This window comes from Ursus arctos, unplaced genomic scaffold (genome assembly GCF_023065955.2).
Source record: "Ursus arctos isolate Adak ecotype North America unplaced genomic scaffold, UrsArc2.0 scaffold_1, whole genome shotgun sequence".
In the NCBI taxonomy this organism is placed as follows: domain Eukaryota; kingdom Metazoa; phylum Chordata; class Mammalia; order Carnivora; family Ursidae; genus Ursus; species Ursus arctos.
The window spans coordinates 33362916-33507094 of record NW_026622763.1 but is presented as its reverse complement, the minus strand read 5'-3'; the positions used below and the strand labels follow the sequence as shown (position 1 = coordinate 33507094).

Sequence of the window (144179 nt, the reverse complement as noted above, 5' to 3'; positions counted from 1 at the left end):
GCAGATGCTTAACCAACTGAGCCACTGAGTCACCCAGGCACCCCTGTATTCATTTTAAAGTCACTGTGGGATTTTTTTTCTAAGTTTTTGAAATTTTATCTGGAAAACTTAGATTAATGAAAATGACTAGTAACTTTAAATAATTCATTCATTTTTCTAGACATCTGTTTTACAACAAAAGTCCAGCTTTCAGAAGTCAGCTTTGGCAATTGAAAATTCTGATGGGGTCATTTGAGTATGTCCAACATCTCACACAGTAGGTCATGTTTGAAGATACAAAAAGTATAGACAAGAAGAATTTCTTTTGTCTTTCTCTACGGTTTCTGCACCCTTTCATGTAGATGGGGAAAAGAATTCCTTTTACATGAAGTGGAAAAACTTGGTATAAGACCAGAATATTTAAAACCCCTCACACTCTTTAAAGTACAACATCATTATTCAAGTGCCATAAAAGTCAAGGCATGTGCCTGGGCTGTGGTTCAGCAAGGATTGTGAACAGCTTGTGGATTCCATAGACATTAACAGTACACTTGGGTACACTATTCAATAGGTCAGGGACTCTTTCTTCAGAAAGCCATTAGTGCACTTGACCCTTCCCAAGGAGGGATGGAAATCATGAAGGGCCGATCCTGGAGATGTCTGTCTGCCAAGCCCAAACATGTCTAATTCATTAGATTGGCAATGGCTAAATAATCATTGGAAATTCCCATTTGTTCTCACAATGTTTGGTTTAGGATTTCCATGCACACCACTTTAGAAGAGGCTACTATGTTGCCTTTGGATATTTTAGGTAAATCAAATTCATGCTTGGAGAGGCTGTGGAGTGTGGAAAAAAAGATACCAGTTAACAATTTTCATTTCTGCCTTTGGCCCTATCTTTCCGTGTGACCTCAGGCAAGTTTCTTAATCCTTCAGAGCCTCATTTGTTTTATCCACAAAATATCTGCCCTCCTTCAAAGGGTGTCCTGGGGATTGGGTCTTGTCAATGAGGGGTACATGTGTTTCTATAAAGTCATTAAATTCTTGACTGCAAGTTATAGATCTCTAAGTCAAATGAGCATAACAAAAATGAAAACAAAAAAGTATAGATTTTATTTGGAGGATATGTGATGTCTCACAGAAATAGACTAGATTATACTCATGCCTCAGTAACAACTGTATCCAGGGATTCTAATACTCCTACTTTTACTTCCTTGTGGGACATCTTTATTCTTCTGTTCCTTATCTTTATGTTTTTGTTTTGTTTTGCTTTGTTTGCTTGTCTCATTCACAAGGTAGGCAAGAGCTGCTAATAACTCCTAAGTTTTATGGCTTAGCATGGATCAGATGCCTACAAATCAGTAGTGAAGCAGGGAGATGGATACTGCAGTTGAGGTGGAGGCGGGAGGAGGAGGTTGTTGGGCAGATAACACTGTAGGGCCGTAGTCTGTGGAGTGCCTCAGACCAACTGTTCCAGATGCAGAGGGGAAAGATAGAAAAAATGTGGAATGGTTAGAAGTATTGCCAAATCATTTAAAAGTACTGCCAGATCATCTGAAAGAGAGTGCCAGAGCATTGGTTCTTAACTCTGACTGAATGTTTAAATCACCTGGGGAGCTTTTTAAAAATCTAAAGCAGAGTCCTTTGTCTGTTGTCATCAGAATCATCTGGGGAGCTTCTGAAATATGTAACCTTTTCAGATCTACTCAGACCTATTCAATCACTCTCTAGAGTAGGGGGGTGATGGGAACCCAAGACTTTGCAGTTAAACTCCCCCAAGGATTTTTAAATTTGAGAATTATTGCTCTAGATTGGTGATTCTAAGACCAACAGCTTCAGCTTCACTTGGAAACCAGTTAGTAAAGCAAATTCTCAAGTCCCACCTCAGCCATACTGAATCAGAAACTCTAGCAGTAGAGCCCCGCACCTGCGTTCCAGAGAGCCATCCAAGTGTTTCGAATGCCCACTAAAGTTTGAGAGCTATTCCTCTGGACGCATTTGATCCCTCCAGTAATTCATTTTCTACAGTATTTTACAAATGTATTGATCCTGGGTTTTGCCATTTAAAATATGTAATTGCTTTTTCTTTAAACTCTAAATATTTGGTTTGAAAATGACCCTGTGGGCACCGCAGTGCCATTTAAAAATGTAGTGTTGAGGCGCCTGGGTGGCTCAATCAGTTGAGCATCCACTTTTGATTTTGGCTCAGGTTGTGACCTCAGGGTCATGAGATCCACTCCTGCATTGGGCTGCATGCTCAGCATGGAGTCTGCTTAAAGATTCTCTCTCTCCCTCTGCCCCTCCCCACCCCTGCTCATGTGCACCCATGCTTTCTCTCTCTTTCTCTCTGTCTCTTTAAAAAAATTTTTTTTTAATGCAGTGTTGCATAGGACGCATAAAAGGTAAATTATCAACATCTACAGAGCTGAGATAAAGATTGCTTTTGTCATGTTTTTGTTTCCTAATTACAGTTTCCTCAACATCTCTGGAGTGTTTTCTTCCCTTCTGTGAGTTTGGGAACTAACTCTCTAATATCAGTTTCATAATTGTCCACATCTTTAATCATAGGCAATACAGCTGTGGCTTGAGAAACTTTATCTTTTAATCTCCCCCATTTAAGCCACTGATCCATTCTGAAATGTAAGAAAAATAGAATATTTTTATTTTAAAATAAAATGCTTTTGAATCATAAAATAACTTTAAACAAACTTAAAAGTATTGAAAGACAATTTTGAAATATAATTGCAAAACAAGACCATAAAGTGTATGTACTTGTTATTGTGTTTACACAATAGGGGCAGGGAAAACTTTAGAATTCCAAAGATGATAATTTACTGAATAAAGTGGTTACAAAGATCCTAACAGCTCTAATGGAAGATAGTTAGCAAGAGAGTAGTGGAAATACTGAGGAAAAGGTAAATAAGTATCTGAAAACACATGTGTTTATACCCTAAACCTACTACTTTTGAAATTTTAGAGAATAAGCAAGAATACACAGATACATAGTCCATTAGCCAGTAGAGCAGTGATGTCACCCCATGTCAAGTGGCCTCTGGGGACCTCCCATGTACATTCGTGTTAGAAGAGGAATGTGAAAGCAAGTAATGTCTTAGTACTGTGAAAAAAATTTGGTCTCAGAGATATTGGGGACTTTTAGGCATTCCAGAACTACAATTTAAGAATGGTAAACTGGGTCAAATTCATATAGATAAATTCAAATCTCCCACTCTGACAAACCTGACCAAGCATAAAGTGCCACGGTAATAAAAAAGGAACATGTGGCCTGTGCCAGGGACATGTGGTATTGTCAGAGGAGCAAGCCTAGAGTCATCTGAGGTATACTGGAAGGCTATTGTTTTGGAATATTTCATAAAATATTATGAAGTTCTTGATAAGGAAAAGAGATTAGATATACCTGTCTCAGAAGAAACAGACCTGCTTAGAGTGTGTATAAGAAGAAAACTTTAATGGTTGAGGAAGGGTATTGTAACCAAGGGAAACTGAGGGAGAAAGAAGAAAAGAACAAGCACAGGATGATAAAGGCAAATCCACAGAAACCTACAAAAGAGAAGTACTCAACAACACAAGGTAGACAGGAGGGAGAGGAAGGGGTAGAGAGAGTGAGCACAAAGGAGACCTCAAATCACAAAGGAAATCATCACACATATGAATTAATCATAATAAACATTGGTGATATAAAAGACATATAAAACTCAAAAGGTTAAATGACTGAATAGTTCTCTGAATGAAAAGGAACTCTGTATAGCTTTTTATAGAAGAAGGTGATGGAAAGAGAAAAAACATTCGGCTTGGAAACTCAATCTGAGACCCCAGGGATAGTCAGAGAGGAAAACCATATGAATGAAAGTTTTAGGTATAAGAACAGCCATGTGGGTTTAAAAAAAAAAAAAAAAGTTTTGTGAGGTTTGGGTGGGCCAGTGCATGATAATTATGAATAAATGAAGGGAAAGTGGGTTTATAAAAATGAATGTCTATCATTCAAAGAATTGGAATGTTGGGGGAAGCTCTTAAGGAATGTGGTGGCCTTCCTCCATACTCAGGAACTGATCATAAATTTCATCAGCTTCAGAAAACACATGTCTGGTCATGCCACATCCCAAATCCAGGGCTCTCAAGAGCCCTCAACGGCCCAAGCCTATTGTTGAGCTCTTCCACATTACACCCCTTTCTCACCTGTCCTCTCATTTATGACTTTCCCCCTACTAAACTGATGAACCATTTGGAAGATATAACAACCATTTGTGTAACAACAGACTGGGGTACAATTTTTTAATTTTCTAAGACAATTTAAAACCCATATTATCTATGTGGCAAAATTTTGGCATATGAATTCCTATATGGTCAAAAAATCAATTTGTCAACAGCATAACTTAAAGCACAATTATGTCTAGCTATGAATCACCATAATTGAATTTGTTTCTCTGTTACTTGTGTCAGCAAATAATTTCATTTCATATACTTCTGCATATCTTATAAACCCAATAATACATAACTGCAATTGCTTTAACCAAAAAATGATTATTTTAAATTAAAAATGGCATTGTATATTTCTGGAGCTCTTCCTTCCTTTCTGAAAATCAAGGCTTCCATCTGGAATAATTCCCTTTTCCCTGAAATTCCTTTAGTTATTTCTTGTAGTGCACATGTGCTGGTGACAAATTGCCTCAGATTTTGTTCATCTGAAAATATCTTTATCTCACTTTCAATTCTGAAGGATGTTTTTGCAAAGTATGGAATTTTAGATTGATGTTTTCCCCCCTTATGGTGCATTAAGATATCAATCCAGTTTCTTCCAGCTTCCATTGTTTCTGATGAGAAGTCAGCTCTAATTCTTATCGTTGTTTCTCTAAATGTAATGTGATAGTTTGATCTCACTTTTTTTTTTTTCAAGATGTTCTGTTTTTTGTTTTAAGGACTGTGGCTGTTATATGCCTAGGAATGGTTTTCTTAGCATTTATCCTAAGTTTTTCTTCATTCTACAATCAGCAGTGGAGGTCTTTCATTGATTTTGAAAAAATCTCAGCAATAATCTCTTTAAATAATTCTTTAGCCTGATTTTCTCTTTTCTTTACCTGGTATTCTAATTACAGACATATAAGACCATTTGTTATTGTCCCACAGGTCTCTGAAGTTCTTTTTTCAACGCTGTGGTTCAGTTAATATTATTTCTGTTGTCCTGTGAGTTATCTAATTATTTCTTTTACTGAATCTAGACTCTTAAGCCCATCCAACAAATCATTAATTCAGATAATGTATTTTCACTCCTAGAATTTCCATTTGTTTCCTTATGGAGTCTTCATTTCTCTGCTGAAATTCCCCATCTTTACCTCTAAATTCTTTAAAACTTTGTTTTATTTAAAAGTCCTTATATGTTAATTTTTACATGCAGATCATCTGTGGTTTTGCTTCTATAAACTTTTTTTAAAAATCTCAATTATGGGTCATATTCTCCTAAAAACTGTATCATAATTTTTAAATGGTATGGCAGATACTGTGTTTAAAAGGCCCATAGATATTAGAATAAATCTTTCCCCCAGGGAGGTCCTGCTTTTTCCTTTGTCAGATACTTAGAGAAAGAGAATGTTTTTTTTGATCCAGTCAGGAGTTGAGCTAGATCTGAGGCTGGGTTACGACTTTATTAAGTTCAGTTCACCTCTTGTGTCAAATGTCCTCAGGGCAAAATCTGTTCTATGTGTATTACAGGCATCTCTCTCCAGTGAGATTCTAGGATCTAAGCACCATTAGGACTGCAAGAGATCCTTCCTTGCTTTCCAACCCAGCACTGAACATCCTGAACCCCTGTGAACTTGTGGGATAGAATCAGTGGCAATTGGAAGGAACTATTTTTGCATTTGAAACTGCTCTGGATTCCAGTCCTTCAAGCAGGTTCATGAGATTTCTAAAAGTTTCATTGACTTCTTCCCCAGCACACCAACCCTCCCTTCTCCCTGGCCTTTGGGAAGCAAGATACTCTGCTTAACCATGCCCAGACGTGGCAGTTCCACCTATGGATGAAAGTAGTAACTAACCTCAGATCAACTAGGAAGAGCTCACCTTTCTTTACAATTCAGTTCCTTTGAGTATATAGCTTACTGGTGGCTTAATATATGTGTATGTATGTATATGTGTACATATGTATATATATCAACAATCTGTTGCTACTCCTTATATCCTTGAATTCAGTTTCATAGAATACTACTCTAAAACAGAATATATTAATGAACTATTTTCTTTTTTTTTCTTTGAAGATTTTATTTATTTATTTGACAGAGAGCACAAGCAGACAAAGAGGCAGGGAGAGGGAGAAACAGGCTCCAAACTGAACAGGGATCCCAACTCAGGGCTTGATCCCAGGACCCTGGGATCATGACCAGAGCCGAAGGCAAATGCTTAACTGACTGAGCCACCCAGGTGCCCCATTAATGAAGTATTTTCAATCTTTGTCATTTTGGGTCCATTTGAGCCATTCGTGGGAGTGTTCTCATCTCATTTTCATTTTTCTTTGTAAGTTCTTGTTTGATTATCTAAATAATCTGAAACAAATACTTCTGGCAGTATTTTTAAACTATGGATTTCAAAGGAGATATTTGCTGGAAGTGTTCACTTTCAATTCTTTCTGCTTTGGTTGCTCCAGGGGTATTTATTGATCACTGGAATCTCTATGCCACAGTTTCAAATCTGTTTTCAGGGAAGAAAAAGAATTTAAAACTGATTCTAGATTCAAGCATAACTAAAATGTGTAAAATTAGAATTAAAAAGAGAACAGATTCAGGGAAGTCCTAATATTTGAAATCACTGATAACCTTACAAAGTGACTTAGGAAATGTCTGATCTTACTTAGAAGGCATTGGCTGATACATTTGTGTCTGTGCACGCAACCTCTGCATCCCCCGATACATTCCATTTTAATGTAAGAGGAGAGTACATAAAAACCTAGCCCTCTTCAGGGCTTAGACTCACAGACCCAAGTTATTGCACTTCAGAGAAGATATATATACTCCAGTATAGCTAACTTGAAAGATTTGGAAGCTATATCATAGTTTACTTCTTTTAAAATTTTTATTTGTTTAGATTAAAAACCCCAGTTAAATTATAGTTTATATGTTGTTCACAGCAAGATTACATAATGAAACCATTGAGTAGCAATCTGAGTTCTCTGCAGAGCAAGATACTGGGAGTAGTAAGACAGCTTGTAAATTCCACTTTGTTCCTTTTGCATTATTTAATTATCTTCTGGGCCTTAATACTCTGGCCAGCAATTATTGTTCTATCTCATATAAAAATTGTCCATGGGCCAACCGGAAAAAAACTCCCACATACCTAAATCTTGCCAAATTACAACAAAGCTGTTTCAGAATAAGAACAACTGAGAAACATATTAATTCTCAGTAGAACACAATGCATGCTCTCACTTCTGTGTATTACAATAGCAACTTTGTTTTTTCATGTGTTTTCTTGATTCCTGTAGGTACACTTGGCGTGAAAACTCCAGTTTGGCTTTTCCTTGGGTTTGATGCAGAGGTAACTGGTGCAAATAAAAACCTAAATAGAAAGTCTTGGGAAGGGACCCCAGGGAAAAAACTTAAAAATAGAGCAGAAAGCTCTGGGTTTTGTTGTTGTTTGTTTGTTGTTGCTTGTTTGTTTTTTTTAAATTGGGCAACAAGAGTAAACTTTAGTTGTAATGAGTTGCCAAAAACTGTGCTCCAGTATTTCATTTTATCTTAAAGAATCTGAATTTGGATAAATAGTCACTGTTTCTAACTACTGTGAAGTATTTCTGTTAAGTTCTGTATAACTGTGGCATTTCCCAAGAAATTAATGTTTCCTAAGAACAAATTTAAAATGTGTTGCTTGATCAGAGGGAAAGAGGGGATTGTACAGTAAATTTAGAAGTGACCTCCTTGTACCTTCTAAAAATGATAGTTGGAATCACAAGAATTTTTTTCTTCATATTTCCTTTCTCTCCTTAGTTTTAAAACAATTTAGCAGAGTAGTATGTCCTAAAAACAACCTAACTTTGCTGAGCACTTGTGTGTCAGTCACTCAGCTCTGCACCTCATATAATTTATTGGATCTTTACAAAACACCGCAAGGTAGAAACTATTAGTTTTTTGTTTCCTAGTGGAAGAAACTGAAACTCACCGATTTGACCAAGAATTCAAGCCTGGCCTGGTTGCTAGGATCACACTTTTGGACTTCCATGTAGGCACTCTTCTTATTGTGTGTTTTATTTCCAGAATAATAAACAAGAAAGGTTTTGGAGATTCTTTCACCTAAGGCCCTAGGAGGTCAACACAAGGGCACATTTATGATTATAAAGGCAACTTAGAACTGGAGAGAATCCAGTTACTCCCACAACAAGTAGCTGGACAGTTATTGGCTGGCTGCTTCAGCATTTGTCCTCTCTGCCAACCACTCCCAGTCAGTTATGAAAATACCTCATTGGGAATAGTGACCCAACAGGCCAAAATATCTACTCAGAAATTAGATGAATATATTAAATGGTTTTAGGAATAATAGACCAAATAAATTAAGAACCACAGCAATCATAGAGAAGGCAGCCAAATGTAGGATTATGTTAAATATCCTCATTTGAAGGTAGGTTTCAGAAAGTAGCTTCAGATAACCAGACATGCTTTGATGATTGAGATTTTGGGATTCAAAACCTAGCTTCAGAAATTTACTTGTTGTCACCAGGGAAAAAAGGTGTTAAGGTATTTTGTGGGAGGCAATTTGAGACATGCTGGCTTGGTTCTACTTGTCAACCTTACCGCTGAATGTCTGTTTCAGGTGCTACAGTCAATTGAGAACTTGCCGCATGTAAAAATACTTCGTAAACATCTTTTCCTCTAAGATTGGAGTTGCTTTTAGAATATTTTGCACATCCTAAAAAGATTGATGGAGTTTGAGTAGATTATGAATGTGTGCCTTGAGAACACTGTATTTTAATTTTAATTTCACTGAATCAGATTCAATTTAGCAAAACAATGTGGGCTGAAAATCATTACAGTAAACTCCCAGATTTAGTGAACAGATAACCTCTCCAGTCAATAAAGCAGGTCTTAACTATAAATCTTGTGCTTGTAATAAGAGAACTATAGTAAATTCACAGGGCTCAGTAACTATGGCAACTGCAGATTTCAGTCAATACCCTTTGATCTTCAACATTAGATAGTCATGTCTGATTGCTGCACACAATCCTTTTCCCAAAAGAGGTCAATATGTTCTTGCTGAAATACTTCAAAGTATTCTGGTCTTTGGAAATGCCTAGGGGGTTTTATATTAGTTACTCCCATTTTTGATCAATAGTCCTACTTGAAAAGTTATGTGATGCTTACACAAACACACAAACACAAGCCTACATAGAAAATATAACTTGTGCATATGTACATGTTCTTGGAGAAGGATGAACATCGTTGAATATTTATGCATATAAATCCATATCCAATATATACAGACATATGATGCATTACACATGTGTTTTATATAAATGCAACCACACCGGAAAATAAAAAGCCCAAGAAAATATTAGTAGTAGATGTTTCTTTTAATAATAAAAACATGATTTAAATAATGACCTCGAAATGATTGGAGGCAATTCCAGTACTATTATCATTAATATTATTCATTTAAGATAACAATGATACCTTTATTTAAATAAGTCTACTTAAAAACAATAATTTAAAAAGGGGCAATTTAAGACTGTGTCTTAATGTACTTATTAATCATCCCATTTTTAGCTAACTATTCAATAAACATTTTATTGAAATTACACTTTATGCAAGGTACTTCTAAGTCCTACAGGGAATAAAATATCAAATAAAATAGAGCTTATAGTGTCAAGAAACACATAATACCCATTTAGGGCACATGGGTCCCATAAAAAGAACACATACAAGAACAGATACACTAAGAAGTACAAATCAATGCTCTGAGTTCTCAAGAAGAGGTGCCTTTTTGCAGCAGAGATCAGAGAAAGCTTGCTTCATGGAGGAAGTAGCATCAGATCTGGGCCACAGAGTATATGGAGAATTGCAACAATATGAGTGTGGATACGGTTGATTTCAGTGGAGGGACTAGTGTGGATAAAGGTATGGAGGAAGGAAGTGCTGGACATCCACTGGGCAAGGGTGTAACCTCCAAGGGGGCAGAGTGGGCATCTAATGAAGGGATCGAGGCCAATCAAATCACCTGAAAGAATACTTTAGAAAAGACAAACTTTAGATTTACAGAAATGCCATCACAAAAATAAAAAGATTAAAATCAAACTTGCTTTGGACTATTTTTTAAATTAGAATTCTAAAAAATGCTTCTCGTCCTGAAATACCAAAACATTCTCATGGGTATTATGGTAGAAAAACAATTGAGTTTTGCCTGTTTTTGGAAATATTTAGTAGTGGTCCTTTAGAACTCCACTTTTTTTCTTTCTTTTTTACTTGCTTTCTTTTTTTTAACAACATGATATTTGAATGGAAACTTAAAGGAGGTGAGAAAGCAGGGTCTGTGTCTATCTGTGGAAGGAACATTCCAGGAGGCCTGAGCCTGGAGGGTACCCGGTGTGTTCAGGGACTTAAGGAGGCCAGGGTGGCTACAGCAGAGAGAGTGAGGGAAGAGCAGTGAGGAGTAAGGGGAAGGCGGGGCTTGCCAGGCTTGGTAGGCAGTTGTAAAGTCTTTTTGGCTTTTACTCGGAAAGAGATGCCAAGCTGTCAGAGGATATTGAGAAGGGTGCTATGAGCTGGCTTGTGTTTTAATAGGATCAATTTGGCTACTGTGTTGACAAGCAGGGAGACCAGTTAGGATGACATTGTACAAAGCCAGGTGAGGGATGGTGTGAACCAGGGCAGTACTAGAGGGAGATATGAGATGTGCTTGCAGAAATTCTGGATATATTTAAAGACAAGAACTGACCAGATTTGCTGTTGAATTCGACAAGGGGTATGAAAAACAAAACAAAACAAAACAAAAACAGTTCAAGGATAACAGCAAGGTGTTTGGCCTGAGCAACTGGAAGGAGGATGTTCTCAATAACTGAGAGACTCCAGTGAGGAAGAGCGTGGGTGGGCATATTAACAGAGGGAATGATAGTTTCACTTTTTCTTTATTTCAAGTTTTTATTTAAATTCTAGTTAGCTAATAAATGCTAAAATTGATTGCAGATGTAGAATTTAGTGATTCATCACTTACGTATAATACCCAGTGCCCATCACAAGTGCCCTCCTTAATGCCGATCACCCATTTAGCCCATCCCCACCCACCTCCCCTCCAGCAACCCTCAGTTTGTTCTCTATTAAGAGTCTACTATGGTTTGCTTCTCTCTCTCTCTTCCGTTGTTTTTTTTTTTTTTTTTGCCTTGCCCCTGTGTTCCTCTGTTTTGTGTCTTAAATTCCATATTTTGAATACGTTAAGTCTGAAGTACCCAGTAGTAGGGCTGGCTAGTGAGCAGCTGGATGTAGGAGTATTGCATGTGGCCACTAGATTCAGCAAATGAATGTCATTGATGACTATGTTAAAAGTGGTATGACCTGATTAGGGTGAGTTTAACCTTTGTAAAGTTCAAAAGTACTAGTTCAGTATTGCCTATTATTGAAAGATAGGCAGAAACAACAATCAGGATTTTTTGATGGAAATATGATACCCATATTAAGGGAGGGACACATCCAATTCTACCCTATTAGAGTTAGACTCTAGCAGGAGCTTCTGCATTTTATTTTTTTATTTTATATTTTAGAGAGACAAAGAGAAAGAGAGGTGGGGGGAAGGGCAAAGGGAGAGGGAAAGAGAGAATCCCAAGCAGGCTCTGTACTCAGCACGGATGGAGCCCAACGTGGGGCTTGATCTCACGACCATGAGATCATGACCTGAGCCGAAATTAAGAGTCAGACGCTTAAATGACTGCCCCTGGATCTCTGCGTTTTAAAAGTCACCTTAGCACACCAGAGCTAATCTAGCCTGATAAATGATCCACCACTATTGCCTATGAAAAATGGGAAGGGATTGGTATCTTCAGGCTGGAAAGGAGGAAATGGTCTTAGATCTAAGATCTGAATAGAGTAAGATCTATCTAAGATCTGAATAGACTTTCAAAAGGTGGAAGTCTTCTCCAGAGGGCAAAACTTGAATGAAAGGGGAGGAGGTAATAAGATGTAGAATTTCTTAAATTTTAGTTTAATTTTTCAGAATTTTTTGTTTTTAGAAGAAGCATAACAAGGAGTCTTGGCCTGGCAGAAACTGAGATTTCTCATGACGAATCCAAACAGCAATTCTACTGCTGAGTGTTCAGTTGTACTCATCAGTTTAAGCCTGTCTAAAACCAGGATTTGAGCATATTTTAAAAATATTACTGATAGAAGTGGCTCTGTGGAAGGCAGATTGCAAGAAAAGACAAAGCTGGCCCCTTGAGAGAACAGCTTGTTAAAAACAAAGTGTGGCCCAGGTGCAATGACTTGGTCTGCATGCTGGAAAGCAGTGACAATTCTCATTTCTCCATTGGTGGCTAATCTTGTATTTTGTCTTGACCCACCATTCTGGCTTTTGTGCGTGCCCTAAGGGAAAAGGAATGTGTGTGTGAATCTAAAGAACCATTCTGCCTTAACATTTCTGTGTCTAAGCAATCTTGCCACAAGTTCTCTGAGAGACCGGGAATAATACAGAAGGTGGGTTCTTTGTAAGCAAGCACATGTTTCTAGGCTGGGCTTCTAGGGAAGGCATCCAGTTCCAGGGGTGATAGTGATGGGGCAGAGTTTGAGGTTGGAGTAGAGTCTTGGTAGAAATGTCTGGAATTGCTATGGAAACATCCCAGGTAGGCTGGGTAGAATGGTGAGCAAGGACCACAGCACATAGGCAACTCTGAGGACTCTAAGGAATTTTCTGGGAAAACTGGACTTCCTGCAGTTGTGCAGGTGACAGATTGGAACCACTAAGGCTCAGCTATCCGTGGAAGGAACTACATTTACTCTCCCTGGCTGGCACGATTTCCATTCAAAGAAGTAAACAGCTTTAAATGTAATGAGCCCACTATTATAAGTAGTATTTAAGGAGAGACTGGATGTCTCTGTATGTCTGGGTTCAATACACTGGAAAGACTACATTTGTATATATTTTGTAAATTGTAGAACATACTCTGCAATGTAAAGATGCTATTATTGCTACATATATTCGGAGGGAAGTTATCACTACAGAAATGAATGATGACTTTCATAGTCTCCTTTTCAACTCGACAAGTCTATGAATCCATCAAAATAAAGGAGGGAATTTTAACAAGCAAAAAATTATGTCATGCATGCAAATTCAGCAACTGATAATAGCTCAAGAATAAGCAGATTGATCACTCTGTTTTAAGCAGAAGGTTTTGTAGATGTGTGATGTCTGCAGGTGATTAATAAATCTCAAAGAATTCATGGCAAATTACCTTTTGGTATAATCTTAGGCTGCAAAGATAAGGAAACTGGAGAGAGAGGAATCCGATGAAGGGGAGAAATTAATCTACCTGCTTATGAGCAGCCACACCTTGGTCAAACCCCAATGCTGCCCCACCTGACATCTTAATCCCAGGAAGTAATGAAGTGGGGTTTCAAGCGTTCTTGAGAAAATCTGCTGTATATATGACTTTATATTACTCAATGCATAGAAGCTTATATTTAAATGTTAACATTCACATGAAGACTTTCAAAAGAAAACACATTAAGTAATTCAAATAGACTTTAAAAGTTTTCTTCAGTTGATGTACAGCAGTGAAAACCCGATGACCAGGTGACAGAGTTGAATCAAGGTTGAACTTTTACAGGGTGAGGAGGTGGGCGGAATATGTTTCATTGTGGTTTGGCTCAGGTAGCAATTTTATCTTTAATTGCCGTGAAACTTGCTAGTAAAGATTGTTCTGGTTTTCATGTTTCTGGTTCAGAATTGTTGGTGCCATCCTGTCTGATAAGTCAGTCGTACTTCCCAGGAGCTGTTTTTTGCAAGCCCTGTGGTTTGTTGGTTAGTCAAGGTTCAGAGGGTAGGTGAGGTAGTGCCAAAAAAAAAAAAAAAAAAAAAAAAGCGTGGTGGGAGAGAAAAAATGGGAGATAAAGCCACAATTGAAGGTAAAGGGGAAATGTCTGCTTTAGGTTTTTTGTTTGTTTGTTTGTTTGTTTTTACAAGACACACTGTAATTTATATTTTCTGTGAATGTCGAATAAGGAAGCACACATCTGCAAGCTTCTGTGCAGTTTTCATAGAGAGGGAGTAAAACTGCATAGTGATATTAGTAGATATTTGATTTAGATTGCCTACTCTTCTACCGAAAATGCTCTTCCGGCTCAAATGTCTTAAGGCCAGTAGAAAGTACCACATCAAACAAACTGCTTTCTTTTCCTCCTACTTAGTTTCATTGAAAACAAGAGAATTTCTGTGTTGAATTAAAATCCTTACTATATGGCCTTCCTCTTTAAAATATTTTTATCCAGATTTATTGTTTGCTCAAATATTCCCATTTTCATGCATTCTCTTGAGTTAAAGATAAAAATGGTTTCTTCCACTGCAAATGCAAAGACACCCTGGGAGGGATAACACATGAAGTTCTTAGCAGTCTAACACTTTGCTAAAAATGTGCTTACCAAAGTGCTGTCTTTTAAAATAGGAAATATTCAGTATTATCTGCTGCTGGTTATGTGGGTCTGGCTTATTTAGGTGAATGCAAAGGAATGGGGAGGAGGAGAGTGGTAGCAAACTAGGAGAACAGGAGGTCAGTGGTGGGAAAGGATGATAAAAAGGCACAGAAACAGAAAGGAGATCATTTGTAAAACTGCTTAGCTCACAGATTGGCCTACAATTTGAACTTCGTTATATACTATGCTGAGAAAAACCCCCACAAATGCTTTTCCTAAATCTCTGTACCATTAACTACCCTTGCTGACCATATGTCTCTGGAGCTTAAGGATTTGTCCTGCTTTGATAGCTGGGAAAAATCACAACTCCATCTCTCAGAGGGACACCTGATTTATTACCACTCGGCAGTGGTTGAAGCGTCAGTCATGGCCAGGATCATAAGCATTTGTTGTTGTTGTATTTCAGACTTGTTCATACTCTTTGAATGTGGCCACAGTCCAATTCTACGACTGTTTATTGAGCGCCTTCTTGCGCTCTTTAGGCAGCATGCCAGGTACTGGGGGGACAAATGTGAGTAATCTAGACAATGTCACCGCCTTATGGAGTAATATCTGGGCAATACAGACGAGTAAAAAGACAGCCACATAAGAGTGTCACACGCTGATTTCTGACTGTTGAAAGATCCTTCTTGCTCTGGGACCTGGGTTCGCTGTCACCTCTGTCCCGTGGCAGCTGCTGATCATGGAGGTCTTGGATAATGTAGATGTTCTTTGCATGGCAGCCTCATGGTCCGCATAATGAGATCATGGAACTTTCTGGTTTACACCAAGAAAATTGATTTGTAGAAAGTGGCAAGTGGTACCAAGATTTGGCATCTCTCAAAAATTCAAATGCAGAGAATTTTGGTGAAATATCCTCCTTGAACTCTCTAGGTGACTGAGCCCCCAAGCCCTCCTCTCTATGAAGTTGTTTTAAAATAGTTTGAATTCACTATGACTATCCTAAAACTCATGTTTCGTTTTTACCTTCTGCCTGTGTTAGCCAAAAAGTTCGATTAGCATTTCTCGGCTCCTATGTATTATCATTTGAAATATGTTAAGTATGTGGTGCCGGAGAAACATAAACACCTGGGGTTTAGCTTTCGGGGCTTTGAAAAGTAAGTCCTTGTCTACATGTCTGCTCTCCCTCCCTGCACACATCCTACATTGTTTCTCATTTTTATCTTACTGCTGGGGTCAACTTGTTGCTGTAGTTCTTGAGATACTATGCTCTAATTAAACTGGGTGGTGGGCAATGGAATGGTTATTTAAAAACTATTCATAGCTCCTTTCACCTTCTAGGTGGAGGGCTTTGGAATCATTCATAACAGAAGTTAAATTTATACTGTTTCTTTTCTCTTATGGTGACCGGTGGGGGGAGGAAAAAAATGTAACACAGATGTTCACTGGGGTCACCCTGCTCCTCAGCGTCAGGATAGGATAGGGTCAGGTCAAACTCTGCAACTATGTTTCATGGCAAGTCCAATGCCCTCAGGATTTCTGCAAATATATTTGTGCTAGTCACTTCTGACTCCAGTTTCCTGCTTTTGTTGAATTCTCATTACTCTTGAGTCTTGAGGCTGCTTTATCTCTGCCCTGGCTTCAAGTCAGATGTGGGAGCATTTCCTTCTCCTCTATTTTATGTCTTGCTTGTCCTCCTACTGCTCACAAGAGGCAGCTGTGAATACAAGAAATTCACTGAGATTTGGGGTTACATAGTGTAGGGAAGGGGCATATACGGCACAGATAACTTGAAATTGGATATTAAATTTTTCTGGCCTCATAAAAGTTCCTTGGCCATTGGTTTCCAAATCAAGCTCTGACCTCTGACTTCTCTCTGCATAACCCTCTCTTTACCTCACCTTCTGTCCCAACAGCACAAATAATCACTCACTTTCACATGCAGAAAAATGCAACTCTCCTCAAACTAGAATAGATTTTCTTTTGCTACATGTTCTGTGTACACTTGAAAAGTGTATGTTCTGTTGATGGTGAATGGAATGCTTTATGAACATCAATTACATCAAGTTTAACAGTGTTCAAATCTTCAGGGTCCTTATTGTTTTTCGGTGTACTTGTTCTATCAGTGATTGAAATGGGATGGTAAGATGTCTAACTAAAATGTTGGATTTGTTTCTTTTTGCAGTTCTGTCAGTTTTTGCCTCATGTATTTTGAGGCTCTGCTTTTAGGTGTACAAATGTTTAACATTCTTATCTTCTCTTGATTAATTGGCCCCTTTATCATTATGAAATGATTTTTTCTTTAGCCCTGATAAATGCCTTTGTTCTGAAATCCTATCTTGTCTAATTCTAATATTGTCACTCCATCTTTTTTTTTTATTAGTGAAGCATGGTATTTTTAAAACCTCAAACTCCATCACTATCAACACCCCTGACCAGAGGGGCACATTTGTTATAATCCATAAACCTAGATTAACAGATTATCACCAATGTCCATTGCTTATTTTAGAGTTCACTCTTGGTGTTGTATATTACATGTGTCTTGATAGGTCTACAATGTTAAATATCCACCACTGTAATACAAAGAATAGGTTTACTGCCCTAAAGATCTGCTCTGCCTATTCATCCTTCTCTCCCACCCAGCCCCTGGCAACTACTGATCTTTTCACGGTCTCCACGGTTTTGCCTTTTCCAGAATGTCACAGAGTTGGAATCATGCATTATGTAGCTTTTCTAGTTTGAATCTTTCATTTAGTAATATGCATTTAAGTTTCGTCTATGTCTTTTCATGGCTTGATAGCTTCTTTATTTTCAGTGTTGAATAATATTCCATTGTCTGGATGTATCAGTTTATCCATTTACCTACTGAAGGATAGCTCAGTTGCTTTCAAGTGTTGGCAATTATGAATAAAACTCTCTAAATCTATGTGCAGGTTTTTATGTGGACGTGAGTTTTTGATGCATCTGCATAAAGACAAAGGAGTATAATTGCTGGACCATATGGTAAGAATATGCTTAGTTTTACAAGAAGTTGCCAGTGTGTACCATTTTGCATTTCTGCCGGCAATGAAGGAGAATTCCTTTTGTAACAGCACTCCAGCTGGTCTTAAGGGTTAACTTGCTTCAGGTTAACACACTCCTTGCTTGCTGACTTAACGCCCTTGATCTGTAACAGAACTAATTTACTTTCTTTGAGATTTGTAGACAACTGGCCTTGGGGAATGAAAGACCAGAACATTCCCAGGCCACAGAGGCCAGCAGGCCTGTTTGTAGCCCCTTTAGCTTTCTGATTAGCCCAACAATCTTTTAGCAAATGTTTTTCTTCCTTAAGGTCATGCAAGTGACTTTACTGACCTCCCTTGCGTATCTGTAGACCTTGCCCTCCTTTGCAGAAAGAGCAGAGTACTCTTGCACAGCCCTTGGGTACCAAGGAGCTAGAACTTCTTGTACAACCTCCGAGCACTGAGAAAAATCTGGAGCTGGCATCGTCAAGTCTGCATGTAATCAAGAAATGTCACAGACCACTGCACTCCCTTAACTGATTAAACCTCTTTAAAAATTTCTGTACCAGGCAGAAACCTCAGAGTTGGCCTTTGGACAAGAGTCTGTCTCCTCTGCAGGTGGCTGGCCTCCTGAATAAAGCTCCTTTTCCTTTCCAGTCGAAACTTGTCTCTTGAGGATTGGCCTTTCGTGTGACAGGCAGCCGACTTGGGTTTAGGTAACGCCCTTGCTGCACATCCTTGCTAGCATTTGGTGTTGTCAGTGTTTTGGATTGCAGCCATTTTAATAGGTATGTGGTGGTAGTTCAGTGTTGTTTAAATTTGCATTTTCCTAGTGACATATTATGTTGAGCATCTTTTCATATGTTTATTTGCCATCTGCATATTTCTTTGGTGAGGTATCTGTTCAGTCTTTTGCTCATTTTTTAATCAGGTTGTTCATTTTTTTATTGTTAAGTTTTAAGAATTCTTTGTATATTTTAGATAATAATCCTGTATCAGATGTGTCTTTTGCAAATATTTTCTCCAAGTCTGTGGATTGTTTTCTCATTCTCTTGACATTATCTTTTGCAGAGCAGAAACTTTGAATTTCAATTAAGTCCAGCTTTTCTACTATTTTTTTTTCATGGATGACAATACAGTTTGTAAGGGAAAGAATGCCATATTCGTATTTTTATCTTCTGCTTCTGGCACAGTTGACTGGCACATTTTAGGCACTGAGTATTGAATGAGTGAGTGAACACTGTGTTCAAATAATTATCTTTTCAAAACAGGATCACCCACATTGTTATATTAATAAAAGAGCTTAATGGATTTAACAAGCAAAAAGAGTAATAACAAGTGATTGGCTATTTGCTTATCAAGCTGATTCAGCTCTGACATTTGTATATCTTGCTATCTACTTTCCTCCATGAGTTTCACTAGAATGTTTATTATGTTTACCAATTGTCCCTGCTTCAGAAATGAAAAAACTTTCTGTTATACACAGGAAACCTCTGATTTTCTAGTGTGATTGAATCCTGAGGATTTGTCTGTTGTTCAGAAATCATTTCATTTTCTATAACCCAAAAACTACACCTAGATATCAAAGTTGCACACTACAGTCAAATGGCTTCTCTTATTAACTAAAATCTGTTCTTTCCCTCTTTATCATATTTTACTATAAGCATCAAAAAATGCTTGATAATTTATCAGAAATGTTATCTTTATGAAATTTATGATGTTCGGCTGTTAGTTTATTTCTGAATAAATCCTAAGTTATGCCAAATATATTGTGATTGAGCCATAAACCTGAATATGAATATAATATAGAGATAATTAAAATATTCTTCAAAATAAAAATGTTATAAGATGGGAGTTATGAACACATTTATATAAATCTCTCTCAAAGGTTTAAATATTCTGTTTAACAATTTCTTAAATATAAAATAAACTAAATAGAAATTTCCTTAGAGAACCAAGACTCATGGCTTTTTGATATATATAGGGCAAAATCATTTATTTTAGACCCCATTAATTAGAAATTTAAAAATATTTAGTAAGGGAGCATATTACCATAAAACTTTGTTTTGAAGACTTTTCTCAACATGAAATGCAAATTGCAATCTACCTAAGACCGTAAAATTACTATGATGTATGATATTAATAAAAAATTTCAATCTGTACATTCTGGAAATTTATTAATAAGGAACAACAGCTTTGTCTACACTAGAATTCCTTAAGGATATTCAATAATTTATACTTTTCTTCATTCACCCATCTGAACTGACTTTTCTCCCAGTTAATTTGAATTTGAGATTAAATCCAAATGTAGGTTTTGACACTGTTTACTGTCACTAAAAGAATAAGGGATGTAAGTATGACTTTTTCCTTATTGAGCACTTTGCATCTTAGGCTCTGCAGAATGTGTTGGGGGACACATGATACAAAGATGAATTAGAGGGTCTGATTTTTTTAAAGATTGATTTATTTATTTAAGAGAGAGAGAGAGCGTGCGAGCTGGGGGAGCGGTAGAGGGGGAGAGAGAGAGAGAGAGAGAAAGAGAGAGAATCTCATGTATACTCGCACTGAGCACAGAGCCCAATGCAGGGCTGGACCCCACCACCCTGAGATCATGACCAGAGCTGAATTCAAGAGTTGGTTGCTTAACTGACTGAGTCACCCAGGTGCCCATAGAGGGTCTGATTTTTATTATCTTCAAGTAGCTAATAATCTAACAGGCTAAAACAATTCTACATAAATAACCGTGATGCTAGGTAGAGGTTAAGGAGTTCTACATAACACAAAGAGATCATCTGAGGGTAAACTAACAAGTACTTTGTATTTGAAATCATGAATAGTCTTTAAAGAGATACATTATTACTTATGAATGGGTTTTATTTTTAAGGGAGAACATTCATTATTAGAAAACAAACTGCATAAGCAAGATTTATAAACAATAGAATCATAACTATTAACCAATTTTAACTCTATTAAAATATCTTTTAAATGAATTTCATATAATATTACTATATTTAACCTTTTGGTGACTATTATAATCACCAGAGGCTAGTGCTACCATCAGAGGCTAGTGAGCTATAGAAGGTTGCTTACTCCACACTAAATGGCCACGGACTGGTCTACTTTTGGAGCTCTGATTTATGCTTTCTAAAGCCTTTTTCCTTTCACATTCTTTTTTATCTGTCATCACAGCTTGCTTCCGTTAATGTGCATGTCTCAAATTGAGGTCCTGTCTGTAGCCAGCTTATTACTTCTAATTTGCTTTTAGGCAGTAAACCAGTTAACCAAGCTTGTTAGAAATTTCTAAAATAGGAGTTAATTAAATCTGATTAAGACTTTCCTATGAATGAAATGTATGCACTTTAATGGATATATTTCTTGCTAGTTAATATATAATGGATTACTAATCACTTATTTGCATTTTTACTTAGGATTTTATATTTAGCTTTAGACATAAGTCCAAAATTATGGCTTTTCTACTCAGTATTTATAATATCCGTGGAAATATCTTTCATGGAAACATAATAGCATATTTATATGTCTGTCACTTGATTAACTTTTTTTCTATTTCAGCAAATATGAACAATCTTAAGTCATTATATTGGTTCCAGTCAAAGCTGGTACTAATAACTCCAAGTACGTTACTTAAACGTTGCATGGAATATTATACCAGGTGTGGGCAGGTTAAATATTAGCAGCAATATGGTTGAAAAATTCTCTCATTTCAAATTTATGAGGCTAAAAATGCCGTGTGGAATTCGGATAATTTTTCTTCTTAATCACATGATTGTAACTGCCATAATTAGTGAAAAGTCTAAATGAGAGCCATTTACCGAGAATTATTCTAAGTGCCGATGTTATTTTGTGTATGTTGGCGGGGGGGCTGTTGAATTGTATGCATGACCGAATATTCATCTTAGGGTTTTCCCAACTAAGAACTGCTTCTCCCAACTAATAGCAGAATGCCTATTCTGTTGGTAATGTCTACCAGTTCATAGCGAGCCACTGTAGACTGATTTTTTGGATTTGAAAGTTCTCTGACTGATGAATTTTAATTTCTAAGCACATGTTTTGAAAGTTGAAATACCAAAATAAATTTCTGTCGACATAGTAAGATCTTCTGCTCTGCCCAACTATAAAATATTAGTACTTCTAAGGATTTTGGCCTCCGCATTTAAATCATATCTCAACTTTTCTTGGGTGATCTCACCAATTAATACTTTGCTTCAGTTATCAACTGTCTGGTGAGAGCTTAAAATCTTACCTCACCCTTGGGAATTTCAGAACCATTACACAACTACCTTTTGGACATTTCTATATGTGTGTATTTCAAATTTAATATATTGAAAATTAAACTCCTAATGTTTTCATGCCAAGTCTTGCCCCTACACTGGTGTTCCAGCCAATTAGAATCCAGGTCCCAAATCTAAAATCATTCTTTACTGATCTTTTCACACTACCACCCCACCAAGCAACTACCAAGTGCTGATTACTAAGTTCAATAAATGTTGGAAAATCTGTCTACTTCTCTCCATTCTATCTGCCAAATCCTTAGTACAGGACATTACCTTTAATTTGAATATTGTCACAGCTTCCTGTTCTCTTCATTTTGAGACTTCTTTTTTTCTAATAAAAATTTTTTCACTCAATATTCTTTTTCTACTTTTAAAGTCTTTTAAAACTTTTTAAAGATAAATTGACTTACAATAGAATGCACAGGTTTGGAGTGTACAGCTTGATAAATTTTGACACATTTATACACCTGTGAAACCATCACTATAATCAAGAAAGTAAATATATCCATTATCCACAAAAGTTTTCTTGAGTTCCTTCTTAATCCCTCCCTTCTGCCCCATCTATGTCACCAATACCCAGAGAACCACTAATCTGCCTAGGTCACTATAGATTAGTTTGCATTTTCTAGAATTTTATATATATGAAATCATACACTGTATAGGCTCTGGGTTCTTTTCCACTCCTAGTTATTTTGAGATTCATCTATGTTGTTGCATAGATCAGTAGCTTGCTCTTTTTTGTTGCTGAGCAATATTCCATTGTAAGGATACACTACAGTTTAGCTATCCGCCTATTGATGAACATTTTAGTTGTTTCTAGTTTCATACTATTACAAAAAATATCTGCTATGAACATTCACATACAAGTCTTGGGGTATTTGCTTTCATCTCTCTTGAGTAAATACCTAGGAAAAGAATTACTGGGTCATAAGGTAAATGTATGTTTGATTTGTTATGAGACTGCCAAATTGTTTCTTTGCAGTCAATTCATATTTTCACCAATACTTGGCATAGGAAGTTCTTTTAATTTTAGATATTAGTGTTATCACATTGTGGTTTTAGATTGTATTTTCCTTAATGGCTAATGTTGTTGAACACCTTTTCATGTGCTTGTCAGTAGTACAGTCTTTGGTGAAGTGTCTCTAGATTTTTTTTTGCCCACTTTCTATTAGTTTTGTTTTGTTTTGTTTTCTTATTGAGTGTTGAAAATTCTTTATATATTCTCAATACAAATGCTTCAGCAGATAATTTAATTTTCAAATATTTTTTCTAACTCTGTGCATTGCGTTACCATCTTACTAACAGTTTCTCTGGAAGAGGGAAAGTCTGTTTTGATGAGGTATATATACGTGTGTGTGTGTGTGTGTGTGTGTGTGTGTGTGTGTGTGTGTATTTTAATGAATCATGTTTTGGTGTAATATACAAGATCACTTTGCCTAACATAAAGTTGCAAAAGTTTTCTGTGTCTTCTAGAAGGCTTATAGTTTCAGGTATTACATTGAAGTCTGTAGTCTACTTTGAGTTTATTTTTAAATATGATGCAAGCTATGAATCAAGTTCATTTTTTATTTGCATATGAATATCTAATTTTCCAGCACTATTTATTGAAAAGACTATCCTTCCATCTCTCCTTTATCCTTTGAACATTGTCAAAAATCAGTTTTCTCCAGCATCATTTGTTAAAAAGACTATTCTTTCTCCACCGAATTGCCTTTGAACATTTGTTTGATATCAGTTGTCCATATCTGTGGTTGTATTTCTGAACTCTATTCTGTTCTCACTTTATGCCAAGACCAAACTGTTATTATCACTGTAGCTTTACAATAAGTCTTGAGATCCAGTAGTAGAGGTACTAAGAATTTGTTTATCTTTTTAGAGCTGTTTTAATTATGCTAAGTCATTTGCATTTCCATATATATTTTGAAACAGCTTTTCATTTCTACAAAAAAAATACACTTTGGGATTTTGATGGAATTGTATTGGATTTATAGATCAATTTTCAAAGATTGCCGACTTAACAATACTGAGTCTTTTGATCCATGAACACGATTTACCTCTCCATTTATTTAAGTTTTCCTTAATATTGCTCAGCATTGTTTTATGCTTTTCAATGTAAAGGTCTTGCACATAGTTTAATATATTTATCTGAAGTATTTCATATTTTTGATATTTTATAAGTAGTATTTTTTAAGAAGTTTCAACTTCTGAGTTTTTTAGTGTATAGAAATACAGTTGATTTTTTGAAATTTTGATTTAATGTCATGCAACCCTGCTAAACTAATTTATTCATTTTAGTAGATTTTATGTAGGTCCACATATGGCCATGTCATTTCTAAATAAAAACAGCTTTTATTACTCTTTTCTAATCTGGATGCCCTTTACTTCTGTTACTTATCTTACTTCATTGGCTACAACCTCTACTACAAAGTTGGATAGAAATAAGGAGAGCAGATTTCCTTGCCTTGTTTGTAATCTTAATGAGGAAAGTTTTAGCCTTGCATTATTACTTATGATATTAGCTGTAGATTTTTCATAGATGCTCTTTATCAGATCAAGGAAGTTCTCTTTTATTTCTAATTTGCTGAGAATTTATATCAGAAAGGTGTTGGATTTTGTTGCTTTTGTTGCATCTGTTGACATGATCATGTGTTTTTTTTTTCTTCTTTGCTTATTAATAGCATAAATTTCATTGATTTTTTTTGAATGTTAAATCAGCTTTGAAATTCCAGGGATAAACCTCACTCAGTTGTGGTGTGTTATACCTTTTATATATTATTGCATTCAGTTTACTAAAATTTTTCTTGAAATTTTTCATATTTGTGTTCATGAGAGATAATGGTAGATAGTTTTCTTTCCTTGAAATGTCTTTATGTGGTTTTGGATATCAGAATCCTACTGGTTTCATAGAATGAGTTGAAAAGTTGTTTCCTCTTCAGTTGTCTGGTAGAGTTTCTGCGGAATTGATATTATTTTTTTCTTGAATGTTTGGTAGAATTCCCCAGTACAGCCATCTGGGCCTGGAGTTTGTTTATAAGAAGATATTTACTAATTTTTTTCTTAGTAGATGTGGGGTTCTTCAGGTTATCTATTTCTTCATGAGTGAGCTTTGGTAATTTGCATCTTTCAAGGAATTTGTCCATGTCAACTATGCTGTTAAATTTAGTAGGGTAAAATTGCTCATAATATTCCCTTATTCTTTCAATATCTGTATTATCTGTAGTGATGTCACTCCTAGTGTTGGTAATTTGTGTCTTCTCTGTTTTCCCTGACCAATATAGATAGAGGTTTATCAGTTGTATTCATCCCCTCAAAGAATCTCTTTTTGAGTTGGTTGATTTTCTCTATTATTTTTCTGTTTTCAACTTTACTGATTTTGGCTCCGATCTCGATTTCCTTTCATCTGCTTTCAAGATTGCTCTTCTTTCCCCCCAGCTCCAGCTTTATTGAGGTATAATATCAAATAAAAATGGTATACTTTTAAGATGTAGTGATATTTTGATATATATATATTATGAAATGATCAAGCTAATTAATATATCTGTTGCCTCTTATTTTTCTTATGAGAACACTTTCTTCTAGCAAATTTAAAGTAAACAATAGGGTATTAATAACTGCAGTCATCAGGCTGCACATTAGATCTCCAGAACCTATTTATCCTGCATAACTGGAACTTTGTACCCTTTGTCCAACATCTCCCCATTTTCTCCACACCTGGCAGCTGCCATTCTACTCTCTGTTTCTGTGTGTTCAACTTTTTTAGATTCTACGTATAAGTGAAATCACAACACTGCACTTCTTCATTCTCTATGACTTATTTTTCCTCCTCTGGAAGATGTAAATATTTTTTCTATATCCCTGGCGTTTTGAAATTTTTCAATAGTGTAACTTGGTGTGGGTCTTTTTCAGCTATTTTCCTGAGCATTCATATAGTACTTTTATTTGAGAAATGCATGTTCTTCAGTTCTGGGAAATGCAGTTGTATCTCTAACATAAATCTTTCTGTATTCCACAGTTCTCATATAATTCAAATGTAGGACCTACTAGATTTATCCTCTTCTTTTCCATCTATATTCTTGTCTTCTTATTTGGGATAGTTCTCTAGCTTTACCTTTAAACACTTTTATTCTACTTAATTCTCAGATTTTTTAATTGAATGTTCTCATACTGTTCCATTTTTATAACCTCTTGTTCTTATTTCATGGATGTAACACCTTTTATCATAGGATATAAATTATATAATCCCATTTTGAAGTATTCTCTTATATTTTCTCTATTCTGTTTTCTCTTGTTCCTTTTTCCTTTTCTTTTTTCCTTTTTGGTCTCTGCCTTTCTGCCTTTTTTGCAGGAGGCTTCTGTCATATGTCTGGATGTGTAGTTGTCTTGCCTCTCTGTTCATACATAAGATTGAGGCAGTAAAAGTCATGAAAGCTCTGTGTCATGAGTGTGTTTATGTGGTGTGTGTGTATGTGTGTGTTGTTGAGAGAGATGATTGTCATTGAGTTGGCTTTATGGTAGGATGATTAAAGGAAATTTGACCAGGTTATTGGAAATTCCTAACTATCAATGTCTGCATTTCTTTTCTCTAGGCTAGCTAATTTCTCCAGAAAGAAGTCAGTATTCTGTGAATCAGAGAGAGTGCTCATCTCTTTAGGATGTAGAATTTCACTGATTTTTTTTTTTTCTGTTTTCTAAACAGATCTCATGTCCACCGTTTTCTAAATCTTGTGGTGTTGAATTTAGAGCTTTTCCACTTCCATTTCTCTACAGAATAAACAGCTGCTCTTCCTCCAGGTTGGGAACAGAGTCGCCTAGTTGTGTGAGCTGGAGTGGAGACTTGAGATCTAGTTACTCCTCATAATAGCTTGAAATCAGTCCTCCTATTTGAGCCACGTCTTTCTCCCCCACCCCCCATCTCAGACACCTTGAGTCTCCATTTCCTAAGTCTAGACTTCTCCTGTGAATCATTCTGATGCTCATTCCCATCCCTCCCTGTAGGCATTTAGACTTCGGTTTTCTCCACACCACATAAATACTCTTCCACTGACTTGCCATCATGCAAAAATCTATTTCTTTTCCTTTTTTGTTTGTCTTCCTGGCTTCACACCATTTTTATTACATTATTCCTTTTTGTAAGTTTTAGGGAGGAGTCAATAAAAACCCATATGTTTGGATCTTTTGTGTTCAAGGGACAATCTCTCACATAGATCTTTCATACTGTCTCCAGAGCAATCTTTCTAAAGTGCAACTCTAACAAGATTTTATCATTTCACTGCTTAGATATTACCATGGCCAGCCATTATCTGCAGTAAAAATTACTTCTGATGCCATTCAGGGCTCCTTGTGCTCTGTTCTGTGGTTTCTTCTGCAGCTCTGTGCTTGTGAGCTGTCACACTCATGCTCTAAATGTACTAAAATACTCATTGTTTCACTGACGTGGCATTGCAGACTTTTTTCCCCTTGCCTTTCCCTTTCTCACCTCTGTACGCTTTCTAACTGTGGGTTGGATAGATTAACAAAGATAAGTATGCTTCCTGTGTGCTCCTTCTACATGGCATTGAAATTGTCCATGAGCTTTCTTTCACCCTGGCTAAACTCTAAGAACTTGTGATAAAAGGCCATCTTTTCATTGATTTATTCACAGAAGCTACTATAGTACCTGGAATAGAGTAGCCAAATCCATAAATAAAGTTTAACTAACAAGTAAATTTATTATTATTTCTATAACAGAATAAACCTGGTGAATGGGTAATGATGACATTTTAAAAGGATTCCTGTAAGATAATTTTCAGAGTTCCTCAAACTTAATTTCCAAGGCTACATACTGTGGTGTGGGTACAGTTACAATTTCTAGTTTGGTCTATCCTAAAACATCTTCAGTTAGTTAGTACTATTTAAACACAAATAGTTATTTAAATAGTACTTTTTCAAAAGTTTTCTTTTTTCTTCCTTGTTTTCCCTTTTCCCCTCAACTTGTTTTATATATTACTGACAAATTATGAATTGGATACCAGATAACCCGTTCTGGTTCAAAGATCAAGCTGATAACTTTGCAGTACATTTTTGATATACAACTTAACCTTTTAAAACACGAGACTCTAGGAACTCTCTAAAAGTCAGAGAAGGTGAAGTTTGTTTGCAAATCACGGTGGAGCTGCTCTTCACAAGCACTTGAGGGAAAAGAAAACAATACTGTCTGGAGGCAACACAAGGACTTTCATCCAGTGAGATAGTTTCATGATGTATTTACTTTAGAATAAAGCTAATTCTTTAGCATCCTCTGTGTGTGTGTGTGTGTGTGTGTGTGTGTGTGTAGTCATTAAAACATAAAACAAGACATTAAAGCCAATCCTCAAGTTTTCTTTTCAGTTGTCCAGAATTAGATGCCAATGCTATGTAAAAATGCATACATATCAATCTGTTTCATGGGATTAGTAGAGAAGAGCAGAGAATTTTGTTTGCTAATATAACATGAATAGAAAATATGGTTTGGTGTAATAAGAGGAAGAAGAGATAGAAGGTATCTGTTGGGATTTTGGATGGATGGGGAAAATATGGAGGAAGGTACATCAAATTTTACTATAAGTGGCTTCTTAGCTTTTAAAAGACAATATAAAATCATAAAAGATAGTGACAGTCTTAGAGAACAAGAATAGTAAGAGAAAGAGACAAGAATGAAAGAGGGACAGAAGAGGGGCGCCTGGGTGGCTCAGTCGTTAAGCGTCTGCCTTTGGCTCAGGGCGTGATCCTGGCATTATGGGATCAAGCCCCACATCAGGCTCCTCCGCTATGAGCCTGCTTCTTTCTCTCCCACTCCCTCTGCTTGTGTTCCCTCTCTCGCTGGCTGTCTCTATCTCTATCAAATAAATAAGTAAAATCTTTAAAAAAAAAAAAAAAGAAAGAAAGAGGGACAGAAGAAGAAATGAGAGTGGAGTGGGAGGGATACTTTTCTTAAAACGTAAAATGTGTGGTCAGTGCAGTGGCATGGGAGATCTCTCCCAGGGGCAGATCTGTCTCGATCCTTCTGACAACTTAAATAATTTCACAGGTAATTGCTAACAACCATGAAATACCCTTTTCACCTTTTGTGTGTGGAGCTCAGGTTGTTCAAAATGTCCAAGTTAATTAACATGAACTCTGCTTTTTAGGTGGGGAAGGTAGATGGTCCTAATTAGCCTTGCCCAGCTGATGAGTCCATTTGGTCACAGAGGTTGGGACTCTTGCTTGAGGATATTCTGCAGCTCAGCTGTTCAATCTGAATTGAACTAGGTCTCATGATACCCTATAGCCTGGTTCCTCCCTCCCGGCCTCCCCCTTCTCTCTCTCTCTCTCTTTCTGTCTCACTTAACTATATACAAAACTAAGTCAATAAATGCTGGGGGAATCTCTAATCTTCAGTTGAGGATCCATTTCATTTTCAACATTCACCAATGTTTGTCACAAAGACAGACAATTTTTTATTCTCTTCTCTATTGTGTATTAGCTTGACTCAAACAGTTTCTCTTGAAGCTGCTTAACTCCTCTTGTACATCGGGGGGTGTGAATAATTTTTAAAAACATTTGCTGCATCTGTTTGCTTTTAGTTCTGGGAATTTTTTTGAAAAATCTGCTTTGGATCAATTTGCCATTGAATCTCAAATCTGAGTCTCCAGTCAGGCTCACTAACTGATTATCAATGGTCAGCTTGTCTGATTTTCGTCGCTGGGTATATCCCCAGTGGTTGGTTTGCTCTAACATTTGTCCACAGGTAAAAAGTAGCTGTATGGTTCTGAAGAATAGTTTCCTTTACACATTGAGTTGATACATGGATGGGGATTTCTCCCTCTTTGTCTAGGTGTTCTCCATTTCTTTAGAGTTGTGCTAAGCTCTGCCCTGGTAGAATACTGCAGAGATTCTTAGGTGAACTATTACAATGCTGAGCTTGTGTTCTGTGGTTTATAATACGTTTTGGGCTACATCAAAGAAAGAGAAGCCATATGGAGTATAACAGCTTAAACGAAACACAACAGAAATTGTCAGAAGAAGTTAACCCAAAGGCAGCATTGAAAGACAGGGGTCAGGCGAGGGGGCAGGAGATGCAAGCACGGCTGGAGCAGGCAGCAGTGGGACATGCGTTGGGTCATAGGATAATATTGTCTGGAGGAGAAAGATACTTTTAAGCCGTTAGAAAGAAATGCAATAAATATTTCACAAGCCTGCCAAGAAAAGCAAGAGGTGGAGAAGTTATTTATCATCCAGAGACCTCCATATAGATGATTTCCTCCTACATCAGGAAAGGAAAAATCTTTTAGCTTATCTTTACGATATGGTTTTTTTGGAGGGGTTTTTTTGTGTTTTTTTTGTTTGTTTGTTTGTTTTTTGAGTGCTGAAATTAAATTGGACTGAAATAAGGAAGAACCATGGACTGCCAAAAGGCTCAAATAAATAATGGATGCATATTTCATTACAGCTTCACCCCTAAGCATTTGTAAAATTGACAAATAGTGTAAACATTACCTGGTAATCAGTGACTGAAAAAATCAAAGGTATTTAGCCACAGTTAGGTGAATGTAGCTTTGTTTTTCTCTGTGTAAGACCATGGTGGTTCTGGATATCAGTGTTTGCTTTCTCACTCCAGGTTGCCTATTTGATTCCATTTTCCTTTTTTCTTTTTTTTTCACACAATGGATCATGCATGTTAAACCAGGGAAAGGATGTCTTAGCATGCCATTGGCAGAAGACTGGGACAAGAGTGGTTGGCATGATAGCAGCCTTCCCAAAGTGACACTTAGGCTGACTCTTAGGAAGGAGTGAGTTGGCAGAGGGGCACCTGGGTGTTGCAGTTGGTTAAGCATCCAACTCTTGGTTTTGGCTCAGGTCATGATCTTGGGTAAATGGGATGGAGCCCCACCTCGGTCTCACAGTCAGTGTGGAGTTGCTTGAGATTCTCTCTCTTCCTCTCTCTCTGTCCCTCCCCACCCACTTGCTCCTGCTCTCTGTCTTAAAAAAAAAAAAAAAAATGAGTTGGCCACGGTAGGAGGCAGGGAGAACTGCAGGGGGATAGGTGCCAAGGTGAGAAGGTGCCTGCCATGCTGTGGAAATTGTGGAATTGTTCAGTGTGGCCGGCCTGTGCTGTTACAACTCTAAGTCACTAAAGGCTGACAAAACACACCAAACTAAAAATATGTAAGGTCCGGAATGTAGGATCACAACTTGGCTGTGCTGCTTCCAGGCTGTATAACCCTGCACAATTTACTTGGCTTGTCTATGCCTCAGCTTCCCAGTCTGTAACATGAGGTGATAATTGTACATCCCCCTGTGTGTTATTTTGAAATCATTCATTTGAAGTGTTAAGAACAGTGCCTGTCATCATAAGCAATGGGTGTTAACTCTTGATTGTAAGTAGTAAGTCCCAATTTTATTATTAGTTTACCTTCCTAATTATGCATGCATGGTTCGCCATTAATGGTGATTGTTGCTAAATCACCCTGTTACTGCTGTTTGATGGCGCTCCCAGTTCTCTTCTGTTGGCTCCAGAGATTTCTTTAGTATTCCAATGAGATTGATGTCTGCATTGCATTTGTTACTTGTGGACTAATAAAAGAATATTATAGGCTTCACTTTGAAAAGGATTCATTGGCTGGAGTCTATAAAAGTCCTTTGTTATTGTTTTCTGTTATATGGTCCAATTAATTTAGCTGAAGAAGGGAAACATATTTTATGATTTGCAAACCTCATAGATTGAGGTATTATTGAGCCTCCTTGGTGGGGATAAGCTTTCTTTTAGAGTGTTCAGCCCTAATGCTGGGTTGGAATGAGAATCATAACCTCACAGACAGGCCTGTGCAGCTAGAAAACTTAGAAGCATCACCTTAAATATATGCCTGCCACAGTTAATAATAAAAGGGTTATAAAAAGGAATGCTTGTGTGGCTCAGTCAGTTAAGCGTCTGCCTTTGTCTCAGGTCATGATCCCAGGGTCATGGGGTGGAGTCCCTCTTCCAACTCCTTGCTCAGTGGGGAGTCTGCTTCTCCCTCTGCCTGCCCCTCCCCCTACTTGTGCCCGTGCACACTCTCTCTCTCTGACAAATCAATAAAATCTTTAAAAAATAAGGACTAAGACTTTTTTTTAGGTGCAAAAAATAGAGGTTACATTAAAAGAGTGGAAAGGATAGGTACCTGGCAATTCTAGGGCCTTGTGTGGGGCTACTGAAGGAAACAGCGTGATCTGAGCTGCCAGCGGCTGCTCATGCCTTGTGAAATTGAAAAAAAACCTAAGAGATGTTTCTAGCAGTGAGCAGTATGGGAGAAACTTTCTACAAAATGGTACCATCATCAGTTTTAAATCCTGGTTATAATAATAGTTCCTCCATTTCAGGATTGTTGGAAAGATTAGGTGATAGAAAACCTGCAACATGCTTTCCATAGTGCATGGCAAAGTGAGAGGGCTCAGGAAATGTGATTACCACCCCCAGTAGCAGGGTACAAGTAGCTTAGTTTGGTGATTAAATCAAGTATAGCCTGGGTTTGAAACCTAGCTTGTTACTGAGAGCCGTCTGCCAGTGGGCAATGGCTTATCCTCTGCTTCTGTTTCTTTGCTATAACTAGGCCTACATTGTTCGCCATCTCAGAGGGGCTTGTGAGGAGTAGAGGAATGAACATCCAGAAAGCACGTGCAATAGTGTCTGGCCCAGAGTTAAGTGCTAAACTAAATACGAACTCTTAACAGCATTAATCCTTTTGCAAACAATTTATATCTGCCCAAAAAGCACAAAATTATCGTATTTTTCCATTAAATTGATATTTTTAGATAGACTAATTCTCTTGATAGTTTACAGATTTCTAAGTTGTGAAGCTGATTTCATTTGTATCTTGTGAGTAGTCAGATATTGTATTATTCTGTATTATTACTATTCTAATATTAACTGTTCTGCAAACATTAACTGAACCATTTACTGACCTACTTTTTGACCTTCAGAAGTATGATCTGCATTGCTTTTTTTTTTTTTTTTCAAGAAAACAGTTCAGTAACTCTTCATTATCTCCTCTCCTTGGGGCTCTTGGTGAGTCGTAGAAGGTGGCGTTGATTATTTACCTTTTACATTTTGTTTTATCGGTGGAGAAACAGAGGGGTTGTATGTGGGTGACACCTGTCTTAAGAGCTAGGGACACACTTTTTTCGGTTTCTTTTTGGCATTAAAATGGTAAAGAATGCAGGGCTTCAAGAAAGATTTTTTGAGTCAAATTCTGCCACTCGCTCTCCTCCTTTTATATAACCCCTCTCAAAAATAAACAAAAACCTATAGCTAAATTGTATGCTGAATCACCACAGCAGGATGTCAAAAAGGATTGAAACAAGTGTATCAAAACAGAAATTTATCTCTTTCCAGTAAACCTGGCATTCTTACTGGGACCTGAGGAGAGTAAATATGATTTGTCTATGGCTGGCAAATCTGTAAAGAGGTCAGAGAAGATAATGTTACCAAAGAGAAGCATTCCAGAAAGAGAGTTCCTGGGCTATAGTAGCAGACAGAGTGGGGAGGACTTCCCCACAGTAGAAGGAGCTTGGACACAGATCTCTCACTATGATGATAATAGCTGAGTGGTGAAGCAGCTGAGCAGAGCCTGAGATGCTGGCTTTGCAAAAGGCAGTGAGCATCCACCCCTATACCTGGAAATTGAGTCTCCAACTTGGAGCCTTTCATACATGCAGGAAGATAGCCAGAGATGAGCCTATTTAGTATAACTAAGAAGACTGGCAGTGTGGGCCTCTGACACTGAGTCACAAGTAATTTGGATTCCAAATCATTCATTTATTCGTGAATATTTATTGAGGAACTGCTATGAGCTAGGTACCAAACTTGATCCCTAGATATACAGTGAAGAGAACAGAAGAGACAAGACTGCTGCCCTCATGGAGCTTATCTTCTAGTAGGATAAAACAGAATAAGAGAATAAATTAATGGATGGGATGCTGTAGAGGGTAGATGAAAGTTCTCCTTGAGGAGTTTGGGAGAGACATAAATGAAGAGAAGCAGTCACCCATGCATGTGTAGATCTGAAAGCAGAATATTCTAGACAGAAGGGTCAGTTTGTGCAGGGAGCATGAAGCAGAAATGACCTGGAAGAACGCCACTGCCGCTGGAGAGAATGAGAGGAGATGTGATCTAAGGGACGGACAGGAGTGGTTCACTCAGAGGTTTGCAGGCCATGGCACAGGGTGGAGATTTTATCCTAAGTGTGATGAGAAGCCACAGGGCTTGAAGCAGAAGAGAGACATGACATGAAGCACATCTTGTACAGTTAACTTTAGCTGCCATGGGGGAGACACACAAGGGGATGCTGGCCCCCCTGTTGGGAGGTGGTGCCCATTAAGAGATGGGATGTCTTGGGCAAGGGTTGTCTCAATGGAGGCAGAGAGCAGTCGGTGGGCTCAATGCACCTACAAGACTTGACCAACTCCATGCAGGCAGAAAGAGAAGAAGGGAGTCCAAGGAAATTTCTTGGATTTTTTATAGTACATGGTGATGGCATGAACTGAGACTAGAAGACTGAGGACAAGAGGAAAAAGACTTTTGGGGAAGAAAAGGTTCTGAATTAGTCATATTACGTTTGAGATGACAGTGGACAGGCAAGTGTAAATGTCAGATTTGCAATTAGATCTTTGAATTTGAAGCTCAGTGGGGAGGTCAGAGATAAAAATAGGAATTTGGGAGGCATGGATGTGTAGTTGGTTTTTAAAACCAGGACACTTGGTAAGGTCCCACGGAGATTGTCTGCTTTTTTTTTTTTTTTTTTTTTTTTTTTAGTTTTTTAACAGGTAATATCTAAATCAAAATGAAACAAAACACCTGCAACATTTCATTTCAGTCATTGTTTTACCTTCAGACTTTCAAATACCATTCTCTTTCAAGGCCATTGCTGTAAATACATATTTCATTGGATGTTTTCACATCCCCTGCTACTTACTATCAGGAACGTCCTTCACTTCAAGTCCTGATCGGTTCCTCTACCTCTAGTTTGTTTCTGTACCTTCAGACACTTAGACAAAGGCAGCTGATGCTCCATAATTCCCCGAGGCCACGAGTGTCTTAATGAGGACCCAGAAGAAGCATCTGAAGAGTTAGACAATAATTTATTTGAGCGTAAGCAGAAAGATCCATATTTAGATAATTCTCTTCCCACAGCGTCATTATCTCAATGCTTCTGCTGACAGCCTTAGAGATAATAGCATTCAAAATGTAAATAATGAAACAATACACATGGTAATGAGGGAGACTCAGAAAATACGGTAGTAATGAAAAAATAACAAGACAGCGATTCTAATATTGTAAATACACAAGTTTGCATTAGTGACAGATTATCTCTGTAGTGCCAAGCTGAAATAATTTCGAAGCCAGTGTAACAACTGCTGAACAACATACAAGGTGTCAATCCAGCGCCTGTTAATACATTTAGAGAATTAGGCAGGCTCTGAATAATTAGGAGTATAGGCGGATCTGGAATGGGCAGGTCGCTGCGAAGTATGGGAGTGGCAGACCCCGCAGCAGCTGACATAAAGAGCACTTCTAGGCGGGCGCATATAGGAAATCAGAAGCAGAAAAATATCAAAAGCCACAGACTTGGCTACATATGCAAAAAAGTACAAAAAACCCCTATTGGAACCACTCTGTTGAATAGGCTGAAATCTGTTTTCTACAAATAGGAAAGGGCTTAATTATTTTCCAACCTTACTCTTCCAACATGCTCTGTAGGATTTCTGTTTCCGTATCCCTTGGTTGCCCTGTTGGCAGAACTCATGCTTTTCCAATATTAGCAGAGTCACATCTTATTAATAGAGACTCATATTGGGATAATAAAAGTTTCAGTGTTGTCTAAATCAATCTCATGCTCAGTTCACAGCCTCTCACTCCCTGTTGCCTTAGGCCTGACCAGAGGGCAAGGTTTATCGTGTTGTCTCACTTCTCCTAGTTCTTCACTTCAACCCCAAATATCCCCCCTGGGTTTTCCAAGGCGAAGGAGAAGGCTGACTAAAGGAAGCCTTGACTTGTTCGGATTCAACGTTGTCTCTGTAGGGCACAGGTTTAGATGTTGAATCCTTCATGGGACATACGTAGTATTTTGGAAGTCCTTTGAGAGCTCTGACTTGGACCAAATTGTCCTCAATCATTTGAGATGCACCCACTGCAGTATTACACCTCCAAGCTTCTTAATGCTGGGGTCCCTATGACCCAACAAGCTGCCTCCTTGGGCAGGATATATCCACTTCTTAATCCCTGGAATCTGAATGTGAACGCTAAATGGGACTTTGTAGATATGAATAGGTTAAGGATCTTGAGATGGGGAGATTAGCCTGGATTATCCAGGTGGATCCAGTGTAATCACAAGGATCCTTGTAAGAGGGGTTGAAGGGTTGGAGTCATATCAAGAACATATAAGGACAGAAGGAGAGGTCAGAGAGGACAGAAGATGCTACACTGCTGGCTTTGAAGATGTAGGAAGGGAACATGAGCCAAGGAATGTAGGCAGTTTCTAGAAGTGCAAAAGATAAGGACACAGATTCTCCTCTAGAGCTCTGAGTGAAAATGGCCCAACAGACCCATTTTAGCTTCTGAACTGCAGATCTCTAAGAGAATAAATTCGTGTTGTTTTACACCAGGAAATTGATGGAATTCATTATAGTAGTGACAGGAAACCAATACAGGTACTTTCCAGATGGCTTGGGTTTTTGCATGACGTCCTTTTTTTTTTTTTTTTTTAAGATTTTATTTATTTGTTTGACAGAGATAGAGACAGCCAGCAAGAGAGGGAACACAAGCGGGGGAGTGAGAGAGGAAGAAGCAGGCTTCCCAGCGGAGCAGGGAGCCCGATGCGGGGCTCGGTCCCAGGACCCTGGGATCACGCCCTGAGCCGAAGGCAGGCAGTTAATGACTGAGCCACACAGGCGCCCCGGATGACGTCCTTATGAGCTGGCCTTGCCAAATTGATCAGAGTACAGACTACTCCCACAGCTGCTCCCCCTCCTCACCCTGGCACAACAGCTCTGGCCGATCTCCATCTTCAGAATCCTGAAGGTAGAGGCAGGCACCAGTTTCAAGGTGCCCCATTGCCTCCCAAATCCAAGGAAAGCATGTCAAACTCTCCCAAGAATGTATTCACAGTGGCATTTGAACTGCAGTTTATGACTACTCACAATGAAGGGAAATGGGCATCTCTTTTTCTGGCCCTTCTAATTATCATGAGTAGTCTGCAGAACCTTTCCTACTTTCTTTAAAAGGGGAGAGTCCTCTCTACTTCACCCCACTGAGAAAAGTCAAAATGTGTCCAAGACCTGGTAACCACTTAATCTGAATTGTTCCCCTAGGGACTTGCTAGTCGGTTATTTATATAGGTTCTTTGGGGTGTTTAGAGGTGAAGACTGATTTTTGTCAACCCTTAATAATTCACATAGATGTATTTGGCAGCTTTTTGGGTAAGATTTTGTTTGTTTGTTTGTTTATTGAGTGTGCACAAGTGGGGGAGGGGCAGAGGGCAAGAGAGAATCTCAAGGAGATTCCTCACTGAACATGGAGCCAACACGGGGCTTGATCCCACAACCTTGAGATCATGACCTGAACCAAAATCAAGAGTCAATCACTTAAGTGACTGAGCCACCCAGGTGCCCCTATTTGGCAACTTTTTTTAATATAAGGCAATTTATTGCTTTTTGTCCCGTTTAGGACTTAATCTCAAATCCCGAGGTAACAGGACAAATTCCATTTAACATGTTGTTGAACAATTGTATGCTAAGTTCAAGGCTGATCTTCTAAATGGAATGGGTGTGTACCCTGGGATTTGAGAATTCTAGGAGAGTCATTTTTATTTAAAGCATGTATATTTCTGTTTAAATTCTTTTGTCCGTATCTATGTCTTTGGGTTAACAATCTACAAAGTACTTCTTTAAAAATGCAGCAAAGTGGGACTGTGGATAACTGAGTAAGGGTTGGTTTTTCTTACTACGGGGTTCACTAAGTTGGTGATGTTAATATTTTTCTAGTGACTAGCGTGGTGCCTAGTGCTAAAAAGACATTCAGCACATGCTTGCTTAATAACTGAATGAATAAATGAATCATTATATCTATTTGTGTATGAATAAATAACCTACCAGCTCCTCTAATAAGGTGTCATACAATAGCTTGATCTGGGAACCACTCCTTAGGCGAAGGCCAAAATAAGGCATTCTTATAAAGCTGTCAGGAAACCAAAGGACTCTGGAATGCTGGAGGTTGGGGAGGATATGCAGGAGGGAGGTGTGAGCTTGATGACGACCTCATCTGCTTTGGACTTTCCTTCTTGTTTTTGACTCTGGCCGTTAAGAATCTGCAAATTTTGATCAACACATTTATTACGCCATAGCTAGAACAGTAGTGAGAAAGCATTGGGTAAAACAAAATACTTTAAAAATAATTGTGTTATTTCCCCTGCTAAGTGAAAGACTAAATTTGGCTTCTGTCTTGATATGGAGTATTGGTATCTGGCTATCCAGCCATTTGGGAGTCATTTCAGTAGACACTCTATATCATCATAGTTGATGGAACTAGAACTCTTGGCTGAGCTTCTGGGGACCTCACGGGGTCATTTGGAAGCTTTAATTTGGTTTAGTAATGAGGATCCTTGCTTTATATTAAAAGTGAAACACAGTAGATGTGTTACCCATGTTTCTGTCCTACCTGCATTCTGTCCTTCCATGCCATCTTACAGTTTTTGACCCTGAGATTTCTTAGATGATTGGAATAAGTCAAAAATGCAATACTATAAAGGTTTCCAATAACCAAATATTTTAAGTAGGACATTCAGAATATTCTAACCAGTCAACACTTAGACCAAGTTTTAAGTTAGAACCGTAATTATTAAATCAATGTGTAGGAACCAGCACAGATATATAAGATTATTTTACTTTTGAGACATTTATTTAAGCTATGCTCTGAGGATAGCATTTCATTATTTTTAATACTTAATGTAAACATGTTTTTCTTCCTGATGTGTTTAGCTGTATCATGGAGGAGTTTTTAATATCTGATTATATTGATAATTTAGTGAACAAGAAAACTGAGCCCAATTTGTGTCATAAAAACATAGATGTAATTTTCTATTTCATATCATGCTTCCTAAAGCTAGTGAGTCATATATTGGTGTAATTTCATATTTCGGTTTGATAGATTTACCTTAGGCCATGTATGCATTACCAATTTTAAATTAGTCAAATATAGTAAAATAAACTTATGCTTAGAGTAAAATTGAATATAACAAAGCTTTCTTTGAAAATGAAAAGAAAGACCCTTTGTCTTTCTTAAGTGTGAGGATTACCTTGTGAACACTTTTCTAGTGGTACCTGCAAAGCACAGATATGCTGGTTAATAGACACTGCTGGATGCTATTACTACAATGAATGAAATATTGTACTAGTTGAAATGTATCCAGGAAGTGAATTATAGTTCATATTGTGATATACTAAGTCAAAGAATTTTTAAACTTGTCAGTTACCCTTGCCACAGCTATATGTACTATTTAAACGAGATATTATAGCTTTAAATTATTAGATGTTTTACCATGGGGGCAAAAAGTAAATAATTAAAGAGGTATTAAATTTGTGTAGCTGTGGGTCAATGAATGATTTCTGGATAATAGATGTTTTATGGAGGAAAGAAGAGTAGGGGAAGGAGGTTAAAATTTAAAAAGTGAAATAGTGTGTTCAGTGGGAGAGCCTGGGCTTTGGACCTGGCAGATGGCTTTTCGCCTTTGCTTGCCTCTTAGTAGCTGTGTGTACTTGACAATTTATTACTCTTTTGTGCCTTAATTTCTTCGGTATTAGAGAAAATAATTCCTGCCTTCCAGGGCATTTATAAAAACTATATAATGTATATAAAGTAAATTGCTCAGCGCCTGGCACTATACTTTTGGCACAACAAATGGTAATTCCTTTCTCCCCTCTAAAGAAGCCTATTCAGACATGAGACTGTCCAAATGGAATCATAAAATTATAGAAGTTTAGAGATGTTTGGCTCATTTAGAAATTACCTGTTGCAATTTCTTTTAATGCGGAGATGCAAAATAGGCTTTGGGAACTAGAAGCAGTCCATGAGGAGAGAAAGAGGAGGAATTTATCTGCCTCATCTCATTTCATACCTCCTTTTTCAGTGGTGAAATTTACTCTATAGGAAGCTCAGGTTTTCACACTTCCAGGTAGGATCATCCAGCAGCTTCATGTCCATTCAGCAAGTCAGATCCCTAGGATATGGATTTCACCTAACCATGAAGAAGTTGTGCCGCTCGGTGAGGTGCTGACCAAGAGAAAGACACATGGAGGCAGTCGAAGGAGTCTGAAAAGAAGAAGATTTGTACCCATACACACTAATTATCAAATTGAACAGTCTTAGGAGATCAGTTTTATTATTTTGTTAATTACCGTATCCCAATAATGGTACCCTGGAGGGCAATCTGGGTACCCTGGACTGGTGACAGCAGCTGGTGAACATTCGCACCATGAGGAGTGGGAAAGATGCACCTGTGGACCAGCTGGGGCTGAGCACTGCTATGACCCCAGCACACCCCCAAAGGTATGGAGGTACCAGGTACTGCTGTCTAGCCAAACCAAAGACCAGGTAACAGCAGGCGCCATGCAGCAGCTGCGCGCTTGGGGCCTGACGGTGGACAGCATTCTGCAGGCAGATGACAGCACACTGGGCACGTTCATCTACCCCGCAGGCTTCTGGAGGAGCAAGGTAAAGTGTATCAAGCAGACCAGTGCTATCTTGCAGCAGTGCTATGGCAGGGCCATCCCAGCTTCTGTGGCAGAGCTGGTGGCACTGCCAGGCATTGGCCCAAGATGGCACACTTGGTGTGGCATTGCGGAGGACACACACGTGCATAGGATTGCCAACAGTCTCGGGTGGACCAAGACAGCAACCAAGTCCCCGGAGAAGACTCGTGCTGCCCTGGAAGAGTGGCTGCCCCAGTGGGACAGGGTGAGGGCTGGCGGGGCTGCTGCTCTCTCGCCTGACCTCTCACCTTCACAGGGAGCTGTGGAGTGAGATCAACGGACTGTTGGTGGGCTTCGCCCGGCAGACATGTCTGCCTGTCCACCCACGCTGCCAGGCCTGCCTCAATGAAAGCCTGTGCCCGCTGTGCAGAGCCTCTGCAGGCCGTGAAGCCTGGGCCCAGCCACCGCTCTTGCCAGTCTATGGTGTGCCTTTGCTGGGGAACCACAGGCTGTTTATAATAAAGCTTAGGAGTTGTTTGAAAAAAAAAAAAAAGGGCATACATGTTGGTCATCTGAATTACTGAATGATTAAATGAATAGATGAATGAAACTCTACTTCCTGTCTCCCAAATCAAGACACTTCCCATCTCAAAAGGATACCACGTTTGTGTATTTTCAGAGTCTGACATAAACAAGTAAGCAAAAGATCCAGAGCCCCATTCACTTGCCTGGTCCCTCTCTTAAGAAAACATTTGGCCTCTCAAATAGATCTTCATTTAGAACTGGAGCATCAAGCTCAGCGGCCTTCAGGGACCAGTCAGGAAGTGTAAATGAATAAATCCAGTATAAAAGCAATAGGCCAGGGGCGCCTGGCTGGCTCAGTCCATTAAGCGTCTGCCTTCAGCTCAGGTCATGATCCCAGGAAGCCTGCTTCTCCCTCTCTTCCCTGCTTGTGCTCTCTCTCACTATCTCTGTCACTGTTTCTCTCTCTCAAATAAATAAATAAAATCTTTAAAAAAAATTTAAAAAGCAATAGGCCTCAGGCAGTGCAAGTGCCACCTAATGTCATTCAAGTTTAAATTTTAGCCAAATAAAATAGGTCTGAAGTCAAAGTAGGCCCTCACCAATTAGCTCTTCACTGAGCATTAATTTTCCTTATATTCTTACAAATAACTTAGATGTCTGCATCCAAACAGAAAAGGTTTTTTTTTTAATGAAAATTAAGATTACCTGATACTAATACTGGAATAGTAATATGTACAATCACCAAAAGTACCTTTCCCAAAATGTTGCAAAGCCTTAAAAAGACATCTGCTGGCATTCCCAGCTGGACCTCTTTCCATTCTCCCTGGAGTTTGTCAGCATAGACTTGGAGCTTGGGATCTAACGTATTACTGCTAAGAAGCATTGGTATGCATATTAGGAATATGTAATGAATCTTAATAGCATTAACTTATTATCCCAGAATGCTCAGTCATACTAATGCAGGTTCGCACTGGCATACACATGCTCATAATTACGGAAGGGATATTTCTTTACCCTTCTATCTGGGCTTCTCTGATAAGTTGTTATGCAGCCGGCATCCAATGCAAATTGGAGTTTGCTGACTTCTGATATGCATACTCTTACTAATCAGCAGATTACTTGTGTGGAGGCTGCCCACCTCTAAAGCTATGCTGTCACATTTGGAATAATATAGAGTCTTGCCTTGAATTTATAAAATACTGAATGGCCTAGTTTAGACTCATAAAGTAGAGCTTGGTGAGTATGGTTTTCGTGTGTAAAAAGGACATTTGCTGGACATCGTAAAGCCTGGAAAATGAATACTACCATATCATTATAACAGTGATTACCATTGAGCAAAATTTGGCATAAAGTGGTTACAGCAACTGAAATACAGAAAAGTTATTAATATAATATGGTCCCTCTGATCTGGACCAATAAAATCTTTATTGAAAATGCTAAATATCCCCATTACAACTAAAGGATTAAGTTTAAAATATCTTTCCAAATTTACTTTAAGCTACTAGGTCTTCATTATAGAAAGTGTCCTTAACTCATACTGGTGACTTTAGTATTCATTCCTTCATAATGAGTCAAAAGAACTATTGACAAAGCAACAGGTTCTGAATAAATAACAGCAAGAGAAAAAATTTTGTAAGTGCAATTGAAGAATTTTTTTGGTGAAACTTGGAATCAGCTGGAGAGATCAAAACAATTCGATTTCAGAAAAAATACTAATAAAAACAGGTACTAAAAATTAAATTAGAACAGTGAAACTCTGGACTGACTTTAATCCTCATCTTGGCTCTTAAAGGAATTTCTTCTTAAATGAGAAAACTGAGATGCAGAGGTGTTGTATATTCAGCTGGCAAATGGTAAAGTTGGCATTTATACTTATATCTTGTGGACTCCAAAGTCTTTGTTCTTGTCCCCATCCATAATTACAGGCTGTCTTGGTGGCAGGTTGAGAACAGTTAGGTAAACTGAGTTATGTGAACAAGGCTCTGAGGAGGGCATTTATTTTTTTCAGACCACTGTTTACAGCTACAGCTTGATGTTAAAAAGGAAACATGCTTTCAAAATGTTAAGAAAAAAAAGACTATGCTCCTGGGTTTCCAATAAGGATCTTCTTCTAAAACAATTTAGCTAAAACCAGAAGGTTGTTCAATACAAGTGAAGGCAGATGTTGAATTTACAATACTCTGACACCTGTACAAAATACATATGTACTAGCAGATGTCAACTTTGTCCCTAAGAACCAGATTCTTTTAATCTTTAGAAAAGAGATTCACAGTTTCTGTGAGTGAACTAGTAAGTTACCATCATGTACCAACAAGTTTACTTTTTGCATCTTCAGCTACTGAGGGCCAATCCCCACTACTCTGGTTTCAATACCCTTTAGACTGCCAGTGTCACTCTAGATTCTTGACAGTTTATGCTGCTGATTATAAATTTAAATGTATATGTGTGAGAATAAAGAAAGATACGTAGAGATTTGTGAGAAGTGTTTTTTTAGACAGCATATGGTCAAGATACTTTTTGGACCATCACATCAAGTGACTTTTGAATAGTAAACAAGAGAGATTAGTATTTTTTGAAATGTGGAATTTGTAGTGCTACATGTATTCAGATCAGGGCAGGTGGCCATTACCCAAACTGCCTTTATCCTTGGTAGTGTAGTTCATTTTTTTTGTGTCTTGGCTATATTAGTTTTCTATTGCTGTATAACAAATTGTTACACACTTAGTGGCTTAAAACAATATCCATTCATTAGCTCATAGTCTTTTATGTGAGAAGCCCAGGGCAATAGGCTGAATTCTCTGCCCAGGGTCTCATAAGGTCAAAATCAGGACGTTGGCAGAGCTGAGTTCTTATTCTGAGGCTACGGGGGAGAACCTGCTTCCAAACTTATTCTTGTTGGCAGAATTACATTTCCTGCAGCTATTGGACTGAGGTCCCCATGTCTTTGCTGGTTGTCAGCTGGGAACTATACATAGCATCTACAGGCTGCTCTCAGGTTCTTTCCATGAGGCCGCTTCTATCTTCAAGCCAAGAACCTTGTTTCAACTCCTTCTCATGCCAGAAATCTGACTTCCTCCTCCTCTGCTCACTAGAGAACACTTCCCTTTTAAAGGGCTCATGCAATTAGGTCAGGCTTACCTAGATGGATTTCCCTTTTGATTAGCCAAAGTCAACTGAATATAAACTTAATTACATCTGCAAAAATCTCTTTTGCCATGGTATTAGAGTTCTCTAGAGAAACAGAACCAATGAGATATTGAATCTAAACATAGGCCAAAGCTGCTTGGTCCACCCCATCTAGCTCAAATCCTGTCAGGAACAAAATGGTCAGGCCTTAACAGCAGTGGAATAGGAGAGTGCAGAAAGGATTAACCAAAGGTGAACTCAATCTAATCGATGCTATGGCTCAGCCCCAGCTCAACCTGACTTTGAAAAAATCTAAATCCTTATCCACTTGTTCTAATTGCCAAATAGAGAAAAAGGCTTAAATTATCTAGAAATTAAAAACAAAAAATTCTTATACTTCAGCCTCTATTCCTTTAAACACAATGCCTGGAACTCAAAACATATGAAACATTCAAGGAAGCAGGAAAATATGACCCATAATCAAAAGAAAAATAATGAATAAGAGCAGACCCACAAACAATTGGAGTCCCAGAAAAAAAGTTCTGTGAAGAATATTTCAATAAATAATCGTCAGAAATTTTCTAAACTTTTAAAGATTTATTTATTTTTATTTTAGAAAGATGGGAAGGGAGAGAGAGAATCTCAAGCAGACTCCCCTCTGAGCGTGGAGCCCAATGATGCAGGACTCGATCCCATGACCCTGAGATAATAATCTGAGCTAAAATCAACAGATGCTCAGCCAACTGAGCCACCCTGGTGTTCCCCAATTTTTCTAAACTTAATTAAAATAGTGAACCCATAGTTCTCAGAAGTTCATTGAATGCTTCTCATAGAATGAATGCTCATACCATATTACACCACACACACACACACACACACACACACACACACGTACATAATTATCAATGGCTGAAATCCAAACTAAAGAAAAAATATTAAAATCAGCAAGAGAATGACAGGAGCAAGGATACACATTATGTCTGATTTCTCATCAGAAAGAAAATGAAAGCCAGAAGACAATGGAGTGACATTTTTAAAGCATTTGATGAAAAATCAAGTAGTTATGATGATAATTATGTGCATAGTTGAAATTTGAAGGCATGTTTTCGATAAGCAAAAGTTGAGAGACTCATCAGTAAAAGACCATTACAGACATATTAAAGGAAGTTGTTTAAGCTATAGGATCCTGTAGTTTCAGTAACTTAGATCTGTAGAAGGAATAGAGTGCTGGAAATGATAAATGTGTGTGTAAATATATTTTTAATTAAACTTAAAGTTTAAAATTAACACAATTTCTTAAAGCAAAAATAATTTAATTTGGGGGGTTTTATGATTGATGTACAAATACCATACGTGGAGCAACAACACAAAAGACAGGAAGGAGGTAGTTGAATTGTAGTATAGCAAGTTTTTCACACCATATTTTTTGAGTAGTATAATATTAAATAAAGTTAGATTATTATGAGTTAAGGATGCATAGTGTCATCATAAGAACATCTACTGAACCATTAAGACAATGAGATATAGCTAAAGAGCCAATGGGGTGATAAAACTGATTAATAAAAATTTGATCCAAAAGAAGTAAAAGAAAAGAAAAAGAAAGAACAAACCAGAAGGTATAGAAAACAAATATCATAATGGTAGTCTTAAACACAACTTAAAATATAATTAAGAACCAATAATGTAAAACTTAAGAATCAATAGTCATATTCCATATAAATGTTAAAAACTTAAAAGGCACAAATGATTAGTACTAAAATAAAAACTCATATGCTGCTTACAAATGATCACCTTAAATATACAGACATGAATAAGTTAAAAAGATGGAGAAAACATATTTCATGGAAATACTAGTCACAGAAAAGCTTTTGGGGCTATGTCAAATGTCAGACAAATTAAGTACTACTGCAAAGATCATTACAAGAGATTAAGTGGAGCATTGCATAATGAAAGAGCCAATTCATCAAGACGATATAACAATCTTAATTGTGTGTACCTAATAATAACAGAGCTTTAAACTACATGAAACAAAAATTGGCAGAATTGGAAGGATAAACAAATATTGGGACAAGTAGATGAGAACACAGTAAGAACGGAGATTTGAACAATATACTCAACAAATTTAATATAATTGCTATCCATAGAACACTATTCCCAACAATGGCAGAATATGTATTTTTTGTATGTTCATGTGGAATAGTCACCTAGATAGACCATATACTGAACCACATAGTAAGTCTTAATAATTAAAATAATTGAAATAGTACAGAATATGTTCTATGACCAGGAAAGAATTAAATTTGAAATCACTAACACTAAGATATTAGAAAGTCCCAAAATATTTGCAAATTAAGTAAAATACTGAAAAATAATAATGAATTGAAGAAGTCACAAGTGCAATAAGAAAGTATTTTAAATGGCATGTAAATAAAACACAAAATATCAAAATGTGTGAGATGCATTTATTTTTTTACATTTGATTTTGTTTATAAGTAATAATATATATTAATTGCTTGTATATTATATATAATTATCCTTATTTTTTGTTACAAATTTTTGTATAAACTATGTATAAATACAAGACTGGATAAAATGTGCATAATTTTATCTTATGTAAAATTATTCCCCCAAGTAATGTTAAGTCATCTCTTTTTTGTGTATGTGTGTGTAGGCTATGATTTATTTGAACTGATGGGTATATATTTTATCTACTCATTATATATAGATTGATTTTATTTATTTTTATTGTTTTTTTGTTTCGAGTTTTCATTTAAATTCTAGTTGGTTAACATATAATGTAATACTGGTTTCAGGAGTAGAATTTAGTGATTCATCACTTACATATAATACCCAGCACTCATCCCAACAAGTGCTGTCCTTAATACCCCTCACCCATTTAGCCCTCCCCCACCCACCTCCCCTCTAGAAAGCCTCAGTTTGTTCTCTACAGTTAAGAGTCTCTTATGGTTTGCTTCCCTCTCTCTCTTTTTTTTTTCCCCTTCCCCTATGTTCATCTGTTTTGTTTCTTAAATTCCACATATGAGTGAAATCATATGGTATTTGTCTTTCTCTGACTGACTTATTTCGCTCAGCATAATATACTCTAGCTCCAACCATGTTGTTGCAGATGAAAAGATTTCATTCTTTTTGATGGCTGAGTAATATTCCATTATATATATATACCACATCTTCTTTATCCATTCATCAGTTGATAGACATTTGGGCTCTTTCCATAATTTGGCTATTGTTGATAATGCTGCAGGACACATCGGGGAGCACGTGTCCCTTCAAATCAGTATTTTTGTGTCCTTTGGGTAAATACCTAGTAGTGCAATTGCTAGGTCATACGGTAGTTCTATTTTTAACTTTTTGAGGAATCTCCATACTGTTTTCCAGAGTGGCTACATTTAAAGTAGAACTTTGAAAGAAATTTCTATCTTTAAACACCTGTATCGTAAAAGAAAAGTTTATTAGCTTCTTAGCTAATAAAAGAGTAAATTAAACCCAAATAAGTAAAAAGAAGGGACAGGTGAGTAGGAAATCAATGAAAGAAAAGGATAAAATAAAAAAATCAATAAAGCTAAAGTTAATTATTTAAATAGAATAATGAAATTGATAAATCTTGCAAAGGTGATGAGAGAGAGGGAAAAAAAGAGAAAGGAGGTAGAGGAGAGGAAGGATGATGCAGACAAATTAACAATAGCAGAGATGAAAAATCTTATAAGAAGGAAAAGCTTAATAATGAAATATTATAACAAGTTTATGCAATGGTTAAATTCCTGGAAAACCACAACTTAAATAAAAGTTGACACAGAAGAAAATAGAAAATACTGACATCCCTATATTTGTTAAAGAAATGAAATTTATAATTTAAAATTTACCCACAAGGAGACCTCCAGGCCAGATGCCTTCACAAGAATTCTATCAAATATTTAAGGAAGAAATAATACAAATCTTACCCAGATCCTCTCAGAAACTTAGGTTATGAAACCAGCATAAATGTGATATAATTGGTATGAAAAAGATATAAAAAAAAATAAAATTACAGACCAAAAATCAATTGCATTTCTAGATATGAAACATCAGTCAAGAAAATAACTTTTATTGGGGCACCTGGGTGGCTCAGTCAGTTAAGCGTCTGCCTTCAGCTCAGGTCATGATCCTAGGGTCCTTTGATCAAGCCCTGCTTCAGGCACCCTGCTCATGCTCTATCTCTCTCACTCACTCTCAAATAAAAATAAATAAAATCTTCAAGAACTTTCATTAATGACAAGTAATACTTATTTGAAAGTCAGTGTTGCTTATTGCAGAAAAGCATCTTCTATTGGTAAATTCAACTCAGTGGAATGTTTTCTGTCCTTGGTCTATGGGATGTCTCCTCAGGGACAGCTTCTGGTGGGGAAATGTGGCAAAAATCAAGCCAGGCGCTGGGAAGTTGAAGCATATGTGTGTGTGTGTGTGTGTGTGTGTGTGTGTGTGTGTATTTGTAGAAATGCGAATACCTTACTTGGAATAAATTGAATATAAGAAGGATTATAGTGGCATCCTAAAATGGTGATATTAAAAGATCTTTTTTTGGGCTAGGTTTGTAAGATATTGGAGTTGTATAGTAATTTCTAGTCTTTCTATGTGACTGTTTATTCATCATTACCTCACTTTTTACTAAAATATGGTAACACTCAAAATAACAAAAAGCAAGTTCTCTGTGAAGAATTGGAGAATTTTAAGGATTGCAGAAAACTTGAATTAAATACTGTCTGACCGTGTCCCTTTTAAAAAAGAGAGAACTTATTTTTTAGAGAAGTTTTAAGTTCATAGAAAAATTAAGCAGCAAGTATAGAGTTCTCATATTCTCCCTGCCCCACACATGCATAGTCTCCCCCATTATCAACTTCTCTCACAGGAGTGGTACAATTTGTTACAAATGATGAATCTACATTAACATGTCATTGTCACCTGAAGTTCATAGTTCACACATTAATATCTGCTCTTGGTGTAGTACATTTTATGGATTTGGAGAAATATATTATCATATGTATCCACTGTTATAGTATCAGAGTATTTTTATTGCCCTAAAATTTCTCTGTGCTCTGCCTGTTCATCTATCCCTCCCTCAAACCCCTGGCAACCACCGATCTTTTTATTATCTCCATAGTTTTGCCTTTTTTGGGATGTAATATAATTGGAATCTCACAGTATGTAGTCTTTTCAGATTGGTGTCTTTCACTTAATAATATGCATTTAAGATTCTTCCGTCTCTTTTCAAGGCTTGGTAGCTCATTTCACATTGAATAATATTTCATTGTCTGAATGTGCTACAGTTTACCCATTCATCTACTGAAGGGCATCTTGGTTGCTTCCAAGTTTTGGCAATTATGAATAAAGATGTTATAAACATCTACGTGCATGTTTTTGTTTGAATGTAAGTTTTCACCTCCTTTGGATAAATACCAAGGAGTGTGATTGCTGGATTATATAGTAACAGTATGTTTGGTTTTGTAAGAAACTGCCAAACTGTCTTCCAAAGTGGCTAGATCATTTTTCGTTCCCTACTAGCAATAAATGAGAATTTCTGTTGCACTACATCATCACCAGAATTTGATAGTGTCAGTGTTCTGGATTTTGGTCATTCTCATAGACACACAATGCTATCTCATTGTTGTTTTAATTTGCATTTCCCTGATGACCTTTGTCGTGGAATATCTTTTCATATGCTTATTTTCCACCTGTGTATCTTTTTTGGTGAAGTATCGATTAAGGTTTTTAGCTCATTTTTCAGTCAGGTTGTTGGTTTTCTAACTGTTCAGTTTTAAGAATTCTTTGTATTTTGGCTATTAGATGTGTATTAGATATGTATTTTGCAAATATTTTTTCTCAATCTTTGGCTCATGTTTTCATTATGTCTGTGCCTTTCACAGAGAAGAAATTTTTAATTTTAATAAAGTTCCACTGAAATTCTTTCATTCCTGAAGTTCTGCTCAGTTCTTTTGTTCATGGATTATATCTTTGATGTTATATGTAATAAGGTCATTGTCAAACCCAGAGTCATCTAGATTTTCTCCTGTGTTATATTCTAGGAGTTTTCTAGTTTTGTGTTCTACATTTAGGTAAGTGATTCATTTTGAGCTAATTTTGGTTAAAAGTTTAAGGTCTGTGATTTTGTTTGTTTGTATGTGCATGTCCAGTTATTCCAGTACCACTTGTTGGAAAGATTAGCTTTGTTCCATTTTATTATCTTTGCTCTATTGTCAAAGTCAGTTTACTTTCTTTGTGTGAATCATCTGTTCTGTTCCATTCATCTATTTGTCTATTCTTTCACTAATACCGTTTTGTATTGATTACTATATCTTTATACTAAATCTTAAAGTCAGATGGTGTTAGTTCTCCAACTTTGTTGCCACTTTGGATGCCTTTTATTTTTGTTGTTGTTGTTGTTGTCTGATTGCTGATGCTAGGACTTCTAGTACTATATTGAACAATATCACCATTTTAGGATGCCACTATAATCCTTCTTATATTCAATTTATTCCAAGTAAGGTATTCACATTTCTACAAATACACACACACACACGCGCACACACACACACACACACACACACACACACACACACGCATGCTTCGACTTCCCAGCGCCCGGCTTAATTTTTGCCACATTTTCCCACCAAAAGCTGTCCCTGAGGAGACATCCCATAGACCAAGGAGAGAAAACATTCCACTGAGTTGAATTCACCAATAGGAGATGCTTTTCTGCAATAAGCAACACTGACTTTCAAATATTACTTGTCATTAATGAAAGTATTACTTGTCATTAATGAAAGTTCTTGAAGATTTTATTTATTTTTATTTGAGAGTGAGTGAGAGGAAGCGAGCATGAGCAGGGGGCCTGAAGCAAGGCTTGATCACAGGACCCCAGGATCATGATCATGTTGGTTTAATCAAGTAGGGTAGGTATTATTTCTTCTTTAAATGTTTGGTAGCATTCCCCTGGGAAGCCATCTGGCCCTGAATTCTTGTTTTTGGGGAGGTTTTGATTACTGCTTCAGTTTCCTAGCTGGTTATTGGTCTGTTCAGGTTTTCTGCCTCTTCCTGTTTCAGTCTTGGTAATTTATAAGTTTCTAGGAATGCATCCATTTCTTCCAGATTGCCTAATTTGTTGGCATATAGTTGCACATAATATGTTCTTAAAATTGCCCATATTTCCTTGATGTTGGTCATGATCTCTCCCCTTTCATTCTTGATTTTATTAATTTGGGTCCTTTCTCTTTTTTTTGGATAAGTCTTGCCAGATGCTAATCGATCTTATTAATTCTTTCAAAAAACCAGCTTCTAGTTTCGTCGATCTGTTCTACTGTTCTTCTGGTTTCTATTTCATTGATTTCTGCTCTAACCTTGATTTTTCCCGTTCCCTGCATGGTTTAGGCTTTATTTGCTGTTCTTTCTCCAGTTCCTTTAGGTGTAAGGTTAGCTTTCGTATTTGAGATTTTTCTAATTTTTTTAGAGAGGCTTGTATTACAATGTACTGCCCTCTTAGGACCGCCTTTGCTGTATCCCAGAGGTTTTGTACAGTTGTTTTATCATTTTCATTAGTTTCCATGAATTTTTTTAATTCTTCTTTAATTTCCTGATTGACCCACTCATTCTTTAGTAGGTTGTACTTTAACCTCCAAGTGTTAGAGTTCCTTCCAAATTTCCTCCTGTAATTGAGTTCAATTTCAAAGCATTGTGGTTTGAAAATATGCAGGGAATAATCCAAATCTTTTGGTATCAGTTGGGACCTGATTTGTGACCCAGTATGTGATCTATTCTGGAAAAAGTTCCATGTGCACTCAAAGAATTTGTATTCTGTTGCTTTAGGATAGAATGCTGTGTATATATCTGTGAAGTCCATCTCGTCTGGGGTATCATTCAAAGCCCTTGTTTCCTTGTTGATCTTCTGCTTAGATGATCTGTCCATTGCTGTGAGTAGGCTGTTGAAGTCCCCTACTATTAATGTATTATTATCAATGTGTTTCTTTACTTTGGTTATTAATTGGTTGATATAATTGGCTGCTCCCAAATTAGGAGCATAAATATAATTGTTAGATCTTCTTGTTGGGTAGACACTTTAAGTATGATATAGTGTCCCTCTTCATCTCTTACTACTGTCTTTGGTTTAAAATCTAATTTATCTGATATGAAGATTGCTACCCCAGCTTTCTTTTGAGTTCCATTAGCATGGTAAATGGTTCTCCACCCCCTCACTTTCAGTCTGGAGGTAACTTTAGGTCTAAAATGAGTCTCTTGTAGACAGAATACAGATGGATTTTGCTTTTTTATCCAATCTGATACCCTGTGTCTTTTGACTGGAGCATTTAGCCCATTTACATTCAGAATAACTATTGAAAGGTATGAATTTAGTGCCATTGTATTACTTGTAAAGTCCCTGTTACTGTAGATTGTCTCTGTTTCTTTCTGGTTTATGTTACACTTGGGCTCTCTCCTTGCTTACAGGATCCACCTTAATATTTCTTGCAGGGCTGTCTTGATGGTCATATATTCTTTCAGTTTCTATTTGTCTTGGAAGCTCTTTGTCTCTCCTTCCATTCTGAATGACAGCCTTGCTGGATAAAGTATTCTTGGCTGCATGTTTTTCTCATTTAGTACCCAGAATGTATCTTGCCATCCCTTTCTGGCTTGCCCGGTCTCTATGGATAGGTCTGCTGCCAGTCTAATGTTCCTACCCCTGTAAGCAAGGGACTTTTGTCTCGAGCTGCTTTCAGGATATTCTCTTTATCTCTGAAATTCGGAAGCTTCACTAATTTGTGTTGGGGTGTTGATCTATTTTTATTGATTTTGGGAGGGGTCCTCTCTACCTCTTCAACATGAATGCCTGTTTCCTTCCCCAGATTAGGGAAGTTTTCAGCTCTGATTGCTCAAAGTTACCTTCTGGCCCTCTCTCTTTTTCATCTCCCTCAGGAACCCCAATAATTCTGATATTGTTTCATTTTATGGCATCGCTGATTTCTTGAAGCCTCCTTCATGGTCTATTAGTTGTTTTTCTCTCTTTTCCTCAGCTTCCTTCCTTTCCATCACCTTGTCTTCTATGTCACTTACTCTCTCTTCTGCCTCATTTACTCTAGTTGTTAGAGCATCCAATTTAGAGTGCATCTCAGTTAGAGCACTTTTAATTTCAGCCTGATTATATCTCATTTCTGCACCAAGATATTCTTTAATGTCTTTTATGCTCTTTTTTCAAGCCCAGCTAGTAACTTTAGTTGTTTTCCTGAATTCTATCTCTGACATTTTACTTATATCCATATTGATTAGATCTGTGGCAGAGAGTATTACCTCTGGTTCTTTCTTTTGTTCTGAATTCTTCCTTCTAGTCATTTTGCCCAAAGAAGAATGGATGAATGAGTGAACAGAATCAAAAATATCAACTGTGACCCAAGCAAAATACACACTAGATAAATCCAAAGAGTTCAGAAATCAAAAAAGAAAAGCAAAAGAAAAAACAAAAGAAAAAAAAAGTGGAGGAGAGAGAGATTATAATCTCACAGGGTGGACAAAACAGGGTGATCCACTTGTTCCTGAGTATATATTGGTCTGTGTGTTAGAAGACACTAAATCCCAAAATTGTAAAGAAAACAAAACATATATGTACAAAAATAAAATTGAATAGAGTGAAAGGAAGCCAAAAATGAAGAATATATCTATAAAATGTAAATGTAAAAAATGAAAGTTAAGAAAAGACTTAAAAACAAAGAATTGATAAAATAAGAACCTAGGTGAAAAGGGAAAAAAGAAAAAAAAGAAATGGAAAATTTCAAACTAAAAGATAAATGAATCATGAGGAAAAAACCCTTGAATTCTATGAATTCTTTACACTATTTTCCCCTAACACTGGAGTTTTAAAGTCTTGTGTGGTCTGTAAACTTGCTGCGCACCTGTTCTTCCAGTTGGTCTTCTGGGGGAGGGGCCTGCTGTGCTGCTTCTCAGGTGTCTTTGCCTGGGCGGAGTTGCAGTGCCCCTTGCCAGAGGGCTGGGCTCAGTGTAAGCTGGTCTCTGTGTGGCTTTTGTTCCCTGAAGTTTTTCTGTGCCTCTTTAGAGGATCAAAATTAAAATGGCCGACCCGATATCTAGCCCAGAGCCGAAAGATTGCAGTACCCTCTCTTCAGTAAACCCTCAGGGATAAACGGTCTTCACTTTTTGTGTGTGCCAAACTCTGCAGACTCCTGCAGTGTGTACCTTCACTGAAGGTGACGGAAGGTGGAGGGTCCTGAGTTACTGCACTTCGTAGGGCCCTGGCGAGGAGAGCGTTCGCCAAGTTGTGCACGCACCTGCTCCGTCCCTCCTGGGGGAAGACAGAAGATCGTCTGTTACTGTCCTTTACAGGGCCCCCACCCTGAGAGCTGTTGCCCAGTCCCATGCACACCTGCTCCGCTCCTTCCAGGGAAGGGCGGAGGGGCCCTTCATTCCTGTCCTTTGCTTGGTCTCCACACAGACAGCAGTCACCTGATCGAAGTGCGGCTTGCAGTTTATGGCGAACCGAGCTGAGAGCCCCCTCCTGGGCTCACTGATGGTAACCAGTTTCCCTGCTCCAATGCTTGGGAACTGCACTGGCTCAGGCACCCCCATTATTTCTGTGACCCCGGGGGATCCTGAGACCACAGTGTCCCACCTAGAATTTTGCCCCTTTTCACCACCTGAGCACCTTTCAGGCAGGGATATTTCTCACTAGAACAGATTTCTAAGGGTTCTAATTTTGCCCTCAAGGGTTATATCATTTTCCGGTAACCGGCTTACTTAGGCTCCCTCCTCCATATCCCCTCTGATTCACTTCTCCTCACCTCCTGTCTTGCAGAAAGTGGTTGCTTTTCTACTTGTAGAGTTTCAGATATTCTTTTCTTACATCTCAGGTTGAATTCATGGGTGTTCAAAATGATTTGATAGTTATCTTGCTAAATTCAAGGGACCAAATGAAACGAGGTCCCCTACACTTCCACCATCTTGCCTCCTCCCCTCTCTCATTTATCAGAGTTTTGTAGTTTTCCTCATATAGATCTTGTATTTTGTTAGACTTACACCTAAGTATTTTCTTTTTGGGGTACTAATGCAAATGGAATTGTTTTAAATTTTAAATGTCACTTCTTCATTGCTGGTATATAGGAAAGCAATTGATTTTTATATATTAACTTCATATCCTGCAACCTTGCAACTAATTTATTAGTTCCAAGAGGCTTTTTTATTGATTCTTTTGGATTTTCTACTTAGACAATCATGTCATTTGTGAACAAAGTTTTATTTCTTCTTTCCCAGTCTATATACCTTTTATTTCCTTTTCTTGTCTTATTTCATTAGCTAGGACTTCCAACACAATGTTGGAAAAGAGTGGCAAGAGAGAACATCTTTCCCTTCTTCTTCCTGTCTTAGAGGGAAAACTTCTAGGTTCTTATCATTAAGTATGACGTTAGCTGTAGATTTTTTGTAGATGTTCTTTATCAAGTTGAGGTAGTTTCTATTCTAGTGTGCCAGGTGTTGTTGTTTTATCATGAATGTGTGTTGTATTTTGTCAAATGTCGTTTCTGCATCTGTTGATACGATAATGTGATTTTTCTTATTTAACCTGTTGAGATAATGGATTATATTAATTGATTTTTGAACATTGTACCTGCCTGCACCCCTGGGATAAATCCCCGTTGGTCATGGTGTATAATTCTTTTTATACCTTCTATTTTGTTGAGGATTTTTGCATCTATTTTCATGAGAGATATTGGTCTGTAGTTTTCTTGTAATTTCTTTGCCTGGTTTGATAGTAAGGTAATCTGCCTTCATAGAACGAGTTAGGAAATATTCCTTCTGTTTCCATCTTTTCAAAGAGATTGTAGAGAATAGATATAATTTCTTCCTTAAATGATTGGTAGAATTCACCTTTGAAACCTTTGGGTCTGATGATTTCTAATGTTTTGGAAAGTTATTAATTATTGATTAAATCTCTTTAATAAATGTAGGCCTGTTTAGATTATCTTCTTCTTCTTGTATAGGAAAGAAAGGCACCTCATTATAGGATGTTTAGAGATATTTTTACATTAATTAATGCTGATTATCCTGACTAATAAATGACCTTGGGCAAATTCCTTAACCTCTCCAAGCTTCACTTTCCTCATCTGCAAAGTGGAGATAAAATTAACACTTATTTCATAGTCACCACAAATACTATAAGGGGTAAAACAACAACTGTTTTAATTTCAATAATTCTGTAAAATAGTAACTTTCATGTTCAATTCTACAAACCAGGAAACCAAGGCATAGAAATACTAGGCAGGTTGTATCAGTCATGATTCTCTTGTTGCTTGCTTAAGCAAAGGAGTATTTTGATCTTTTTAGTGGGAATTTTGATGGGTGAATCTTTTTGGCACACACAGGTTTGAAATTTAAGCAATGTTATTAGAGCTCTCTATGTATCTCTCTACAGATAGAGCCTCAGCTCTGCTTTCTTTTGGTGGCTTAACTCTCATGTGTTACCTGGCTCAGTAGCAAAAATGACCACCATTCTGACTTAGCAATTGTATCAACCATGAAGAGTACTCTTCTTGTCCTTGCCTGGCTCACATTCTCATTCTTAGACATGTTACTACTTTGCAAGGAATGGCATATAGGTATTGACTATCTTAGTCTTGAACTCAGTCTGTGACAGGCAAGTTTGGAATATAAATTCTACAGTCCCACCCAGACTGTACACTATCAGGATGGGAGGACTCTCCAAAGGAAAATGAAGGCATTATGACCCAAAGACAAGGTGTGCAGGCAAAGCAACAGATACGTAACTGTAAAAGTTGTCAGAGGTCTATATCTCATAGCATAGTCTTCAAACTAGCCTATATGAGACCAAGCTACCATAGACAGATATTTTGGTTGGTGACCATACTAGCTTTGTGATTTGTAAGTATCCTGAGTTTGTCTCTAATACACATCTGAAAATTAGATTGAAAGGATATGAGTGACACAAGTCAGATAGTTGATGGGGTTTTAGGAATTCAAACTGATGTTCTTCCTAAAATGGTAGTTGCTTCGTCCTTACTGTGCTCTAAAACTATAATCATAATTAGTATTGATTTATTCATTTCCTTCTACTATTTATGAAGTGAGGAATACAGCTTATACATATTGGTTTCCTAAGATTCAGCTATCATCTTTAAGTACAGAAGATTAGTGTGATACTTTTGGCATGTATTCCAAGCAACAGAATATACTCTAATTAGATCTGTAAAAGCTGTTACCTTGATTACCAGATATACTAATTATCTTGTCAGTCACTGATCTTATAATTATGAGGGAGGATGTTATTTTCAAATGATCTGGACTAAATTCTGTCCTTGAGTTCAGGGGCTTTAATTGAGTCCCAGCCCAGTGGATGTTTACCCTACTCTTGTATACACAGTAATTAGCTGCATTTCTTTATCCTACAGGCTTTAAAATTAAAATACTTTACCGTCATACCAAACAGGTATGATATCCCACCTAATCCCACCACCCTAACATAATGATTTAAATTGAAATCCATAAATAGTGAAAAAAAGCTTTATATATTCTATTTCTGATTAATTAAATTAGCTTAATTTTAATCAGTACACATTATCTGTAGCTTTTTCTTAATGTCTATTACAGCTTGCACCAAGCAAACAAGTTTTTTTTTTTTTTTTAAATGATTTTTTATTATATTATGTTAGTCACCATACAGTACATCCCCGGTTTCCGATGTAAGGCTCGATGATTCATTAGTTGTGTATAACACCCAGTGCACCATGCAATACGTGCCCTCCTTACTACCCATCACCGGTCTATCCCATTCCCCCACCCCCCTCCCCTCTGAAGTCCTCAGTTTGTTTCTCATAGTCCATAGTCTCTCATGTTTCATTCCCCTTTCTGATTACCCCCCTTTCTTTATCCCTTTCTTCCCCTACTGATCATCCTAGTTCTTATGTTCCATAGATGAGAGAAATCATATGATAGTTGTCATTCTCTGCTTGACTTATTTCACTTAGCATTATCTCCTCCAGTGCCGTCCATGTTGTAGCAAATGTTGAGAACTCGTTCTTTCTGATAGCTGAGTAATATTCCATTGTATATATGGACCACAACTTCTTAATCCAGTCATCTGTTGAAGGGCATCTCGGCTCCTTCCACGATTTAGCTATTGTGGACATTGCAAGCAAACAAGTTTTATATTGTTGATTGAAATGGTAGTAATCTTTATTTTTCCTTAAATGGGCTATATAAAGAGGTATATTTAACTCTGTTGTGCTGTGTATTTGCTTTTAGAACATCACATGTGCAATCACTTTCTGCGGGTATAGGCTCTAACATTTTATCATATGCAACTTCAAGGTAGTAGTTATGTCTTTTTCATCTTTGCAACATTCACAGGCCTTCGGGCTATACTTCAGATTATCAGAGGCAATACATGTCTTCTACCTCTTTATAAAGCAGGAGTGATGACTGGACACTTAGAGAGAAGCTGCTGCCACTGTGCACCTAATCTAGCTCCTCAGTCTCCTCTCCTGTTCTACTTTCTCTGGCCTGTTGGCTTTTACCTGGTCACTATCAATAAGCAGCCTGTTTCAGGAAGGCCTCGTTGTTCAAGTAGTTTTTTATGTTGAGCTAAAAATCTGATTTGCTACAACTTTTACCTATTGGTCTAATTAACCTAATATGACTCCAGTGGAAGGACAAAATTCAAGTCTAAATCCTCTTCATATTACATTGTTGATGAAGAAAAGTCATGAATGTGCTTGTGTTAGATTAAAAACATGTAATATCATGAACAAGCTTCAGATGAGGGTTCAGTGATCTGGACTGAAGCCCTGCTTCTGCCATCTCCCCCCAGGGTAGACTCTTTTAGTCTCAGTTTACTTATCTAGATATTAAAGCAGTAGCTCTTTTTATCTTACAGAGATTTGTTTTAACTCATGTTTATAGTTATATAATTTTCATATGGAAAATTTCACCCTCCAAAAGTATAGTTTGTCAGCTTTTGAGAACTTTAGAGCTACCATCACAGTCAAGATATAATCTTAAAAAGTTCTCTTGTGTCCTTTGAAATCAATTCCCTCTACCAACCTCCAGCCATTTTTCATAGGTTTTCACATCCGGGAGGCGAGATATGCCACTGGCATCTAGTAAAGAGCTACAGGTTCTGCTAAACATCCTACAATGCAGAGGACAGCACTGCTTGTCCCCCACTTGTCCCAGCAAAGAATGATCTGATCCAAAATATCAATATCTTGAGGACGAGAAATGCTGAGATAAAAAGGTAGATAGAGAAATAGATGTGGATGTGTGTGTGCATGTGTGTTTAAGTCTTTTTCTTAGCTCTGTCTGCTGAGGGTGCCTAAAAGTAATGACCCACCTACAGGCAAATTTGCTTTCTAAATACTCCACTAATAGGAACCAGGTCTCCTTAGAGAAATGGCTAGTTCTAGGGGAGGGACATTTTTTTGTGTGCCATAAAATAAAGTGCTCAGAGAAATAGGGATATGTCAAAAGGACACAGGAACCAACATGAAGTGGCTCACTAAGGCCAAATTTGGGACTATTTGGTCATCCAAATAATGACAGGTAAGCATTATAACCCATTGAATAAAATAAGAATTCATGACTGCCACAAAGAAACACACACACACACACACACACACACACACATACATACATGAAGAAGGAAAAGCTCCTCTAACAGTAGAAAGCCAGCCAATGAGTGGGATGGAATTTCAAAAGTCACCATTTGTCAATCTTCTTAATAATATTTGATTCAGTCAAAAATCAGTTGATACTGGGGTGGCTCAGTCACTGAGCAGCCACTCTTGGTTTCAGCTCAGGTCATAATCTAAGGGCTGTGAAATTGAGCCCCTCATTGGGCTCTGTGCTCAGTGCAGTCTGCTTGAGATTCTCTCTCTGCCTCTGCCCTTGCCCCTCCCTGTGCTTGCGTGGGCTCTCTCTCTCAAAATAAATAAATAAAATCCTAAAAAAAATCAATTGATACTAACTAGTGGTTGAAAGTGTGAAAAGTACTAGGATATTTATAGAGCCTCAACCTGTGTTCCCACAAGATACTTATTTTTTTTTAAAGACCACGTGAGCAAGAGGGGAGGGGCAGATGGAGAGAGAGAATCTCAAGCAGACTCCACGCTCAGTGGGGCTCAATCTCAAGACCCTGAGATCATGACCTCAGGTATTGACCTGAGCAGAAATCAAGAGTTGGACGCTTAACCAACTGAGCCACCCTCCCCAAGATACTGATTAATTAAAAGTGAGGAACTCACTTTACAGTGAGGAACTCAACAGATACTACCTGAAGCAAATAAGCAAAGTTTACATCACCAACCGTGGAACCAAGTTGACATCTTGTGCTTCTTAATATGTTGTACTTAAAAGAACAAAACATCACTTCTGTGATATTCTGGCCCCAAAATGCGTGTTTTGAATATAATTCTAGAGAACTATTAGACTCAATTTGAGGGGCATTCTACAAAATCATGAGACTGTACTTTTTAAAAATATCCATGAAATAAAAGAAATATTACAACTAAATATAACACATAAACTGAGATTTTCTTTTGTTGAGATAATTGATGAAATCGAATGAGTTCTATAGATTATCTGATAATGTTTTATTGATGTTAAATTCCTGACATTGATAATTGTACTGTGACTATGTAAGACAACAGTCTTGTTTCAGGATATACACATTGAAATATTTCAGGGTATATACAATATCTTGTCTGTAATTTACTCTGAAGCAGTTCCAATACATAGATTAAGAGTTGGGGTGATAAAACAGATACGGTAAATTGTTAACATTTAGACAATCTGGATGAAGGGTACATAGGAATTCTAATTCTGGATACTATTCTTAAGAACCTTTCTGTGAATCTAAATTTATATCAAAAATGAACAAAGAGAGAAATCTTATTTTCTGTCTCAAAAAATCTGGGAAATGCCTCTGTTCTCTGTATGTGAAAATAAGATAACAACAAAGAAAATACTCATGCTTTCTATTCATGCTTATAAAATAAAATACATATATTATCAATATCCAATTAATGCAAAGTGGGATTTTAAAAAATAATCTCATTATAAAAGAAATATTCATGTTATGTCTTTGCCACTTTTAATAGCATCATTAAGGAAAGACTTTATTGCTTAATATATTTTCTATTTTCTTGACTCAACACATTTATTGTTTTATTTTATTCATACCTTTCAGTGATAGATATTGACATTGGGTCAAAAATCTATGGGTTTTTCTCTGAAAACTCTGGACTGTATTTTGAAAAATATATCAATTTTAGCACCAAGGAAGCACATGGATTGCTTAGTTGTTAAATAATCTTAATGAGATGTCAACAGCAGGAAAATATTCTCAATTCTCAGGAAGGTCTTCAGGTAATGAAACATTGATTTTTTTTTTAAACCTCTATAGCCATTTTGCTTACTGTATGGGAAGGAAATGAGAAATAGTTATTTGTTTCCAAGAGCACAATCCATTTTAGATACTTAATTTAATATTTAAAATTATTTATAATATTTTTACCTTCATTAGCTATTTGTTTAGTCTGTACCATTGCCTTTTTGAGCAAACATCCTGAGTTTATTCTCAAAGCAAGTCTCAGACCAAGACTCTGTCGTAAATCATTAGGGAGATTGTGCTTGTGGGGAAGCATCTATATTTTAGTTAGAAAATGCTTTAGGAAACCATAAACATGATGTAAGAATGTATTGTCCTAACCCATTTATTTTTGTTTCATTCATTTAAATATTAGTACAATTGAAATTACTTTGATATTTGGGTCAAAAGTTTACAGTATTCATGAGAACTATTCAGAATCCAAGGTTTCTGTTTCCCCAACTTGAATTTGCTAGCCTCTGTTCTAAGCATTAAAACAAAACAAAATAAAAAGTATCCATTATTTAGTAAATTGAAAGTATAGTAGTTATCAATTGACTGCCTGTCCATCTTGTTAAATAAGAATCAAACATCTTATTTTTGGAAAATAGCATTGTGATTCTAAGTGAGAGATGCAGATTAGCTAAAAGGAGGTATTTTCAGAATGGGAAGGAACCTCTGGTCTCTAGAGAAACATTTCCAGAGTATCTAAACTTTGGAAATTACTATTTCAGCAGAGATGGGAAGCCATGTTTTTCTCAGCAACCTCAACAAATGTGGACCGTTTTCATCTACTCTCGTTTCCAACAGAAGCATTTTCCTCTATTTGAGGATGCTAAACATAGTAAATTAAGACAGGGTGTTTTGTTTTGTTTTGTTTTGTTTTGTTTGTTTGTTTTGGCCTTGTTTTGGACTCCAGGAGAAGTCCCACATACATATTTTTAGCTAGTCTTTTCCCTCATTTTCACAACGAAAGGCCAATGAATCAGCTGACTATTGTTGAATAAGAACTTATTTCAAGATTCAGCGGTTTTAAACAAGAATCATTATCACCCATGTTTCTCTAGGACTTTGGGAGTTTGGCTGATCTAGCCTGGGCTTGGCTGGGCAGCTCGGTTTCAGATCACAGAAGCAGAACCTGGGGCCACACTGGTTCTCAATGTTCTTCTGTGGGTCAGCTGGGGAGGTTCTGTCCTTCCCACCTGTTGCTCATCTTCCTCACGTGGGCTAGCCAGAGCAAGCTCTTCTCATGGCAATGGAAAAAGTCGGAAAGAGTAACTGGAAAACTGTCTCTACTCATACCACATTGGCCAAACTAAGTCACGTGGTCAAGTCCAAGGTCAAGGGACAGAATTGCAAAATCACTTGACAAAGAGTATGGTTACAGGAGGGATGAAGAATTGGAACACTAATGCAGCCTGTACTAACATGAGGAAATATCTGATACACTGCTTGAGAAACTATACCTGTTGTACATATTATCTTATAGCAGTGCTTTTTGAAAACAGTGTTGGCTTACTGTTTTCAAGTTACAATTATGTCACCTTAAGAGAAAGACTAGCCTTTATAGAAATAATGAATGTCTTTTTCAGAACTAGGAGGTATCAGATTACTTGGTATCTGATATTGATTTGATGGCCAAATTTTGTGAGAGATTCAGTTTTAATACTTTTCAGAAGAAAGAATCTTATAGTCCATTTGGGGCAAAGAATATCAGGAAGCAGTGAACTGGCAGGAAAACCATTAGCTCTGTATTATTGAGGCGGTGGGCAGCCATGACTTCTAAGGAAGCTTTGTCTCCTTACATTTAGAACTCACACAGCCTGGTTCTGGTGATAAGAATTGTCCTCCTCTGTTACCACGGGAGAGAGGAATAGTCACTCCAAGTGACAAAGAAAGACAATGACAAAGTGAAATCGCTTCAGAGGGCAATAATAGTTGTGTATGCAGAAAGAATAAAATGTTTCTTTCAGGATTTAGTGATGATTTTCAGATTTAAATATAATGCAAAATAATTTAAGTCCAGTAAACATGCTCTTTCTTGTTTGATAAAATGTTGTCAGTGCCCAAGATGGTTTTGAACTATTAGCAAATATTTCTGGATTCTTTTTATTGCTAAGAGTTTTTAATGCTTCAGATGTCTGAATATGAACAGAATGCTTATGAGCTTGTTATAAACACCTGAAGATAGAGGGTTTACAGTGACAACACATAAGGAATCTTAACAAAGGTGCTAATATGCTGCAATGATGAACAGCATCCATTCCCAGCAGTGGTGCCGTAGTGATAGCATGAGTTCACAGGATCTGACGAGGGTAACTGCTAACACATCATCCGTCAAATCTGAGTCACAGTTACCATTATTCACAAGACATTGATTTTTCTCTTGTTGACAGAGTCATTTATCATGTTTCTCTCAGGATGGGTCTGATTTAAGCATATATATTATATTCTGATTATATTGGAAATCAAAATCCCTGGGATCTGGGATCTAGTCTTTACTCTTCCAATATCTACCTATAGGACCTCTGGCAAGCCCAGTTTTCAGTTCCTTATCTATCTAAGGAGAGGGTGGGAAAAGATCATTTCTTAGCTCACTTTCAGCTCTACTATTTCTCTAATTCTGTGCTGACTCAGTGTTCATGGGGCACTCCCTCTGACCTACATGGGAAATCTCACATAGACCCTAGTGCTTCCTCAAGTAATATGTAAATCATGACAGAACTACAGTCTATAAATGGGTGATCGTGTCATGGAAATCCTATAAAATTAATGTTTCATACCTTTGGGGAAAACATGTACTATATTTCTGTTTATGAGAAAAATACAAGGAATTTTCTTATAGTCTTTGAGCTACAGTTTAATAAATGCAAAACACCCTCTGTAGTGACTAATCACAAGGGGAAAGACTGAAGAGTCGCTGAATTTAAAGATCAAAGGAATCTTTCCTCATTTTGGGGGGGATGACAAAGGTAGTAGTTATGTATTATGATTTTCTTTGCTAGAATTGAGAAGGGTATAGTTTGTGTAACTGGTGTTTGGGGCTGGCATGAGAGAAAATGCAGTGGTATGCCACACAATTCCAGAGAATGCAGTTCCCCCAGCCTCTAACATGAATGCCTTTCGTTGTACAGTGCAGAACCTGTTTAACTGAGTGAGGAGACCCTGCCAGGTAATAGCTGGAAATGGCATTTCTATGTACTTGACCTCACCAGAACCTATTGGGATGGGGTGGAAGCAGAACTGGCTTCATAGCCGGGTAGCATGCAACTGCTGAGATTCCTGACTTAGAAGGGTTCCCTACTTGGTTTGATGCTCTTTTGTCATCATCTTGAAATTCTTAATAAGTTTTAAACAAGGAACCCTATATTTTCATTTTGTACTTGGTACCAAAAATTATGTAGCTGGTACTGAATGGTTGTGGGAGTGGTTTAAGACTGTAATAGCAGGAATACAATTTAAGACTGTAAAAAGGGGGGCACCTGGGTGGCTCAATTAGTTAAGCGTCTGCCTTCAGCCCAGGGCCTGATCCCAGGGTCTTGGGATCGAGCCCCGCTTTGGGCTACCTGCTCCACTGGGAGCCTGCATCTTACTCTCCCACTCCCCCTGCTTGTGTTCCCTCTCTTGCTGGCTGTGTCTCTCTCTGTCAAATAAATAAATAAAATCTTTCAAAAAAAAATAAGGAAGACTGTAAAAAGGAAGAAATAATTACTTTTCAACTTCTGACATCCAAGGTAGAATTTTTACAGTAAGGCAACTGGCTCAAAAGCCAGGCTTTTTTGAGATGGTAAAATATTTTTCTACTTTCCTTTAGTATATCAAAGACCAAACCTGCAGGATTCAGATGATACAGGCCACAGATGTCAAACCAGATAAAAAATTTTCCTATGTGATTCTTCATATTCAAAAAACATAAGTAACTGTATTTTTTACATGTGTACAAAGAAACTAAAATCCATTTTCATGGTTAGCTTGAACATTTTCCTTGATTTTTTTTCCTGAAATAACTTTAAACTGAGGACACTTAAGTTGATCATATTGAGTTGCATAATACTATATTAACATGGCCAGCTCAAATATGACCCATAGTGAATTTTTAAGCTGAAATTATTCACTTACCTTAGTCATTCAACTCACAAGAAATGGGAATACTAAGACATTTTAAAAATGGCCAACTAGTCATATTTCTGAAGAGGAGTTAGCTGTGATTGCGGTATTTGAATCATTCCAGTTGGTAACTGAGTAGTCTGTCTCTTGTATTTGGAGCAAAGGAGGGAGGGAGGAAAGGAGGAAGGGACGGAGGGAGGGAGAGAAGGAGGAAGGGAGAATGCTGATGATAAAGTTAGGTATGTTATTGGCCCTAAACCTATCAGTGACATTCTAGCTCTTGTGGGTAAATCAGCTTTTTTCAACCTCTACACTCTTGACATATTGACAGACTGGACAATTCTTTGTTGAGACAACGTGTCCTCTGCGTTATGGAATGGTTAGCAGCATCCTCGGCTTCCACCCACTAGATGCCAATGGTAGGCCTACTCTTCATTTGTGATAACAAGATATGACTCTGGGTATTGCCAAATCACCCTCAGTTAGGAATGCAAGAGCTAGATTTAACTAAGGAAATCCTAAGAGGACTGCTTCTCCTTAACTATAGTCCAAAAGCAGGACAAGTAGTTGTCTTGCTTTCTTTCTCATAATCTAATATCTTGATGTTACACTTAAAACGTTGAAGAGGTAACCCAAGGAAAGTGAATATATTCTCCTAAGACTTGAAAGAGCAGATAAACAGAGTAATAATGTATAGAATTTTGAATCACTATATTATACACCTGAGATTAATATAACACTGTATTAATTATACTGGAATTAAAATTTAAAAACAATAAAACAAACAGCTGACCTAGACTGGCTATCCCAGGGCTTTCCCAGAATATGTGTGCGCCCGTGTGTGTGCTTGTTGAAGGAAGGGTAAGAAATAATTCCAAGCTATTGGCAGCCCCAGTCTACCTTCATGGGAATCAGTGACATAGTAAATGACCATGATCTTGAAGATCACTGGCCCAAAAATGCACTCAGTTAATACCATATTAGCATAAGTTTTCAGCTTTGTTAGTGATTAAATAAAAAGATCCATTCCCTAGGGGGGTGTTGGTTCTGGTTAAATTGCTGTCCTTTCTTTGCAGAATTCTTGACTTAGAATATTTGGAAAGATCTGAGTACTCCCTAGACTTTGGGGTTCCTGAGAACTTGAAGATATGGCCTAAAGAAAAGTGAATCTTTTTTTTTCTTTCTAAGTCTTAGAACAGCCACAATTAATACTAACTGTGTTTAGTTACCTGAAAAATTTGAATTATTTGCTCCACTTTAATTCATTCAAAGTCTTCAACAACTGGTTTGCCTTTTGATTAGTAGCATTATTATTAAATTTTAGGACCTGTCATTATTTTTTGCCATTACTATTGGTTCTATGCTTCTCTGACATTGGGAAAATATACTGGCCAGGTCACATTTAAAAAAAACCTTCTGGCCAATATAGAGAAGAAAGGAGGTTAGTATAGATCCCTTTATGCTTTACCATAAGGAGTTCTATAAAAATAACATTTTTCAGTAGTTTAATCCATGAGTCGGAAATGGTTGTGTACCACTTTATGGGGGAAGAGTACATGTCTTAAATTGCCTAACCATTTGCTATGAAATATTTGACTAGCTGCTTCCACCCTATGGAAAAAAAATACTGTCAAAATAAATAATGCAGGGTAATGCAACATAATTACTCAAATATTCCAGAACCAGATTAAGGCATGCTATGTAACAGAAATTATTTCAAATTATTATTTCAAATTATTATTTATTATTTTTATTTATTTATTCGAGAGAGAGTGAGCAGTGGGGAGGGGGGACGGCAGAGGGAGAGGGAGAAACAGCTTCCCTGCTGAGCCTGATGCAGGGTTTGATCCCAGGATCCTAGGATCATGACAGGAGCTGAAGCCAGATGCTTAACTGACTGAGCTACCCACACACCCCATAGGATAGATTATTTTTTTAAATAAAGTTTAACTATCTAAAGGCTTGGCTAAAATTTGTTTCAAAACTACAATAAGCTTCCTTGTATGTGGAAGTTTCATTTTATATGTAAGGAAAATGGAAACAGGTAAGTGGAGAGATTTGCCTACATTTGTAAAGTGAGCTTGGAAGCTCTAGTCCATGCAGATGGTGCATTTAATGACCATTCTCCATATTTAATATCATCACTTTGGCTCCCCTTTCTGGAAGCAGAGAGGAGGGCATGTCAGACTTCCACCCCTTTACACTTGATGGAACACTGAGGTACCCTTATATTTTATGCTATGTATATGACCATACTGCCTACCACTGGGGTCATAGAGCTGAAACATCAGAAAGCTGAGAGACTAAAAGAACTAAATTTGGCTGAAAGATAACAAAATTTTTATTTTGATTAAAAATGAAAACTATCAGCATAAGTGCTTTTACTTAGTGTCTTCAGGCTGTGTTCAAACAAAGGAAGTAAACGTTGCAAATTAGAAATCCACAGTTCCTTTACCTGTTCTGGCTTTAATAAACTATGTGGTCCTAGTAAGTCATTCTGGAGTTACCTTTATTCTTCAGTCTTGTTTCTTCTGGGAAAAATCCTAAAACGTCCCATGATCACCATCGGGATGCCCAGAAGCGATAATCTCTAGTGCTGGTGAGACTGGGAAAAGAGAAATTCTTATTCACTCTTGGTTGGACTATATACAACCTTCTTAGAAAGTTATCTGACAGAACTAATTAAAATTAAAAATATATATGCCCATCTGAACAGCAGTTCCACTTCTAACTACTTTTTACTAGATATAAAAATACCATTATTTAAAGACACATGTATAGGGGCGCCTGGGTGGCTCAATCGTTAAGCGTCTGCCTTCAGCTCAGGTCATGATCCAGCCGTTCTGGGATCAAGCCCCACATCGGGCTCCCTGCTCAGCGGGAAGCCTGCTTCTCCCTCTCCCACTCCCCCTGCTTGTGTTTCCTCTCTCGCTGTCTCTCTCTCTGTCAAATAAATAAATAAAATCTTTATTAAAAAAAAAAGACACATGTATAAGAAATTTATTGCATGGGTTTTGACAACCAAGAACTAGAGACAGGCTCAATTATTGTCAATAACTGGATAATTAAACAGATTAGATCATTCATATTCTGAATACTATGCATCTTTTAAAGAGGATAGATATAGATCTATACACATTGACTTGGGAAGCTATCCATGATGCATTTATAAAGTGAAAAAACAGTTTACAAAATACAATACAGTATCATCCCATTTGATATTAAATCCTTATATTTATGTATGTTTTGCATTTGTGATCAAAAAAGGAAAAATATGAATGAATACATCCTAAATTAGCAGTAGATAAATCAAAGAAAAAATTACTTTTTCTCAAGATTTATTACTACTCTTTGTATATTTGCAAGAAGCATATTACTTTTTTTAAAGAAGCATATTACTTTTAATGAGCAATATTTTTTCCAACATTTTATTATGAAAAGTATCAAGCATACAGCAAACCTGAAATAATTTCACATTGTGCATCCGTATACATACCCTGTTAACATGGATTCTTGGTTTCTACCCTGTTAACATTTACTATACTTGCTTTATCATATCTATCCATTTATCTGTTCTTCTATCCATTCCTCATTCCATTTTATTTTCTTGATGGGTTTCAAAGTAAAGTGCACACATCAGTCTATTTTCTCCTAAATTCTTCACCTTCTGTAATAATGACATTTTGGGGGCATCTGGGTGGTTCATTCAGTTAAGTGTCTGCCTTCAGCTCAGGTCATGATCCCGGGGTCCTGGGATTGAACCCCACATCAGGCTCCCTGCTCTGTGGGGAGCCTGCTTCTCCTTCTCCCTCTGCTTGCCACCCCTGTCTGGTGCTCTCTCTCTCTCTCTGTCTCTCTGTCAAATAAATGAATAAACTCTCTAAAAAAATAATGACATTTTTATTTAAATTTAAATACATTTTAAAGAAAGTTGCCATGGAGCTCTGGTGTGGCTCCACTCACTAGGCACCCTGGATCTTTCCTTCCTGCCCCTGACATAACAGATCTTCCTGGGGGTCTACAAAATAAACTGCAGTTCAGTATTGATGTTCGCAAGTAGAATCTTAGAAATATTAGAAAAATGAATACTCTTTCCTATACTCTTTGGGGATCCATAGACTGTCATATCTCTTAGTAAATGTTCTTTGAAACTCAATGTAAATTATATGTGCATCATGAAAATGTAAGCCAGAGATGTCCAAGGAGATTTCAGGCTTTTGGAAACATAGAAAGTTTATTGCTCGTGAAATAAACCAGACAGAGAAAGACAAATACTGCATGGTATCACTTATTATATTTGGAATCTTAAAAAAAAAGGTCAAACTCATGGAAACAGAGAGTAGAAATGTGGTTTCCAGGGGCTGGGGGTGGAGAAATAGGGAGAAATTGATAAAAAGGTACAAACTTTCAGCTATAAGATGAATAAGGTCTGAAGATCTAGCGTAAACACATAGTGACTAGAGTTGTAACACCATATTGGATAATTGAAATTTGCTAAGAGAGTAGAACTTGAATGTTCTCTCTCTCACACACACACATTATACTAATATATAGTGATAGATGCATTAATTAACTAGATGGGGAACTTTTCACAGTGTGAATGTATATCAGATCACCACAATACACACTTCAAGCATCTTACAATTTTATATTCCAGTTATACCTCAATAAAGCTAAAATTAAAAAGGAAAAGAGTGTTTTGCTTGGAGTTCACTTGCCAAAAATAGAATCCATTCTATCTGAGCAGACAAGGAGTTATTATGTGGTATCGTGTGACTTAGAGAACCACTGAATGGGCTGAAGAAAATCCCTATGTTGAGATCCCAGGGAGCATTTCCAAATCCATGTGACAGAATTGGGCCAGGGGAGTTATTGCCTCTCCCATGATCAGAAACTTCATGATACAATCAGAAACATGTCATCATGACTGTTGGGTTCAGAATGATATCTTAGCCTTTGCTAGGAATATTCCAAAGGAGGAAACCACCTGTGGAAATAGGAAATCACTTCTATAGTTGCCTGTTCCAGAACCAGTTGCCTTTGCCATACTCTATATGAGCAACATGGAAAGCTCTTTTCCTGAAATAAATCAGTACCAGACTAAGATGATAATCTGAAATCTCACTACAAGGGACTGTAGGAAATGTTTTATGAAAAATGCTGTTGTTGACTAAAATAATCAATTTCCTTCTTCTTGAGTACATGGCTAGACTATGTTTTTCAGTCTTCTCTGTAGTTATATGTAGCTGTGTGTCTGTGTTCTTGCCTAGAGAATATAAGTGGAAACAACATATACCTTAAGACAACGGTCATACCTTGTCCACATTTTTTTCTCTTCATTGTTGGCTGGAATCTGACTCAGTTTCAACTATGCAGACGACAATGCCAAAGGATGTAGGGGTACATCCTGGGTTCCTGGATGACTTCGTGGAGCAAAGTCCATTTAACCACTCTGGATGATCACACAAGTGAGAAACAAACTTGAATCTTCTTTAAGTCACTGGGTTATTGTTTGGTCTTTCGATTATAACAGTCCAGTCTTACCCTATGTAGTGCATGCAGATTTTAGCTCATTAGCTTCTGTCTGCACCTGCAGTTCAGAAGTGTTGATTGGGTTTGATGGTGAGCCAGCCAATTCACAGTGCCCTCCAAAACAGGACTCCTCCCTCTTCCTTCAAAACACACCCTTACTCTCCTCTTTCTTTCCTATTTCTCATTGCATACAACCAAACGCGTGCTCATGTGCGCGCACACACACACACACACACACACACAATCTGTCTTGTTCATTGTTGAATCATTAGTGCCTAACACAGAACCTGTTATATCCTAGGTGGTCAACAAATATTTGGTTGGTGAATAAATAAAAACATCCTCACAATTTGAGAAATCTTATGGGGCCAGTTTAAAATATTGCCTTTGACATACTTCAGCGGGAAGTGTGATTTGAAGTTTAGAAAGGATTTCAACATATAGAGATGGGGTAAAGAGCATTCTGGGTGGCAGAGAAGAATGCCTGAAGTATGGCAGCATGGTAGGGGTGAGGGGAGCTGTGAGCTTGCCATTGTGTTTGGTGGGAAGGCTGAAGAGAAGGGGTTTAGAATTGAGGTTAGATTCTGGCTGGGTAAATTCTTGAATGCTATGCTAGGGTAATAGTAATTCTGTAAGCCAAGAAAACATCAAAGGCTTATTGTGTCTCTGTCTTTGATTTTTGCTTTAGCATTGTACTGATATACTTGGCTCTGTCTTTTAGGAAACAAAGTGCTGGCAGTGTGGAAGAGAAGACTGGAGGTGAGGGAAACAAAGGCAATTTTAATTGCCCAGGAAGGAACCATGGATGTTTAAATTAGGCAGAGGCAAAGGATAGAATTAAGGGATACTTTGGAGATAAAATTAAAAGGTGGATGACTTCTTAGATGATGAAGAGAGCAAATCTCTCGTTTCTAGATTGAGATGACGATACTATTTTGACTTAACATTGGAAATAAAAAACATAAAATGGGGGGATGAATTAAATAAAATTTCTCTTTCATACTGTTGCAGTACAGTCATGGAACTATTAAGTAGCCAGATGGAAATATCCATTTAGAAGTCAAGAGGCAGATTAGGATACCTGTGATTTGGACTTGGAAGCCATGAGCAGGAGAGTTTAGTATTTCTCAAGATGTGATCTGAGAGCTTGTGCTTCAGAGATACTCATCTTGGGGTGTTTATAAAAATGAAGATTCCTGGGCCTTATCATGGAATACTTGATCAGATTCTCTGGAGGATGGGGTCCAGGAATCTGTTTCCTAAAAATGTTCTTGGGTTATTTTAATGCTTTACAATTTTTGAGAGCCATGGTAAAGGTGACAACTAAAGCCTATGGTATATAGGATTACCTGGGAGAAAGTGAAGAGTGAGAAAGGAGTATGGGGCAGGACATGGATGATAACGGTACTGGACTGAGAAACTGCAGAGTTAAAAAATCTGTTCAAAAAGGAGGAAAGAGAAGAGACTCCTGAGAACTTGGAGAAGTAGCAGTGGGAAAAGAAATGTTTTAGGGAGAGGAGTTTCGGGGGAGGCTCCAGGGAGAGCAACATCTGTAAAGAGACCACCTAGAATGAGACTGAGAGAGGGATATTGGTCCCATTGAAGTGTTGGCAATCATTGACCCCTGAAGCAGCAGTTTCAGTAAACTGATGCAAGTGGAATAATATGACACCAGTAAAGCATTGAAGAAACTGAGAATCGAGGGATAGACTACGTTGATATTATTTATAACTCAGTGTAACTTCTATTTCAAATTCTCATGGAAGAGAAAATGTCTTATTAGTTGGGGATTTATCCTTGTACCTCTTTCTCCCAGCATGTGCGACCTCCACTTTGTGCTCAGGTGGGCCCAAGCGGGTCATTGCGGAGAGGTCTCTAGGTCCATCTTCAAGGACCTTCCAACCTGGCAGCTTTCTCTCTCCTCCCAAGTTGGTGCGTCTGTAGGGCAGGCATAGCCTGGAGTACATAGGTGCACGAAACGGACATTTTGTCTTGGAGTAAAGCCTCATTTTGGGGGTTACTCTTGAGCATCACACACCCATCCTGGAGTTGTATATCAGGGCTGTGGTGAGACACTTTTCAGACACCAGTCCTGAGTCCCTGCTTCTTCCCTGGGAACTCTCAGTGTTTCACTTATCTGGGGTGTAGTGAACAAAATAGATGAAATTGAGGAGAAAACTGCAGTTCAGAGAATTAAGCTCACTTGTACAAAATTCTGTACGTGGCTAATGAGTTGTGGGGTGATCTGACCACTCAGGCTGCCATCTTCCTATTTGGGGCAAAGCAGAATATGCCAGGGGAGAAAAACAGATGGCTATTATCTGACAATAATCGATGGCAGGGTCTTGGATAAATTAGGAGAGGATAGGATTAAGAGTATAGCTGGAGGAATTAATTAAAGACATTTTGTAAATGGGATGTAAAAAACTCAAGCAAAAGTATTTCAGGCAAAAAATTATAAACATATGGAATTAGATAATAAAGCTAACTGAATGAGCATGCAAAGTAATTAGTTAAAGAAAGACATCTGGAAGAGGAGAGAAATAAGAGAAGCAGAGGAAGTAATAGGTAGGGTTGAGATCAACTAGAGTATGTTGGTAAAGTCAGATGATTTTTTTTTCTCCTTTGCTTTACCTATATTATGTCTTTCTTAGCCACAATCCCAAATATTACACAATTCAACATGTTATATTTGTTTCTGGAAATATCTAGGAGCTATATAAATACATCTGCCAAAGCAAATGATTCAAAGATGATCAATGTTTTCAATGGCTAACTTAACATGTGTCTGGCTTCCCACAAAAGTCTAGATCTTATGTTTGTGATTACATATTTTGGGCCACAAAAATAACAAAAATGGCTATTTAACATAGTTTTCTATAGTAACAGGAAACAATATTCAGTAAAGTGCCACTACAAATATCTTTCATCGTGCTCTTCTCATCATGTTAAGACATGGAATAAGGCAATTTTGATGATGAAGAATTGAGGTCCATTATCCTTTTGTTTTTTGTTACTCTGGGAGGTAATCGCATCTGTATGAATGATGAGAATATCTCATTTTCCATAGAGTCTTCTCATCTGTGTTTGAAGTGTAATTTCAGTCTGTGGAATGTGTAGATGGCTGCTGATGTGATGTGCCTGGGAGGAGGCACTGAAGAAAGGCCTGCACCCCCCAAACACCTTTCCCCCTAGCCAGCTGGATTTCAGAATAACTGGTGTCATTTTCCAAAAGGATAAGAGACTCAGCAACGAATAGATTTTATGATAAAATATATCCTTTTTGCCTTGTTTAAGAATCTATTATTCACTCACAGGGAAGTTGGGATACCGAGTCCTTGGATGGGAACATTATATAGCTAAGTTTTCTTTGGCCCAAAAGAGAGCAACAGTACAGAATCACTCTGATCACAGAAACAATGTTGGAAAAAAGAATCTGTGGTTGTGAGCTCTGTCATTTCGATAATGTATGTTTATGATAAAGTATGTGTGGTACAAAAGGCTATGACTCTGAGCAAGCCGTTGACCTCAGACTGATTTCTGAGGAAAACGATCTGCTCAAAGTATCCTTTAATGTGGATCAACACCATATTGTTTTCTCTTTAACCTCTCAAAGACTGGATAGCTTAGGAGAACCAAGAGGACTTCAAATCACATTATTTTATATATATTTTTTTTCAATAAGTTTAAGAATTTATTGAGCAATTACTAAGTGCCATACTCTATGCTAGGTAGTGGAAACATAAAAACAAAAAAGCTGACATTTCAGTCTTTGAAAATTTCAGTGTTTAAAGGGAAAAGAAGGACATGCAAACCCCCAAAATAATTTTAAATATAAAATAATAAAATAAAATCTTATATGCAATAGCAGACTACCTATACAAAGTATTATGGGAGCACAGAATAATGGGTAACTTTCCTAGGAAGAATTCAGAAAGATTCAGAGAAATTAATTTGAGTTGGGTGAGTTTAATTTTTCAAAGGAGCAGAGAGTGAAGAGTATTCTAGGAAGAAAGAGAAAAAGCTCATTAAGATAGTAATACTGCAGTGGACTGAGCTTTTGTGTTGCCCTGAAATTCATGTTAATCCCTAATGTGATGGTATTTGAAGGGGAGGCCTTTTGGAGGTAATAAGGTCATGAATGTGGAGGCCTTGTGATGGGATTAGTGCCCTTACAAAAAGAGATAGAGATAATTGCTTCCCCTCTCTCTCTGCTCTTTGCCATGTGAAGATATAGCAAGAAGACCACCATTTACAAACTAGGAAGTGTCCTCACCATATTACCAGATCTACGGGTTCCTTGACCTTGGACTTCCTAGCCTCCAGAACCATAAGAAATAAATGTCTGTTGTTTATGCCACCAAGCCCGGTATCTTGTTATAACAGCCTGAGCTGATTAAGACAGGTACTCACTAACCCATCAGAATGGATGGCATAAATCACAGTGCTTAGTTGTCACTAAGTAAAGGCTGAGAGATGCCACACTCAACGGATAAATTTCACAAGGCTGGAACACGAAGTATTCTCCAGGGAGGATGGTCCAGCATTAATGGGGGCCCTAAACGTCATGAAGTCATTGAGAAATCTGGTGTGTGAGCAGCTGGAATGGGAGAAAAGATGCTGATAAAAAGATGGGAAAGGCCAATAAAAATAAATTTTGCCTTCTTAATAATTTTTCTTAGCATTGGCCATAATCAATTTCAGCCCACAAGAGCCCATGCATCCAAATCAAGATGACATTAAAAATATGGAAAGATCAAAATCAATACCCATGGCTCTAATAAAGAGCTGAACTCAGCATGTACCATAGACGGTGTCAAGATCTAACTCCAGGCCTTTTAAATTCTGCAAAGTGATGAGCTTTGAAAGCATGTTGTGTCTGCTCCAGAATTTCAAGTAATTGTTGTGAAAAGTCAGAGCATACTCCTGGCACTCCAGTTGTGCCTAATTTCTCACAGACAGTGTTAGATTATGAAGCCATGTGTGTGTATATATATATATATTTGCTTGCTTTGAGCTTTTTGGATGGTATCTGCCTTATAGACATGAAAGGTCATGTGGAGGTCACAGAGATTTTATCTTAGAAAAGCAGCCACTGACTCTCAGAGAACATCTCAACAGTAACACACTGTTAGGGGTTATGAGGCATCATGAAAATATGCCCCAAAATCTCTGTTTCCAAAAGTGCTATTTAGATGCCAGAAGTAATACTGCATATCTTAGAATTAACAGAGTTGCTAGATGCTTCTCTAAGATAATAGGTAGACGTGAATTTTTTTAAATTAAAAAATTCTTAACATGAGAATTTGGCTACATATGTAGAAAGCAAATGTGGTATGAAACAGTAGTTTCATGAGAGGCAAAGAGACTTCTCAGGTAGATAGCAAGAAACAGCCTTCTTGTTCAGAGAGAAGGAGAATGAGACTATATCACAGAGTGTCCTGCTTTCTGAACAACACAATTTCTACATTCCCTGGGTAAAAAAGAGAACTTTTGACCAAGTTCTCATGGAATTAATCTTAGTTTCTGATAAAAGGATATCTTGCTTTATTGAGCACTTTGAGGAGGAGAAGGCTCTCCCTGGGCCCTAGAAGTTACACCATAAGGGCCGGGCCTCATTCTCAAATCTTTTCAACAATCCTATTCTATCTGTGAGAACACTGAGGTTCTGAGAGCTGCAGTAACTCGGCAGAGGTGGATTTGAACCCTCTGCCTGCCTTCAGTGCTCCGATTTTTTGCCCCATCTTGCTGCTTCCCTTGATGACTCACTCTCCTGCTTGGAAGCTGACCTTGTCATGTATCTTCTGTGCAGAACCCTGATGACGGCCAAGGCCCAATTCTGGGGGCTGGGGAGAGAACACCTGAGAAGTGAAAGCAAACATCTCCCAGGTGCTGGAGGACTCTGATAGGTTCTTGAGGCACACGTCAATGGGTGATGTTTCAATGCTTTACATATATCAATTTGATTCGTCTTCACCCAATCTTGTGAGATAGGTGTTATTAGTATCACTCTCATGTTGAAAATAATTTTCCCAAGGTCACACAACAAGTATTCGTGGTGGTGGTATTTGAAACCAGGTGGTCTGACTCCAGAGCGTGTGATTTTCATCATTATGCAATACATACATGCATATAGGCAGTATGTTTCTATTTCCTTCACCTATAGAGTAAGAAAAGGGCCATAAAAATGGTCTACACGAAGTCTAAGGTGGATCAACTGGGTGATCATATCTTCTGTGAGTTTAATATAAGGGCTTCCAGAAGACTCTAGGGTATCAGAAGGATTTCAACAGCAAGGAGGACCTTGAATATCAGAGTGAAGTGGCTATGTTAAGTTGGGCGGGCTCCTGAAAAGACCAGCCGAGGAGCAATAGGAACATTAGCCGAAAGCTCAGCAGGGGGCAGTGTAGAAGACGGGTTAACAAGGACCCTCCATATGGCTCCTAGAGGGATCTCTACTCAAAAACATAGTCCTTTCTCAAACTACATCTATATGAGACAGGCTTCTCCAGAGAAACAGAATCACTAGAAGATTTATAAAATTTTAATTTTATTTTAATATATTTATATTACATGCAGTGTAAATATATTTTATTTATATAAAGGAAATTTGTTAAGATGAATTGGCTCCCATGGTTATGGAAGCTGAGAAATCCCATTATCTGCCATCTGCAAGCTGGAGACCCAGGAAGACTGGTGGTGTAATTCAGTCTGACTTCAAAGACCTGAGAACCAGGGGAGCCAATGGTTTAAACCCTCAGTGCTGGAGAAAATGAGAGATATCCCAACTCAAGCATGGAGACAGGCAGCAAAAACAGGCTAATTCCTTTTTTTCCACCTTTTGTTCTATTCACATCCTTAATAGATTGGATGGTGCCCATCCACAGTGGGGAAGGCATACTACTTTACTGAGTCCAGTTTCAAATGCTTATCTCATCCAGAAACACTCTGTCACACACATCTAAAGATAATGTTTAATGTGCGTACCCTGTGGCCAGTCAAGCTGATACATAAAATAAACCATTACTACATTCTAAGCTGCCAAAAGATGAGGGCCATGTCAGAACATTCCTCATTCCCTTCTCTTTGGGCTATGTGGGTTGACTTTTCTTCTGTATAAATTTGCCAAAGACAAAAACTATGAATCCCAACCACCTGGTCACTTAAGTAGTAATTTATTTTTTATAACTAAGGAGCCCTTGTTAAAATAGGACACCAGTTATATCAAGGGGAGGTCAGGGGCCAGCTATGTCCTCAGCAGACTGTGCAGGATGCTCTGAGCGTCCCCTCCTTCCCATCACTGTTGCATTATCATTGCTGCTCTGACATCTAAATTGCAACCAGAAGAGGGGTATCATTGACAGGAGCTCTGTTGGTGAGAACCCAAACTGCAGAGACTCCAACTCAGTTCTTCACTTCATGGTTCCAGTTTCTTTGGAGTTAACTCAAAATGACTTCTGTCTACTTATCCATTGGTCAGTGTAAGAATGGGATAATATGCATTATCGTAGTACTAAAAAGCAAGGATGGAGGCTAGGCCTGCTCTCTTCTGAACTGAAGTCAGCATGGAAATCCAGGGGCTGGCTGCTGTTGCTGTTTTATCAGTTGCTGTCACAAGCAGGCATGTGAGGGAGCAGGAAGTAAAGGTTACATGAATTATTCAATGACTGGAGGACTTAGGAGAACATTACAACTGTTAGCTTTATCATTTTCATTGATAATCTTCCCGATATCATGAGACTAATAATTAGGGTTGATTTGTTGTTTATAAAGACTTATTTGCTAGGGCAAGGGTTATAGAATGAAAGTACCCCTGCAGGCACTGAAAATGGCAAATTGCAAAATGGTGAGGCTGTGAGCATGCCAGGAATTTAAAACGTTCCTTATAGACTATTACTAAAAAGTGAGGACCTGAAGATATAGAGGCAAATTAAGAGCTTGTGCCAGTAAATAACAGCTCGTACAGGGATGACAACTGTGAGTATGGAAAGCAAGAAGCAAACGAGAAGACGCTCACTGAGGCAGAGCGGACAAGATTCGTCAAATGGTACAACATGGCAAATGAAAGAATTAAAGGATGCAAAGATGTTTCTAGCATGTTGAGCCAGGGAAGGTGATAACTTTGATATGAAGTAAAGACCAAAGAAGGAGCAAATTGAGATGAGCGCGTGCTGACACCAGAATGAGACAGATTAAGTTCAAGGTCATGAGGAGAAATCCTGGGACAAATGCCTAGAATGGGTAGCTGGCAGTGTGACTCTGGACTTGAGAAGGAGAGTCTCTCTGTAAGGAAAGTAGAGAGCTTTGGAGAAGACCTGAGAAAAGACTGGAATTGACCTAGCAGTTTAATCTAGATCATTTGATGCCACAATATTAAGGAGGAAAGGACAATTGAAGCAAGAGGGCAATAACCTCCAATCTTGTAGACAAAGAAGGGGATTTGAGGGATAGAAAATTTTGCTGGATTTGGTCACAATGAAAGAGGTATCTGTGTGGAGCAGAAACCAGACTAAAGGGGGTTAAGGCGTAAAACCAAGGCCTCAGGGGTCACAGGTTTAGACTAATTTTCAGTATTTTGACAGTGAAGGAAAAGAGAGTTCTATGGTGATTGCCTGGCGGGCCAGTCCTACAGAGAGAAAGATTTTAGATAAATTTCTAAACATAAGAGGATGGGACTATAGAGATGAAAAAATAAGAACATTCGAAATGTACTCGAAGAGAGAATTATTCATAAAAATTGCTTTAGAATTGGCATTAAAGCAGTAAGATGAAGACCAATATTCACAATTAGGGTAGAGATGAATCTTCCTCTGAGTCAGGAGACATGGGATAAAAATGATGGAAAGTACAAAAGAGTTGGCAGATGAGAAAGGTAATATGAAGAAGTTTGCACTGAACTGTCTCAATCATATCAGTAATAATAGGAATCAAAACCATGTTTCATAGTAAAAAATGCATTTCACACTTTGCAGTAAAGATGGGTGAATACTTGTCTTAACCACATCTTTTATTTTCTGTATACTGATGCTTTGACATCAGGGCCTTGCTGACCCTTAAAGGGACTGCGTTTCCCAGGGTTAGCTAATTCCTAATAAAAATATTCCTAGACAGAGATAGAGAAAAGCCAGTGAGGGTGCTTTTCAAATGCAAACCAACCAATCCAGAGCCCATGCCTCAGCTGTCTTCTTTATCAGACTCTCATCCACCTGCCCTAAGCACCCCAGGGGCAGATACCAGACAACTAGGAATAGCCCCTATATCTGAGAGCCCACTGAAATTATTCAGACTAGCTCATCTGAAGCCCGTTCACCCTGCCTCACCCATACCTTCCTGTGGAAACCACCAAAAAGATCCCTACTCACAATTTATCCCTCTCCCTCTGCCTCCTGACTGACTCTGGTTTCTCCTCCCTTTCCATGTGGTGTTAGGTGCCCCTCCACTGTGATCAACAAACCAGCTTTCCACGGAAATCATCAATTGATCTCTTGGCCTTACCATACCTAAATCATAAAACCAGTTAAAAAAATACATTGAAGGGGCATCTGGGTGGCTCAGTTTGTTAAGCATCTGATTCTTGATTTCAACTCAGGTCATGATGTCAGGCTCTGCCATGGGTGTGGAGCCTGCTTAAGATTCTCTCTCTCCCTCTCCCTCTGCCTCTCTCCCAGCCCCACCTAGATATGCTCTCTCTAAAATCAAAACAAAACAAAACCTTGTAATTCTGTACATTTTGCTAATATTTGATACACTTAATTTATGAAGCAAGTAGGTTTAAATAGTGGCTTGCAAAATGATAAGGAATAATTGTTCCCCAATTTGGTTTTTAAGAATTATTTTATATTATTGTGGACATCTGTTTGTTCGAACAGTCATAAATAACATCAATTTGAGATAAATATGTATTTTTAAATGCAGGAGTTATAACATGTGCCAAATCAGAAAATATCCATGTAATCCATGTGTCATAGTTCAAAGATTTGCAAAGAGAGTAGTTGGACTAATGGTAACAAGGAAGCTAGATGTGACTTTCTACATAAAATAGGACTTCATCTCCACCAAACCCCCTGTGTACAGAGTCAACAATTGAGTGAGGAGGCCATCAGTGGGCCTCTCAAATTACAGCAACATCCTTTCTGTCCACTTCCATTTGCTCTTAATTCAAGGCACCAGCCCCATTTTGAAAGCAATTTTCTTTTTGATGGATTGAAACACAAACTTGTTTCACACTGATTTTGAATAAGGGTCTAAGGATGTCACTTTTCTATTACATCTGATGTCATCAACTGGTTGTCTTAGACAGACCTGAACTAGCAGTGTAAGATGTAAGCACTCAGTAAGTGATGAGCTTTAGACTGAACTGAACCATTACTTACTATTCTGCAAATGGTTACAGTGGTGATGTGGCCAAGCCATCTATACAATCAGCCTGTTATATTACATTACATGTATTCCCTGTCTCCTCTGAGTAGCTTTGTCATATGAATGGAGACTTTTATAAATTATATAATTACTGGTTACTTTACAATATTGTACCAATGACACAAAAGGTTACTCCCAAAGTTCTAATTGGAAGGTTAATGGTTAGCAGGTGACTCAGCTTGTAGCAGTGTTGTGTTTTGAGGCCGCTGCATCTGAACTTTCCACTTCAGCTTCACTCATGATTTTTACAATTCTGATTATTTTGATATTGCTTAATAGGTTTGCTATTTTACTCACCTAAATGTTCTAAGGGATGGATGCCATGGAGCAATCACTTTAGAAAACAAACAAAAGCACTGAGAGAAAAAAGATCTTTGGCTTTCATTTTCCAGTATCAACGTCATGCTTTAATTTCCATTGTTTATAAAAACAATGTCTCATCTACATAAATCCAATAAATGTGAATATAGAAAAGAAAGCTTTATAAAGGCTGCTGAGAAAGTATTTGATGCTATAGTTGTGTTGAATATTTACCATTTCAAAAAGAAAAAAATATGACTTAAGATATATTTTTTAGTTGAACTTACATGCTGAGTTAATAAGATTTCCTGTGTAACTCATTAAGCAAATTTTCGTGAAGTGTTCAGTTAGGCTTTTGAAAAAGACTGTCATTATAAGTGTCCATTATTTCTGTGATTTCTGAAATCTTCTTCCTATACTTGTAAACTACATGAAAATCACATGGCTAAGTAATATTTTTTTCCCAAGTTATTTATCTTCTGTTGTGGAAATGCTACAAAAACTTTATGGGTTGAAATTGTAGCTGATTTACCTGGCAATGCCTCCTGCTCTGAGCATCAACATTATTCCAAAGCTAAGCATGACGATCTCAAGGTCCTTGTGAACGCTGTCATGTATTTTCATTTAGTATAATGTTTTACTTAGTATCTAGAAAAGCCTTTAGTGGTTCAAGAAAATTTAAAACATGAGCTGAATAATTAAGACTTAATTTTATTCCTGCCTAGGGTATTTTTCTGAAGAAGATGGGTTTTCCTTTGGTTTGGTGATGTGTCAGTCTCCAGAAATATAAGTGTAAACATGCAAAGAAAAATAGAATATATTTGGCATTTAAGCTCATTTATTATTAACTCACTCATTAACCATTTTTTTTTAAACCAATAGAGACAATAACACTAGGGTGATAGTCTGGGTGCTATTGTTTATGGGTCAAAAGAATCTTTAAGAAATAAAGTCAGACTGGGGCGCCTGGGTGGCACAGCGGTTAAGCGTCTGCCTTCGGCTCAGGGCGTGATCCCGGTGTTATGGGATCGAGCCCCACATCAGGCTCCTCTGCTGAGAGCCTGCTTCTTCTCCCACTCCCCCTGCTTGTGTTCCCTCTCTCGCTGGCTGTTTCTATCTCTGTCAAATAAATAAATAAAATCTTAAAAAAAAAAAAAGAAAGTCAGACTAAGACACCCATAGACTACTTATTCTGGAACAGCATTAGAACGGAGAAAAGAGAGTAGGGAATCTTAGGGGAGGCACGGGAAGAGTGACATCCTGGCCCTTTGGAAGTACCTTATTTCTATAAGGATCAATGTAGGAAAAAGCACTTTCTCTTTCAGTAAGCAATTCCCTAAGTCAAGGGTTGCAAACTTCCTGTAATGGGCCAGATGGTGGGTATGTTGCGTTCAGTGAGCCGTAGTCTCTCTTGACACTGCACAACTCTGCCGTTGCAGAGTGAAAGCAGCCAGAGATAATACAGAGAGAGTGGTATGACTCCCTTCCAATAAAACTTTATTTTTAGACCCTGAAATTTAGATTTCATGTGCCACAAATATTACTTTTTAAATTTTTCTTTCAATCACTTAAAAATATAAAAACTATTTTTAGCTTAATGGCTATTAAAAAAAGTGGGGGGAGGACTGGATTTGACCCTTGGGCTGTAGTTGTATGACCCCTGTCCTCAATAATAATCTTATTTTTAAAACTTCCAAATGCAGGTACACACATATACATATATGTATTTACACATTCTAAGATTATGTTTTTGTCAAGAGATTCAATCCTAATGACAGGTCTGTTTTAATTAAACACACTGCTGTGAACATGGCAGATGTTGAAAGGCAGATGAGGAGCCATGGATTAAACTAGTGTTCAGCAGTGCCCCCAAGCCCTTCCTGAGTTTCTGTGTGTCATGCATAAGATTTATTTGTAGTCTCATTTGCAACTTTTTAATTCACTAAGGCACTTGCTACAGTTCCACAACCTTTTTACCTCTCCCTCACTCCCTTTCCAAAGCCTCTTTCTTTCCCTATTTATGTCTTATTTAGGCTTCACAGGACAAAAGGATTTTGATATGATGCAACACAGCAAGAGAGAAAATGGCAGAGAGAAGGGAACTACTGCAGCCAGAAAAGTGATAGATGAAATAGGTGAGAGACAAGCACAAGAAGGAGGTGGTTTTCATCCCATCAGGAAAGGATGTGTGAAGAGAGGTGGATCACTCTGTTCCTCCCACTTTTCTTTGGGCTTCTCCTCCTCTTCTCCCCATTTCTCTTGTCTCACCACCGAAGGCTCAGTTGCCCATTCTTGCCCGCACCTGATTTCCTACTCATCTCTGAACGTCTTACCAGACTCTTTCATTTCTGCTTCCTACTTTTGTTTCCTAGCACAACCCTCAGGCTCATCTCCTGTAGTGAAAGTATCACTACAGCTTGCCTTTCACCTTGCCCTGCTTCCAGTCACTGCAAGCAGCCACTGCAGGCGGCTACCCCCCTCCCGCAGCCTCCGCAGATGTGACCGTGCTCTGCAGAGCAGCATGGGCACCCTGGATCCCAGCCTGCCTCCCACTTAGGGAGAATCATCCCCCAACCCCCGTGTGCATTTGCAATTTGCAGAAAGAAATAGTACCCCGGGCTGACGCAATTACAAGGCGGAGCTCTATTTTGTCTCCCCTAATATGTTTTTTAAATGTAGAATTTAGCTTTTATCACCTTTTCCCACATACTTTACTGACTGTCTGAGTATTGGAGAACTTGCATGCATTTGTGGTACGGCTTTCCAACTCAAATTCATGGGTTCAGTTATACTATTTTTTTTTTAAATAAAGGGACTCACTAATGAGGAGAATTAAAAATTATTTTATTGTAAAAATTATTAAGCCTCAAGTAAACATACATTGTTCACTCAAAAATTTAGAGCATGAATGTGAGCAAACAAAAGTAAAAAATCACAGCAAGCTCTACTTCTCAGACATAGCCACTTAACATTTTGGCATATAATCTCCTGGAGTTCTATATAACCTTAAACATGGATAGGTTTATACATGTCTATCAGTCACAATTTCATCAGAGAAGCAAAACTACTTGGAAATATACATAAAATAAGGGATTTGACCTTTCTCAATCATGACAGCTGGTTAAATACTCTCTCTATGCTGTTGCTTTTATGTCTGGTGCTGGAGTCTGAAGACCTTTATCAAGCTAGTTAGAATCTCTGAACCTCCATTTTTTCATTTGTAAAATGGAAATAATGCTTGCCTAATAGAGTTATTCAATATTAATATCATTAAATGAAATGATAGAGTGATGTGTTTCACCATAGTTCCTTGTTTGCAGAAAGAGCTCAGTAAATTTTATAAATGATTATTGTCAATAATTGTTATTAATCATTATGCTTATTGCATTTTCCATCACTAACACTAGCTATGGACAAGTAGTGTGGCTTTTCTGATGCTCAGTTTCATCACCTGTAAAATGGAGCCGTTAATTACTTCAGAGTACTATTGTGAGAACTAAATGAGAAAATAAATCTAAAAATACCAGAGACAAAGTCTTGCATGAAGAGAGTACTCAGTGAACGTCTCTGATTCTCCTAATGCTAAGACTGTGTTAGCATTCGTTAGTAGTACTGCCATGTCATTATCGCATATGGAGCTCTTGTCATTTACACCCTTGGAGTTTCACCTGCATGGTGAAATAGCTCTGCTTTACTATACTTGCAAAATGTTTATCCTGCTCAGTAGAGGATTTTATGTTGATCCTTGTTCTCTTTCATTGCAATTACTTTCTATCCCATACCTCACAATGCCCAGATTTCTTTCAAACTTGATTCTGGGTCCAACATATTTTTCTTCTTTAGTTTTTCATGCTTCCTACCAATTGATTGAAGATATTAGGCTGAGTCTTGTAATATTGCTGTTTTTGTAGGTTAAAAATGGTTACACATTGGCAGTTGTATATGGTTCAACCGAATATTTTACAAAGTTGAATAGAACCAAGAACGTGAGTGTGAACTAACTCTTTATTAGTAGTTTTTACCTTTTTTGGGTCATGAATCTCTGAGAATCTTATAAAAGCTACTTATTTCCTTTCCTGAAACACACACACACACACACACACACACACACAAACACACACACACACACCGTCATACTGTCTTTTTATTGCATTGGATATTCATTTCCTTCATGGAAACAGAATACGAAACTAATTTTCTTTTAAAAAAAGGCCTCTCTTATTCTCAACTGTAATGTGAAAAATGTTATGTGCTTTAAAAATTATAGCAATATAAATTGTGTTAAAACTAAAATATAAACTTAAATCATATGTAACTTTGAATTTCAATGAGAACACAGGTAGTTTTTTGGTTTGAATAAGAAGTAAACATTGTGGAAAGAACTAACATAACTGTGAAAATCATCTTTTGACAATCATTTCTGAGTTTTCATTTCTTTGTCTACAAATGCTGGAATCTCTGACTGACAAATGTGTGGCATAGCAAAAGAGTGGAATCAGAACTCCCATTACTGGTTTTGCTAGATGAGAGTAGATTTGTTTCAATGAGCAACAGAATTTCCAAGGTCTTCAGCTGGGATTTATATCATATCATGTCCTTTGCTCTCAAGTCAAGGAGATGAACTTTCATAAGGCCTACAAGTCAGCAAAATAAGGATTATGAATCCACATTTCATTTTTAAGTTATCTGAAGGAAAGTAAGCTTCTAAAAAAATTCTTTGGTGTTTCCTAGTGTCTGTAGGTTTTGGTTTGCTTAAAAATTTAGAAGGCTTTTTTGCTTTTGATTTGGGCCTACAGAATCACTTCCTCCAACAAAGGGAAGTTTTCAGAGTTGTCTCTCTCCAGTCTTTTGTTCCAAAATGTCCCGTTAGCCAAAATGTCTCCTACTTTTTAAACAGTATTTATAATGCTGACCATAGGGCCTTAATGGAAAGGTTTACATTATTCCAGGGACCGAAAATATCGTCAAGTGAGCCAATTCAGAAAGACATGCTCTGTGCCAGATGGTTTTATGAGTGGATTTCTTCTATCAAATAAGAAGAGTGATGGGGGTTGCGGAATCTGTCCCAAGTTAATCAAGCTCATATTAAAAACCCTTTCTTCTATATCATATGAAAGAATCTATATTCTGCTCCTCTATCTTGGCAAAACTTTTTGGCAAAGTGATTCACTTTCCTGGCAGTAGCCAAATATTTTAGGCTGTTGACCAAGTCTATCACATTAATGCATCCTTATGTGCAACCCTAGGCTCATAATTATGGGTGGAATTTATTTCCTTGCTCCTTTTTTTAATCAACTAACTTGATAAATATTGCCCAAAGACTCTCAAGGCCAAGTATCATGCAGAAGTAATATTTATTTGCCCTTATTTGTTACTTCTCACAGAGAGAGATGAGCATGACTCACCTTCTCAGGACAAGAGGATAGCATAATTATTATGTATTTTATTATAGTACTTGAAAGATGAACAGCAATATGCATGTTCCAAATAAAAATCTTTAATTGATAAAACATCATATTTCCTTATTAATAACAAGTTAGTTTGCAAATGATGTATTAACTGTCTTATTATTATAAACTATCATGTATTGGTTAAAATATAACTGTAACAACTTTGTTCAAAATTTGTCCTTTAAATTCCCACTATAAATGGCACTTAGCCAATCCCCCAGTTGGCTTAGCCTTCACCAAAATAGCTCTTCTTCCATTCTATATTGAGTTTTATTTATGATCCTAACTTACATTGTGCTTATATGTCTTATTCCAAATTCTTACCCATAGGCCAAGCTAATCTTAATATGGTTATTATTTCCATCTGGTTTTTATCTTTATTGGACATCTCCCATTGTAGAATTTATCCTCTTCTCAGGCTTCTTCCTCCTACTCATTTAAATGTATTATTACCTTCCTTCTAACCACCCCCAAAATGGCATTGATCAAGGCTTCCATCTGGCCAACTGCCTGTAGTACACTTTCACAAGGTAGGCTGTACATGAATCTCCATACTTAAGTTCAGAGATATTCTTGAGAATAGCATTTAGTGTATAGTACTATTACTTATTCCCCTATTAGTAGATCTGTTTCTGTCTAAAAATGATTTTCTCCCATTCTGCATTCTTACCCATGAATGCCTACTATAAAATGTGAGCATTAAATAAGACCATATTTACTTGTTAGAATCTAAAATTTAATTTTAATTGTTTAAAACATTTTTCCATTGGGTAGCTTATAAAAATTAGACAAATGATCATTTCTTATTTTCTGTTACTATGAATCTCCAGTATAATCATTTTTATTTATATATCATTCTTATTGCCCGCCATAATATTTCCTTTTACCCTCTGTCCTGAAAATATTACTTTAAAGCTTTCTTAATCAAGTTAGTGCATTTCCTGGAATCATAATTCCCTTGGAATTTTTAAAATGTTCTTTGTCCCTGTTCAGTGGACCAAATTTAATTATAGTAAGAATATCATTTTCAAAAGTTTTAAGTCATGAAATCCTTATTTCCTTTAAAGGAAATCTCACTCAGAGCCCTTATATATAAAATACATAAAAGTGAAGTTCTAGTTGGAGGGCGTGTGTGTGTGGGGGGGGGGGAGTGTGGGGAGGGAGGCCTTCTCTAGGTATCACCTCTGTGGCTCCCGATCCCTTGCAGAACACAGCTTGAAAACCAGTTTTGCAAGCCATGGTTACATTAAGCAAAATCTTTATTTATGGCAATTACTTTCTTCTGTAAATATTTACTGAGCACCTACACATTGGCAAAGCACTGTACTATGCGTTACTTATATCATGCTCTCATTTCCAAAGTGATACCTTTCTATCAAGAGTGAGTGAAAACACAATCTACATCCTCAAGTATCTCAGAAATCATCAGGGATCTGTTCTGGGCAGCTTCTGGTGATTACATTCTTTCCAATATAAATAAGCATACCTGAAAACCAGTTTTTCTCTTTTAGAAGATTTTGGATCTGAACCATCAAGTTCAAATTCCATTGATCTGGGGACATGGCACAAAATGTAGTGAATATAACTGTCACAGAGGGAAGCTCAGGTTCTCTAGGTGTATTTCCTTCAGTGACTCAGACCCTAAATGAGAGGATTCAGTGTGCCCTGTAAACACTGCATGTCCTATCTCTGTTCATTATTCTCTTGTCCATCTGGTCCACTCTCAGTGGGCTGCTGGTGCACTCTTCTTTGTTTAGTACATTTCTGTCTTTCAAATCTTCAGCCCCGTCAGCCAAAAATCATTGTTTCCTCTTCTGTGCCACAAATCACATATCTACTTTAAAATCACACGTTAGTCCTTTTACTACAGTTATTTTTGTATGTTTTACACCTGTCTTCCTACAAGATGATAAATGTCCCAAGGACAGAATGCACTCCCTCTAGGACCTAACTGCAATAATCAAGTTAAATAGGGACCTTGTTTCTTTATTTTAACTAAAGAAATTGGGGGAGATTATAAACAGGTGCACAGAAAGAAGAGAAATAAGGCCAATGTAGGTATCATTGTTAAGACTTCTGGATGAAATAGTGTGTCTCAATAATAGGGAGAACCATTTCCTTTCTACCAAACTGCCAACATACTCTAAGCACCTCAAGGATGACAAAGTTTGGGACCGTTGGCAGCAGAGTCTCAACATAGCACTGACATTCTCCTGGCAGGCACAAACCATGGCAGAGGTTAGGCATGCCAGAATCCCAGGAGGAAAGGATAGTGACCAAGAAGAGTTAGAACAGGGCAGGAAGAATGTGGAAAATACCACATGGTCCACTGGTGACTGTGGCTAATGGACCAGTTCACAAACACATAGGAAAACCTGCTAGAGCTGATGGGGCAGATGGAGAAGAATTGGCAGGAGATCCCAGACCCTGGTTAGCAGGTGTGAACTTTGTACTCATGATTAATTTGCCCTACATCCAAAAACTGGTGAGGTCCAGAAATATTTGGATTACATTTATTTTACAGAAAATGCAAAGCCTTTTAATTTATGATTATTAAAAGACTTTTAAATGCAGACATCCATTAAGACTAAGGTATAGATGACTAACGTAATTGTATATGCACAATCTGTGTGTATTACCTGTATGTATGTCTGTATGTCTTTCCTCAAGAAGAGATTTTGCTAAGAGAGCAAAACTGGCTAGCCAAAATTGAAAGAAGACATAGAGAAGAGAAACAGTGAATTTTCTGGGGACTCTGAAGAAAGCAAATGAGTCTTGTTTTTCAGTTTTGACTGTGATTGTCTGTCTTGTGAGCAATTTATTTAATATAAACTTAGCACTTTGCCCAACTCTCTACAAAATACAGATTGGCCAGAAGGAAGAAAACATGCTTCAGCCCCAAAATTGAAAGTAGTTGTTCTAAAACTATAAAAAGAATGGGTCTATAAGGATGACTATAAGCAGATGTCTCTGAAAAAAAGTGTAAAGCCCACAAAAATTCTAATTTCCTTTTATCACTGGAACACTCCCTTTTGGTTTGTAGATAGTCAGCTTTAGACAGGCAGGTGGACATGGAGAAACAGCGTACATCGATTTTCCATTTTTCTAAGTGCAAGTATTTGGAAGCTAGTAATATCTGAATCATCCCTAAACCATCTTCCACCCAATAATTTTTTGGATCAAGTTGAGCCAGTGTCTGCAATCCACTGCCATTTAAGTTATTTCTGGCCCTGAAGTTTTATTGAACTATGCAGATCATCTTGCATTTCATAATGAAACATCAACTTATTATTGCTGAATTCTTCTCTTTGATTCATTTTTGGACACATTTGGAAGGGACTGACTTAAATCGGTGTTATCTATGCTCTTAGGTGACTTTTCTGACAAAATATAATCATGGAAAGACGTCTGAGCCAATAAAACCATCTGGGGCATTCATGTTTTTAAGACTCAAAATCTTTTAGATTTGTGGATTGTGCCAATAAATTTCAAACCATTTGAATTGAACCAGGTAAAAAATGGCCTGTATCTAAGTCACTTTTTTTTTTAATATATATTTTAAGCTACAAATATTTGGATTGGGATATTCTTCCCTGAAGTAACTCTTATTTATAGCTGCACAGCATATGATATTTGCACGATTAAAGCTGATGTTATTTAAACCCCAAGGGAATAAATAACAACATAAATATATACTAGTAATTTTTAGTGATATTCTCATTCTCATGGTCAGCAGTTCTTCTTGGGAGTTCCTTGTTGCTGGGGCCCCAGAAGGTAAAACTTCTTTCTCATTCCAAGTACTCACTTGAATTCAAGGTGGTGCATAGAGATCTAGATGAAAGGGTTTGAGCATTCATCGTCTTCAAGGAACCAATTTAGTTTGTGTGCTTAATACTCAGGTAACAAGATACTTACAGCAAGTATTACTGGATGCTGTCCAGACAGCCACTCCTCATTTCTTTCTTGCTGGTACAGTCCCAGTTCTGTTTGTGCTCCATCATTTACTCAGAAATTAGACCACAGACTAAGAATTTTAAATTAGACCTTATTGTTTCCTAAGAATTCATTGTGGGAAGGATGAAGGGAAATGTTAAACCAGTCAGTAGCTAGGCATTCATCAAGTCCCACTTCTTTAAGAGATCAAAATTACAGACTTTCTTTTGTACACCGGTACAAGCTAAGACCTCCACTAAGAATTGTCTTGTGGCCAGGGGTGCCTGGGTGGCTCAGTCAGTCAAGTGTCTGACTCTTGATTTCAGCTCAGGTCATTATCTCAGAGTCCTGACATTGAGCCCCGCATCGGGCTCCATGCTCAACGAAGAGTCTGCTTGTCCCTCTCCTTCTGCTTCTTCCCTTGCTCATTCCCTCTCCCTCTCTTTCTCAGATAGATAGATAAATAAACTAATTAATTAATTAATTAATTTTAAAAAAGGAACTGCCTTGTGGCCAATGCCAGGGAAGATCTTTGTGGCACTCAAATAGAAGCAAGCAGAAATCCATGGCAGGATAAGTGAGTTCAGATCCTATAGTGATAATTAAGGAAATCTAAAAAATAGTATTTTAATATCATGATTAGAAGAATGTGACAGGAGTTGGCCTACATTTGGCCCAGTAAGATATCGAGAATCAATTATTTTGTTGAGATTTGAACTTTGCTTCTTCAATTATCAACCTGTAGTGATAGCTGATTATGGAGGGTCTGATTTTTTCCTGATAGGGGTTGACAGAAAAAGTCTGACTTCTGCTATTGAAGAGAAGCCTTTCTCTCCTTTTGCTCTGCGTTGTTGTATGTGCATGGCGTACGTGTGACCCTGAGATCAGCTGGCCATTGACACAGTGGCAATTCTGGGGATGGGAGAACAGCAGTGGAGAGAGTCCCAATTGTTGATGATGTCACAGGGCCGATGAATTAATCAGGACTGGAGCACCCTGCCTCAGGACTTCTTGTTTTAGGGGGTAATAAACACTCCTTAATTGCTTAGGCCAGTGTGAGTTGAGACTTTTCTTATTTACAATCAGAAACTCTCTCACCAATACATTGTTTCATCCAAATTTCTTTGTTTAGTGGAAATAATACCTGGTATATGTAATGTCTGGTATGTAGAAAATATGGATCAAATGAGACTAAACATTTCAGGTAGAGAAATTATTTTCTGAAGTAGTGGGTTGGGTATATGGGATTGTAAGGAAGGAAACATGTACAGCAAGTCAGTGCTGCCTTTATAGTAGACAAACGTTTCCAGGCACGTATGGTTTAGGATGTTAATATGCACCAACGGCCTAGATTCCAGAGATTCCAGCATCAGTTCAACAGACTTAGTAAATAATGGTTTAAATACAGTTACATTTCTTTGTGAAAAAACTGCTTAGAGCCTAGACTTTGCTTATATATCCTTTAAATTTCCAAGAGGAAGTATAATATGCTCCATTTCCCCATTTGTAAGTCAGAATCTTTTATTTTTAAAATATGTAGGAAGATAAAACTATTAGTTTCCTTCAGTGAAGAGAATGGAAATTATCTAAAGGCACAACATCTGTACCCACTGAAATTACTGAAATGTACATTAAAAGGATCACCCTGTTTCCTGCTCCAATTTCTTCTTTGGTCCTATGTATTGAGAAAGGAGGTTTCTAAGAGAAGGAGTACGTATGTCTTATTCAAAATGCAGAAAATGGGAAAAATCAGGATGGCTTTTGAGAAACTCCAGTCTCCGAATACAAAAGAAAAGCTAGAATCTAACTAGCTTCAACTTAATTGGAAACAGGACTCGCGAGAACTTTGTAAGGTTCTGGAATTTAAGACATCCTTATGTCTGTCCTCTTTGTTTTCTTCAAAGCAAAGTTAGTGATGCGGGGATGCTGAAATACTGTGGCAGTTTTAAGAAAGGCAGAAACCAAGGGACAGGGAATGGGGAGCAGCTTTGAGGAAGGCAGAAGAACAGGACAAAAGTAGGAAAACAGATGGATTCCATCTGAGGAGTTGCCAAGGTGCTTCTCAGGAGAAAAGGCTATGTGCTTCCTGGAAGAGAAGGCATGATGTGATTTCTGGGCTTATCAGTTTTGATACAAGAGAAGATGAGAGAGAGAAAACTAGATGTCTGGGAAAACAGTAGGGACCTAGAAGCTCTGTGCCCATAGCGTTCATCAAGAGCAATCAGGAAAGGCTATAGAAAGCTGCATCAGCAAGAGAAGGGCCAATTTGTGACACAGTCAAATGAAACAACCCAGGTCTGTCTGGATGGAAGAGTGGACTTTCTAAGACTTTGGCGTCTCAAAGCAGTTCTGTGGCTAATAATTGTGTGACGATGTTGGGGGTAAATTTTTATCCTTTCTGGGTCTTAGACTCTTAGACATGAAGTCTCCAGAATTTTTTCCAACACTTAATGGTCTATGATACCCCCACTTTACTTAAAACAGACGTTGGCAAGAGAATTATGAGGAAAAAATAAAAACAAAGACAAATGGCTATGGGAACACAATTACAAAAATTATCCTGGAGACAGAAAGATTTCTTAAGTCTCTGTGCAGACTAAGATTACACTTTAATGACAGAAGCAAGAAATAATTTTGAGCTGCTGAATCCTTGATGAAACAATTTGGGGCTGCACAAAAGCACTTCACTTTAGGGTAGATCAGAAGTTTCCGTGTGTGTTTGTGTGTGTGTGTGTGTGTGTGTGTGTGTGTGTCTTCGTTTGGACAAGGCAACCTTAGAATTTCAAGATGTCCTCCCATTTACCTTCTGGTTCTTATCATGGAGATAAAAAATGGGAGAGATTGGTCAAGGCTAGGGAAAGGGAAGAAAATCAACTAATATACATGCCTCTTTGACATATGACACAGCTTTAAATATTGGTCTGTGACTGAACCAGGAATTGAAAGGGTGGACGGAAGAATGTCAAATCACTCCATTTGTCTGAAAAAAGGAGGAAAATGGGAGTGCAGAGCAGAGGTCCCTGCTGTGGCCTTCCTTGCAACCTCCTCTGTTGCTCTCATTGAGTTTTCAATAGAGATTTCATTTTTTTTTTAATTGTGGTAAGACCATTTAACATGAGATGTATCCTCAACAAATTATTAAGTATACTCGACAGTACTGTTGACAATAGGCATGATGTTGTTCAGCAGATCTCTGGACTTTTTCATCTTATGTACCTGAAACTTTATACCTCTTGATTAACAAGTCCCAATATCCCCTTCCACCCATCCCCTGGTAACCACCATTCCACTCTGCTTCTATATGGTGTTTATTTTGGGGGGGGGGAGGGAGTGGTGTTAAACTTTAAATTGCTTCAGTTTTCTCTTCCGTAGACATTCTTACTTACAGGAGCCAATACATTCATTTGGGACTAGGTTTAAGGCCACTTGCTGCTGGATGATTCCTTACTGGGACAGGCCCCTTAAAGCCTCTCCAAGTCCCATAGGACCACTTAAAATCTCATCAGCGCTCCCAGAGTCGGTCATTCAACCTCCTTGCCTGGGCTCCTGTCCCATGCTCCACATGGACACCAGGAAGTCCCCTGGAGATCTTTGCCATCAGACAGTTCTCACTTCTGTGCCTGTTCTTACCTTTCCTCTGGGACAAGAGAGCCCTTTAACTCTCATCACCACCTCACTTCTTCTGCATCTTCAAGTTCCAGCTAGTGCATTGTCTGGCAGGACCCTGAGGGCTGGAGTGGCTGCTGTCTACTGAGTTCAAAATGGACTCTGTTAACCCTCATGGGACCTCATTCTGTGTAACTGGTGTGCTCTATTGATCTGCCCTGGAAAGTACCTCATGGAGAACAGGATCCTTGCCTTTCCTCAGAGCCCTGTGTAGGGCCAGGTGCTGGGCAGGTATACAGCAAGGAAAATTCGGTCAAAGGCTGAGTGCTGTTCTGTGTTGTTGCCCTATTTTTATGCCACTTACCATTCTGGTTTGAATACCATATCCCACCCATAGCCTGATAGTCTGTAAGTAGCGAAAACTTGATTCGTAGCTTCCATAATGAAGGGTTAACAAATACGTCTCTTTGAAAACCATCCCTCCCACTATCTTCCTCTTTATCTTTTTCTATTTTTTTAAAGCTTTATTGAGGTATAATTGACAAAACTGTAAGATGCTTATGTGAAGATTTGGTTTATGTAAACATTGTGAAAGGGTTTCCCCCACCAAGTTAATTAACATCCATCACATTACATATTTACTTTTTTATTTTCTTGGTGAGAACATTTAAATTCTACTTTCCTTGCAAATTTCAATTATATAATATAATGTTATCATAGTCACCATGTTATACATTAGGTCCTCAGAACTTATTCATTTTATCACTGACAGTTTATGGCCTTTTACCAACCTCTCCTTATTTCCCCACCCCCACCCCTGGCAATCACTTCTCTACTATTTTTCTATGAATTCATCTTTTTTTTTTTTAAAGATTTCACATATAAGTGATGCATGCAGTATTGTCTTTCTCTGTATGCTTATTTCACATAGCACAATGCCCTCCAGTTGCATCTATGTTGTCACAAATGACAGGATTTCTTTCTTTTTTAAGGCTGCATAATATCCTATTGTATATAGGTGGCACATTTTCTTTATCTGTTTACGAGCTGACAGACACTTAGGTTGTTTCCATACCTTGGCTGTTCTAAGTAATGCTACTATGAACATGGCGCTATATATATCTTCTTGACCTAATGGTTTTGTTTCTTTTGGATATATACCCAGAAGAGGGATTACTGGATCAAGTAGTACCGTGTTTATTTCTTAGGAACCTCCATACTATTTTCCATACTGGCAGTACAAGCTTTCATTCCCACCAACACTGCACAAGGGTTTCCTTTTCTCCACATCTTCACTCACCATTTGTTATCATTTGCTTTTTGATAATATAGCAGGTGCGAGATGATATCTCATTCTGGTTTTGATTTGTATTCCCCTGATGCTGAGTGATGTTTAGCACCTTTTCATGTACTTCTTGTATATCTTCTTTGGAAAAATGTCTATTCAGGTCCTTTGCCCATTTTTATATTAGGTTTTTCATTTATTTATTTATTTTGCTATATGAGTTCCATGTATATTTTGGATATTAACTGCTTATCAGATATGTGATTTACAAATATTTTCTTTCTGTCTGTAGGTTGTCTTTTCATTTCATTAATGGTTTCCATCGCTATACAGAAACATTTTTGTTTGATATCATCCTACATGTTTATTTTTGCTTTTACGGCCTCTATCTTCTTCTGTGTGTTTGACTGTTTTAGACACCTCAAATGCATGGAATCCATGTTGTTGCACACTGCAGGATTTTCTTCTTTTTTAAGGCGGAATAAATCCATTGTATGTATATACCACATTTTCTTTATTCATTTTCCTATTGATGGATATTTGGTTGTTTCCACATCTTGGCTATTGTGCATAATGTTGCAATAAACATGGGTGTTCTGGGAGACGGGGATAAACCAGGAAGCATACCTTCAGTCTCCCGCCTATCACACTATTGCTGAAAGTCAGTAACACTTTTCACGTGGCTTCCCGTATAATTCGAATAGAGACCCTGAACTTGTGTAATGTCGTGTTCTAAGCCCTTAATGTAATTGAGAGTAAAACAAATGACTTTTTTTATGCTTCATACTCTAAGCAACAACCTTCACCCCCAATTAAATAATTTTCTGAAGGAAGTATCTGATTATCCAAACCCAACCTCAACTCAATCTAGTTAATAAAATCCAGACTACTTTGAACACCAAAAAAAAAAAGTGAGGTCTGGGGATCAACTAGCCAGAAGCTATAGAGAAGACTCAAAAGACTGGTTTTGGAGGGAATATAACAGTTTGGACTATTCTGTGAATACTTTGGCTTCCTTTGCATTGAAGCTTTGCTATAGTCAAGGCACAGGAAATACTCCACCTAATGTGCTACTGAACCCATGAGCACTTAATCTCTGCTAGTATGTCCTTAATTTAAGGGAAAGTTTTTAATTCTGTTGGCCAACTGAATTAACTCAAGAACAGTTCAAGTTTATATTGCTCCAGGAGCAAATAGGGCTATGTTTAGATGGATGCAAATCTGTTTCATTTAAGGGAGCATATTCTAACATTAGATCTTTGTGGAAGTGGAATGGCCCCAGCTGTCATCTTCTCAAAGTCAAAATATTAAAGTAGGCTTCCATTTGTACGTAAGCAAGAGATTGAATGAAAGAGTGAATGTGAGTGCATTCATGCTGAGAACGTACAGCCATTTCTCCTTCATGTGTGGAGAATATTGTGTAATCGATGAAAGAATAAGGAACTGACACTTATTATGGACTTCAGTTGGCTAGGTGATTTCATATATTATGCATTTAATCCCCACAGAAATCCAAGGAAATCCAGTCATGCTAATATTATCTTCACTTTACTGAGAAGAGCTTAGACTCACCTGCCCAGAGACAAAAAGATTGAACTAGGCAGGCCTTTCCAACTCCTGAAACCGTGTTTTTAATAAAAATGAACATTTATGGAGCACTTACTCTATGTAGTATCATGTCTATAAACTCCTACCACATTATGTCCTTTAATCTCCAACAGCCTGATAAAGCAAGTTCCAGTCTTATTCCTATTTATAGATGAGGGTATGTAGGTATAAAAAATTAATTAAATTGTCCATTGAAAAACATTTTGTTACTAGCAAAACCAGGATTTGACCCCAGGCAATTTAACTGCACACTTTTAATCATTAGTATATACCGCCTTACTTCTATACCAGGCTGCTTGCTGTGATCTACTAAAGTAATGATTTTTGGCATATTTTTCTAGCAAGCAGTACGCCTTCCTATAGACCTATTTAGAAATAAACCCACATTTATTCACAGATTAATTTTTAAAAATCTGAAGTAATTATAAAACCAGAACTCATAAGCTCTAAATCATTTCTAATTGCCACAACTATCATCAGAACCATAGTAAAAGTATGGGAGAGTGAATTGCAGCAGAAATAAGGCAGTCCTGAGACACATGCCATGCTCAGTTCCAGCTGTACCTCCAACTCTTTCTCTCCCAATAGAGAAAGCACATGGGATTGCTAGTAAGAATGACATTATGATAGGGATAACCTTGCATTCCAAACAAGTTAGTTAAAAAGATTTACACATGTTTGTACTTTATTATTAGTAACATTGTGTATGCATGTGCATATGTGTGTGCATGCATGTGTGAGTGTGTGCATGTGACACAGCTTACAGCTAATCAAGGTATACCACGGTCTGGTGTTCTCTAGGTGCTCTTCCACTATAACATTCCGTAAATGTGTATGGCAGATAATGTTGATTCTCTGTCCAAATCCTCTTGGATCTCATTTTTACAATTTTTGTTTCCCCTTGAGAGGATTGCTAATGGGCTCCTGGAGCCCTCTTTTCCAGGGCAGAGATCCAGAAGTTCCAGGTATTCACACCCCACAAGCATGGCCCTTAACTGGTGACTCCCAGGTTAGTAAGACAGTCCCAGCCCCCTGGACTGGGATGGGGATGATCAGAGGCAGAAGCCACAGTCTGTAGTTTTCTGCAGGATCAGGCTGAAGCTAGCTCCTGAGGAACCATGCCTGAGATCACCCTTGCTCGGCTTTTTTCTCTTCCCTGGCCTGCTTTCTCCATTCCTTTCCCCACTCTCTGACTAGCTTCCCCTGGAAGCATTTTGTTAATAAATCACTTAAACTGGAATCATCCTCTCTGATTTACTTCTGTGGAACCGGTCTGAGACAACCTGTCTCCTGGTTGCTCTAACAGACTTCAGGCCCTAGCAGTGACAACCAGATTTCATGAAAAGACTTGTAGTTGAATGTTTATGGACACATCTATCAAAAGATAAGGAAAAAAAAGGAAGACAGGAAGGAGAGAAGGAAAGAAGGAAGAGAAGGAAAGAAACTGTTTGGCTTACATAGTAAGTTACAGCTATGAAACACTTTTTTCCCAATCATTGCTTTCAGTTGTGCTCAGTCAAATCCCTTTTCTTTTCCCTTAACATCTTGGACATTATCAATACTCAATCTACTTGAAAATGCATCTCTTCCCCCACCTCCAGAACAAGCTTCAGCTGGGATGGTCACAGCTTGTAGAGTGTGTGTGTGTGTGTGAATGTTTCTGAGACACATCTTCTGCCGTTTGTGCAAAGTGTAATTCTTCCTCTGTGTTGATGTTGTTGGGGAGGAGAGTGAGAGAAAATAGTGAATATTCCCAAACTTACCTAACTCCTCTTATGGTCCTCATTCTGTCAACAGTTGCCTCTTCTCTGACCAGCTTTGACCAGGTGTCAGGACTATGGCACCAGTCAGGTCATGCTGGCTCTCATGGACACAAGGGTGAGTTCCTTGGAAATTATTGCAAAGCCTCCAACTGCATAGCTCTCTGGAAGAAATCTGGCTTTAATGTTACCTGTTTTTCTACTTCATATCCTTCCCCCAGAAGTATACCCCCCAAATTTTTACTGTTAGGTTCTAGATGGAGTGTCAACATTCTGGCTCAAACCCAACTACATTTCATGGGATCCCATGGACATTTCATCCTTCCTCCTTCTCCCCCACTAATTCTCCTCTTCTCCTGATATAGGCTTGGCCTAGTCTACCAACTAGGCAGGTAGCCAAATGGGAAATAAAATGCAGTGTCCCTTTTTGATGGCATCTTTCAATCTCTGTAAGAGATTCTCTTGGATTCCCGTATCCACACACCCCTCACACTTTAGAGAAAGTAGAAATAATCTTTGAAGACTAATAGAGCATTCCCCATAAGGCCAAGGCCAAAGAAACTGAAGATTCCCTCTTCTCTCTCCATGCCTGAGTCTTTAGGTAGAAATAGACAGATGGATAGATGATAAATAATAGAAAATTGAGTTTTTTTCAATTGCAGATGATCAATGAGGGGTAGATAAATGGTACATAGATTATTGTTAGATGATAAATACACAGATAGTTGGTTCAGTAGATTTTGTTCCCTTTATTAAGCCCTGAAGAAATGAGTCTGGCCCCATTGTTGAGGAAAACTTTTACTAATTCATGCTCTAGAACTAATTTCGAGGCAATAGGGAAAGTTCCTCTCAAATCCTACTACACATTTTTTTCTCACTATTCCAAGTAAGAAGAATGAGGACTTATCATTTCTCCTTTGCCCAAAAAGATAAAATTTTAATGGTTATTTACTTAGCATATACTGTGAAATTAGGACTGTGTTTGGTGACAAAGTGGTAGAAAAGAATATAAGTTTAGAGGAGGTGACCTCAAGGAACTTGCAATCTTAGGAATTCTTGAATCACATATGTCTAGTGTTAAGTGAAAATAAGAAGCAGTCTCTGATTAAGCATCTTAAATGACTCTAGGAGTAGTGGCTGTGGGATTAAGACAATTATAAAGTCTGTGCAGGTTGAAATAACCAGTGAAGAGTAAGCCTTGATTTAGACTTTCAGGCATGTTCAGAAAGGTATAAATTCCAAAGAATGGGGGAGCCAAGATTCAAGTGCCTGTGATTTCCTGGTACTTGGGAATATCAGAATCCAGTGACCTATTCAAATGTTGTTTATATTTGTTTATTGTTTATTTATATACTTTATTTAGGAGTCCCAACTCCAGAATACCTAAACAGTGAAAATTGTTCTTAACGGATTTTGTGAATGATTAGCACTAATACTACTTTTAAAGATGATTTGCTATATAGTTCGTGATGTGGTAATCTTGAACTACATGTACCTTTTGGTGATATTGCAGCAAACCAATCCCAAGGCTGCAGACAGGATTTTGAGGATCAAAAAGTATGATCACAAAGCTGTTAAGCTTTTATACAATTTGGGGAGTAACAACTGCTTTACAATGTTTAATACTGGCAAAACTGTTAATCTACATAACGAGAAGAAGTGCAATGATACAACGCACCCACAAGATGCTAGGGCTCTAGTGAGTTGTTTTAATCATATGCTGGATGAAGTCATGTCCTAGATGTGCTCCACAAAAGATCTTTCTTCTTAATTGATGACCAGCTTCAATAGCTATTTATATCAAAATTTTCAGAGGTAAATACCTTCTATTGCTCATTTATCTAGTGAGGTGCCAAGAATGACCAGTACTTGCCATCTGCCAAACATGGGAATATGAAGATTAATTTCTGAAGTGTTGAGTGAAAAATAATTGTCAAATACTTCCCTGTATAATTTTATCACTGTACTTGTCAACAAAGCAATTGGCATATGGGCAATATTTGGTGGACTTATCAACCTCACTGAGGTTCTAGGATCCTTATTCCAGGACCATTTCATCCCAAACATGATCTGGAAGTCATTTTTATAGACCCTTATAGAATCACCAATAGACACATGAAAAAATGCTCTACATCTCTTGTCATCAGGGAAATACAAATCAAAATCACAATGAGATACCACTTTACACCAGTCAGAATGGCTAAAATTAACAAGACAGGAAACGACAAGTGTTGGCAAGGATGTGGAGAAAGGGGAACCCTCTTATACTGTTGGTGGGAATGCAAGCTGGTACAGCCACTCTGGAAAACAGTATGGAGGTTCCTCAAGGTGTTAAAAATAGAGCCACCCTATGACCCAGCAATTGTACTACTGGATATTTACCCCAAAGATACCGATGTAGTGAAAAAAGGGTCACCTGCACCCCACTGTTCATAGGAGCAATGTCCACAATAGGCAAACTGTGGAAGGAACAAAGATGTCCTTCAACAGATGAATGGGTAAAGATGTGGTTCATATATACAATGGAATATTACTCAGCCATCAGAAAGGATGAATACCCACTATTTACATTGATGTGGATGGAACTGGAGGGTATTATGCTAAGTGAAATAAGTCAGTCAGAGAAAGACAATTATCATATGGTTTCACTCATATGTGGAAAATAAGAAATGACACAGAGGATAATAGGGGGAGGGAGGGAAAACTGAATGGGAAGAAATCAGAGAGTGAGACAAACCATGAGAGACTCAAGACTCTGGGAAACAAACTGAGGGTTGCTGAAGGGGAGGTCGGTGTGGGGATGGTGATGGGCATTAAGGAGAGCACATGATATAATGAGCCCTGGGTGTTACACAGAACTGTTGAATCATTGAACACTACACCTAAAACTGATGATGTACTGTATGTTGGCTAATTGAATTTAAATTTAGAAAAATAAAATAAAATCCCCCACCCAAAAAGAATCAACCTTTACCATCTTAAAGCAGGTGCATGCCTTGGCTAGTTTAGATATGCTAGTACTATTGTCTTTGAAAGTAAGAGGTAAGTTCCAAATTATTGGACCCATTTGTGTGTGTGTGTGTGTGTGTGTGTGTGTGTGTGTGTGTGTGTGTTTGTGTGTGAGATATCTGCATCTGTATCTAACTCTACATTTGCATTAGTATCTATATGTCTACCTCTACCTGTATCTGTAACTATATAGATACAATTTTAATACTGCTCCAGTAGTTTTTAAAGAATTTTTAAAAGGTGCTGTAGTGAATAACTGCTTAAGTAACTTGGGGGAAATTTTTCTTTTGGCCAAATATACATTTTTCTGAGACCTCTTTGGAGGGAAGTAGAGCATTACAACCAGAACCAGGCTTTGGGAAATATGACCACATCTGTATTTCATAATCATTTTCAGCCTAGATTCCAGTTGTAGGGATTTTATCTATTCTGCCAGAGGTATTACCATACTAACTCCTTGTTTAAAAAAAAAAAAAAAAGAGAGAAAGAAAAACACCTGGCAAAGCTAAGCAGACTAGCTTTCTTTATTTGCTTGGCTTTTAAAATATTCTTCTGAAACCGTGAATTGACCATTTTCTTACTTGTTTGTAATCAAACACAAATGGTCAAACCATGTTCTGCTAGCACAACTTCTAAAAAGCAAAACAAAAAAAGCTAGTGAAGGGGATCAGAACATGCCACCCCAAAATACACTGCCTCGGCGTAGTGACTGTTTCAAGCTGAAGGTACTTGAGAAACTGCAGATATAGAAGGGCTCTCTGACCTTCCCCTTTCTACTAAAAGCAGGTTGATGATAAAATTTCCCATGAGAAAGGTGGCCTCCCTCTACCAGAAAAGAGAACATCCTATCACCTGAGACTGGGAGTCAACACCGCAATGGACCTGTACAAACAGACCTACTAAAATAACCCTTGATCTTCTACTCATTTCCCTCATGCATTTCCTGTTCACTGTCCCACAATTTACTGCCCCGAGCTCAAGCCCCTTTGTCCTGTCACATCCCCACAATTTATTGTTCTTTGCGTAAAAAGGTACCTAAGCTTTTAAGCCTAACAGCTTCTTCAGGTCTTCATTTTTCTTCTGAAGACTCTCATATACACATCAAAAATAGCAAATAAATGTGTATGCTTGTTTTTGCTCTGAATGTGTCATATGTCAGTTGAAATCTGAGGTCCTGCCACAGAACTCAAGGGGATAGAAGGGAGTTTTTAGTCCCTTGCACCAGGAACACTTCCAGAACATTCACTTGGGAAACTGTTGCTTAAACAGCAGATGAGAGAGGCGCCTGATTTTTACTGGCTGTTCAACAAATCATAACACTTAAGGTAAAACAACTCAGCATGATATATTTTCCAAAGTATTGACATGATGCATGTGAAAAAGGGTTCAGAAATCCATCTTACGGTTCTGAACAAGGGATTTGATTTCTTAATTTAGAGTAGGTTTTCAATAGATTTCAGTCAAAGAAGCCTGATACCATGAAACATGTATGGGTTTTGAAATAAGATAGACCTGGGATTGAATCTTGTTTCCACCACGTATTTGCTGTTTGCTCTTGGGCAAGTTATTTGACTGCCCTGATCTTATTTCCTCATTTATAAAATTAGGGTAATGGTCCTACCAAGTGGAACTGTTCTGCATATTAAAGGAAGTATCTATACTAAGATAAAATTTTAGGGCACAGCAGATATTCAATAAGAATTAACTCTTCTTTTTCCCCTCAAATTTGTTGCCATGAGTAGTAACTTAATCTGGAAGCCGTACTCAGAATACAGCCTAGATTCTATCCAAATAATTTAAAAACCACATGGGAACACATATATTTCAAAAGAATCTATGCATATAACCTTGCCATCCCTATGCAAATGAACTTTTCTTCAAACTAATGTGAATAACATTAAACTCGCAGATCATCTGGCCTTTGTTATAGGGAATCTTTTCTTTGTTTATTGAATTTCAGTGTTTGAAGCAGGCTAGATAAGAAGCAAAGACCAGGAGATAGGAGTTTACTTTGTCGAGCTACCTTTGGCCTTTATGTCTTCTGTCTATTGGGATTAAGTTGTCTGAGTAATATGGCCTGTGTTCCTGCAGAGAAACGCAACCTTTTACAGATGCCACCATACTTGCTTCTTTCACCTAGAAACAGAAAGTAAGGAAACTCACAAAATTATTAAAGCAAACCAATTTCCCCTCCCCCACCTAGGGAACCCCCTGGTGTTTGGTGTGAATGTGGATTATACCACTGCAGGGCAAGTTTGTGGGAAAACACAGATCTGAAAATGTAACACTATGGAGTTTCTTCCAGAGTACTTCTCAGCCATGAGGCCTTCCTTGATACATTTCTGTGAATCCTGATGCTTCCAGAGTACTTCTCAGCCATGAGGCCTTCCTTGATACATTTCTGTGAATCCTGATGTGAGAATACAAAAAATACTTTTACTTCTTAAAAGTATTTAAAAGCAAAAAAAAAAAAGCAACAATGAAAAATAGAGGCTGTATCTATAATGACAGAAGTGGAAGGGTCATCTAGGGCAGCCACTTACCTGGAAAGACTTTGATGGCCCTCTGGTCCAGGGTCATTCCACCTCTGATTAAGCACTGCCAATGGTTGACAAGCATCAAGCCCGAGATGCAGAGGGTCTGGTCGCCTTCCTGGAGCTGTCTTCCAAATAGCGTCCAAAGTACTCTTTCACACGTGTTCTTCTAAAGAACTGTTGAATTCTGCCTGCTGTTTTAGGAGGATCAAGTATTTTGATTGTTAGAGGGTTCCCCCCCCCCTTTTTTTTAATCCCAAGGACAGTTGTTTTCTCTTTATCAGCAGTTTCCATAGGGTACAGAGCAAAAGTCTCTAAAACTGGCAGCCCAGGGGCTAATTATAGTTGCAGAAATGTTTGGTTTAGGCCAAGCAGGGAAGTTAAAATTATATGTTAAATCAGTTGCCAACTTTTGAAATCAAGAGATTTAACATACAGAACTGTGTATTTTGTATCTTTGAACAATTGGAGGATCTGGTAATACAGAACCTGTATTTTTACTTTCCAAAACCAGCTTGGACCTGACTAGTGTCTGCCTAAAAGAAAGGACATAAATTCTTCATTTTTTCGCTTTACCTCTGGCCTGCATCATTTATTTAAGTTATTTGCCTGGCCTCTGTGACATCTGAATTTGCAATTCTCTTGTGCTGAATATCTTTGTCTTTGTGCCTTTGTATCTGCACAAAGACAGAAATACAAATGAGGAACAAGCTCGGGGGCCAGATTGATTTTCATTTAGGATGGAAAGCTATTAAACATTCATAACCAGACTCTTAGTAAATGCAACAGTCATGTGTGATCTTTACAAGCACAGAGCATAAAAGAAATATGCTGAGGGCGATAGAAGATGATACAGAGCCCCAACTAAGACACTGACTCAGCCCTAAGCCAGGGCAAGTCTGTCATTCTACAGAGAGAAGGGATTGATGGTCAAGGTGGGTTATGTGTTTACTTATCTGTACATCCAAATTAGCAGAAAGAGATTTGCTGAAGAATGCTCATCCTATGAAGGACTTAGCTTTCCTCAATTATTTTATTTATTTACTTATGTATGTATGTATGTATTTACTTATTTATTGCATTTGGATTAATCTCTACTCAGGCATTCATCTGAGGGAAAAGAAAAAGCATAAACATCAACTAGCATCAAGTCACATTTGGTGACAGAATTGTCACCTTAATGGAAATATGGAAACTGATGTGACATTGTTACTGGACCTTATTAAACTAGCCCTAACACCAGTATAATCAGACACTGGCTTCAACAGATTTTTATGAATCATTTCCTACATGCGTGCACAAAAAATGAATACAGAATAATGTAATAACGTCCAGGGTACCCAACCATCAGTTTAAGAACTAATCCATTTAAAAAAACAGTTGAAGCCCTCTGTGCAGTCCTCTTCTATTGAATTTTCTTCCCTACCCTGGCCCCAAAATAATCACTATCCTCTATTTAGTGTTTATTACTTTTAAGGATGACTTTATGTTAGATAGATTCACTAATCAAATATATTTCTTCTTATACTTCAAAATTCATATAAATGGCATCATACTTACACATTGTTCTGTACTTTGATTTTTTAAACTCAGCTCTTGAGATTCAACCATGTTAATATATGGAGTTCTAGATCATTCATTTTGGTTGTTGTATTACTATTATAAGACAATACTATATATAATATATAATAAATATATACAATATTTTCTACTTTTTTACTAAGTACAAATATTTCTGCATTAAATATTTGTGTTCTTATCTTTTTATGCACTCCATAAACCTAGGAGGGCAGTTACTGCCAGGTCATAGGATATGTATCTATTCTGCATCACTAGATTTTGCCAAGTTCTTTTCAATGAAGTATATCAATTAGCATTCCTCCTACTATTATAAGAGAGTTGTTTTTGCTATAACCTTGCCAATACTTAAAAAAAATTACTTAATAAAGCTGATGGTTATAAAGTGATATTTCAGTGTTGATTTAATTTGCATTATTAGTGAAATTTAACATCATTTTGTATGTTTTGGGTTTTATTTTTGAGTTGTTGCTTCAAACCCTTTGTCCAATTATTTTTTCTCCTGGATTATTAGTTTGTAAAAGAGAGCAGCTGACTTTTCAATAGTGATGTATTTTATGCCAATAAACTGGCTATGTGCACTGACATAGTCTCAGTTTCCTAGATCATACCTTTTTAGAATGATTTCAAAAAGCAAAATTTAGAAATACATCTTTGGGGGTGCCTGGGTGGCTCAGTCGGTTGTAGTGTCTGACTTCAGCTCAGGTCATGATCTTAGGGTCCTGGGATTGAGCCCTGCATTGGGCTCCACACTTGGTGGGGATCTGTTTGTCCCTCTGCCCCTCCCTCAACTCGTGCACTCGCTCACTCTCTCTCGCAAATAAATAAATCTTTAAAAAAAAGAAATATATCTTTGATGCCATGAACACATACAAAAGCTGCCAATTATGTTTCTTTAAAATCATCACTGAATTCTCTGCATATATGCTAGTACCACCCTGATTTTTTTAACTGGTCTCAATGACATTAAAAGATGTTTTACCCAGTTTGCCATTGGAAATTTCTGAAGGAAAATTACAGTTTAGACTGATTTATGTATCTGTGTTAAATGTAACAAATAGTTACTTGGATTTGCCTTGGGTGGTTTATAAATTCTGTCCACATTATACTTATGTAAATTAATACCTCACTGGATTATAGATGGATCTAGATCTCTTTAAGTATTTGATATGTGCTTTCTGGATCAACCATTGTTTTTAAAGAGCATTTCCTGTATCCTAAATTGTTAATTTTTTTCATAGATGAAGATTTCTTTCTTGTGTTTTTTTCCCCTTGTTGTTAAATTGTGGAAGGCAGTGCTTGCCATGACTGATAAAGTCAGGTTTCTCAATTGTATTCTGCATTTCAGCAAAGCCATTCAGCTTCAAGAAGTCATAAATCACCTCAAATTCTTCCTCGATATAATTTTGAATGGCACAGACACAGTTTCCATTCATTGCTTCTGTATGTGTAGAGAGAGAGCCCCGAGGTAGTTTGGATAAGTATACAAGTACTGGATTTAAGGTGTTTATTTATTTGTTTATAGATACACTTTGAGACAGAGTATATCTATCAAGGTCTTCTTGATAGTAGGAATTCAGTAAACGTCAAGTGCTAACATTTCCTTGATTTTTATAAATAGCAAAGACAACTGGAAGTCAAATCCAGAGTAAACATGATCAAACACAGAGAGAGGGCAAATTGAAAACATTCTGAAGCAGATGTGAAGGTGTGAGTCTATTTTAGAGACAAATCCAAAGTGTAAAATGCACAGAAATCAGGAGTAGTTAGAAAGAAAGGGAGCTGTCCAAAGCCACTCTCTGGAGCAAGACAAAAGATGCAGAAATTCAGTTAACACAACCAAAATGTGTCCTCAAGATGCTTGAGGGTCAGTGATTAAGCATTATAATTATATTGCTGCAGCGTAAACAAAGTCCTTCTGATCTAGTAGAACCTTGTTTAAAATCACTGCAGCAGACAATGAAGACGAAGTGTGAATGACAGAAAGCTGCAAATCACAGTCGGTCTGAGTGCTTTTGAAAACAAAGAATTCCACAGTGAATTTCCAAAATGAGCCAAGCTAACTGGTCAAAGGAAGAGAGACAACTAGGATATGACTGTGCTTTACGTAGGTTATATCAGCGGAATAATTTTTGGTTAGGAATTTGCCATGATACGTTGAAGCGGCATAACAGGAGAAACGTGCAGAGGGTAACAGAGGATCAATGTGGGAATATATCTGTTAGCATTAGCAGGAGTACTTAACCATCGAAAAAGAATTTAGAGCAAGTCATTGAGATATTATTCCTGAATCTAGACAGAAGTATATATTGTTAAAAACATCAGTGCAGGGTCAGGAGAGCTGACCCAGGAGACCTCAGGAGCCCCTACCATCTGCAACTAATTTTGTGAAACATTAAGCAGCTCTTTACCCAAGCTCATCTTATAAATTAAAAGCCTTTGTATTTTGCATTTTATAGTCTCTGTAAAGCTGTGCTTACAGGGTCCCTATACATTGTCTAATTCTCTTTGTTCGAGTTTTAAGAGAAAGCAGAAGGAACAATTTCTATATGACTTCATAATCATCCTTGAACTTGGACATACATTTCTTTACATGGGTCTGTGAATAAATGTAAGTGTCTTCTGTATTTTCTCTCTGGCAGCTAGTAGCACCTAGTAGAATAGGAACAACCCAGATTTAACATAGATCCTTGGGGAAACTGAGGAATGATAGTGCCTGAAGAAACCCCCTTCACTTTAACATTTAGGTGAATTTTGCTTTCACACAAAAACGAACCAAAGTTCGTTTTGATATCACAGCATGTTTTACATGACTTATAATAATTAAATTTTGTGCTTCAGCGAGATGCACATCTTGCATGTTTTCTTGTCACTCCAAGCATCTGTGCGAACCCCCAGAGGGCCGCTGCACCAGTGTGAGAAGCCCAGGAGTAAAAGGCCTGACTCTGCTGCTTGAGATCATTCACTTCCTAAATTCTGAATGAGGACTTGCTCTGTGCCTGCCACCGGGCAAGGTCGGGGATGCAGGGGTGCACAAAACACAAGATTACAGCTTAGTAGTTAGATGTTAGTTAGTACCTGCAAACATCTCTTCCCTGAGTATTAACACCAATGCAAACAGATCAAGGAATGTACTAACTCCCAGAAGGGATGAGGTCGTGTTTGGGAGGTGCAGGAGATCTGCAAGTAGGACTAGACACTTAAGGACGCATGAGCTGAAAAGCTGCACGTGAGTCTCAGTTAACAAATAGGGTTGACCCCGCAGTGCACTTCTTTTTAGGGTTTTCAGTTTCTTCAAGCACTAGCCTCTCCTATTGGACAATGGTATGGACTAAATTCATCCCCTCCAAAATTTATATTGAAGTCCCAGTCCTCAATGTGATTGCATTCGGAGAAACTAGGATCTTTAGGGAGGTAATGAAGATTAAATCACGTCATAAATGTGAGATGCTAATCCCATAGGATTGGTGTGCTTATCAGAAGAGGAAGAAACACCAGAGATCTTTCTCTTTCCACATAAGCACAGAGGAAAGGCCTTATGAGGCATCTGTGGGAAGGAAGCCAAGCATGCAAGGGTAGAGAAGAAAGAGCTACAAGGGTTGAGTTCTAAGGTTCCAATAATAAGAGACTGGGGAGATGAGACGGCATGAGCAAAGAAGACTGCACATGCCATCTGAAAGCCAAAGAACATGTATCAAACCGAAGGGGTGAGGTACTATGAAAAGGAATTGGAATCATTGGATTGGAGGTCCCAGAAGGGTTGAAGGATTACTGGAGTCAGGGCACAATAATAAGGCAGAAGGAAATTAGATGAATGCATTAAGAAATTGGAGTGTTGAAACTGAGTTGATAGAGGGGTTGCAGTTAGTTGTTGGTTACAACAGAGCATAGGTATGAGCATGGGAGTGAGCCGCTGAAGTTGTGTAGAGGAAAAGTATACCTTCCTGGACATTGCAGACAAGAGGTAAATGATCTGAAAGTCTAGAATGTTGGAATACAGGTACTGAAAATACCAAAATGTATGTAGTATTTGAAGTCTAATAGTGAGCCAGCAGCTGAAGTCATCAGAAATGAGGGGGATAATCTGTGAGGTGGTGAGTGGTAGAGTTTGATGACGTTGGATGCAAAGTTGGGGTTTTAAAGGAAGATCGGAAGAAGAATGATCTGGAAGCAGAATGAGGAGAAAAATAATATACTACCCACTTCCCGGGCCCATGGTATAAGCAGATAGGAGAGAAAACAGCTATCACTTTAGGGGATCAGAGAGAGTCCTCAATGGGAGCCAGATCTCTGTTAGAGCAAGGAGGTGAAGAGGACCTTCGGAAGAATTTGAGGATGAGGGTTTTATTGATCACTAAAGTGAAAGTTCTCCAGAAAGCACTGGAAGGGTTTCAAGGGTTGGAAAGTTGGGTAGGAAGGTATACAGAGCCTGGCATGGATTTGATTCTGGGGACTCACAGGTGAGTTGGGAGTGCAAGGTTTCCTCAGGTGGCTAACATTACAGAACTGGAAAATGTGAAAGGTTATCTGATTATCTCAAAGCAGATAGTGGAGTTTCGTAGCCTGGGGAGGAAAAGCAGGTGGGAGGAGGCAGACTTTTGCCCAAAGCCCCCTAAATTCTCTTATAAGAACACTCGTGATGGCATTAGAGCCCACCTGATAATCTAGGGCGAGGTTCTCCTCTCAGGACCCTTAACTTCATCACATTTTTCCCCCATAAAATATAGTGTTCACTGTTTTGCCATGTAAGGTCACATTCATAGGTTCAGGGATCAGGAAGTAAACACATCTTCAGGGAATCATTTTTCAGCTTACTACAGTTCTGGCCCCCAAAGATTCACATTCATCCCACATGTAAAATATAGGTACTCCATTCTAATATCAAAAGTTGCAATCCATTTCACCATCCACTCAAGCCCCAAATCTCATCTAAATCTCAGTCTCACCATCAAAATCACCTAGACCAGATTTAGGTAAGAATCTGGATATTATTCACCCTGGGGCAAAATTTCTCTCCGTGTATGTGTGAAACTAGAAAACAATCTTCTAAACTATGATAGTGGGACAGGTGTAACAGCTATACACATGTTCATTCCAAAAGGGAAAAAATGGAAGGAATAAAGTTCTAAGTAGTTCAAAGTCCTGAAGGGCAAATTTTTCTAGGTTTCAAGGCCCAGGAATAATCCCTGGTAGCACAACTTGGTAGGCTTCTGCACCTGTGGCTCCATCCTTTGAGTGGTTCTTCCTTTTTCTTGAAGGGTAGCACGTTTGCAGCTGCCTAGTTTGATCAGCTTGTTTTCTGCTTTCAGAATTTTAGAGTCCAGCAGCCTTCTTTCATGTTGTCATATCTCTGTCTCTTTCAGGCCAACCTCAGAATTTCTCCTGATATAATCTTCTCAAAAGCTTTGTTGGGTCTTTAGTGTATGTTACAGGTATTCATACCATTAGACAAGAGGGCCTTCCACAGATCTTTCTTGGGTAATCCCATCTTGATGCCCGGCTTCCTTGCCATGATTGATTGGATCCACAAGTCAGGCACCTAATCTCTTCAGCTAAAGGTTGTCCAGCTACATCTTCAGGCTTCTCTCCAGAGCATATTTTTCTAACAAATGAATTTCCCAATTTGGGCATCATTTGTAATCAGGATAGGCTGAGAATTTCTCAAATCATCAAGTGCTGGTTCATTTCTGCTAAATAGTTTTTCCCCTTAATTTATCTATTTCCTCTCTAATTTTACTATAAGTAGCAAGAAGAAACCAGACCACATCTTCAACATGTTGTTTGGATATCCAAGTTTATCACTTATAAATTCTGCTTTCCATTAACTGTAGGATGCTATTCAGCCAAGTTTTATGGAACTGTGTAATAGGGATCATTTTTACCCCTCTTTTCAGTAATGTACTCCTCATCTCCTTCTGAATCCTTGCCAGCAGTGCCTTTAATGTCCATATTTCTACCAAATTCTGTTCACGGCAATATGGAGAAACTTTCTCTCTTGTGCCTCTTACTTCCTTCTGAGCCCTCGCGAGCAGTATCTTTAATGTCCGTATTTCTGCCAACAGCCTGTTGAAGTCAACTTAGAATTTTTCCATCATGCACTCATCATCTTCCATCTTTACCCATTATCCAATTCCAAAAGCACTTTCAAATTTCTAATTATTGTTACAGTAGGCCCTGTGCCTTCTGTTACCAAAATCTATACTAGTTTCCTGGAGTTGCTACAAGAAATTACCACAAACTGGGTGGCTTTAAACTATAGGAATTTATTCTCTCACAGTTCTGGAGGCTAGCAATCCAAAATCAAGGAACAGCAGGAGCACCTTCCCTATAGAGGCTCTAGGGGAGAATCCGTCATTTATTTCTTCCAGCTTCTGATGGCTGTTGACATTCTTTACTCATGACCACATCACTCCCATCTCTGCCTCTGTGTTCATATACCCTACTCCTCCTTCGTGCGTCTGTGGATGTTTTTTTTCTGCTTCTCTCTTATAAGGACGTTGTGATGGCATTTAGGGCCCTCCTAGATATAATAAGGTAAGTTCCACCTTTCAATATTCTTTTTTTAAAAAGATTTTATTTATTTATTTGACAGAAAGAGAGACAGCCAGCGAGAGAGGGAACACAAGCAGGGGGAGTGGGAGAGGAAGAAGCAGGCTCCCAGTGGAGCAGGGAGCCTGATGTGGGGCTCGATCCCAGGACCCTAGGATCACTCCCTAAGCCGAAGGCAGACGCGTAATGACTGAGCCACCCAGGTGCCCCCCCAACTTTCAATAATCTTAATCACATCTTTTGCCATATAAAGTTACAGATTTTTTTCTTCTTTTTTTGTCGTATAAGGTAATATTCGTAGGTTAGGAATTAGGAAGTGGACAGATGTTGGGACAGCATATTTTCAGCCTACTATACACCATGCAACATTATCACCCTTCAGGGACAAAGGGTTTCTTGTAAGACTGTGCCACCAGAGGTAGATTCAATTCACCTGATCATTAGCTCTTGTTTAGAAAAAAGGTTTTGATTTTGAACCTGAAAGATATTCTACACAGATTTCAATAGAATAGGAGAGAAAGGAAAGCATGGCTTTTATTTCATAGTGAGGTCCGTGCTTATTTATACGGGGAACATATAAGGATTTGAACATCGAGGGCCAATGTAAGGAAGAGGCAGAATTAGGCACACTGTTGCCATGGTGATACAATTAGTATTTCCTTTGACTTCCCTAAGAAACCCTGCAGCCAACTTTTCTACATACAGATATTTAGCACAGTTTGAATCCTCTTCAGTTTCCTTTGTTCAAACAAAACTTATTCCCCTTCTCAGCAGAGAAGCATATATTGAAGTTATTCTGCTTAGCAAAGGCCTTTCTGCTGCTCTGTTCCTCTCTCAACACGTAGGCACATACCCATACACCTGCCTGTCTGGTAATAATCTGCTTGCCTTTAGCTTTCCATCCTTGTAATCCAGTTATTTCAAATAATGGATGCGCATTATAATCCCACACTGAGTTCTTTAAGAATCTAAGTGTCCAGGCTAGCCATGAAACAGCCACGTCAGAATCTCTGGAAGTGAGGTCCAGGCATGAGTGTGTGAACAAGCTGCTCAGGAGACTCTGATGTCCATCATCCTATGAGAATGTTTTGTCCAGTCAACCTTGGGTCACTTTCTTAGGTCATTACTTAATATTCTTTCTCTTCTACTGTTTTTGAACCTGGTTTTCAACCCCAATCACTGGAGTTCTCAAACCAGGTGCCTGCTCCTGCATTAATCACCCCATCTCCAAACATAGTCAGAGTCACAGTTTGGGGTTGAGACTTCAATGTGGGGTTGGGGTGGGCACAATTCACACCGTAACATCTCCAAATGCCATACCAACAGCATCACTCATTAGTCAGCATACAACAGTTGTTGGGCCTACCGTTTTCCCTGCCCTAGAATAAGGATCTAGTTTACCAGATGAAATAGAACACAAAGTGAGTTTTTACCTCAGTCAGCTGAAGCTCTGTCGATAGGGCACTTATATTTAAGATAATTCTGAAGAGGTCAGAATCAGTGGGCTTTCCCAATGCTTTTAGCTAATTATTGGCGGCAATAATTGCTAGACTCTAGTCTTTGAAGATTCTCTAAAGATTTCAGTGAAATCATTAAACTTTAGTTTATTTGAATTCCATAAATAATTAAATACTGTTTTGCAAATCCCCAAGAACTTTTTAAAAATTTCTGTTGGTGCCCTGAATCCACAGAACTCTCCCACAGGGCTTCAGTGTTGACTCCACTTAACTCAAAATTCTAAATATTCCCACCATTGCCAGTCATGTAGAGTACAAATGGACAACAAATTTCACGTTTCTTTGACCCATCCCTACCACTCTTCCTCCTTCTCTGGAGCTGGTGGCCATTCACCTACCAGGGGCAAAATCTGATTTATCAAAGCCAAGGATAGTCCCATTACTCCCACTACTGATCTATTTAGAGCTAGGCATATGTCCTAGTTCCAGCCAATAAGAGTCGAGGGGAAGACCATGAAGGGCTTGGGGGAAGTATTTCTAACTCCTGAGAGATAAACATTGAAGACACAGCACTTTTTCTGCCTCTGGACATTGTCACCTCTGAAATATAGTAGGTATATTACTATCAGCCTCAAGCTAAGGCCAACAAATTATGGAAGAAAGAACAAGATAATTTTGAAGTGGCATGGGAGTCCTAACGTAACAGGTCTGAGGCTGCCCTGTATCCTGCCTTCTTAGAATATTAAATTATAGACTGGGTAAGCCAATTTCCTTCATACTTTCTGGGTTTTGTTTGTTTTATGTGGGTTTTGTTTGTTTGTTTTTGCAGCTGATGACATTTTAAATGATTCATTAATTCAATTAACATAAACCTAGGAGCTGCTGTGGGAAGAGAAAGTCTGCTGGGTAGAGGAAATACTGTGAGGACAAGACAAGCCCCCTCTCAGAAAGACTGACATTAAACAGATCAATTTAGTCCTTAAATTTAACTGATTCTTACTGAGAAATACCACAAGATAGAAATACAGAACAAGATAAGAGTATAAAAGAGCGAGGCTTACCTTAGGTAGAACTGAAGTTTGGTGTCAATGAAAGCTTCCCAGAGAAAGTGATTAAGCTTAATAAAAATACTGAGTGTTTTCAGAATTCCTAGTCAAAAGTGATTCTTTTCCTTTCCAGAAACTGTGGTATATTTCTTTTTAACAAAGTGGATCCGCAGAGAGTTCCTAGTGTCCTTCTGTTGTCAAATTCTGAACAAAGATAAGAAGAAGCCAGAGGCATATTTGGAGGGAGTATTCAGGAGCAAGTAATTGGTATTGAGAAGATCTGGGTTGATGTCCTGGCTCTGCCCCTTAACTGGCTGGCACCATAGACCAATTTTAACGCAGCTACAAGCCTTAGTTCTTTATTCTGTAAATGGGGATGAAAGTACTTAGCTTACAGGTTTGTTGTATGGAATAAATGAAAATAAATATAGAAAGTGCTTAACATAACGGCCAGTATATAGAAAGTGCTCTCTAAATGGGAAAAATTATTATTTCTACTTACTGAGCACCTGTTATTCTAGGTGCATGATACAGTATATCTGTCTCTGAATATGGAATGTTTTGGTACAGAAATCCTTTGAGATAAAAAAGTTGAATGAAAATTACAGTTTTCCCTAACTCCCTCTACTGTTCTTACCATATTATTTTTTAGCACTAACCTGGTGTTGCTATCATTCAAACATGATTAGCAGGCAGGGGGAAAAATGACCTATATGCAGAAACTTGAGGGGAAGAAAAATGAAGAGAAATGAAACAGAAAAGTACACTGAGATCATGTAAGTAATTATCATAGGAAAGAGAGGAAATGTTTTGACAAATGGTCTTCTGTAGTTTCAGAACATCGCCATACTCCAGTGCTGGCCAAGCTTGAGGAAGCCCATCACACCCAAACTGTCTCACAATCACAACTAAAAACTAGACAGAGTACAGGAAGCAACTACCCCAACACGGAGGAGTTAACTCACGGAGAGACTGAGAAGAGGCCAGATTTGAAGAACAACAGTTAGGAGGTGAGGATCTAGCTGTGCGTGAGGGGGATAGGATTAAGCAAATGTAAAAAAATTAAATTAAAAACAGTCGAAAAAGTGATTAAGAGACTGGAAAGCAGGTAATAGTTATCTAACAAAATGAAGCCTGTATAATCTACAGATACTTGGAAGAAACGTAAACTATTTTAAAAATATTTAAGGGTAAAAGTACCAGAAAACTTTCCTGAAATGAAGGAAGTTTAGAAGTGAGGGTTAAAGAATATAATAGGAACAGGAAAATTCACACAAATCGATCAAAACCAAGATATCATTGTGGTAAAAATTTTTGAACTGCAAAGATTAGGAGAGACTCAGGGCATCTCAGCAGAAATAAAAGGTGTCATTTAAAGGAGAGGAAAGATCTAATTGACTTCAGACTTGCCAAAAGATAGAATTATTTATAAAACTGTGAGGAAAAAATATGTGATAGAAATATGTTATATTCTGGCTATACTGTCCTTCAGAGAAACATACCTTAATCTGAGCCCTGAGGAAATGTGGGATCTCTGTGCCCTTAGAGAAACACTATTGGATAAATGAAAGACAACAAAGGATATATCAAATGTAGTTACTCAGAAATGAAGATAAGAGGTAAGCACAACATCTACTTACATATTATGCAAGGACAAAATAACTGCTGGAAATAAGTTTGAAGAATAATGATGTTCCTAATCTTGACAATGTAAAATAATAAGACGTTTGAAAAAATCCGGAAGATGCATGTGAAAAAGACTAAGTATGCCAAATTTCTAATTTTATTATCAGAGTCAGAAGATGTTGATATCCAAAGTGGGAAAATGCAGTTTGAAAAAAAAAAAACCAGTAGCAATACGTTAAGTATTCTTTATCATTTTATCTTTTCTTGTACTTTAGATAGCATTTTAAGAAATAATATATGGGTTGTTAAAAATTTATTTAAAGTTCAGCAATTCTTTTACTCTCTTTTATTTGTTGATGATAAATTGAAAAAAATAAAAGGAATAAAATAATATTTTAATTAAAATTGGTGAGAGTATGATCCCATTTGGTAAAGTTTTTTTCATTGGTATGAAATTTATGCATCCATCCATTCACTCACCTAGTACTTATCTACCTACCTATTCTTCTATTCTTATTATTAATAAATACACTTATGAGTGGATGACATCATAATTACATAAATGAAGAAGAGTCTTTACTTTAGGAGGGTTAAGGAGACCTCCAAAGAGGTCTTCAGCATTGCTTTATTCCGACAGCACAAAGTACTTAATACATCAACCAATATTTAATAGATATTTAATAGAATCTCTTAAATATCCAAGAAACCTTATGGGTGTTCTATAAATATCAGAATAGAAAAAGAAGCATTCACTTCCTTATTTTGTGTTCTAAAAAATGTTTTATGGCCCAAAGTTTGCAAATAACGGAAGAATGATTTTATATATATAAATTCTAAATCCAAGTGATTTGTGATTTTGGAATTATGGAAGACCGAACTATATGGAAACATTTGCTTCAGGAATGTCACATCTGGCCCTCCCTTGCTAACTGTGCCTATGCTGTTGGGAATGGTGCCTTGATGTTCTCTGGAAGGATAATCAGGTTCAGTGAGGTAACTGTAGAATGTACCTTACCTCTTCTGTAATTTCTTTAAGACCCCCTATTATTACTAATCTTTTATCATTTTTTTTTCAATTTGAATGGTGGAAATTGAATTTGTTTTTTATGAAGTTATTTATTTTGTTGAAAGGTAGTACATGTACTGAAAACACTTTTAAAGAACACAAAAACAAATACATTGATAAATAATTACTCTTTCCCACTTAAGACTCTGAGTTTCTTAATGGCAACCGTGGTTAGTATATTCCTTATGCTTTTTTTCTGAAAAAGTTCTTTGCTTCTTTAATGTTTATATATTCTTAAACATATAATGCACACATACTCCAAAAATATAAATCAGAGCATCTATTTGCACTGCTCTGAATTTTGATTTTTTTCATTAAAAATATACCTGAGAGTTCTCTCCTCAATCGGCTTGTACAGAGAATTATGACGTCATTCCTTTAATGGCTGCATCTTACTCTATTCAGTGCTTGTACTATAAGGAATTGAAACAAGCTCTTTGTTGGAGGACATATTTTTTCCTCAGTTTTTTGGTTATTCCAAATTTTGAAGCAGTGAACATCCTTGCATGTATCCTTGCACACATGTATGTGTGGGAAGATATCCAAATCAGGGGCCACTTATTTACCTATTTCTTGTGGGGATGGCAGTGCATAGACTGCAAGGCTGTCCTCAGTGGCTACAAGACAAGTAAGACAATCTCCTAGAGATGAAATGTTTTCTAGGTTCTAAGGTTGAAGCAGTTAAGACGTTAATGTCTTAACTAAGACATTAACTAATGTCTAACATCATTTATGATGTCATTAATAGTGAGTGTTTGAGGTGGCCTGTTTTCTCTGTGGCTTTCCTAATATTCAACATACAATCCTATGTAAATGGTGGCTCCTGGGGGTGTGCAATCTGGAAAACAAGGCGGCCCTGATTTCTAAAAACTATAGTTTTTAGACTTGAGTTAGTAGACTATTAAGTAAAAAGTAGTAGTATCCTTTTTTCATTTTAATTTGCATCCACCTAATTTTAAGGGTGTCCCAGCATGTTTTTATGTTAATAATCCACTTCTTGGTGTGTATGTGTGAGTGTGTATATAGTTTTATTCATGATGTTTGCCTATTTATTTTCCTATGGCTTATAGGTCAAAACTCTTTATATGTTAAAGATTTAAAGATTAAAAATAATCATTATTTTAAATGTGCTGCATTTTATTTTTTCAGTTGCGTGTCACTCTTGATCATGAAAAATTTAATACAGTTTGAGTTGAGCATCTTTAATATAAAGACCTTTTCCATTCTATGGTAACAAGAAATCATCCATGGTTTCTTTTTCATCCTTTTTAGCTTTTGAAAAGTAATTTATTTTTTTTTAATTTTTATTATTATTTTTATTATTATATTCAATTAGCCAGCATATAGTACATCATTAGCTTTTGACGTAGTGTTCAATGATTCATTAGTTGCATATAACACCCAGTGCTCACCACCACGTGTGCCCTCCTTAATACCCATCACCCAGTTACCCCATCCCCCCACCGACCTCCCCTAGAGCAACCCTCAGTTTGTTTCCCAGAGTCACAAGTCTCTCATGGTTTGTCTCCCTCTCTGATTTCTTCCCATTCAGCTTTCCCTCCCTTCCCCTGTGGTCCTCCACACTGTTATTCCTTATGTTCCACATATGAGTGAAACCATATGATAATTGTCTTTCTCTGACTGACTTATTTCACTTAGCATAATACCCTCCAGTTCTATCCACGTCGATGCAAATAGTGGGTATTCATCCTTTCTGATGGCTGAGTTGTATATATGAACCACATCTTCCTTATCCATTCATCTGTTGAAGGGTATCTTGGCTCCTTCCACAGTTTGGCTATTGTGGACACTGCTGCTATAAATGTTGGGGTGCATGTGTCCCTTCTTTTCGCTACATCTGTATCTTTGGGGTGAATACCTAGTAGTGCAATTGCTGGGTCGTAGGGTAGCTCTATTTTCAACTTTTTGAGAAATCTCTGTTTTCCAGAGTGGCTGTTCCAGCTTGCATTCCCACCAACAGTATAAGAGGGTTCCCCTTTCTCCACATCCTTGCCAACATTTGTTGTTTCCTGTCTTGTTAATTTTAGCCATTCTAACTGGTGTAAGGTGGTATCTCATTGTGGTTTTGATTTGTATTTCCCTGTTAGCTAGTGATGTTGAACATTTTTTTCATGTGTCTGTTAGCCATTTGTATGTCTTCTTTGGAGAAGTGTCTGTTCATGTCTTCTTCCCATTTCTTGACTGGATTTTTTTTTTTTTTTTTTTTTTTTGGATGTTGAGTTTGAGAAGTTCTTTATAGATCTTGGATACCAGCCCTTTATCCATGATGTCATTTGCAAATATCTTCTCCCATTCCGTGGGTTGCCGCTTAGTTTTGTTGACTGTTTCCTTTACTGTGCAAAAACATTTTATCTTGATGAAGTCCCAAAAGTTCATTTTTGCTTTTGTTTCCCTTGCCTTTATAGACATGTCTTGAAAGAGGTAGCTGTGGACAATGTCGAAGAGGGTACTGCCTATGTTTTCCTCTATGATTTTGATGGATTCCTGTCTCACATGGAGGTCTTTCATCCATTTTGAGTTTATCTTTGTGTATGGTGTAAGAGAATGGTCCAGTTTCATCCTTCTGCATGTGGCTGTCCAATTTTCCCAGCAACATTTATTGAAGAGACTGTCTTTTCTCCATTGGATATTCTTTCCTGATTTGTCAAAGATTAGTTGACCATAGAGTTGAGGGTCCATTTCTGGGGTCTCTTTCTGTTCCATTGATCCATGTGTCTGTTTTTGTGCCAATACCATGCTGTCTTGGTGATCACAGCTTTGTAATATAGCTTGAAGTCAGGCATTGTGATGACCCCAGCTTTGGTTTTCTTTTTCAACAATTACTTTGAAAAGTAATTTAAAGAATGGAGTCGATATCCAACTTTTTCTTTTTACTCCAAATGGCTTGTTATTTTGATACCATTTATTGAATAACTTATATTTTCTTGCTGACTAGAAGTGCACTTTTCTTGTATGCTAGATTCCCATGGGTGTTGAGTTGGTAACATCTTTATAACTGAATTAGAAGGGCAAGTTAGGTACAAAATATATACAAAATAGGGGGAAGGGAGAATAAAGGATTCTTTTGGGGATATGTTCATTTGAATTATATTTAAAGCAAACAGGTGAAGACATTCACAAGGTGATTGGGATTTCTGTGTTCAGCCTCATTTTAAATCAGACCCTCACAGGAATTTAGCTGCCATTGGTTGCTTGGTCAAACTGGATTGCCTCCAAATATTTTATCTTCTGTGTCATCATGATTTGTCTCTTATGGAAGGGACTTTCAGTCTTGGCTATAACAGTTTAGAAAAACAAGATGGTTCTAACTCCAAGCGAGTGGGCAGATAATTCATCTATGACCTTTTATATTTTGATTTTATGTAAAGAGGTATACAGAAATGTGCCTTTTATGAATAGACAATTCCAGTAGCTTTGTTATTAATAGGATAGCTATATTTAATGGTAAAATGGCTGAATTCTTTTTGATGTCTTCAATTGTTCCATGTAAATAACCTGTCCAGGAGGTAGCTCTTCATGGAGAATCTATGTAAACAGTTGTCCTTTTATAAACTCATATTAATTTTAAGAATTGAAAGACTAAGTTTTCACAAATTTATTTGTATAAAATTAGCAATGAGACTGGCCTTAGGAAAAAACATTAGGAACTTTGGCCAAGAATCCTTTTGGAAAAAAAACATTCCCTGAAGAAACCAAAAAGGTTATTGACTGTCTACTTCCAATTTAATTATGACCAAGTCAGAACATTGGATGATTGTAATCTTCTGAAGCCTTTTCATTTTTAGTTAACGTTCAGCTGAATCTTTCTTCTGTGCTTCCCCTGTCCGTTATGAGGTACAATCTAATATCCAGCCAATTCATTTCTAAATTTTAATTAGATTACCACCTGTCCTTATCACATTTATATGAGTCATTTTAGAATGGATGTGTACATGCTGAGCCAATTTGTATGAGAGATAATAGTATGCAATAATGAAGATGTAGGGTATTGCTAGGTTATAATTCTCACTTCTACTCAAATTTTCCAGGCATCTAGATTTTATGACTGGATTTTAGATTCATCCAGGAGGAATCCCAATACTTGGAAATTATTTGAACCTAAGTATATGATAGAATGAGGTGGAATGAATTATGGACAAAACCCTCATCTAGTGTCCAGAAGGCTAGTCCCTTGGCAAAACACTAGAAGATTATGGATAAACTCAGAATGAAACATGTTTAGGTCATTATTTTCAAGGCACTAACAAAAGAAAACATTTTAACAGGAGAATGGCTTTAGGAGCTCAGACACAGAATTCTAAAAGGAGTGTAAAATATTAAATGTGAAACTGGTATACACAGTCTGGAACATAACGGAATTTATAGATTTGTAACTTAAAGTGGGTCTTCTTTCCTGGATATATTTATATTGGCCCCCACGATGCTAACTGAATACCTACGCCTTGGCACACTGTCCAAGAGAGCCTATATGAAGATCTTTAAGAACAATGTGAAATAATGCAGCCTAAACTTGTAATGCTAACGCTAGTGGCAGCAGCCAACAGAGCAATTGGACCTGTATCCAATAGTATACCTTTAAGGTAGTTTCCAGTCATGAGGTTTTATCATCTCAGGAAATGAGGTGATTTTCTGAACAGACTCCTTATGGGCCAAATAGGTGAAACTCCAAACTTCCAAACAACAGCAGTGTCTAAAAATTGTGTTGTCTGAAATTCAAAACCCTCAAATTCTTGATGAGACCTACCACTGTGGCAGGTTCATGGGAGGTTCCCAGAGTAGACAGTGCAATGTATACTTTCATTATAGTTATAGGACTTGGATCCTTGGTGAGCTGGGCTTGGACACACAAATTCCTTTTGAACATCTGCCTGAAGGTGTAGGCTACCACAGAACTGATACCATTTAAAAATTTTTGCCACTTTGAAACTTTCTCCTAGGACCATATTCTCAAGTTTTTTACCACTCCCGGAGTGAGGAAAAGCCCAGAAAATCTCACCCATATTCTCAAGTTTTTTACCACTCCCGGAGTGAGGAAAAGCCCAGAAAATCTCACCCGGAGAAAATACAAAAGAAACAGCCATTTTTGCCCAGTACTTACAGTATTTAAAGAAACGCGTCCCTCTCTAGGCCTCCCTGGAGGGTTTTTATTTTGTTTTTATTTTTTTTTCTAAGCAAATGCCAACTCTGAAGTTGGTTGTGATTACAAGTTATACTAGGTCATCTGCAAGAGGCCATGCTTCACTCTATTTGTGAGTCAGTTGCTACCTGCACGGTCAGAATCATCCCCTTTTCCTCAAGACTTTGGTGGGTGAGGGCATGGTCACCATGGTAGGACTTTCCTGGCTGAGGTCTGAGTAACCACTGTTGAGAATTCTCCCTGGGGTAACATGGATTTGGAGAGCCAGAGGGCAAGCCATAGCGGAGTCTGTGAACAAAGTTTTAGATTTCTAAGAAGACACAACACAAGCACCAATCCCAAAGGGCCAGTGGCCAGATCCAGTTCTAGCTGAAGATCTAAGACTTTAAGGCCAGACAGAACTCAGATCAGAGTAGCAGCTTGTTGAGACCCAGAGTTTTGTTGTTGTTGTTTTTCCCAGGTTAAAAACTTTCTGTTTGGAAGAAAACAAAACCAAAAACCAGTCTAAAAAGAAAACAAAAAAAACAAAGGTCAGGGGAAGAACACTGTAGAAAGTCAAGCCACTGATCTCCGGCAGATCACAAAGAGCCAACACTGAAGCTGGCCCAAGCACATCCTCATCTTGGTGCTGCACTTGTCTTCCTGACCCAGATCTCATTGGCTCCGACAGAGCTGATCCCCCAGCTCACTTTCTGGCTGTGCTTTGATTCCAGATAGATGGCTCTTGTGGTACCATCTTTCATCACAGCACAGTTTCCCGTCTTCTCTCCAAGCTTCAAATCTCTGGGCTGGAGCCTCTTCCAGCATGGCAGGCAAGTGTTCAGGAGAGGATGGGGATGCTGGTCTCATGGGTGACTTAAGCTTATTCATCGTTGTCAGATCCCTCATGATCTGTTCATCTGTTGACAAGTAGATTAGCTGCACAGGAGCCAGTTTTCTTCTTTTGTCCCGAGCAATTGTTGCATGGAGCTTTGGGGGTCTGTGGCTGATACTTATCTGTTACTTTCAGCATTGGGGGTGAGGGGAGGTTGGACTTGTTTAAGGTCTTCATGACAATGCCAAGCAGGCCTGCTATGGCCTGATTGTACAAAGGTCAGGATGAATAGGGTAGGTTTTTAAAATATAATAATAATAATAATAACCACACTGTAATAGGTTATTATTTGACAAACATTTTTCCAAGCAATTATTACATAAATATACTTCATTTAATCTTCACAACAATGCTCTGAGGCTGGTACTATTAGCATCCCTCATTTACAGATTCATACAGAGGCTTAAAAAGAGGCAGAGTCAGATCCCGTCAAAATGCCTGGAGTATGTACTTTTAACCACTGTGCTATACTGCCTCCCGTTCATTGCCGAGGTAACGGATAGTGGGGATCTCACAGAGAATGGGTATGCATTAGTGGGTTTTGGTGGTCAGTTCGAGGTAACTTTATCAGTTGCTTCTGAACAGACTGGATAATATCCCCTCAAAAGCTTCACTGCAAAGAAATGTCTGTGAAGTAGTTAGCATGGGGCTGCCATTTATAAAATGCACTTTCTGGAGAGTTAGGTTACTAAGCAGAGCACAGGAAACTGGCCCAACTAGACCACTGGAAGCATTGCCTTGTGTATCCAAATCAAGTCCTTAAAAAGTCTGAATTGTTTCTCTTTATTGAACGGTTCTTTCGTTCATTTGAGGAGAGATCTATGTCACTTTCATTCATTCAACAATGTACATTGAGCCTCACTCTGTACCTGCAGTATTCAGGATTTGGGGATAAAAAATGGAAGATGAGTCCCTACCCTCATGTAACTTAAACAGAAGTGAGAGAGAGATGCCATCAAACAACAGGATGCTTCCTTAAAAAATATAAGTGCAGGGGTGCGTGGGTGGCTCAATCAGTTAAGTGTCTGACTCTGGATTTCGGCTCAGGTCATGATCTCAGGGTTGTGGGGTCAAGCACTCAGCACAGAGTCTGCTTGAGTTTCTCCCTGTGCCCCTCCCGCTCGTGCTCTTTCTCTCTTTCTCAAATAAATAAATAAATCTTTTTAAAAAATTAATAAAAATGTAAGTGTAAACTCGAATGAGATCACCAGAGAAGTGGTACAGCGGGCTTTTTGGGGGAGTCAAGGAAGCCTTCTCAGAAGAGGCAGCATTTTAACAGAGGCTTGCAGAAGCAATGACTGTCAGGCACACAGGCAGGGGAGGCTGTTCCAGGGAGAGCATGTGTAAAGGCAGGGTGCCAGCACAGAGCTTGGTGCATTCAGAGAACTCTAAGTAGTTCAATATTGCTGGCTTGCAAAGAGCAAGGCAGGAAATGACAGATGAGACTTGACATTTAGGCAGTGGCCAGATCTGAAAGTTCTTTGTATGCCAAGGAAAGGAGTTTACAGTTTACTCTGTAGACACTAGGGAAGCACTTTAAGGGTTTTAAGCCAAGGTTTCACGGTTAGATTTTTCATATTGGAACCATCACTCTGGCAGCAAGTATAGAAGATGGATTGGAGGGAGCTGATACTAGAGGCAGGGGGCCAGGAGGATTGTTAGGCTGCCCTACTTTGGGGTGTTTCCTGGCACTGGAAATAGCAATAGCCTTGAGCTTTCACAGTGGGTTGGGTCAGACCTCACGGAATTGCAGAGATCGGTGTCAGGGAGGATCAGAGAGGTACAAGGAAACAATGGTGACTCAGTCTGAGCAAGGTGTGCAGTGTAATAGGCAGAGTATGGAATTTGAGCCAAATGTATCTGCAATGTGGAAAGTCTTCTCAGTCATCCCCACACATTCAGATGACTGCAGAGTCATCCTCAAATGTACAATTTCACCCTAGAAGCAGTCATTTTCATCATGGTGCTACAGATTGCATATGGAGGCCAAACTGACTCAGTGCAGGTTTTTTGTTTTTTTAATTTCAGCAAGTCAGCTCTCTTGGATTGTGTCCAAGCTAAATTTATAAATAAGATCTACATTTCTGGGGGTGTGTTTGTGTTGTGTATTTTAGTGTGAAATGTACTCTTTCTTATTTCAGAGAATTATTGATCAGATTATCTCTAGTTTTGTAGTATTTATGCTACAGTTTCCCTGAGTTGGTTGACAGGAGGTTTATTCCTCTCTTCTCTTAGAGGACTTTTTTTGTACACACCTACACACGATATACCCACACACATCTCAAAAATACAACTGGGGCTAGAGAGTATAATGCTAAGTGAAATCAGTCAGTCAGAGAAAGACAAATACCATATGATTTCACTCATATGTGGAATTTAAGAAACAAAACAAATGAACGAAGGAAAAAAGACAAGGCAGAGACAAATCAAGAAACAGACTCTCAACTACAGAGAGCAAACTGATGGTTACCAGAGGGGAAGGAGGATGGGTGAATTGGGGATGGGGATTAAGCATACACTTATAAAGAGCACTGGGTAATGGATAGAATTGTTGAATCACTGTATTGTACACCTAAAATTAATATAACACTTCATGTAAACTATACTGGAATTAAAAAACTTAATAAAAACTTTTTAAAATTATATCCACACATATAAAAGATAAAATGTCTGTGGGCTTTCTACAGTCTCTGGAAGGCAAGGCCTTGATTTGCTGATCTTAAGGCATAACTTAAAATTCTTCCTTTCTAATGAGAATAATTCTTCCAAAATACTTAGAATATAAGGCTTATTTTCATGCCAATCTCATTCCATTTGTATTTGTGCTGTATTTTTTACTTGTCATCCCAAAATAATACTTCTGCTGGAGGAGTCAGTATTAAAATAAATGCCATCAATAAATGCACTTGAAAGGTGCTGGGATCCTGACTGATTTTTTTACAGGAGTCATTCCATTAGCATCTGACCCGATGCAGCTAAATCTGCATTGGCCCCCCCAACTCCCTGTTACTTTAGAGGTGGTACTATTAATTGGAAGATTTCTCCTGAGCAGTGTGCGTTGTCTTGATGCTTTTACACTTGGGTTCTGTGTATCTGTGGGCACACGCATGGGCCACATAAGAACTTCTGTAATCTAGACAGCTGCCATGTTCTATTTTCATGTTACTGATTACACACTCAGGCATCTCCCCTAATAAAACGAGCCCATCTGCAATGAGGTGAGCAAAATGGAAAACATATAGGATGGCTGGGCGCCAGGAAGCTTATATATACATTCCAGTAAGCTAATGCCTCACATACGGTATTGTGTTGGCTGTCACAACTCATGAACCTCAATTGACATCACCTGGTACCATTTTTTCCTAATGTTCTACGTCATTCATTGTCTTCAAAGCTAATCTGAACTTGTGGTAATTTTGCCATGTAATCATTTCAGATGAGTGAGACGTGCATGTGACCAGTGTAGGGTGGGGGGAATTTATTAGATAAAGGAAGTAATGTGATTCTGATTTATACTGACTACCAGAGAACTGTAAGTAGAGATTTTAGGGTTAGACTCTTGGGGGGGGGTTCACATTCCCCCCACTTATTAACTACATAACCTTGAGCATGTTGTTTAATCTTTTTTACGCCTCAGGTTTCTTGTTCATAAAAATAGAGGTAAAATAGATGCTTTGTAGTAGGTTATTATGAGGACTAAGAAAATACATGTAAAGTGTCTGTCATGGAGTTTAAGTGTTTAATACATATTTTCTCTCAGCACTCAAGTATCAGTGTTTGATTATCCTTTGGCCCTTTGTGAACACTAATGCTGCTTAGTTTTTGTAGGCTGATTAATAATCTGGTTTATTAGAGATCATGAAGGTGGAAAAGCTATCTTCCAGAGAGGGTTATTTGAATGAACCTGACTGAAATAGTGTCTTCCCCACCCCAGACAAACCCCAAAACCCTGCCTGAAATGTACTACTCATTTGTGCTTTTAACAGCCAGTGGATGCTGATAGAAAACACGTAAAATATAAGATTTGTGCAAAAAACAGCTATTCTTACAGCTACCAGAAGTTGACGGTAATTGTAATGGAGAAGTAGAGCTCGGAATTCTTCTGAAGCACCTTGTAAATATGCAATTAACTGTTCTGAAACTCATAAAGTCATCATAAAGCACATCCTGCAAGTGTGAGAAAAAGAACATATAAATACTAAATAATTATTCCCAGGTCAGAGTGATTTTTTTTTCCAAAGCTGCAAATGCTAGCAGATCATAAGGAATTTATCTATTCACTAAAGAATGTTTTTACAAATGAACTAATTCCAGACAGACATAACCCAATTCAGATGACTGAAACGAAGTAAAAGTTTTCCTGCTGCATCTAAGTAGAGGATTTAATTTTGTTTTCAGGTGTTGTGAACTGTGTTGTAATTATTTTTCTATTCCTCATTTCACATAGTGCTTTTCAGAATTTTAGTAGCCGTCCTAGAAGAAAGCTGAGACTAAATTTTGCATAACAATGTTGCGCAAACTCGTTGTATGTGTTCTAGAAATAAAAACTGGTATCTGACCATATGCCCCTGATCAGAAGGCTTGAGAGTGAGCCGCTGCTAATGCATACGGAGCACAGTGATAGACCTCCATCTCCTTTGCCCCCTCCGAGGTAACAGTTGCTACAAACGTGGTCTCTTTCATTTGGCATTTCTTTTCCACTTCCTCTACTACTTGAATTTGCATATTTGTATCTAGCTATAAAGTCATCTGGTTCATGTTCATTCATGGATTATATGACTGAGCAGCAAGCAGTTCAAGTTTCTTATTATCTCTGCCGTCCTGTGATTTTACAGTCTTTTCACTCCTAATGTTTTTGTATTTTGTCTGTATTTGGCTTGGTCAAACATGTCTGAAATTTGTTAGCATTATTGTCCTTTCCAAAGAATGTGATCTGGGTATGATCAAGCTATCTGTCGGTGTTTTCTATTAGTAATAATAATGAAAATGCCATTATAGACATGTCTGAAGATTAAAGGAGATAATGTATATAATGACTTACATGAAATGAACACTTAATGAAGTTCGGCTCCTTTTAGTAGTAGTAGCGTACATCCAACGTTATTCATGCCCTACAGTTTCAACGCTCTCAGTGATGCAACGCTTTAAAGTTTCTAAAGCCCTTTCACAGATTTATTGCACAGTAGCCTTCTGCTGTGTAGTGAATGGTTGTGCCTGCCCCCCATTCATATGTTAAAATTCTAATCCCCAATGTGATGGTATTTGAAGATGGTGCCTTTGGGAGATGTTGGATCATGAAGGTGGAGCTCGTGATGGGATTAATGTCCGTCTATGAAGAGATACCAGAGAGCTTGCTTTCTCCCAATCTCTCTCCCTCTCTCTCTCTCTCTCTTTCTGCCATGTAAGGGTATATGAGAAGACAGCCTTCTGCAAGCCAGATAGAGGGTCCTCACCAGGAACTGAATTGACTGGCACCTTGATCTTCGATTTTCCCATCTCCATAAGCATGAAAATATGTTTCTGTTGTTCACACCACCTAGTCTACCTATGGCCTTCTGTTATAGTATAAGCCTGAACTGACTGACACATTCAGATTAGGCAGTATTAGTTCCATTTTTCAGAAGAAAGAAATTAACAAAAGTTACTAGGACAATAGGATTTTTGTGAAAGAATTATTATTATTGAAGTATATAGGAGTAGGTGATGATCTTTCTAGGAGCATTAACACCCTGACAGACTAGTCATCATGCTGTTTAATGAACAATAGTAATGTTGTCCCTTAAAAATAAAGAAATAAAGAAGAAAAAACAGTATTTGAGGACAGAGGTAATAAAGGCTTAGGAGGATAAACGGGATAATGTTTGAACAATAAAATCACCCATCTATTTGTGCAGTCTTTCCATTTTATTTCATTTAGCATAGAGGTAAGAAAAGGAAATTCAAGGAAAAGTGCTTTAATCATTGAAAATGCCATCCTTCCTCTACACTGTTGAATGATAAGGTGGTTGTCTGGTCCTTCCAAGGACTTATATTACTTAAGTGACCTCTCTCTGGAATAAAGAGTTTCAGTAAAAGAAGTGAAATTCTTGGAAAATGTCTGTTTGGGGAAGAGGATGAAAGTTCCTTGGTTTATTCTCTGAGTGGTTTCTGAACTTTGTTTTGAGTTCAGTTATTCCTAATATGTTTTGGTTTTTAAGAGTTTTGAGACTCTAACAGATGCTGTGATCCCTTTTTCCAGAAAAGGGCAGAGATATGCAAAACGTTGTGTACTATCTCATGGGGATCGGGAAACCTAGCCTTGGGCCCCAAGATTAGGAAACATGGTTTAGATTTTTAAAAAATATGTGTTTTTATAAAATAACTACTTTTTTAAACTCCAAGTCCCATTTTTCTGTCTTTCAGGTATTCAGTAAGGTCACTTATCTGTAAATGGACCATTTTTTTGGTATATGTGCTGCCAAAGTGAGCACTAAATGGGCTATATTTTAAATACAAACTTTTGTCTACCCATAAAGGTATATTAAGCTTTAAAGATCTCTATATGTTAGTGATTGCATTATTTTGAAGTATTTCAGCTAAGCATGGGCATGAGGTAATGCTAATATATTAATCATATCAGTCACTAACAAGATTGCCAGATAAGGTGCAGAAGACCCAAATCCATTTGAATTTTAAATAAACAAATAATTTTTCAGTATACGTATTTTATGCATTGGGAATTTCCATAAAATTTAAATACCCCCCAATGCATGGGCCATACCTGTACTAAGAATGATTTATTATCTGGAATTCAAATATAACTGGCTATCTTGAGTTTGTTTTATTCTGGTAGCTCTAGACTAACAAAACATTTTTCCAATCATTGCAGTAGTAGGTTCACATACCATGTTTATTTCATTACCTTCTCCCCCCCCACTATCTATTAAAAGCCTTAGAACATAATAGACAGTCGTGAAATTTGCTAAATGAAGAAAATGATTCCATTTCTAAGTAAAAGAGACTTGGTATTTGGGTCAAGTGTTTCAAGGGACTTTTTACTATAGAGTCGAACTCCAAGCCAGTCTTAATTTTAATAGCTTGTCCAAAGTCCAACTTAAAATTAGAACTCAGCTCTGCTTAACTCCAAAGCCAATGTTTTATTAACCTCTATTAGTGGTTCCCAAAGGAGGAAATACTGTATTCTTTTTTTTTTTTTTTTTTAGAGCATGAAAGCAAGCGGCGGGGCGGGGGGGCGGGGGGGTGTGGTGGTGGCAGAGGGAGTGAGAGAGAGAGGATCTTAAGAAGGCTCCATGCCCAGCAACCAGCACCCAGTGAGGAGCCCCAGTGGGACTCGATCTCATGACTCTGAGATCATGACCTGAGGTGTGTGAGGGGTCGGGGCTTGGGGGAAAAAGCTACTGGAATTTAGTGGGTGGGAGCCAGTGATGCTACATATCCAGCAATATGTGGGGATAATCCCACACAACAAAGAATGATTCTGGCTCCCACAGGACTTTTGAGATTACTTCCAGGTATTCAAAAAGGGAATAAACTCTTAAAAATGATCTCAAGCTAGAACCTAACTCCAGTGACACATCTACATAAAGTTTTGCATTGCATTAATACGCACTGAATTTTCCAAGAATGAAACTAGCGCATAAATCAAGAGATTTTACATAAAACGCCACAATAATTTGATAAGCAGGGTTTAAAAAATCCAATAGTGTGTAGAATGCTGGGCGACGTTATTGCAAATGAATTAAATGACCAAAGTATAGTTGTACACTCAGCTGGGAAGTAATGGTTCCATTGGCTTAAATGCAAGATCCACGATCCAAATATATCCAGGTCTCAGATCAAGTATGGCTCTACCTTCAGACACTTGTCTGCTCCAGCTTAGGATTTTGGGGGACAATTCTGGGTTTGGTGGCTGACTGAAACTTCCAGAACAGCAGCAGCAATTCCAGGAATCTCCTGAGGAGTTGGTTATTAGTTCATGACCCCAGTAGAATAATCCACTTTTTCCCTGCTGTTCTCCTAAATAGAGCTGCCTGCTATATTTATGCCTGGCTTTGCTCTTGCATCTATGTCTTCACCTATCAACAGGATTAGAACTCAGCCCACCTCCAACTGAGAAGGGGGTTGGGCAGAAGATGGGAGCTAATTGCCTATGCTATTTTACTCATGTTTGCTAATTAAGGAACGAGTTATCTTGTGTTGTCCTGTTCTTTGTTTATTTTGGAACCTTACTAAGAGTTTTTTACTATTTTAGAAAATTCCATCACTGACGATAATCCCCTTATGATATTTGGTTCTTCAACTCAACACATTGGTATCTATCAAATTCATGGCAATTTTAGGGAGAGAAGGAAACATCTGTTTCATTTTGCTTTCTATGGAAATCACTTTGAAATAGTAATTATATTATTATAAATTTTAAAAATTCTTCTTTATAATATAGATGTAACATTATATTCCTTTTTGAGATTATACTTGTAGGTAAAATTTATATTACTTATAAATATCATTTAAAAATATTTATTGAGTGGTACTGCTCTGAGTTATCTGATGGAAATATATATATCCAAACAGCTGCCCATCTGAGCAATGTCCAACATTCAGATAAAGTATACTATGATTCACATGTTGTCAGATTAGCCAGTATCAAATTGCATCTGGGAAAAACAATGCCAAAAAATAATAGTAGCATATAATATTTCTTTTTTTAAGATTTATTTATTTATTTTAGAGAGAGAGTGTGGGGGGGAGGGGCAGAGGGAGAGAGAGAGAGAGTGTTAAGCAAACTCTGCACTGAGTGCTGAGTGTGGAGCCCAATGTGGGGCTCAGCTTCACGACCCTGAGATCACAACCTGAACTGAAACCAAGAGTTGGATGCCCAACTGACTGTGCTACCCTGACACATCATTAAATATTTTTTAACACAGATATCGTAGGGAAAATCAGTACACATTTATAGAAATTTGCAATTGGCAATTTACTTTCTGTGAAGTTCTTTAAAGCATTCTTAAGTAAGAGAGAAAACTCCTTATCACTTCACTATTTCCAACATAGATAACATTTGGATGGAGTACACAAGAAAAGGTAAAGATTTCTTATGGAAGCCTTGAGGTTGCATTGGTAAAATGGCAGCCCTTCAGTTCTCATTAAAGGCCAACAGACACATCTAGGCCAGATGTTAAGGGGAAAGAGAGCACCTTCTTTGAACACTGCAGCACTGTATTAGTCTGTTCCACCTGCCATAACAAAATACCAAAGACTGAGTGGTTTTAAGGATAGAAATCTCCTCACAGTTCTGGAGGCTGAGAACCCCGAAATCAGGATGCCAGTGGATTGATTTCTTGTGAAGGCCCTCTTCTTGGCTGCTGATGGTTGCCATCTTCTCTGTGTGCAGTACACAGCAGGGGACTCTCTCCCTGTAAGGACACTAATTCCACTGGGTCAGGGCTCCATCCTTAGGATCTTACTTAACATTAATACCTCTTTAGAGGCCTAATGTCCAAATACATCAGATTGGGGATCAGGGCTTCCACTTACAGTCGCTAGCATAGTTCCAGATCCTTAGTAGTGCTGGTGAACATTGGTTATTACTAGCATCCTATATCAAGTCTAATGATCACAAAACCATGTTGGGAAATAAGCATGATTATCTTCATCTTAGACATAAGAAAACTGAGGCTCAGAAAGCATGGGTCACTTACTTTAGTAGAAGCATTCAGGAAGTGGTAATACCAGAATTTAAACTCGGTTCAGGCTGTATATGAGCAGTACACGGGCTGATTATATTCCATACTACATTGCTTCTCAGAATAATGACGTTTTAATTAATTATTAACAACTCATATTCTTACAGTACTTTATAAATTGTAAAGTGCTTTTCCCAGCCCTTAATTGTTACCGTGGAGAATGTTAGGAGACTAGTTAAAATGGATGGGAAAGGGAGGACTGGGTTTCTTGGAAGCCAATAGCAACAAAGGTGCTGCAAAAGAAGATCCCATTTGAAGGTAAAGCAAAACTCAAAGGACTTTTCAAGATCAGAGAGGTAGACAAGGGGTGCGGGAAGGTGAAATCAAAGAGAGCAAACCTTAAGAAAAATCGAAGAAAGGGCAAAACCTTAAGCAAAGCAAGAAATGAGAGGAGAGTTGGCATCACTGAGATGAGGGGCTGCAAAAGGTACCAACCGCAGTGAGCCAGCTGTCTCAGACAATGCCAACGGGCTGGCAATGGTTCAGCGCGAATTACTGTTGCTATAGTCCAGAAGTGGCAAGTGAGCAGGATGGTTTTTCTGGGTGAAAGAGAAGTTCATGGTTTCTAAGAGTACAGTGGTTAAGGTGCTGGATCTGGAGGTGAAATTACTGGGGTCACGTTCTGCCTGTGTGAGCTTGGGGAAAATGCAGGCTTCCCCGTTGTGATATGAGGATGATGATACTCCTTGTCTCATGATATTGATGTGTCAAATAATGTATTGAATGCTGTGTGCTTAATACTGTGCCTGCTACTTAGTCAAATGTTAGTGATCATGATGATGATATGATTTTTATCTCTAGAATAATTACATTTTGGCTAATTATGTACATTGCAATCATGACTGTCTCTTACACTCCACATGAGAGGTCAGAAGGTACAACATTATCTATGTACAACCTTTTCTAGGAAATCCTCAGGAAGACATAGCACCCCGAATGCCTGAGGAAGTGAAACGAGGGTTCATCAAAACCTCAGGTGAGGGGCACGTGGGTGGCTCAGTCAGTTAAGTGTCTGTTTTGGCTCAGGTCATGATCTTGGGATCCTGAGATCGAGCTCCACATCGTGCTTCTCCCTCTGCCACTGCCCCTGCTTGTGCTCTCTCTCTTAAATAAAAACATAAATAAAATCTTAAAAAAAAAAAAAAACCCTCACGTGAATGGAGCAGTCAGGCTCATCCTGGGGAGACTGTGTTAGGTATCAAAGCTGTGGGGACATATTAGCAGGAGGATTTCCTAAGGAACATCCTTAGGAGTATGTGTGGATAGGAGAACAAATCTATCCACACATACTCACTAGAAGTCCCCATTCCTGGGCCAGGAGGTAGTGGCTGAATGTTTCCTATAAGAACCCCTTGCTGCCCTCAGAATATCGGTCCCAAGGAGAATGAGAGAACAAGTGAGAAAGCAAAAGTGACAAGGAGAACAAGGAAGGAGAAGAGGAAGGGAGTAAATAAGGCAGAGATCACTCAGAAAGTTTCTCACAGCCAGCACATACGAGAAGGGGGTTATGATTCCCATGTTATAGCTGGAGAAAATGAACAGGGCAGGAAATGGATTGTCCACGCAGATCTGCTAACTCAAAATTTCTTGTCCATTGTCCTAAGTTCTGCTTTTGTCCCCACAAAGTATGGGGATACCTAAAATTCCAGAGAGATCATGGGTCTCTTTCAACTACCAGCTGCTGCGCAAAGACAAAATGGCTGTGTGGTTGATCCAGCATGGTTGTTTAGATGACTGAAGGCTTTACTTGGAAAAAGAGTTACTGTCTCGTGTGGTATTATCTTATAAGTAAAACTAGTTTTTTGCTAGGGCTAAATATGAAAGACCATCCACAAAATAAAAAGATAAACTTCATGACTTTTCTGTTTCCCTTTGTATATACGTGCATAAAATTTTCTACATTTATCTATAACATTTTTCTTAATTTTACATCAGGGAAACTGCAAACTCTGATACTTTATTCTGTGTGTAATTGAGGTCAGCCTCTGCAGAAAACTGGGACATCTCAGTTACATAAGCCCTGTTCCGTCCATACCATCCTTATTATTTACTGCTTTGATCTTATTCTGTATTGCCCATTTCTAAAATAAGAGACATTATACGTACTTGTCTTATATGAACTTTGATGATTTGTTACTTTAATTAGAAGAGTTTTTAAAGTGTTGATGCAAGACAACGTTGATGATTTCAAACAAAATATGATTCCTGAATAAAGCAAGCCATAAATCTCACATGAGACTATCTTTAGAAAACAACTATTTTGATCATATATCCTCTAGTAAGATGTTCTCTTTTCATTCAAGTGGTCAAGATGTCTGAGTATCTTTTGTTTCCTCGAGGGATATATATATTTGAAATGTGGCACAATCCACTGAATGGCAGTACGTTAGATACAGGGGGAGGAATGATGAAGAAAAAGAAAATATATGAAAATAGACAGATGAATTTGGGAACCTTACTTGCCTTGGGGGAAAAGAGCCATGACAAAGCTGCTAGCACCCTTGAAAATACTGTGTATGTGCCTCATTATACCACCTATATTTCCAGCCTGTCACATTTCATGAGGTCTTTGCAAGCCAATGATGTTAGGGCTGTCAGCATAATATTCTCTAACTTGGGAGGGCTTCCACCCCCACCATTTTGTAAAACTTCCTGAAAAGCAATGGAGGGAGCCTTGCCAGGTATTCTTTCTAACTCCATTTAATAAGAGTATTTTCAGATTTCAGTCAGAATAGCTCTATACTAGTGATATGCTGGGGCATCCACTCCCTGGCGCCATTGATTGTATTTTCACGGGAATTATATTTGAATCCACTCAGAGCCGCCATTGTTGTATATAGTGCCTTCAAATTCACCACCCTAGCTGCAAGTTCTACATTCAGCTTGATCCATTTTCCCAGTTAGGTTATCTCTCTGGAGAGATTCTGACTGTCCATATTAATATTAGTAATTAATATCAATAATACTAATTATTAAAAATAATAGCCTTGGGTTTTTTGAGAGTTGAGAGAACCTTCTTAGAGAAAGTGTGCATTGTTTAGAAGCAGGGCAGTGGCTGCCTTGGAGCATCTTGAGTTCCTCATGAAATGCTGGGAATTCGGTGCAGTCCCAGAGGGAACAGTGGGTTCTTCTTTCTCTTAGCGTGTGCTCACTGAGGCGGAAGTGAGTGGGGCTGGTTTCCTTGAGCCCCTCCCAGATTCTATCCCTTCCTTGGCTTGAGGGCAAAATCACTGGCAAGAGGACCCAGAGCACTCAGTAACATGTCCACTGAAGCCTCCAAAATCCTGGTGGTGAAACAAAGTCATTAGGGGAGTAAAGTGTCGTGATTGAGCTCTTGAAGGAAGTAACAGCTGACATCACCAGAACCCCAAACTATGGGAATCAGTGAGACAGAGATCATTTAAAGAGCTACTTCCCTAAAGAAGAGGATGAATCACCTTTCTTCCTTTTAACCTCCTCCCCAGAGTTCTCTCCAACTTGAGAGGAGAGCCACTTCCCTCTTGCCATTCGCATCCCTTCAAGGACAATAGAATTGGACTTTCTATTTTTAATGGATCTAGAGAAACTATTTTGTACATAGAGCTTCCTTTCTCACCTCTTATTTTGGCCAGTGTGATATATGTTTGGCATATTAAGATTTAAATATTTGAAGTGCTGCTGATGCGATCACAGCAGAATGACGACAGAGGAAGGGAAGGGTAGACAAGAGAGTCTGAATACAGCACTCTAGTCATGGCACCAGATTATTTTGGGAACAGTATCTTCCTCTTCCTGCCTGTTCTCTCCCTCAATGTGTGTCCTTGTTTTCTTGCCTCACACAAATATTCAGATGCTCTCAGTGCCCTCCATTCATTTATTTTCATAGCTATACAAGAGTAAGTATTTCTGTTCACATTTTTCTCTTACTGTTGCTTCTCTTGCACCATTAGGTTATGCTGCTAGTACGTTCCAAGGTCTGTGCACTCGGTTCAGGTATGTTTTCTGGCAATATTGTTCTTCCTGCTTGATCTAAGAAAAGTCTCTCATTTGCTCTCCTGCTTTCTCTGACACTTTCTCCCTTCAGTTTAGTACAAAGACTCTGCAATCTGCTTCCAGTCATCACTGTTGACACATCAAAGAAATATGACTTTAATTTTTCAAAGAAAATATGAATCATGTAGTGTTTCCCACACAGACAGTACCCTCCTCTGTTAGCTAGCTGTACAATTTAAAATTCTTAGCTTTATTTTATACACAAGCAATGGTCATATTATTGGGACTGTACCATGCAGAGCGCCACCCCACCAGGATATGAGCTCATCTTCTCTGAGAAACTAAGTGGGGTTGAGCTGGGTCAGTGTTTGGAGAAACTCATTTCCAATGAAATCCAAGAGAATCTCAGGAAGGGACAATTCCGTATTCTGGACAATGACCTTCCTATTTGATGAGAACATTTCAGTTGAAAATTAAAAAGCAATGATAGACTCATTACTGTCACAGGAAAACCGCTTAATTGAAAATAAACCCCCATTTTATATGATTACCAAACAACAACTAAGCACAGAAAGAAGGTTCATTCACAGCTCACCTTTGTGTGAGTGACACAAAGTAAATGAATAATGATAAGATTTTTTTTTCCAAATTAACAATTTCTAAGGTGTGTGGTATGGTCAGAGCAATTTCAATTTGTTTTCTGTATGTATAATACTTTATGCAAAGTGTTGGTTTTCCTAAGGATGCCCCTGTCATTACAAGACCTTGAATATCTTTGTGACTTATCCAGGTATGTGTTTCCAGAGACTTATGGTAAAATGCAGAATATCTGTGAATCCAAATTAACTATTAAGCTGTGGTGGCAGTACCCAGGAAAGAGAACATTTGATGCACCATATCATCCCCTTCTCTAGTTACTCAAATAAGAAAGTTTATTGTCTGGTGATGGCGAGATAAAGGAAGAAGATAAGAAGTGGCAAAGAATGAATAGTCAAGAGCAACATGGAAGCCTGAATCCCGTAGTTACACTCTGCCCACTAAAGGTTCCTGTACATATCACTTGGATTCAGCTCTCTCAATCTCTCATTACTTATGATCGTGTCCCCTGAAGGCTTGTTATCCGACCCACAGTGAGGGGGATGTATTCCAAAGCTGGGGGATTTCTATTGGGTTATGCAGGTGGGAGGGTGAATTTACAGTTGCAGGCATCCAAGACTGTATCAGTGACAGCAAGCTTCCTGCAGCTTCATTTCAGCTGCCAAAGAAATGAGTCTGCTGAATATTGATTGTGTTCTGCTTTAGGTATTGCCCTTGGAGGCAGTCACCATTGACAAACACACACGCAGGCTCGTCCTCGGGCATCCCACACGGCAGCTGCATGGCGCTCTGAAATAAAGTCAGGCAGCTACGTTTTCTGGGATCATGTCTGGGCAGAGAACTATTCTAGACTGTGTGTGTGTGTGTCCTGGTAGGGAAGAATGGAGGATGCTTATATAAAAAATAGAGAACATGTTTTATTAATCTAATGATACTGATGATTTAATGAGAAACGTAAAATAAAAATAAAAACCTACTAGTAAATACAATAAAATGGGCCATACATGTATATGTAAATAACTGATCTGGTACAGTGGAGGCATAAATCCCAAGTGTTTTCATAGGAAGGGAAAGTGGAAGAAGAAGAAGGCAAAGGGTGGCTTGGAAAAGACAGTAATAGGATGACAGGCTTGGAGTTAATCTCAAAATAGATTATGGAAAAGCAGATTTTTTTCCTGGTCTTAGAAGAGAGACACGAAGTCAGTGTTTTTAAGGTGAGTGGATGCCCTGGGGTAGCATGTTTAAAATTGTCATTATTAAAATCTGTGCGATGTTCAGGGAGGAGAGGGTTCAAGATGGTGATATGGAAAGACCCTGAACCCAGTTCCACGGAGGGACGCACCAAATCTACAGCTACATATAGAACAGTTCTGTCTGAAAAAGACCTAAAAACTAGCTGAACAGCTCCTCCACAACAAAGGGTTAAAAAGCCACGTCGAGATAAATGGGAGAGGCAGAGACAGTTGCACCAAAACCCCCACCCGTGGTGCGGCAACCCACAAGCAGAAGGGATCTCACAAATATGGAGTGTATCCCCGAGGAGCAAGTGGTCTGAGCCCCACATCTGCCACCCCAGCCTTTGGGACTTGCAATTCTATTCCTGGTTATTAATTTTATAAAAATGTCCCAAAAAGTGTGTTTAAATGTACATAGAAATACATAGAGATGTACCCTGCAGCATTATTTGTAATAAAAATATAGCATTATTTGTAATAGTGAAAAATTAGAAACAATCTAAATGCCTATCAATAAAAAATTACAGAGTAAGTTGTTGTTCATTCATACGGTAAGAAGATCAATAAGCCATTAGAAGAATGAAGATCTACAGATCTTGACAAGGAAACATGTTTAGGGCATGTTGTTAAGTGTAAATCACAAGTAACAGAACAGTCCATATAATATGATTTTATATTTTAGATAAATACATGTGTATATTTGGGGGCCCCTGGGTGGCACAGTTGGTTGAGCATCCGACTCTTGGTTTTGGCTCAGGTCATGATCTCAGGGTCGTGATTTCAGGGTCGAGATCAAGCCCCATGTTGGGCTCCACGCTCAGTGTGAAGTCTGTTCAAGTTTCCTTCTCCCTCTCCTTCTGCCCCTCCCCCCACCGTGCCATCTGTCTCTGTCTCTCCTTCTCTCTCCCCTATCTCTCTCTGTCTCTCAGATTAATAACTAAATCTTTTCTAAAAATACATATGTATGTATGTATCTAAATGATGTAGGTTTTTTTCTATGCACATTTGTATTTTTAAACTTTTAAAAATTAAAAGCAAAATAAAATACTCAAACAAAAACACCTCAGATGAAATTGTGACAGAAGAAATGCCATTTGACTATACCTATGCTTTTTTAAAGTAGTTTTCCAAGTCGAGCAGTAGGTAGACTCTAGAAGATTAATTCTAGAACTCCATAGTCATTTTGCAATCACCACGCTCAGTCAGTAGCTTCTCATCCTTCCCTGGGTAACTGCCTTGACCTTCAGACCGGCCTCCCTGCTTCTACTGCTGATCTACTGCAACACCAGTTTCAACACAGCAGTCTGAGTCGTCTACAACATTGAAATGATATTCATATCTCCACCTTCAGTGGCTTCCTGTCACACTCGAGATGAAACCCAAATCCCTAACCTCTCCTATAAGGACCTCTGTCATCTTATCTTCCTCTAATGGCGTGCCACCCCCTGCCTCACTATGCCGCAGCCATTCTGGACCCTTTCATTTGTTCAAATGCACTGAGTTCTTTCCATAAGACCTTTGCACATGCTTTTCACTTTTTCGGGAGTGCCCTTTCTTGCCTCCGAACCCACCCCTCCCCTTTTCTTGGCTAAGACACAGCCGGTCTTCCAGACTCAACTTAAGTCTTTCTCAGAGAGGATGTCCCTAATCATCTTCACTAATGAAATTAAATTCCTATCTGTTTCCCATATTTTCTCATATTTCAGTTGACTCGATACAGTTTGTAATCTTATTTTTATACTGTTCTTTGTTTAGTGTTTGCCTCTCTACCACAGCAAGATAAATGCAAGCAAGACCTGCATCCTTAAAACAACTTATAAAATCACTTTCCAGGAGGATACGTGGCAGCATTAATATATATTTCTAAATGAATGGATAAAGGAAGAAATACTCCTAGTCCCCTCTTGTTGATTCTTATGTTTAAAAGAGCTTTTTTTTTTTTTTTTTGGTGAACTTCGGTGAGCATACCAAAATATTCTGAAGTAAACCAGAACATAAAACCAATCAAATGTAACACAAAAGTATTTTTGTTAATGAACTAAAGTACTGAACTAAGTAGAAACCTCCTTGGGTGCCGCTTATAAAAATAGATTGCTCTTTTCATAGGCTTTCAACCTGCAGGAGAGTGGGTGTTGCAACCCTGCTAAGCATTTGTGCTGTTAGAATCCCAATTACAAGGGGAAGCCAGCAACACCTTTGGTTAAGCTGTTCTGTCTCAACTCACATGTTATTTCTGGTAATTTAACCTATCCTGTAAGTACTCATGTCATCTTGTCCTCCCCAGTTTTTCAGCTTCCTGTAATGGCACACCACCCTTCTACCTTTTTAAATAGGACCACAGCTGATCTGTTCTACATCCTCCACATTTAGAATTTTCTCTTTGAGGAAGGAGGTGATAAGATGGAGAAATGCAAGAAAATCTCCCTACCAAAAATATCAGTTCTCTGGGAGGAGAAAGAGAAGCAGAAATCTGTGTGCATGAGTCAATTGTTGCTTGCCTTTCTTAGATGAATTTTGTGAAGAGTTTTATTAATGCGCAAACTTTCTTTCTAAGCTCCCAAGTTACATTTGTCTTGCTGTCTTTTACCATTTCCACTAGAAACATCTGCATCTACAATTGATACCAGTTCTAAAGTATTTTACTCTAGGAATTGATTAAATTTCTTTGAGTCATATACAATAGAAACCAGAAGATGATTTTTAAAAGATAAGAAAATACAAAAGAAATATGTTGAATAGACTCTAAGACATCAAAGAAAACTTGGACAATGAAGTATTAGAAAGGATGAAGACAAAGCTGGTCCAAATTCATGAGCTTTTTCTGGGATGTTCTAGAATGAACATGTGTCAGATCCTTTCTCCTTATTGTGTGCTGCTTAAAAGTCTCAAGGCAAGTTTCTGATTGGACCACTTTGAGTTGGGTATACACTTCAGTATCCAATTAGGTATTACCAGCCAGACCGTCTTCTGTGAATGGAGTAGACATAGAAAGGTACTTGGAAGATACCTTAACAGATGCTCATCATACACAGCATATTGTTGAAACTATTTGTTGATTGTTAAAAAGAAGAAACTATAAATATACATGGATAACTCAAAGAGAGTCTTTGAAAGAGCCATATTTTTTTATTTATTAAGTTTTTATTGTAATTACAGTGTAGTTAACATACAGTGTTGTTTTAGTATCAGGTGTAAAATGTAGTGATTCAACAATTCCATACATCACCCAGTGTTCATCACCACAAGTACCCTCAATTCCCATCACCTTTTTCACACATCCCCCACCCACCTCCCCTCTGGTAACCATCAGTTTGTTGAAAGAGCCATATTTTAATAACAGGGTTATAGAGTGACATACTTTAACTTTATCCAAATACAGAGAAAGACATAGGAAACTGAGGCACACAGGTGGTCCTTATGTTTGGGTATAGAATGCTTGACTTTAAGCAATATGGCTTCACATTTCTTCAGTCTCCTGTTGGATAGAAGAGTTTCCTAGTGCACATGGTATCTTCTTAGTTTTGGTTGCCTTTCTCCCTTCTCCCTCATCCAAATTCTCATCATCAGTTCTTTTTGTCCTCTTTGGTTTGTCATTTCCCACACCTCCCACATTATCCTTGTAACTTCACACTATGGCTCTTATCACCTTATTCCCAAAGACTGACATTGGCTACCATGTCTTCTTGCCTAGATTTATTTACCTACTTTATTTCACCTTGCATATGCTACTAGAGGAATCTTCTTAAAACACTGCTTTTGTCATGTTTATCTACCCCAAATTATTTAATCCCCTCTGTTTTCCTACTTAATAAATTCTGATCTCCTCTGCTAATCTGTTCAAGTCCTTTGATAGTTTGGCCATTCTTTTTTTTTTTTTTTAAAGATTTTATTTATTTATTCGACAGAGATAGAGACAGCCAGCGAGAGAGGGAACACAAGCAGGGGGAGCGGGAGAGGAAGAAGCAGGCTCACAGCGGAAGAGCCTGATGTGGGGCTCGATCCCATAACGCCGGAATCACGCCCTGAGCCGAAGGCAGGCGCTTAACCGCTGTGCCACCCAGGCGCCCCA

General features: G+C 38.0%; 1 pseudogene; it reads left to right on the top strand.

Moving 5' to 3' along the window:
* The first annotated feature begins 35358 nt into the window (after positions 1–35358).
* On the top strand, positions 35359–84581 carry LOC113248401 (endonuclease III-like protein 1; annotated as a pseudogene).
* Positions 84582–144179: the final 59598 nt, after the last annotated feature.